At 43.4% G+C, this 118,110-nt stretch overlaps 2 long non-coding RNA genes across 2 annotated transcripts; one reads left to right on the top strand and one right to left on the bottom strand.

The window, feature by feature from the left end:
- Positions 1 to 9,563: 9,563 nt before the first annotated feature.
- Positions 9,564 to 76,875, bottom strand: LOC308565440. Its single transcript, XR_014000040.1, has 8 exons — positions 76,624 to 76,875; positions 71,561 to 71,675; positions 42,174 to 42,620; positions 30,670 to 30,772; positions 29,149 to 29,248; positions 24,543 to 24,648; positions 22,087 to 22,156; positions 9,564 to 11,255 (listed from the first exon to the last, which is right to left on the bottom strand). It is a non-coding gene; the product is annotated as an uncharacterized lncRNA (long non-coding RNA).
- Positions 76,433 to 93,372, top strand: LOC308565441. Its single transcript, XR_014000041.1, has 3 exons — positions 76,433 to 76,759; positions 92,511 to 92,918; positions 93,156 to 93,372. It is a non-coding gene; the product is annotated as an uncharacterized lncRNA (long non-coding RNA).
- Positions 93,373 to 118,110: the final 24,738 nt, after the last annotated feature.

Raw genomic sequence — 118,110 nt, 5'->3', positions numbered from 1 at the left:
AAGTAGGCGTGGAGCCATGGTTTTATTTCCGCCTCTTTATTAAGTGTTTTATCATTGTTAAATGTGCTGTTGTTTTTCCCATGGGCTTTTCCAGATAAAGTCTTGCATCTACTGTTTCCGTGCCTTCCCCACAGCACAGCTTCGCGCCGGTGGCACCACCTTATTGAGGGCCTTCCGAGCCCAGGCCTCCCTCCCGCGCTTGGCCTTAGTTTCCAAAATCTTGGAGTTCAAGGCAAATGGCTTCATGGAGACACGTAACTAATACACGAGGACATAGAGCTGTACGATGAATGACAGATATAGGAACACAGCTTGATGAGCAGTTGGTTTTGGGAAGGAGCTCCATGTTTTAACTGGGTCTGATAGAGATTTTTCGTGTGCTTTCCTTTTTTATTTCCTTTGTTGTTGTTGCTGTTGGGGGAGGGAAGTGAGTTGTGAGGGGGCACAAAAGTGTGCAGTATGGGAACTACATCAGCAAAGCTCCTGAGGAGTGAGACCATAAAGTAAGTTTAAGAAATTGTGTAATGCAATAAAAAGCTTCACACTTACCCTCTTATCATAACTCCCATCAAGTTTTTGTTTCCTCTCCTATGCTCACTTGATTCCCAGCCACACCTCTTGCAGTTTCTCAAATAAGTCAAGTTCAGTCCAGTCTCAAAGCAGTTCTACTTTCTGTTCCCTCTCCCTGGGACCTTTGCCCTCTATTTAGCAAGGCGCACTCCTTTATATTATTTAGGTTTTTGCTCAAACATCCTCCCCCTTAGAGTGGTTTTCTCTGACTGCCCTACATAAATATCCCAAATAGTCTCCTCTCCTTTGCCCTATTACCACTTATTCTTTTGCCCTAACTTGTTTTTCCCAAAGCACTAAGTGCTTTTGAATTATTTGGTTTTTCTCCATCTTCCCAATAGAATGTAAGTTCCTGAGAACAGTGACCTCTCCTTGTTCACCATTGTATCTCCACTTAAGATGTGCACCTAAGAGTACCTGAAACTTCCTAAGTACGCAATAAAGACCTTTTGAATGAATGGTGAGTGAATAAATGAAAATAGTCTAATGGGAGAGACAGGCATCCAATTGCATAATAAAAATTATAATAAGTATAAAGAAAAGAATAGGGCTTAAGGAAGGAGGGTAAAGGGAGAGAAGACTGCTCTGAAAGGTCTTTCTGAGAAAGTAGCATTTGAGCTGAGATCTAAGGATAATTGGGATAGAGGAGAGGAAAGAGCAACAAATACTTCTGTTGTGGTTTTAAAAAAATATATGTGCCTCTAGCACATACCATAGCATCTGGCATAAAATTAAACAGGCATAAAAAATTGTTGATTTTCAATTTTTTAATAAGGACAGCTACCTTAGAAATGGACTTTCCATGGATGTTAGAACTCATATTAAGTGTTATTTTAATTAAAGAAATATTGAAGATTGAAACCATCTCATTTTTGGTATCCATTCTTTTTCTATAAAGTTTGGGCACTACCCATGCAATTACGAGGAATAATCTTTATTTAAAATGCATTATTTTATTCTAATCACCTCAGCCTCCTTTTAGCAATAACTATTTGATTGACTCAAACTAAAAATAGTGACTTCATAGAGTGAAATGATATGAACCAGAGTTAAGCTTTATGGGTTCAGATGGTTACACATTTCTAGAATTGAACAGCAATCCTTTGTCTCTGGTTAAAATTTATGACCCACTAAAAACTATAATGCATATAAGAACCTATAATGATGCCCTACTCCTACTTAGCAGTATTCTGTGCTAAAATTTAACATATAGACCAGGGTTCCTAGAAATTGACAAAGCCATACTAACCAAATATGAAACATTAATAGCTTTCCAAAGAGAAAGCAATATCATAAAGCTCTTTCTTCTGGTGTCAGGTAAATCTGTGGCCAAATCCTGATTCCACCTTTTATTAGCTGTATGATTTTGTGAAGATTTAGCTACTAAACATTCAAATTCTACATCTGTAAGATGGGACATTATTACTTAAGTATTTAGAAACAACTGGCAGATAGATGGTGTTAGATGAAGTAGGTGATAGTGGGAAAGGGCATGTAATAAGAATAGAGCTGCAGTCGTTTAATAATCATTCACCTTACTAACCATAGATAAGAAGTTTTCTTACAGACCCTGGGAAACTGGAGGATGAGACAAGGCTGTAAAATGATAAGATGCCTCCGTAAGTCCATCACTCAGAAAAGAAATACATTTTGAGAACAGACCAAGGACAGGACACGCTTTGATTTGGTTGCTGTTCCCCGGCCCTGAACCCCTCCGGGAGTTTGCTTCAGGAATGCTGACCATTCTCCGGTCCCAGGAACGGGCTGCCCTGTTTGTAACATCATAGATTAGCCACCTGGTTATCGGACTTTGAGCTCCTGAAGGCCGGACTGCAGCCCCTCCCCTCCCCTTTCCCTGTTACACTTGCAGTTCACAACTGCACATAGTTATCTTCTACCTCACTGGTATATAATCAGCCAACTGGCAAGAGGAGTCAGAGCAGAATGTCCAGAGTGACCAACTGCTCTCCCATTTTTGCCGGCAATAATGGAATAAACACATGTGATTCAACCCTGTCTCTGCTTAATTTGGCTCAAGTAGTGACAGGTGGCCTTGGACCCCCTGTGTCCGCTATCAGTAAGTTCTACTCTTATCCCCATTTTAAAGATGAGGAAACTGAGGCTTAAACCATTAGACAGTAGGTGGCAGAATTGGGATTTCAACTAAAAAGGTGTGGTTATGAAATCCTGTCTCAAGAACTACTCAAAGAAGGCAACATAAAAAAATGGTTAAGGGAGAGAAGAGTCTCTAGAAATATTTGGTTGTTACACAAATAACACTCAGACACAACACTGGATTTCATTCTTATTTATTTAAAAGGTTTAAAGTTCAGAGTGATCTTTAACATGGAAAAATGAGAATGAACAACATTGTATCATATTAGTAAACAAATGTTCCCTTTATCTTTACATTCATTTTCAATATTTCTGTAAATTGACTTTCAGATCAGATTTTCATGGTGAAATCAGGGTTGTTCAATGTAATGAAAGAAAATTCCACAATTAGGGAATTACACAGAAATGATAAATTTTTAAGACTACTACAACAATAGAGTGGAATCCTTCATTTGGCTGTACAATAAAACTTACATGTTTTTACCAGGTCAGTCTTCTATTTCATCTTCATTTAAACATGGCTCAAAATACTGCACTTGATCTCTCCTTTAAGTTCAGTTGAGAAGGTGTTCAGTCCTGGGATAAACAAATAATAGTGCCTTGAGGAACATGCCAATTCGACAGGAACAAATATTTGGATTACAAATTGTGTGGTTTCCAAAACAGTTAATACTTACTTTCCTTAACAAGCAATATTGCCATAGAAATGAACATTAACATTTATTATGTTTCAATATTGCATTCTCATTTTCAAAGTGACTTCACATATGTTATCCCATGCAAACATCACAATAACACCCCATTGCTTAAGAATCCTCTGGTGCACTAGACCTGGTTCTAAAACCAAGGCATCTGCACTGAAAATCCAGGGCTCTCTCTACTCTATTACTTTTTTTATGAGAGGAGTTAAGGTCACATTTCATAGACCCTCCTGTAAACATATATGTTTGGGCAATACCATACTTCCGGACAAAAAATTAAAAACTGTGGGAATGTTACATAAGCAAACCTAAAGTAAATAATATATGGTAATTTCAGAAGTTTTTCTTCACCTGAATGTTTACTTTAGCAATGGACTCAGAATTTGCTATCTGTACCCAGGTATTTTCCCCAGAATTTGTAGCTAGTTTAATTTCTATTACTTTTGCCTAGTTCTTTTCTCCTTTCCCTTTATTATATCTGTAAATACTTCAGCATGTACCTCTAAAATTATACTATTTAACTGTAATACCAATCCCCCACCTGAAAATTTAAGAATAATTTTTGGGGGATTTTTTATTGTTCAAAATATTACAGATGTCCCTTTTTCTCCCCATTGACCCCTTCCACCCTGCCCCACCCCTCTCCCCAGTCCCTCACCACACTATTGTCTGTGTCCTTGGGTTATGCATATATGCATATAAATTATTTGGTTAGTCTCTCCCCACCCACCTCCACCTTCTCTGAGATTCGTCAGTCTGATCCATGCTTCCATGTCATTGAATCTATTCTGTTCATCAGTTTATTAAGTTCTTTAGATTCCACATATAAGTGAGATCATATGATGCTTATCTTTCTCTGCCTGGCTTATTTCACTTAGCATAATACTCTCTAGGTCCATCCATACTGTCCCAAAGGGTACGAGATCCTTCTTCTTTACAGCTGCGTAGTATTCCTTTGTGTAATTGTACCACAGCTTTTTCATCTACTCATCTACTGATGGGCACTTGGGCTGTTTCCAGATCTTAGCTATTGTAAATTGCGCTGCTATGAACATAGGAGTGCATATATATTCTTTCTGATTAGTCTTTCCGGATTCTTAGGATATATTCCTAGAAGTGGGATCACTGGGTCAAAAGGCAGTTCAATTTTTAATTTTTTGAGGAACCTCCATACTGCTTTCCACAGTGGCTACACCAGTCTGCAATCCTACCAGCAGTGTACCAGGGTATCCCTTTCTCCACATCCTCACCAGCACATGTCATTTGTTGATTTGTTGATGGTAGCCATTCTGACAGGTGTGAAGTGATACCTCATTGTGGTTTAATTTGTATCTCTCTGATGATTAGCGACATTGAGCATTTTTTCATGTCTCTTAGCCATCTGTATGTCCTCTTTGGAGAAGTGTCTATTCAGGTCCTTTGCAAAATTTTAATTGGATTTTTTTGTCTTCCTCTTGTTGAGTTGTATGAGTTCTTTGTATACTTTGGAAATTATCAGATACATCCTTGGCAAATATGTTTTCCCAGACCGTGGGTTTCCTTTGTATTTTGAGGCTTATTTCTTTTGCTGTCAGAAGCTTTTAAATTTGATGTTGTAGTCACCATTTATTTATTTTTTCTTTTGTTTCTCTTGCCCTAGGAGATGTATCAGTGAAAATTCCACTGTGTGAGATGTCTGTGACTTTACTGCCTACGTTTTCTTCCAGGAATTTTATGCTTTCATGATGTATATTTAAGTCTTTTATACATTTTGAATTTATTCTTGTGTATGGAGTAAGTTGGTGGTCTAGTTTCATTTTTTTGCAAGTACCTGTCCAATTTTCCCAGCACCATTTATTGAAGAGACTGTCTTTACTCCATTGTGTGCTCTTGCCTCCTTTGTCAAATATTATCTGACCATAATGGCGTGGGTCTATTTCTGGGGTCTCTGTTCTGTTCCATTAATCTATGTGTCTGTTGTTGTACCAATACCAGGATGTTTTGATTACAATGGCTTTGTAGTACAGTTTGATATCCCATAAAGTGATCCCACCCACTATGTTCTTCTTTCTCAAGATGGCTGCAGCTATTCAATCCCGAATATTTGTTCTAGCTCAGTGAAATATGCTGTTAGTGTTTTAACAGGATTGCATTGAATCTATAGATTGCTTTGGGTAATATGAACATTTTAATGCTATTAATTCTTCCAATCCATGAACATGGTATATTCTTCCACTTGTTTATATCTTCCTCTATTTCTACTTTCAGTGTCCTGTAGTTTTCTGAGTACAGGTCTTTTACATCATTGGTTAAGTTTATTCCTAGGTATCTTATTTTTTTAGTTGCAATGGTAAGTGGTATTGTGTTTTTGTTTCTCTTTCTGAGAGTTCATTGTTAGTATATAAAAATGCCATCGATTTCTGGATGTTAATTTTGTATCCAGCTACCTTGCCAAATTCATTTACCAAATCCAGTAGTACCTTGGTGGAGTCTTTAGGATTTTTTATGTACAATATCATGTCACCTGCAAATGACAGTTTTACTTCCTCCTTTCCAATTTGGATGCGTTTTGTTTTCTTCCTGTCTGATGGCTGTGGCAAGGACTTCCAGTACTCTGTTGAATAGGAGTGGTGAAAGTGGACACCCCTGTCTTGTTCCTGTTCTTAGGGGAAATGGTTTTAGTTTTGGCCATTAAGTATGATGCTGGATGTGGGCTTGTTATATATGGACTTTATTATGTTGGGGGATGAACCCTCTATTCCCACTTTGCTGAGCATTTTTATAAAAAATGTGTGTTGGATTTTGTCAAATACTTTTCCTGCATCTATTGATATGGTCATATGATTTTTGTCCTTCATTTTGTTTATGTGATATATCACATTTATTGATTTGCGGGTGTTATACCAGCCTTGCATCCCCGGAATAAATCCCACTTGGTCGTGGTGTATGATCTTTTTATCATATTGCTGGATCCAGTGTGCCAGTATTTTGTTGAGGATTTTAGCATCTATGTTCATCAGGGATATTGGCCTATAATTCTTTTTCTTTGTAGTGTCTTTATCTGGTTTTGGGATTAGGATGATGCTGGCCTCATAAAAAGAGTTTGGGAGTTTTCACTCCTCTTGAATTTTCTGGAATAGTTTGAGTAGAATAGGTGTTAATTCTTCTTTGAATATTTTGTAAAACTTGCCTATAAATCCATCTGTCCTGGACTTTTGTTTGCTGGGAGTTTTTTGATTACTGCTTCAATTACATTAGTTGCTATCAACCTATTAAGGTTTTCTGATTCTTCCTGATTCAGCTGTGGAAGACTGTATGCTTCTAGGAATTTGTCCATTTCACCCATGTTGTCCAGCTCATTGACATATGGTTGCTCACAGTATTTTCTTACAATCCCTTGTATTTCTGTTGGGTCAGTTGTTATTTCACCTCTTTCGTTTCTGATTTTATTTGGGTCCTCTCTCTTGATTTCTTAGTGAGCCTAGCTAAAGGTTCATCAATCTTGTTTATCTTTTCAAAGAACCATCTCTTGGTTTCATTGATTTTTTATATTGTTTTTTCAGTCTCTATGTCATTTATTTCTGCTCTAATCTTTATTATTTCCTTCCTTCTACTTACTCCGGGCTTTTCTTGTTGTTCTCTTTCTAAGTCTTTAAGTTGTAGGGTTAGAGAGTCTATTAGAAGTTTTTCTTGTTTTTTTGAGGTAGGTTTGTAGTGTTATGTACTTCCCTCTCAGGACTGCTTTCATGGTGTCCCATAGATTTGGAGTTGTTGTGTGTTCATTTTCTTTTGTTTCCAGGAAGTTTTTGATTTCTTTCTTTATCTCTTTGGTAACCCATTCATTGTTTAAAAACATGCTATTTAGCCTCCATGTGTTTTAGTGTTTTTGTTGTGATTTCTAATTTCATGCCACTGTGGTCTGAGAAGATGCTTGATATGATTTCAATCTTCTTGAACTTGTAGAGACTTGTTTTGCATCCTAAACATGTGGTTTCTCTGCCTGAGAAAGATGTCTTCCACAGTGTGGGGGAATTACTCTGCACAGGAATCCAAATAGGTGTCCACTGATCTCACTCTCCAGAGCCCACAACCCCAGACTCTCCCCACACAGCTCCAGTCCACTCTGTGCCCCCCTCTGCCAGAGCACAACGTGAATGGCTGCACACAAAACTTTGTGTGTTGGCTCTTAAAGAGGGTTCCTGCAGTTCCAGCTGCCTCTCCCTGGCAGACAGAAACCCAGCTGCTTTTCACAGCCAGATGTTATGTGGGCACCTTTCTTGGTTCTGGTGCTTTTGGCTGGGAAGTCCAGCCTGGGGTTTAGGCCCCAGAGTCCTCAGTGGAAACCCCCCACAGCTGAGATAACCCTCCAAACCTTCAGCTACTGCCTGTGGGAGCCCAGCAGCCCTCTTGTGTCAGCACTTCCTACCAGTCTCTATGTGGTCTCCACTGCCGAGACCTGCATGGGGAAGTGGGGGATCCTGAGAGGGAGTGACAGGAGATTAAGAAAATACACAGAGACATAGGACAGTTTAAGCTGGGCCAGGTGGGACACTGCTCTCAGATGGAAAGACAGTGACCCCAAGCAAGCTCAGCGTCTTTATTATATACATCAAGTTAACAATTCTTCAAGGAATCTGTGGGTAGCTGGAAGGGTCAAAAACAATCCCTTAGCAAGATTTCTCAGAACATATTGTTCTGCTGTGCCTAGAACAACATCTTGGGAATTTTCTTTGTTAGGCTCTGAACTTACTGTACAGGAAGCTGGCACCCGAACGCTGTTCAGCTGATTACATATCCTAGCCTCTGGCAGGATATGTTACACATGCATAGCTCTGCTCAAGCCAGCGTGTCAGCCTACACAATGGACAGGGGAACCTGTATCCAGGCAAGGCTTTGCCTCTGCCCTGGACAAAGTCCCTCAGGGTCTTCAGGGCACAGCCTTGCTCCTGCCTGAGGTCTGGCCAGGTCAGCCGCTCTCCACACTCCACTTTTCCGCCTTGGTTATGAGGGTGCTCTCTAGCTAGTCTTCAGTTGGTTTTCAGGATGGTTTTTCTATGTTTTAGTTGTAATCCAGATTGGTCCTGGGAGAGTGTCAGTGCAGCTTCTATTCAGTCCAACGCCATCTTGGATCTCCCTCCTATGCTTCTTTATAGTCAGTCCACTCCCTGATCCTTCCCCATTATAACCACTGATTTTGCTTACTATCACTATAGTTTTGCCTGTTCTAGAAATGCATATGAATGGAATCATACAGTATGTGGTTTTTGTGTCTGGCTTCTTTAATTTGTCCCTGGTGTGAGTACTGGTAGGCTGTCTCTGCTTATTGCTTAGCACTCCATCTGATTATCCCTTCTTCAGTTGATGAGCATTTGGATTGCTTCCAATCTTTCACTATTATGAACAAAGCAGCTATGAAACATTCACATACGAGTCTTTGTATGGATGTATGCTTTTATTTCCCTTGAGTAAATAATACTGAGTGGCATTATGGATTACATGGTAAATGTTTATAATTGACAGTTTTCCAAAGAGGCTATATCATTTTGCTCCATATCGTCACCACCACTTGGAAGTGTCAGCCTTTTTTATTTAGTGGGTATGTTGTATCTCAATATGACTTTAATTAGCATTTCCCCTAAGATCCTGAGCATCCTTATAACCATTGTTTTAAACTCTGTATCTGGTATTTTGGTTGCTTCCACTTCATTTAATTCTTTTTCTGGGCATTTCTCTTGTTCTTTCATCTGGTGTATTTTTCTTGGTCTTCCCATTTTGTCTGCCCTTTCGTGTTTGTCTCTGTGTTGTCAGGTAGGTTTCCTATGACTCCCAAACTTGTTATGACGGCTTTATGATGTAGCTGTCTTGTGGGGCCCAGTGGTGCAGTCTTCCAGATCACTTGAGTTAAGTGCTCCAGCAATGTTTCTCATGTGGGTTCTGTGCCCCCTCCTGTCAGTTGAGTCTTCAGTGCTGTTGGCCCATTTATGAGTGGGGTTTACCCTCTGGCTGGCTGACTATAAGGATAGACCTCAATCACCAGGGGCTGCCCCCCAAGGTGGAGTTGTTCCCAGCAGGGTCTGTGCCTGCCAGAATACCCCCTTTTGTGTGCCACTTGTGTAGCAAGTTGGGTTGAGCTCTGGTGTGGTCTGAAGCCCAAACCTGAGTTCGAGCGGTGGGAATGAAAGAGACAAACAAAGTTATGGGATCAGGAGGACTGCCCTCTAATGAGGAGCAGCACCAAACGGCTTAAATGCCTTTATTATGTAGTAAGTAACAAGTGATAATGCGGTGAGGGTGATGCAAACTAGTTCCTTCAAGGTTGCATAAACACTCTTTCAGAGTAAACATCCTGCATGAACCCAGACGTTGGTAATTATCTTTATCTCGGCTCCTCACAGGAACTTGTGGGGAGGGCTGAGTCCTTGACTCCAGGCCCTCAGGCTATGTGGACCATGTCCAGATACGTCACCAGCTCCCAATATCTCCCCCTTCTTTACTTTTTAGTTTGAGCCAGTGGACTACTGTCTGCAGCTCTGAGATGCTCTGCATTCCTGCTCAGACACAGACTGGGAATAAACATAGGAATATTAACACTACAGCCAACAACATAATACCAGAATAGAATAATGAAGATAAACTATGTGGAGATAATATTAGAAAACTTGTCAAACAGTCCTTTTGCTAAGTCTGCAGGTGAGGTATCTAGAGGAGGAGCAGATTCGATAGCACTTATATCAGCATGTAAGTGGGCAACATCAATAGATACATTATCTTGACTCCATATCCCCGTAAGATGGTTTTTAACCCTATCCCACCCCCATTCAGAGTGATTATATGGTTTCTTAGTAACACAAATCCATTGAAACTGGGCCTGACATTGCAGCGACATTCTAACCTTCACACTTTGAATTTGATCTCCTATAAGTAACACAGCTTCTTCTAAGGCATTCAACTTATCCTCTAATTTCTTATCAATTCTTTCTTGAGCTCCCAAAGCATCAGATACATTCTTTGCTAACCCATTAACAAAATTTGCTGTATGTATTTCTTGAGTAAGAGCAACTCCAGCAACAATAGCTGTAGCAATAATAGAAACTAAAGCAGCAATACCGGCTATCAACAGTCCCAAGAATCTTTTAGGTTTCTCCAATAGTTCATTTAATTCTTGCAATACTTCAAGTCCTTCATTAGTACAACAACGTCCTTGCATCTTAACCGGAAGCATTACAAACACAGGTTGGTTCAATACCAACAAATCTAGGTTTGCATTAGCACTAGATACACAATTTGTAAGGTTACAATTTATACAATAGTATAATAATCAGCTAACTTCTTAATCAAAACCTTATCTAACAGTAACACATAAGGAGGAGGAACACAGGCTAAACCTCCTTTAACAGAGTAGTTCCCATTTGGATGATTCTCAACTTTATGTCTCACTATGACAATGTCTGTGTTTGCTACTAACTTCCATACATTAGGTTGAACTCAACCATGCTCTGTTGTTAGTAGAGTCTCCACAAATCCTCAGCATATTTTCTACTGGGGGGTCTCCAATGCCGCTCAGCTGCTGAGAAACCTTCTGCATCCGAATTTTAAAAATTAAGGGTAAATAGAGAGAGATTAAGTATAAAATTAAGAGTAAATAGAGAAAGTAAGTATAAAAGTAAGAGTAAATAAAGAGAGAGTAAGTATAGTATGAAGAGAATACCTCTGTGTTGAAGTAGATTGCCCCATCTTATTTTACTCCTGACTATAAAACAAAAATGCTCCTCTTACCTCAATTCCTTTTCTGGAGCGTGCCACTCACATAGAGAGGAGTTCCTCACCTTACCTTAAGTTGTGTCTCGAGTACTCAGGTCCCTGTTCAGGTGCCACTTGTCAGGGACCAGCCTGAAAGACGAACAAACCTGAGTTCTAGCGGTGGGAATGAAAGAGACGAAGTTATGGGATCAGGAGGGCTGCCCTCCAATGAGGTGCAGCGCCAAATGGCTTCAATGCCTTTATTATATAGTAAGTAACAAACAAGTGATAATGTGGTGAGGGTGATACAAACTAGTTCCTTCAAAGCTGCATAAACACTCGTTCAGAGTAAACATCCTGCCTCCTGCATGAGCCCAGACCTTGGTAATTATCTTTATCTCGGCTCCTCACAGGAACTTGTGGGGAGGGTTGAGTCCTTGACTCCAGGCCCTCAGGCTATGTGGACCATGTCCAGACACGTCACTGGCTCCCAACAGGTCTTAGACTACCTGTCTGAAGCCACCATATTTTCCACTGTGTTTTTGTTTACTGGGCCTGAGTGTGTAGGGGAGGGACCAAGCTGTGTAGAAGGATTGGCTTCCTCCAGCTCTGAGGTGGGGGCAGATCAATAAAAGGTCCAAAGCTCCCTGAGATCCTTCTCTGTCGGCTAATCCAACACCCTGTGAGGTTGCCCTGGTCTTACTCCAGAGCCTTTGGAAGGAAGACTATAGAGTAGGCCCAGACTGGCTGCAACCCACAGACCCTTCCACAAAGTGCAAGCTTGGTAGGGTGAGTGACCAGGGTCAGGAAGACAGTTTCCTCGCAGCATGGCCACACACTCAATGGGGGAAAAGTGACCCCTACTCCAGAGCCATGCCACTGAGTCTCTGCCAGAATCTACAACCCTAGGTCCCTCTGGAGGAGTGCACCAAAGGTTGAAGTTGGATACAACCAGCCATCCCCACATTCAGCAGGGTGGGTCCACCAGGACTTGGAAGGACAGATCGAAAGAATCTTCCGTTGAGGATGGTGTTGGGTGAGCCTGTAGGAGTGGGACAAGCAACTCACCTCCCCCCAGCTCTGCCGCCACACAACCCAGCGTGTGTTTGAGTCCCAGACAAGAGTCTTCAAGGGAGACACACTCCAAAAGTCCCATCTCTGAACAGCATTGCCTTACCCCGCAAAACTAAGCTCAGCAGGCTGGGGCCACTGGGACTTGGGAGAACAGATTAAAACAGTCTCCTATTGAGGGGAGGTGCCAATGGAGGGTGCAAGACTGGCCCCTGTTCCAAACCCATACAGCTCAATGCCTGCCTAGAGCTTCTCCAGAAAAAGAGTGCATCAAAGGTCCCTGTTGGATGCAGCCAAGAGATCTCTCTGCAGGACTCTAGCTTGGCAGGGTGGTATTGCCAGTAGTTGAAGGTCCGGATTAGTGCACTCCCCAGGCTGGTGGTATAAGAACAGAAGTGCTCAACCCTGGGAAGATGACACCTCAGGGCGCTGTAGGATAGGGACTTAGGTCAGGCCTGATCCTCCAGAACTCTCCTTCGGGCCGCGCCACCCACATATTCTTTATGATTCCCATATGCCCCAAGTTGCCTTCCCTCTATGGGAGCCCTGGATGAGTGTCTGAGAGCAAGATCCTGTGCATTGGTCCTTTAAGAGAGCACCTGAATTTCTAGCAGACCCCCGTCTCTTCCAGGTGGACAGTCTCCACTAATTTTCACTGTCAGGTGCTATGCAGGCTCCTCTTCCCAGCCCTGGTATTCTGGGTTAGAGATTCCAGTGTGGGGTTGAGACCCCCATGCTCCTCAGGGGGCACTTCTGCAGCCAAGATATCCCTCTGGCTTCTTGGCCGCCACACATGGGTGCAGGGGCCAGCCCTCTTGGTGTTTCCACCCCTTACCAGTCTGTGTGTGGCTTCTTCTGTAAATCCTTGGTTATAACACTCTCTTCGAGCTGTCCTTCAGTTGTTTTTTCAGGCTGATTGCTTTAATTTAACTGCAATTCCAGTTTGGCTCTGGGAGGTGAGTGTAGCTTCCACCTACCTCACATCTCTCTGGGGATCTCCTTGAGCCTCAGTTCTTATAAGAAGGCCTTTAACCTCCCCACTTTCACTGAACGTCTGGATGTACTAGATTCTTGGCCCAGATCCTGCCACTGCCTATGTTTTCTTCCAAGAGTTTTATGGTTCCAGGTCTTACATTTGACTATTTAATCCACTGAGTTTGTTTTTACATATTGTGTAAGAAAGTGGTCCAATATCACTTTTTTGCATGTATCTGTCCATTTTTCCCAGCATCACTTATTGAAGAGATGATCTTTACTGCATTATATATCCTTGCCTCCTTTGTCATAGATTGACGATATAAGTGAGGATTTACTCCTGGGCTCTTTATTCCATTGCTCTATTATGTTTTAATGCCATATTGGTACTACTTTAGTGGTTTTGTTTTCTTGATTTCAATTTATAATTGTTGCTAGAACATTAGCATTTTTAAGGCTCTTGGTAAATACTGTCCTTTTTTAAAGGTCACATCAATTTACATATCCAAAAAAATACGAGAATGTCTGTTTGACACTTTTGTAAGTACTGATCTTATTTAAACACTTTATCCCAAGTGTGGCAGATTTTAAAAATAGCTCTAGTCTTTCAATTTACTTTCTTTGATTACTGAAGAATTATACTTTTCTCTTCTTGGGTCAAGGGAGTAGAGTTGGGTGTTGGACCTCAGGCACAGAAAGTTTGATCATACGCCTTGGTTTACAGCACACCATCATCATGGGCCTTTTAATTTTTATTTTATCTCATTCCCCACTTCTACGCTCTCCCCTTCTTCCTCTGAGGGCAACTTTTTTCTTATCCTTAGGAGACTGTTTCAGTGTGTTTGATGTTTTTGAAATTTCCTTGCAAGACATTTGTGTCCATGTGCTTTAAATTTATACAAATGCTATTATTATAGATTTCATTATTATTCTCACTAAACACTGGGTTTTAAAAATATATGCATATGTGGTGGATATATGTAGTCCTTTGCTTCTAATATATAGTACTATATGTATGCCTCCATCATATTTTACCACTCCCCCATCCCCGCTGGTGATTAAGAACCCTAGGTTGGCTCTAAGCTTCTGCCACCAAAACAATGTGATCAATATCCTCCTATTTGCTCCCTTAGAGACCTGTGTAAGACTTCTTGAGGACAAACACAGAGAAACAATTTAATATCTATATTCATTTAACTAAATTCTGCCAGACTGCTCTGCAGAATGGCTCCAAAATTTTACACATTCAGCAATAGTGAATGAAGGTTCCTACTCCCACCCCATTTTCATCAACACTTGACATTATCCATATTCTTATTTTTGTTAGTCTACTTGGTACAAAGAGATATTTTATTGTGGCTTTAACCTGAATCTCTCTGATTACTAATGAGTTTGAGTATATCTTTCTATGTTGTTAGGCTGCTCATAACCTTGGTGCATTTTCCTACTGGGGCTCTTTTTTTTGTTTGATGACATAGGTATTCCTTGTTGTAATATAGAAACTAGTTTCTTGTCAGATTTAGACACGAAAATATATTATCTTACACTGCCACCTATTATAAATTATGAAACGATTTTCTCAGTATTTTTTCCAGTTATCTATTACTGCATAACATAGCATCCCAAACTTCAGAAGCTTAAAACAAACCATTTTATTTTGCTTATAATTTTATGGGTCAAAAATTGAGAAGGGCTCCAGTGGGTAGTTTATCTGATTTACATAGCAACAGCAAGGGCAGTTGGGGCTGGAGGATCCATTTCCAAAATAGCTTCTTTCCTTACATGTCTGGTTCCTTGGTGCCCCAAGCCCTCAACACTTGCTGTCTTCATTTTTAACTCTCTAATGCAATGGGCTTTTTTGCCCCGTTATAAACTGCATATTCTATACCTTTGGTTAATACTAAAATAAAAAGAAACAAGTTGGCCATTCTTTTAATACTTCATTGACAATATGGTTTCTGCACCCTCAAAGAAACTTCTTTAAAAACAATTTAAAATCCAGAAACATGTATTTATTTCAGAATTTTTAAAAAAAACCTGTAAAAGCGGTGTACAGATAGTTTTTTTTAGATTAGTAAATGCACAGAACTGCTGCTTTTATGTAAATTCAACGATTTTTTCTTATATTGCCTTAAAACTTTCACAAATATGTATTTCATGAGAATGTCAGGCAAGAAGTAATACTGTCTTCAGGTAAAACTTGTCTAAAAATGACAAATCATGCATCTTCATTAACTAAAGACTGTTAACAGAAGAGGAGTCTAAAGCCCTATGTCCTGGATTTTTTTGCCGGCCAAATTGTGGCACATTGTGCTGAGGTTTAAAGAAGTCACTACCTCATTTCCCCCCAGAATATAGAAATATAATGTTTATATAATTTTAATTATAAAAATGTAATGACAAGAATGTCTTATTAAAATAATGTCCTTATTAAGAATATTTTAGATGAAAATGGTTTTTAAAAGTGGGAGCAAATAATTTGGGGAAAAATTCCAAAATATACAAAAACGTCATTTAAGTTCTAGAACCCCAAAAGCACACCGAGAAAGTTGAACAAAAAGAAAAATAAGAAAGGCAGAAGACAAAGCAAAATGATCTCTTAAGATCTTTTGAAGCTTTAAGATATAGATAGAATTCTTTAAGTGACAGGATATATGCATATGATCTTTTTTTCTTTCCAATGGAAATTAATATTTTTAAATCTAGACACAGTATTTTGGAGTAACTGTTGGTTTACTGTCTCTTGCCCAAAAAATTATATGATTAATACTCTGAGTTAAAAAAATAGGGCCTAGCACAGCAGAGATAATGTATTCTGTCCTGCATATATATGTAGGAAGAATCAGAAAATAAAATTCATCACTGACAGGCATAGAAAAAAATCTAAATACTTTTTTTCTTTCTCTCAGAAACCTTCTTAACTTCCAAGAAGATAAAGGTGAGAGGGTGGAGATACACTTGACGTGTAAGAATATTGCAATCTAAAAATAAGTGTATCAAACTTAAAAAAACAAAACACAAACAAGCACACAAAGTACAACCAACAAGTCTTCCTCTTCAAAGAATGTAAATTAAAAATAAGGGCCAAATTCTGAATGGGTGATTTGTTGTCTTGTATATGCAGTGCTACACTTACGAATGCTCAGACGCAGAAATGCATTAATAAGAAATGCTTACTTTCAGCAATGTGAACAGTTATGTATAGGGAATCAAAATTAGAAAAGAGTTGAGTAAAGGCCTCATGCAGACATTCCTACTCAACCCCTCCTCCCTAGTATTTCCAAATTTTGGCTACCATCTAAAATCAAAACTTTAATCTTTCATTATCTTCCAAATTCTATTATTTGGAAGTAAATTTGTGTTTCTTTTTTGAATGAACACCAGAGCCAAAGGTGTTTCATTTATAACACCTAGGTGAAGAAAGATACCCTTTGGTGGTGTCTCATCGAAAGGAGTTTCATCAAAACCATGCAAAGCCTAAGTTTCAAAAAGCTTTTGGAATAACTATCAAATATATATACACAACCTTAGGAGTAATCTTCTCTAAAAGGTAGCGGATCTACCATATTTTTCTGAAACTACAGTTGATGTTATATATTACAAAAAGCATTTCACACCAACAACAGAACTGAAGTGACAGAAGCGGAAAGCAGAGTACAAAATAAAGGCCTAAAAGATTAAATGTTAGAACTCTTGGATATAAAACCTCACCATCTCCTGGAGGGATGTGTTTATTCATAAATGCCCAGAAGTGTTCTTTGAAAACACAGAGATAAGTTTATCTCTAAACTTACCAACTTAGTACTCATCTACTCTCAAAGCACCTTCTAATAAAGTCAGAAGTAACTTGGCAATTACAAATTTATGCATCTTTTGAAGCAAACCGTGGTTGTGGTTGGTTTTAAATGATTCTGAATGATTCTACAAATCTACAAGTTCTAGCCATCCAGTTTCCTAAAATACAAAACCAACTCACCAATATTTTACATCACCACACAGTAACAAATATGGACACTATAGATCTTTTAGAGAGAAGTTTCCCAATACTTTTTCAATTGACGAGTTAGTTAATATTCTAATATACACTGAGGTCAGGTCAGAGGGAAGGAAATACTTTCCTGAGACCTGACTAGCATGCCAATAATATTAGTCTATCAATCTATATCCAAAATAACATTCAGCAGAAACACAAATAAAAACCCATCCAGCTTTTGCTCCTTTCTCTACCATTGCTATATTCTCAAGTACACAAGTACTAAGCAAACCCAGACAAGAAGGGAATTATGAAAACACAATTCATCACAAAACATCAAAAGGCTTTTTAATGATATAAGAAAGAGGGCCAACACAATGACATGGAAATAGGTTTTCTATGCTTTAAAATGCCAAGAAAAAAAACGAAACTATTTTTTTTCACTCTCTCTTTAATCAATTCTGTCATGTGGCTTGGCCTCAAGTTAAAAATTGACAGCTGATTTCCAAAATCACTCTTGTACCTTTTTTCAAATCCCCTACTTCACCAAATAAGTGAAAAAACTTTCTAGACACCAGTTTTACCTGGGGGGGGGGGCGACAATTTAAAGTAGCATTGTTTGAGAAAAGGGTTTTCATGACCAGTTAGGCCTCAAGTTACACCGTAAACAACCAGACTGTGGAAATAAGGCAGAATTTATATAGAGGTACATGGTGGCAGAAATAGTGAAGTCCAAGTTTGCACAGGCAGGTAAGATAAGGTAAGTACTGACCTGCTTGGCAATCTGGTGTTATCTTGAGATTCTCATACATGCAGTTACCTGTCCGTACAGTGCCCCACTTTGCCTCATGGTGACAGAGTACCCGATAGCAAAGAAGCTCAAAGTGTCCCAACATGCAGAGCACCCCTGTGAGCTAAGACTAAGGTGACAGAGCTAAAAGCAAGTATGATTCCCATAAAAGTACCCAAACAACTCCACAGCACCAGAGAAGCCCAAGGGGCTTGCTCCCTAGAACTAAAGGTACCTGTGATGCTGACATTTGTTTTAAGTTCATTTTTGCGCACAATACCTTTCTACAAACAACTACAAAACAGTATTCTGGAGGCTCCAAAGCTTTAAGAACGCATCCAAGTCAACAGAAAAACATTTCACAACTACCTGGCCACGCCTGTCGGCACTGGCAAACAAGGGCAAGGTTCACCACGTGCAGGGGGCGCGAACCACACTTCCACGGACCCGCTCACAACTCGTGCAACCTCTTAAGCCTAAAACCGGGCAGAAGACACCAGAATATTACTGCCCACACCTTCCAACATCCCCAGCTCTTGCATAAATCCCACCAGACCCTAGAAAACGAGCCCGCCTAACCCCAAATCGTGTCGGGAACGTCAACGACTCCAGAGACAGAGCCGCCCGCTGTTAAGAAAAGAGGGAGGGTGCGGGACACAAACGACAACACAATAAAGCCCTCCCCAAGGCCCTTAGGCGCTGGCCACCCAGATCTTTCGAAGGCAGAGGGTCAGAGAGCCGGGGTCCGTCAGGACAGGGCCCCTCTTCGAGCCCGCGGCCGCCAGAGGCCTCCGCGCCGATCTAACGACGGCGGACCCCGCCATTAACCCGTCAGGCCGCTCGCCCACGTCCCCGGCACACAATTTAAAGGCCCTCGGCCACCTGGGGGCCGTTGGCGGCCTTCTGACGGCACAGAGAGCCCCCCAAACCGTCCGGAACCACAGAAACCCTCAACTCTTGCCTAGGCGGCGGCCATCACAACAGGAACGCGAACTTTTACGACACCTCCCACAATGCCCTCGGCCTACAACTCCCAGAGTGCACCGGGAGGCGCCGCGGTTAACCCCGGCGGGGCCGGAGCGGGCCGCCCGCCCGGCTCCCGCCCGGCGCCCCGCTGTTGCCCCGACTTTCCCCGCACGGTCCGAGGCTAACCCGGCGGCCTCCGCCGGGCGGTCAGTTCCGCGACCGGGCCGCCCTCCTTCGTCACGCAAACGGCCGCAGCTCCCCAGAAAATCACCGCCGGCAGAGTACCACCTGTTATCTAGGGAGCCCTCCTCCCGGTGCCAAAGTGCACCATTTAAAGTGTACATTTAACTTCAAGCAGTCTTCCCTTTCGCCTTTATCATTTTCTCGCCTGTTTCTAAATTATTAGAGCCCACAGGTTTTGGTACTCAACCTTATTAATTTAAAATCTCTGTCCTAAGTTTCTGGGCATCAACAGGAGAGAAAGACTATCCTGTATCTGACCACAGTGCTCTACATCTCTCCATTTCATCAGACAATTGCCTCAAATATATTGATTAAGAACATTCAAGCGACTCCAAATAAGTCTTAATAAGAAAAATGAGTTATGGGCAACATATCTTTTCAGTTTCAAGTTTTGTGTGTTTTTTAAAGGGAAAACCCTATTGGGCAACATATGCTGCTTTCCCTTTCTCCCTCTCTATTGATAGAAAGATGGGCAGAAATAACATAAACTGCCAATTTATTCCTTCTGCCTTTACAATATCGGCAAACAACAAGTAAAGAAACCTTTTCACATAATTTGAAAGTAAAACTAAGAGTTCATTCTTTCAGAAAACTGCACAATTACAAATTTTACTCACGAAAGAACCCCTTCGAAGTCTTTCTCGTTTTAATTAAAAATAAGTGTTAAAATGCATTTCTTTTAAATACCTTGCCCATAATTTCAGTAAAGATGACAGTGACATTTAGAGATCACCGGATCATCAATGTAAGTGAAATATCTAAGATGTGCTTATACAAATGCAACCTGCTTAGACTTGTAACTGACTGACGGACAAAACAATTGTTTGGGATTTGACGAATGCACTAAAATAACAACTAGAATTCTCCCAACCTATCTTCTGTTTTTCTCATACCCAAATATAAAACAAAGTGTACACAATGTCTGATTTTTTTCCACAGAAACATTTTGCCACTTGAAAGGGCACTCAAACTGTACCATGAATTTCAAATCACAAAACTCAGAAATCCTAACACACACACAAAACCCAAAGCCTGGCTGGAAATATACATCCTCAGCAAAATTTTATTTTAAACCTGTCCCTTAATGTTATATTTAGCTTATTAGTAAATTTTTTTATCTAGTAACCTACAATGAGAAAATACTTCTCCATTACTTATCTTTTCACTCATGTTACAGCATATAGTTTCATTAGCAATTAAGATAAATGCTATATTCCAAGACATAAAAAATGTGTATACACATAGATTTTTGAATTTTAGTTAATTACGCTATTTTAGTTTCTGTATTTTTCTAATTTTCACTAACACTTCAGTTAGAAATTAGCTAGGCAAAGTTGCATTTTCCCCCTCTATTTTTTTTTCTAACCCCTCTATTTTTAATAAGACTGTAAGAATTAAATGCATATTTTGTATATAATTCTCCTGATGTTAAAATATATGATACATAAGAAAGGCTTAAAAACAAGGCAGAAGTGAAACTGATCTCCTTGTATATTTATTGCATGCTTACAACTCTCTTCTCAGTGCTATGAGATTACATTTTCCATTAGGAGGTTAGTCATATTTTCTTTTACTTTATCCTTCAAAATATAAGATTTAAAAACTGACATATTAAAGGGCTTTATTTAAAGATTACATTAGAAATACTTCTATATATTTTTTCAGATTAGCATAATTCATTTTTTAAATAACTTAGAAGTTTAGTGTATCCTAATTAGTTTAAGTAAGTTTTAACTTATATGCTTAATATTAATATGAGAGTTTTATTAAGGAGAAAACAAATTTATTTTAGAAATGAATTCTTTAAATTCATACAAAAAATTTTAGTATTTTTCTACCAAAGTTTTTAGATGCTATTAACCACATAATTTTTACATGTATTTCTTAAAAACCGAAACCTCTCTACTATGGTTTTTTAAAGTATTCATATGTACCTTTATTAATATATTTAAAATTAGGAGAAATCTTGTTTACCCTTGAGAATATATGTTAATTAAAGACAAACATTGTTACCTATTTCTTTTCCCAAATGTGGTATTGGTAACAAAGCTAGAATGTACAAATTTTTGTATATCTTAAAACAGATTCTAGGTATAATTTCTATAACTACTTCTTCCATCCTTTTAACTTCATAAAATACTTCAAAGCACCTCTAAATGTTTGTTTAGGCATTTTAATTGCATTTTTAGTTTATTTGATTTAAAACATCTGATTTTTCATATATGTAATTTATACTGTTCATGCAAGTAAAATGCATTAATAGAATTACTGCCAAAAACTGAATTAGTTGCTAATACTCTAATATGCTTAAAAAGTTAGTCTGTCTTTTCTTTTTTTATGTTACCAGTTTTTGTTACAAAAACAAAAACTGAAAAACAAAGGACAGGTTCTTGCCTAATTAAACAAATTGTTTATATTTCCATTATGATCCTACAAAGCAATGTTTTCCTAGCATGTGAATATATCCCAGAGTTTATGCTTCTCTGTTACTGCCCAAATCTTAATTAACTTTAATCCACTGGCCTGCTTATAAAGCAGTGACCAATGGTTCAAATTTATCACAATAGTCCATTTTTTATTATCACACACGTTTGCATTTATGTTTAGAAATATTCTAAGTGTCTGAAAAATCTCTAGTTCCTGATTTTTCAAAATATAACCTTAATTTTGTTATGTCTTAAATACTTAGACAAGACAGATGATGGGAATCCTATTATCATTTCAGTCTATTAGAAAGTGCAAGAAAGAGTCTCCTTTCCACACACACACCCCCAATTGATCTTTCTAAATGAAATATTTCCAACTAATCTGTTTTATTTAACATAAAAATCTGGCTTTCTATCATCTTCATAATGTTTTACATCAGTTAGGATGAGCAAAGCTTAAGTACATGTTACTTCTTTCCTCTAATTGAAATATTTTCTTTTCAACAGATAGAGAGATAAAAGAAAATGTTTCCTTACCTAAAAGTGAAAGTTTCACCTTTAAAAGAGTCTCCCCGATTCCTCAGCAAATAAAACTTTTGACATTTTCCTACAGAAATAAAAACAGGTTAATGGTTATTATCACTTCTACTCTGTGAAAAATCATAATACAGGATAATGGATATTTGAATTTTTTGAGCCCTAATTTTAGACAGCAAGGCTTAAATATAATTAAATTAAATCAAAGCTGCCAATTAAGAAATCATCCTGTTTTAAATTTTATTACAGAACCATCCTAAGAAGGTCGTTTCTTATACTTACTGCTTGTTCTGCATTTTATTCTGCCACTGGCATATCTTGTGGGTCTTATTTGTAACTGAGTAGTTTTAGTACTCTTTCAATATATTTTAGTCATTAACTCTCTTTATATGTTTTAAGATGCTTTTTAATACATAATAATGTCTGTTTTATACATAGGTTCTGTAGTATAAATTTCTAATAAATATGTGAAAGAAAAAAATCAAAACTTTCTAACTTTTAAAAGGCTTTACTAGCTTCAAATCAATTTCTCCAAAAAGAGATAATTAAAACACTTCATACTCTAAGATGGAAACACTAAATACTTTAAGACAGAGTAAGATTTAGGCTAAAAATTTTAAAACAATTATCCTCCTGGTCCCTGTCCCTCTTTCTGCTCATAATTTTCTCTCCATTTTAATGCAGGCTCACATTCATTAACTCACATGCCTTCTCGCCAAAGAAAAATTATCTTCTGCTTAGAAAATGTTCAGATTCCTTACAGTTCTCCTAATTTCACATAAGGATCTACTATTTCAAACTCTAGAAGGGGAAAGTGAGAATTATGCTGTTTTCCCCCAACTTCATTTTCCTAGATCTGTTTTCCAGTCCTTCCCTCTATGTGACTGCACCATACTCCACTTAGCTTTTTTTATTTTTACCACATCGACAGGATCGGCCTAACATTCCTGTCCCCCACTTTGGAGGGCATACTCTGACTTTGTGTCTGTGTTTTGATGCGTGTGTCACAGTCTGGCTCATGCTACCTCTTCATATTCCAAACGTAAATGTTCGCCCTCCCCTCCAGGAACCTGTGGGCCTGCATTCACCAGACCCTAGCTCTTTGCTGTTTTCACCCGGACACCCCATTTGGGGGTCCACTATGGACGAATAAAGCTGGAGAGCTTGGGTAAGTTAGAACCCCAAGGAAGCATGTCAACCATGGACATCGCCATTCGTATCTCTGAAAGTACCTTGCTCATAACTAACCTTGACACTTTAGAGCAACACAAAAATCAGAGTATGCCCTCAAATGTGGGGGAGAAGAGTGTTAGGCCGATCTTGTTGATGTGGTAAAAATAAAAAAGCTAAGTGGAGTATGGTGCAAACACATAGAGGGAAGAATTGGAAAACAGATCTAGGAAAATGAAGTTGGGGGAAAACAGCATAATTCTCACTTTCCCCTATAAAATTCACAGGCAGGAATCCTAAAAATCCGTCTCCCTGAGTTCACTATTGCCTACTTTCCACTTCCAAAGCCATATTTTCAAAGGCTGTGACCTTTCTAGTACAAACGATTCTGCAAACGCAAAGTGGAGGTTTCCTATGAGGGCGGGAGAGTTGGCCACTCCCGGGCCCAGCCAGTGTCGGGGCAGATCACAGCCTGAGTTCTGCCACTCCTGTCACCTTGTCCTGTGCTCCCAAAGGACTGAAGGTTAGCCTGTGACCACGCTGGGCTCCTCTCTAACGTGATTCCATCACCCGACTACCAGCAGATGCTGAAGTGGGAGCAGCCGGGGGAGTCAGGATCAGAAGGCAAAAACCAGAGAGGCTTGAGCTAAGGTGGAGCCTGTGCCTCACCTCTCCCGGGGTTCCCGAACCTTCCTCGCAGCGTGGGGGTGGCCTGGGATGCTGGGCAGGGGGGAGGGGTGCACATGGAGAGCCCCCAGTGTCCTCAAACCCGACAGCAGCGCAGACAATAATACGGGCAGAAATAACAGCAGTGTTTTTCTCTTTTAATAATAATAAAAAAAAGACAAACTAAAAGCCCCTTTTTAAAATACTGACATGGTAGGTAAGTGCTTTTTATACAGAATAATACACAAGTGGGTTCAGAGCCAGAAAAACCTTATCTTTGCTTTAGCCTCTGTGTTGTTGGCTTCTATTTTTCCACACAAACAGACAATCCAGCCCTCATTCACTAACCAGGGCTATTGTAACTGGGGAGCAAGCACAGTGGGGAGCCTTTAAACCCCTCGAGAAACTCCCGCCACCCCGCCCCTGGCTTGGAGGATTGTAAAGGGAACTCCCCAAGCTGCTTACTCTGCCCCCTCCCCTCCTCAGGCCTCGGCACCAAATTAACCCATTTTGAAAAGAAAGCGCTAAGCATAAACCTAGTTGAAAGGGATTTTTTAAAAAGTTCAGATAACAGTTATTCTAAACAGCAACAGGTTAACAGACGAACATTAACTGCTTACGAGTTACAACCCCAGCTGTGGACGGGCCGCTTCTTGCTTTGCTGGAACCACCAACGCTGCCAAACTCTTTCCCCCAACTGCCTTTCCCTGTTGGGAAACCAAGTTCCTAGAAATAGTGAAAACGAGAATTTTCTTTATCATGGGCTTTTAAAACATTAACCGAAGATCCAGTCTAACACTGATTAGCATAAAATTAGTTCTCTCTCTCCTTCTTCCCTCTCTCCCTTTTTTAATTAATTTGGGAAAATTCACTTCTTTCCCTACTGGGCTTTCCTACCTGGCATCACTCTAGAAGTGACAGAGCTTTCTCTCTCTTTCCCTTCAGCCTTACTTGAAATTCCTCACAAATTTCCCTGGCTTCACTGTATTGCGATACTGGCCAAATTTCACCAACTGTTATTCTCATAGAAAATGTAAAATGAGGGGGTTGTACAGGACAATCTCCAAGGTCCCATTTAGCTCAAACATTCTATCTGTGTCTATGATGATCCAGAGAAACTGGAATAACTCCATATGAGCACCCAAATTTGGGTCTCATTTCTCTGTTTTACTGCTGTCACAATTCTATAAACTTTTTACTGAATGACAATATAGCACACATCTTTCTGCCTTTTTTAGGCCAACAATTCCCTCTCCACACTGTTTCTTCAGCCTAATTCCTTTCTCTCTAAGAAACCATTTGGTATCACGAAATACTCCATTCTTTCCATCAAGGGCACCACTGTTACCAGCAGCCTTTTTCTGACCTAATCCTTAATAATGCCACACGGTCTCCTAAGTAAAACAACAGTGTCTGCTTTGCCAGTCCCTATTATCGCCCGTGTCCTAATCCTCAACTGCAGCATTTACTGAGACCTTCCCAGCTGACAGACACTGTTCTAAGCCCTGCACATTTACTCTTAACAACCTTATAATGCAGATTCTATTACCAGCCCCATTTTACAGATGAGGAATTTAAGGCAAACAGAGGTTAAGTCAGTTGCCCAAGGGGTATTCCCATTGAGGGAGGGATCCAAGTTTGAAAGCCACATATTTGGGGTATAGAGTTTGCACTCTTAACCACTTCAATGCATTGCTTCTCTGACTAAATGATTTCCATGGACCCTCCCCATTCTAAAACACATTGATTACCCAGCTCTTGATTATCTCAGAATGTCTAGTCTCCTAATTGATAAATTAGGCATAATCACAATATCTACTTGACGGAGTTGTGAGAATCTTAAAAAGTTTAATGTAAAGCATTCAAAATGATGCAGGGCACAGAGTAAACAGTTTGAAGAAATGTTAGCAATTGTTTAATGAGAGATTTCTTCATTTGCAGATGAAGACCTTCAGGTCAGTAGTAGGAAAACCAGGACTGGACCTGGAACCTAGAAGTAATGCACCCTGCTCTTTTAAAAAAATACCACTTATTAATGTAGTGCTAACTACAGAGACACACTTAAATTTTAAGACTTTAAAATAGCTCTTGTCTTATGTTTCTTAGTCCAGGGTCTACCTGTTGAACCACAGTCCTTCTCTGACTACAAAGCAAAGTCCAAGGAATCAAAGACTCTGGATTTGCCCACCTGCTCCTCCTGTCACACAGCTGGACTTTGTACCAGTAAATCACCAGTGTCTGTTTTTTGGAAGACCAAGTTCACCAGAGGCTTCATATCCATTAAAAATCACCTCGTATTGAGTATAGGTTTAAAGTCATTTCAATCGGTGATGTTGATTTGGTGAAACATAAGCCTGGTACTTCAAAATGAGCCCAATTTATATTTATTAATTGAAAAATAAATTGGTGTTTAAAAGGAAAGATTTTCTTCCCTGCATAAACAAAACTGGGACTGGCATGGGTTGTATAGGGGACATTTATATTTTTAAATCAATGTGATGTGTTAACTATGATGATGACAGTCGATTTAGGCATGCATTTGTGTACAGCAAAGAATCAAGGACCTGAAGTCAACCCAATGGGAGCTAGGCTGTCCCAGAATTTTACAATGGAAGCTATCCTTTCCCTATTAGAGTATATTTTCTTTCTGTGGTCTCATGGCAATAAATATATAAAAACATACATTTTGTGATAAATGCTATACTGACACATCAAAAGAGTATTATGTTATTTGGGTAGAATACAACTACTGTAGCAATGACTATTCAAAAGACGAAGCATTTTTAAGAAGCACATTAACCTGGTAATTCCAAAGACCAAAATAAAATCATCTCAGTCCAGTTTATATTTTCATAATTTATGTCATTAGCTTCAGACTTTCAGTTCGCTTATACCATGATTCTGGCTACTTTAATTTCCTCTCAAGTGCTTATCCAGGAACCTAAGTTTCTCAAAACTTTGTATTTCTGTGACCTTCCCCAAGGAACTTTCCACCTCACCCTGAGATCAGAACCCAAACTTTTCAGCATTCAGCTCAGGTAAGTAAAAATGAGTACGTCTTCATTTTTAAATGTCTACCATGCTTTTATTGTAGCTTCAATTCTAGAATTTTAAATGCATTTAAAAACTAAATAAGTAGTAATTTTGCACAGGATTTTCATTTTATGCTGGTTTATGAGTTACCAACGATATTCCAAGAACTGAAGCCTCACTTCGGAACATCGAATTTGCCTGTCAGTCCAGAGGAATTTTAAATCCATGCTCCTCTCTTGTGCATGCATAAAAATATTATCTCAATTAGGTTTTTTTACTGTTTATTATGAAAATTTTCAAACAAAGAGAAGTAGAAAAAGTATAACAAACATCATCTCTTTTCAATAGTTATTAACATTTAGTCATATTTGACAACCTCTCTTATGTTTTTGCTAAAGTACTCTAAAAAATACAGATATGGCATTTCACTCCCAAATACTTCACTGTGCAGGCCTAAAAAGAACATTTTCCTGCATAACCAGAATGCCACTGTCACTCCTACAAAATGAACAATAATTTCCTAATACCCAGGCCATACTCTAATTTCTCCACTTGTAATCCAATTTCCTTAAGTCTCTATTCTGTCGTCAGTGACAGTACACGTGTTCTTAGACAAAAGCCACCTTTAGAGTGGCTAATTCTATCCAGTTCTGCTAAGGAATCAATGCCCCCTCTGAACTGCTCCAGGCCCATTATCTGATGGATCATCAGGCGTCTTCTAATCTTGCCCTTGTGCCTATTGGGGATGTCACTTTAAATCAAACACTGATGAGAACTGATAAAATATCCTGTGGAATTTCAAATAGATATTTTTTCCTCAATAATCAGTGTGCATTGGAGAGCAAAGAAAGTGGGACAAGGGACCATAAAACCCTAAATATAGTCACAGTTTAAAATGAGGTTGTTTTGCCTAATCATCCCGTGCAGGTCTATATAGCTCAATCTATACAAGATACAAACGTTGTAATTTTCTACAGAACAAATTCACTGAAATTCAGATAAAATTCACTTTTCCTTCAATCATTTAGTTAATTCAGTAAAAGTGAAATTATAATAATCCATAGAATAACTGGATTATTTAGATTTTCTAGTTGTAAGAAAGGGAGAGGTAGAAAATCTGAGACCGTGGTGGAGTAGATGGGTGTTGCACTCACCTCCTCCCAGGACTAAACTGGAATTACAACTAAAATTTAGAACGATCAACCTGAATTACCAACTGAAGAATATCTGATCAGAAGTCTTATAACCAAGGATTTACAGGAGTCACGCTGAGACTGGTGGAAAGGGCAGAGACGCGAATAGAGGCTTCATACCTCAACACAACAAAGGCCATATATGGCAAGCCCACAACCAACAGCATACTCAGTGGGCAAAAACTAAAACCATTTCCCTTAAGATCAGAATCAAGGCAGGGGTGTCCACTTCCACCACTCTTATTCAACATAGTACTGGAGTCCCAGACACAGCCATCAGACGGGAAGAAAACATAAAAGGCACCCCAATTGGAAAGGAGGAAGTAAAACTGTCATTATGCGCACATGACATGACACTGTTTACAGAGAACCCGAAAGATTCCAACCCAAAACTACTACAACTGATGAGCGAATTCAGCAAAGTAGCAAAATCAACATCCAGAAATCAGTTGCATTTTTATACACCAAAAATGAACTCCCAGAAAGAGAAACTAAGAAAACAATTCCATTAAAAAAATACTTAGGAAGAAATTTAACCAAAAAATGTAAAGGACCTGTACTTGGAAAATTATAGGACGCTGAAGAAAGAAATGGAAGAGAATACACATAAGTGGAAGCACACACCGTGCTCACGGACAGGAAGAATGAACATCATTGAATGGCCACACTACCCAAGCAATCTATAGATTCAATGCAATCCCATCAAGATACCAAAGGCACATTTCACAGAGCTAGAGCAAACATCCCCAAAATGCATATGGAACCACAAAGACCCCGAAGAACAAAGTTGGAGGAATCATGCTGCCTGATATCAAACTATACCACGAGGCCATAGTGATGAAAAGAATATATGCACCCCTAGGCTCACTGCGGCATTATTTACAGTAGCCAAGATTTGGAAGCAGCCCAAGTGCCATCAGTAGAGGAGCGGATAAAAAAGTGATGAGTGGTACGCTTACACCATGGAATACTACTAGGCCATAAAAAAGGGAAACCTTACCTTTTGCGACAGCAGGGATGGACCTGGAGAGTACTGTGCTCAGTGCAATAAGCCAGGCAGAGAAAGACAAGGACCGTATGATTTCACTCATATGTGGAATCTAATGAACAAAATAGAAACAGACTCATAGATACAGAGAACAGACTAACAGCTGTCAGAGGGGACAGGGGTTTGGGGGCTGGTGAAAAAGGTGAGGGGATAAAGCAAAACAAAAACAGAAACCCTCATGGACACAGACGACAGTGCGGTGACTGCCACAGGGAAAGGGGGCTGGGGGAGATAGGAGAGGGTAAAGGGGGGTAAATGGTGACGGAAGGAGACTTGACTTGGGGTGGTGAGCACACAATACAATAAACAAATGATATGTTATAGAATTGTACACCTTAAACCTATATAATTTTATTAACCCATGTTACTCCAATAAATTCAATGAAAATTTATAAAAAATGAAGAGGTATTTTGTGGGGTGGGGAAGAACACTGGAAGTTGCCCTACATAAATTTTAAGTCATGCTCAGTCATAAAGACCAGGGTGAAAGGTCTCTCTTGTCCCTTTTATAGGAAATGATCAGAAGAGTAGAGAAAATGGGTAGCCTAACTAACATAATCTCTTCTCTTCAATTTCATCGGTAATCTACTTGTTTTTCTAGAAATGAACACGTCTCCCAAAAACTGAGTCTCTCAAAAACTAATGCAAACAAGGGAAGGTGGTGAAGGATTCTGCAAACTCCGACACTTGAAGCTGCCTTGAGGGCTTTTTGATTCCATGTCATTTAGGGTAAGAACATAGCTTGGAACAGCTAAACAACATGCTTTTTTAATCTTTATTTTTCATACCTTCTCCTTCTCCCAGAAGCCACAAAGCAACCTTAAAAATATGTGCTATGCTATAATTTTTAAACTGTTATTTTCATTGGCTTACATATGACCGCCCGAGTTAAGAAAATACAAATTTTGTTTTTTCATTGAGGTAAAACTGTATGGGGAAAAGGTAAAGCTACCTCTTCTTTCCACGGTAGCCAAAGTATATCACCTCATGCTTTCCTACGTTACTTTCTTCTCTTTTAATAAGCATATAACAACAAAAGTAGGAAGCAGAAAATATTTACAGATATCATCAGAACTGAGCGAGGCATGCCCGGCACCACTCAGCTACATGCCACCCCCTTAAGATCCTCCTTCTAAAACACATGCCAACATGCCACACACGTACATTTACAAAAATACCTCTGCAGAAATGTTTCTATTTGATACAATAACTTATGTAGAGAAAGTCTAAGTGAACTGCTCCCAAAATGAGGGCAAAGGACAGCTTGGGAAAAGCAGAATCCAAACAACCTCAAAATAAGAACACACACACACATACACACACACTATAGAACTATCAGTGCTCACAGGAAAGAGGTTTTGTTTTCTTATAAAGGAGATTTTTCTGAATGAAGCTTACAGTTTAAGGGGCTCTGCACTAGGCCGTCCTTCACAGGCATTCAGCTGCCCGGGAAGCAGTGTCAGCCTCACTTACCTGACAAGTACTTGCTGGTCACCTCCACATGCCCAGTAAGGGAAACACTGGCCTTTCAAGCTGGAGGGGATCCTCAGAGGTCATCTCATACGATTGATTCGCTCTACAGATGAAGACAAGAGAGGTAAAATGACTAACCAGGGTCACACGGCTTGCTGAACTGTTTACCTTCTTAACTAGATGCAAAGGGGTCAAAAACAAAAACTGCCCAATAGAAAGAGAACAGCTCCCCAAACTAAAAGATGAAGAATTGTACCTCCTGGCCACTCTTCAGGAGAAGAGAAAGGTGGTTTCCTGTCGCATGCCACTGAATGAGGGCAGGAAGGCATCAGCAGGGATGATCACGTGGGGAAGGACGTGCGTGCAGCCTGTCTGTCCATCTGCACATATGCTGAGGGGCTCTGCAGCCAGTGCCATGGCCAGTGATGGATTTCTGAGTTTTTAGATCACCATAGCCCCTTTGCACTCTTTACTTCTTATATTTGCCTTTTTTTTTTTTTTTTTTTTTGCTTTCAAGGCTTTGTTCAGGAGAGTGGTAAGGGGAGGTGGCCAACAACTAAGTTATTTATTGATTTTTCTGGGAAGTTTTGGGGACTAAAGGAAAAGACTGAAGACTGTCTTTGTTGTAGGGAAGGCTAAAAGGCTATCATTCAGTACAGAAAAGAAGCTGCGCTCACTAGGAATTCACCAAATGAAATTAGTTCTAAAGCCCATCGAGCCTGTGGCTGAGGCAGTGTGTCCTTCCTCGTAGACATAGAGAGAAGTGATTCCCAAGGAGGGAAACATCCCCAGGCAGCTCAAGGAGCCCGATGAATGGGCCCACCAAGGGGCCCGAACCACCTACCATTGATCTCTTCTAGACCAAAGACCCTGTAATCCCTGTAATTAGAATCGCCCGATGCATTTAAAGCTTGGAAACAAAGAAAATTGAAAAAATGCTAAGGACAAACAAAAATATAATAGTAGCTTTCTCAAGGTACATTTAGAGATAATGAACCAGATTTACTCCTATCACGAACAAAAATACCACAAGTGACCACAACTTAAATGCCAAGACGTCACAGGACCCCATTAGAATCATTTGACACAGCTCATTTGGGAAATTGTAATATTGTGAAAACTGTCATATTTTGTCAAGAAGTCTGGACAAATAGTTCAATACAAAGGGGTTGCAAATAGGCTTTGTCAGAACTGGCAGTTAACTAGATTTTTCCAAGTTGTAGACAGAGAGGAATAAAGATGCCTCTTTTCCCCGCTCCCCTTTCCAACCCATCCACGTTTCCCTAGAAGACTAGCCCTGCGTACATCAACTTCCAAATCCACCGACATGGGAAAAAACTGGTTAGGGATCGGTTCGTGTTCGGCCAAGTCTCAATGATAAACATAGACTCAGACACTGGGTGAAATGTGGTTATGAGATTAATGCTATGGCTTATCAATAAAGCTGAGTGGCATTCTTAAATGCTCACGTGGTACAGCCCACGACACTTTTGATTAAGTCAGTCAAATAATGTTACAAAAGCCAATATTACTTGTTTGAAAATTATTTAGATATATAAAACCAAAAGAATATATGTGTACGTATGCTTCCATACATTCATCCACTTCTCTGGTCGTGGCTATAATGCAGGGTTAAAAAAAAATATATAGAATGTTAGCACAGCTCTGAAGGCCAGCTCTAACCCAGCCGAATGTGTATTAGGACATAATGTTTTTAAATCAAAGTAACCTGAATATTTGCCTGGGGGTGGAGTGGTCTTGTCCATTTTCACTGACACTTACTCAGGGTGGGGCAAAAGTAGGTTTACAGTTGGGAGTATTAAAAACACAGAGTTTCTTCTTGTGCTATTATTTATTGTATTCTCCATACAAACAACTGTAAAGCTACTTTTACCCCACCCTGCGCTGAGAAACATCTTTTCAGGTAGCTGATTTCTATCTGCAGGTTGTGAGCTCGTGCTCATCTGAATGCCTAACAAATCTTGAGGATTAAAAATGCTTTTAAAATTCTAGTCCATAGTGACAGTGAAAAGTGATGAAGGCCATAAGGTTTGTTTTGTTTTTGTGTGGGGGTTTTTTTTGGTGGTTTTTTTTTGTAGGTTTTTTTTGGTATTATTTGGAGAGCAAAAGAGACATAGCTGATAGTTTCCAAGCACGAACCGATAATGATGTCATTGAAAATGCTTAAATCTTTTTTATTTGGGGTAAGCTTCAAAGAGAAGGTTCTTCAGCAAAATGGGATATCACTGAAAAAAACAAGACATGGGAAGCTGACTACAAAAAGGTAAAGAAAAATTTTTGTTTATAAGAGAAAAATAAAGTTTCATTGAGAGGGAGTCCAATTTCCTTAGTAATTTTTAAAAAATCATTACTTTGTAATATTTATTTTATGTGGCATGTTGCAAACATTTTAAACTATAATTATATATTTCTTTCAATAGGGCATTTTGTAAAAAAAAAATAATAATAATAACGTCATGAGGGCAAAAACTTCTGGACCAATACTGAGAGTTTTAAACATTATTACTACTTGCATTAAATTAGCAAAAGGAAAATTTTGCCAGTACTTTTCAATTTTTCTAATAATACTTTTAAAATACAGATAAAAAATTTTAAACATTAGGCAAGATCAAAACTTAAAGATTTATTATTTATCATGGTACAGATTTTAAAGGTTAGTATTAATATCAAATTCTTCAATCAAAATCTAAGGAAAAGAATATAATTTAGAATATCTGAAAATATATTTTAGAAACAAACACAATTCACTTGTTAGGCTTTTAGAAATTCTGGCAACTACTTGAAGAGACCAGAATATAGATTTTTTAATACTATGAAATTTTAAAAAGTTAATAAAAAATTACATGCTAACAGATATAATATCACTATTTTAAAATGTTTTTTGAATATTTAGAAAATGCATATGTAAATAGTAATCAAACAGTAACATGTCATTTTAGTTTTTATCCATGATTCTTATTTAATAAGATATCACTATTACTATTTTGTTAAATGATGTCATTTTAACTCAGAAATGTATATATATTTTTCTTAAATGCAGTTCATTGTAATCAAGTTAATTGTTGTTGTTTTTTAAATTAAGGACTAATATTTGTACATTTAGATAGCAAATTCAGGAGATAGTAGGGTTTACCCCTAAATTTCTCTTAATGTTTGTGTAGTTCTATATAATAATTATAAAGACAATTACTGTGCTTTTATAATGTCAGTATATCTGTATGAAAACCAGAAATCTGCACAGGACTATGTTGCCTGGGGAGCTGACAACTGAATGTTTATAAACGTCACGTAGCTAGAACTGAGTCATATTAACATTTTGTACCCTTTAAAACCAAGCCATCCTTCCTTAACATTCAAAACTGTGAGATTAATTAATTTATAAAATAAAGTACTGTAAAGTAAATGTAACTTGTTAGCCATGGATTTGAAGGTTCTAAAACTGTATTAAAATTCCCCTCTTTATTGATTCTTTCTATGGTAGTTTCTGTTCTGTGTAATAGCCTTTATTAAAATTATTATTTTTATCCCATAGAATATAAAACATTTATTCCTATGTCAGTGCAAATCGTTTAGTAAAATATAATTATAACCCATGTTTTGAGTTACCTTTTACATCAAAACTGTAATCTGCTGCAGCTTTTTTATTTAAGACCAAGGGTTGGCAAAATAGAAAAAATTTTAAAAGTATTGTTTTCCCATGTAATACTTATGATACTACAAGTCTCAGATAAAATAAAGATAATCTTTTTTTCTAAAATCATTGTTTTAGCAACTTTTAAAAAATAAAATGCAAGAAAATTTCAATATGCCATATAGTTTCTGTTTCTTGTTACTAGTTCATGTATTTGTATGTAAAACAAAAGTGCATGATTTTATATGCATTTTAAAAACCAATAAAGGGACGTGTAATTAGTTCTAGAATGTATATTCTATCATTAGAACTTATTTTTAAAAAATAGAAGTAAATGGAAGGTTTATATTCCAGCTAAAGGGTACAAAAATCTGAGTAATAAAATACCAACTTATATAAATACTTGCCATTCAAACTAAAATTTTGTTATTCTGCTTTACAAATCTAAAAAGAGCTTAATTAAAGTAATTTTTAAAATTTTATATTTAGTTAAGATTAGTTTTTAGCAAATATTTTAAATAGAATTTCTATCCAGAATGTATACATTTCCATTGTTTTACAAATAGATATAATAATTTTTTCAATTCAGTTTTTCAAAATTTAAATTAAAAAATCTTAAGCAATTAATATTTTCTTAGTAATTCTTTGCTTTTCTTGGAAATAAAACCTTTAGTGAAATAAGCTTATCTTTATCTCAGTATTTCAAATATTAGTATTTCAAACATCAAGAATTTAAGCTGTTTTTAAAAACATAAGAAGAGTTTTATATATTTATAATAATTTTATTCTTAAGAATATTTGTAAATTAGAAATAATTCATATTAAAATTTAGAAATTGCCAATGATTCCTCATGGGAGAAATTAATTATATTGGTTTTTAATAGTATCATATGTTTATTCTTACTCCAAAATTGTTTATTTTGGTCTTTTTAATATTTTTGAATTATTAAAGACAGATTTCAGGACTAAATTGACAATGAACTTCTATAGTTATCAACTTGCCTTAATGAAAATGTTCCTGCTTGGCAAAATTTAAACAAAATAATTTGTAAGGATAAAATCCTGTTTTTCTAATTTGGTTGTTTCTTTTAAAATAACGTTCACATAATCAATCATGTGGTAAAATTTCTTTCATACTCACAGCATATTTTTAAGACGTGATTCCTTCAAAAACATCTTTTAGTCATTTCTTTTTTTTTCTGAACTACAAATCAATTGCCAAATTGATTACTGGGTAATAATCAAAATTCAGTTTTTCAGATTATTTTAGAATTATCTACTTTTATTTTAATTTTGAAAATACATTAAGTCAAAGAAGGTATAATTATATCATTTTAAACAGTAACCATTAGCTTAGTAGTTAATGACTAAGACCGGTATTTTGCCACAGGCTTTATAAAAGCTTTGTTAAGAGTTTAAAATATTTAATTATTCTATCTTGAAAAAAATCTTTAAGTATTACAAAACTGTAATAAAAAATCTTAAAAGTTAAATTTGGGAAATTTTTCATTTTGGGTTTTGTTTTCTTTTTATATTTCTGCAACCCAGCTCCACAGAGCTTAGGCTGTTTGTGAGCTGATACCACCCATTTCATGCCTGATGTTTGGGAACACGGTTTGGGTAACACGTTTGTTTGTGGAACTGCCTTTGAAATTTTGTGTGTGCCGGACCCTTTCTTTAAAGCAGTCGTAAAATGAGGGCGATTCTGTTGAATGTCCACGAGTCTCTATTTGAAGAAAAAGACAAACAATAAGCTTCTTTCTTATATTCATTGAACTAATCCTGGTTTAAATATTGTGCTTCTGATTGTCTAGTGGGACCTCTGATGGACTGTGGCAGTAGTAATTTCTGGCATGATTTTCAAATTTTATTTAATTTAAATATCTGATATAATTCGTGGACTATTAATCTACCCAATGTTTACCTGGAAATTTGCAGTTCAGTTTTACGTAAATATTTACATTAAAACTGTAAAAGTATATTCGTAATTGATTTAAAAAATATTTTTAAAAGATTGTGTCTCTTTAGCTGACCGGATCGATGTAATTACTGTTGAGATTTCGAACCTTTATAATTTCTTAGCTTGGCTGTTACTTTAGCATCTATCAGTAACTACCCTAATGTGTACTAGACACTCTGGTGATAATTCCTTTATTTAAATTGTGCAATTCCCAAGTATATACAAATACCACGTGAACAGAGCCACAGGGCATCACATCCAGCTGACAGCTAATGAGTTTCTTTTGTCTTCTGTTAAATTTGTCATCTCATCTGAAAAAAAGAAAGGTACTTAGAAAGTTAGTCTAGAGAAAACTTTTTTTGGGGAGAGGGGAGTCATTACATTTGTCTATCCCTCAGAAAAATAACTTTAGATTTTCTTGAAAGAGGGTTTCCCAAGAAGAGCCTTACTTTCTTTTTCTTTAAATTACATACATTTCATTCAGGTTGAATGCATAGAAGAAAGAAAAAAAAGAAATGTTCGTGAAATTTCTTCCTGACTCATATCCTATAGCCCCTCTTCAAGCTCTCAGGGTGAAGTTCAATTATCTGGGTAATTGGTGGACAAACAGTGAGGACAAACAAGCCACGCAGTTCGGGCTCCTCCAATCTTCTTTTTTCAGGGAGGAAATTTTTTTCTTCTTTGAATTATCTGAATAACTGCTTCAACTCTCCAGTTCAATTTGCATGTCTAGACAGGAAACTAGACTGAATAAGGCTTGGAAAGACTGTGATTTCTAAAACTACTTTTTAAAAAAACCCCGCATCTTTTATTGTCATTCTTACTATCTTCCATGTGTAACCTCGCCGGCTGCTTGCATCTGAGGCCTTCCAGAAATCTCGTGTCATTTTAAGCAGTCATTATCCGGAAATATATATACGTTTTAAAACTTACCAGGGTCTGTTTTATTTTTTCCCTTTAAAAAACCCACCACAGATCTTAATTTGGCACTTATATGAAGGAAAATAAGACTTATCTCCCCCAAACCCCAGTTTTTATGAACAAATAAAAGTGTTTTACCTCTTTATACAAAAAGAAAAGGTATCTGGGGATTTTTAAAAACACACTGCTGTTTAAAGGTAAGTTTTTCAAGGTAACTACTTAAAGGCAACTCTTTTGAGAGAAGAAAAGGAATGGTTTTATTTGTTAAATGTAAGATTTGTTCAATTACATTTTGCTGAAACCCTTTTTTCAAAAGTGATTGATCATTTCATAAGACCAAAAAAAAAAAAGGCTACTTAAAAATTCATGTTATCTGAGGAATTTACAACAAAGAAACCTAAAGCTTTCTTCATCATTCTTTCCAATGGCTAGTGGCGGACTGGAAAGAGTTAAAAATATGATTGAATGGAAGTGGTCAGGGGCACAAATTTCCAGTCATGAGAGAAATAATTACTGGGGATGTAACGTCCAAGATGATGACTCTCGGGAACAGTGCTGTATGGTATGTTTGAAAGTTGCTAAGAGAGTAAATCCTAGAAGTTCTCATCACAAGGAAAGAAAATTTATTTAGTGACTCTACGAGTTAATGGGTGTTAACTAAACTTATTGTGGTGATCATTTTGCAACATATGCATGTCAACCCAGTATGCTGTACACCTTCACCTGCATAGTGCTGCATGCCAATTATATCTCAATAAAACTGACAAATAAGAAAGAGAAAAATATCTGATTGAATGAGAAGCTCTAATAAATATTAGCTTATTGCTCCGACAATTACTACATGGATAAAGCAAGACCTTCTATGGAATCTTTCATCTTCAACCGTTTTAAATAAATTACTCTCCTTCCAGATTAAAACGGGGAAAGTAAAGCTTTAGCCACAAGATCCAAACACTGTACACCTCCTTGAATCTTGTCAATCAACTGGGCTTAAAGCATTTCTCGAGCAACATTATTTTTCCTTGTAGTCATTCTCGAGACCCACCAACTGGCAGCTGGAAAACACTCTCTTTGGCATCACGAATGGGACTCCTTCACTATTAATCGAGTTGAGCTAACCAAAAGAAAAAAATTCAAAACAAAAAAGGGGTTTTTTTTGGTTTTTGTTTTTAAATATATCTTTATTGATTTCAGAGAGAGGAAGGGAGAGGGAGAGAGAGGGAGAGAGAGAGATAGAAACATCAGCTGCCTCCTGCGGGGCCCCGACTGGGGATGGAGCCTGCAACCCGGGCATGTGCCCTGACCGGGAATCGAACCGCGATCGCCTGGATCCTAGGCCAATGCTCAACCTCTGAGCCACGCCCGGCCAGGCCAAAAAAGGTTTTGATTGTAAACCTTGTAGAACTGTTAAACCCCAACCTATTAAAATTCATGAGATTGCCTTTTGAAAATGGTCCTTTCTTAAGCCATGTTGGTTTGGGAGCACCTAGATAAATTCTTACAGGCCTTTCCTCTCCATCCCCAGAAAAAATTTTCCCAGTAGAAATCAGTTTTCTAATAAAGATCAAAACATAACAGAATAAAATGCCCTGTTCCCCAAACATCGTGCAGTGCATTCATTCAGCTCTCTCATCCCACGTCTCCCTTCCTAAGACAATCCACCTCTCTCCAAGGGCAGGGCCATGCAACTTTATAAAACCGCATCAGGTCACTTAGGATGCAAACCCTTTCCTGTTTGGGAGCAAAAGGCTGGAGCACCGGCTACACGACTGGTTCTGTGACTCAACTAAACCTTTAGCCAGAGCCAGCTTTTGTTTTTCAGAAGAGGAGCCTTTATGCATACGTATGGAGACCGTTCCATGTGGATTTTCTAGTGCAGTACCAATTAAAAAAAAAAAAAGTTATTCTTTTCAATAAAAGCAAATGATTAAACATGCATTAAATGTGATGCAAATTTATAGCTCTGAAAGGTTTTTCCTATCAATAGACAAATAATTCAGGGAAGAAAGACATCCATCAAATAAAATATCCTCATTTCTAGTTGATGATCGAGTTGCCACCATCAAGCTTAAGAATTTGGAAAATATTTCATTAAAGGGATAGAAACATGAATTCTAAATTTTCAGTTGTCAGGCTCCCCAAAGGGTACAGTATCTGGTAACCAAGATATGGGTTTACATTTTCATTTTGAGACACACAGGTGACCACAGTCCCTTTACTCTTGACCTACCTATTATTATATATTCCTATCTGCCTACATAACCCTAAAATAATCAATCAGTTTAATCAATTCCATCAGTACTATGACGAGTAGAACAAGGCAAGCCAGCTGTTTGCACAAAAAATCCCATCTGGTTGGTCCACGTAGCCATGGCCTTCCTGCTGCTGATGGAAGGGTTCTTGTTGACTCTGATGCAGCCAACAGAAGGAAGGGAAGGAAGGACCTCAGCCTTCTCCTCTACCTCACGCACCACCCATCAACATGACCCACCCAGGCAGCAAACGCAGAGTGCTCACCTTGGACTTTGCAGACCTGAGGAACCTATAGATCCGGTAGAGGGGAAAAGTATACTTCGGCCTTGGGGCCCAAACCCTTGGGTCTTATACATGTCAGAGAAACAGCATATGGAACTGGAGTAAAATATTTTGAAAATCCTTGTAGGTTTTTTGTTGGGGTATTGTTTGTCTGGGTTGTTTTTAATTATAAATCTACAAAGCATTTTGATGACTGTATTTCTAAATTCATTGTCTGTAAGTGTCCATTTAAATTTCTACTTGAACAAAGGATGACTTGGAATTGTGTATATTTTATTGTGGTGGTAATTTAAGGAACATTATGTCTCCATTTCATAGACTCTGATCCTCTTATGTCCTAAAAGCAAACAAATAACACTTTCTAAATTATTGGTAACCTACATATTGTTCCTGGGGTTTTTGAGCGGAATTTCTGTGCAAATGTCTTCATAGCTTAAACAAATAAGCAAACCAGTGCAGCTTGACTCAGAGGTAACGAATGGACCGGAGTTGCTTCTCTTTGTCTTTTAGGTTGCCCAGCCTTCTAAAAACCGATACAATCTAAAGCAGAATGGTCATCCATCATATCTGATTTATGTACATATCATATTTAATATTTTGAGTGTGTACCGTCAAGGAAAATAATGTAGTCAGGAAATACTAAGTTGGTTTACACAGAACAAGTAACCTCTGGTATGCTGGCATTTGAGAGAACTTTTCCATGACTATGTCATGTGACTCTTTGTTAGTTTTCCCTTTTCTTAAATGATCTCATTACAACAATTACAGTACCTTACATGTGTATATGACTTTGGTGCTTTTACAGACATTATCTCTTTTGATATATATCAGTGATGATGTTATTCTTGGCCCCATTTCAGGGAGATTAAAAGCTCAGTCTCTGAAACAAAACTGATGAGAATTAATCGTGGTCCCCTTAATTTTCAAGCTGTATAACCTTGAGCATGCTTCATAGCCTTTCTGAGTCTCAGTTTACTTATCTGTAAAGTGGGGATGTGATATGATTGTTGTGAGGTTTAAATGAATAAAAGTGCTGAGTCGAGTGGTTGGTACATAGTACATACTCAAGAAATGATGGTCTTTAAATGGAAGGTAAATGAAGCTTAGAGATATTGAGAGAGGTGCCCTTCATAACAAAAACCAGGACCCAGGTTAGCTGACCTCAGAGCCAACCATGAAGCCCTCTCACTTTGTTTGCAATGCAGCTATTTGAAAGTGTGACTCAGCATTGTTTCTAACTACCTTCTGCTTACATACTGTTCAAACACAAAAGCACTTTTTCCTCTTAACCCGTGGACTTCAAAACCTTCCATAGATGCCTTCATGAAAGTCAGTGGACACCTGAGCCTTGTCCTGGTACGTGAAAATGCAACAAGGTTAACTCATAAAAGCATATCACTAAGAAAAAATATACCACAAAATGAGCTTCAGTAGGAAGCTCAGTGACCCAGCAGGAAGCTGTTCCAAGAAGCAAGCTGGTGAGTGAGACTGAGGAAAAGTCTCAAGATCTTTATATCAGTGTATTTTTGTCTATCTTTTTAAACAGACATTCTTAGTACACATCATCTGGCTATTCTGCTGGTTTAAGAGGGAAAATGTGAGGCCTGGCTCAGTTGGTTGGGCGTCGTCCTGTGCACCAAAAGGTTGCTGGTTCAATTCCTGGTCAGGGCACATGCCAAGATTGTAGCTCGATCCCCAGTAGGGATCATGCAGGGATCGAGGTTTCACACTGATGTTTTTCTCTCTCTCCTTCTCCATTCCTCTCTCTGTAAAAATGAATTTTAAAAATCTTTAAAAAATAAAATAAAAGGAAAGGAAAAATGCCTTGGCTTTAATGTGTGGTAAGTGCCCAGAACTTCCAAATATAAAATACCAGTCCCTTACATCATCGTACATATATTCTTTCCCATCTCCATTGAGAAAACTTATAAATGAAACTCATTTTGGTACTATGGTTTTTGAATTTTCTAATGAGGCTCTTTCCCTTGAGTTCTAAGTGAGGCCATTCCCAAGAACAAAGTTCCTTGTTACTGCTTCACATCTCAGCTCCCTAGGTGCTTTCTGAGTCACTTCAGCTTAATTTATTTACCCTTTGGCTGACTGTCTTCAATGCGTGTTTGAGCCCAACTGATGTTCGAGTATGTCATAATCACAGGCAATAAAACTGTGGTCCTCTGTTTTTAACCTTGGAGCCAATGTCATTCCATCTCTGAACTTAATGTTCTAGGCTCTTGAGCCCTAAATTTCTGGTACATTCTAATCCTGGAATCCTCAAAAACTAATGGCGATGTTTCATAATTTCAAGTTAGCATTTTCTTACATGGAACTTTGCCAGCAATTTGCCAGAGGAGAGATACTCTGTTTTGTTTCTGGGAGAACTAAAAGATGGAGAGAGATGAGGGAGAAACGTAGAAACAGAGACAAAATGTAACTCACCTTTCAGTAGGACATTTTTTGAGTTGGCTACTAGTACTATGGTTGACTTTCAAAACAATAGCTCTCAAACATTTAACCAAAAATGTATAGTGCAAAATGGATCAATCTCTTTGTTCGGTGAAATGTCAGTTGGAAGATAGCTTTAATGTACATAGTGTCAAAATATTTCTTGGTTTTATAGGAGGCATAAGTTGTCAAGTACCAGCTGAAATTCTTCATGAAATAAACAAAAAAACAGGGCCAGGGTTTGAGATTCTTCTTCAATCAGCACAAAGAAAATTAAAAATTCTAACCCAGGATCTCCAGAGATGACACATATTTTTTCATGTAGAGAAAAATAATGAACATAAATAAATAAAATCAAAACTATCTTGATGTTATTAGTCTTAGAGGAAAATTCCCTGGAACTTGGGCATCTCTTTAGATTCTTTCTTCAGCAGGAGACTCCTTCCAAAGAGAAAAGAAAAATAACAATTATATAGAATAATTGCAGAACTCTGGTTGACAAGAGTAAAGGGACACTAGTTTTCTGGCTTTACACTGGGTCCAGGTAAATCTGTCCAAATTCAGATCTTCCTAGTAAATAAGATGTTACCTTTCTAAATACAAACTCCAACCTATTTTGTTTCAGCCCAGACCAAACCCATATTTTTCCCAAGTTTGTTTCATAAACTGTAATGTCTAATGTTGTTTCCTTAGACATGACAAATAAAATATGATCTCCCTAGTACACGGCTCAATTCATGTAAAAAGATACTGGAGACGATTCACTAACCTGGAACCTTGCAAACAGCAGAGAGGATAGACAGTGGTGCCTCCTGTCTGTGAGGACATGAGATTTTATGACCTGGTAGGATGTCTGTGGAATGGACACTTGAACGTTCACACTAGCTGCAAGGCATGGGTCCTGGCATTGCTTCTACCCCTACTCATTGCTCCCTTTCTGCTGGGTGCTGGGTGACTCAGGTTCTTGGTTTTGGCACATACAGACTTTCTCCTCTGAGTTTCAAAGGCAGTTTAGTTCAACAGACACTGAACGGAGTGGTTCATGACTCAGGGAACAACTGTTTGGTGGCCAAAGAGAAATGATCTTGCCATAAGAACATCCTGCAATCTGTTATCTCCTTCCTTCATGAAATCTCCAAGATCACAGGAAGAACTCATCCCAAGGAGATATCGACTCTCAAGTAGAGAAGTGGAAAAAAAATCCTAGAGAGACCCAGTGCCTCTAGTTGGGGTCAGGATGACTAATCACCCTCCCAATCTTACAACCCCCAAGTCAGAAGCAGAACTAGTCTGAAAGTCTCCTAAATGTGAATTACTGATAATTTAGGGAAGTTATTTTTCCCCCCCTATAACTTCCTGTATCTCAAGGGAGATAGGTCATCACAATCATTACCTGCTTTCTCAAGTAGTCCAGATTAGGCACTGAAAATCTCCCTGAGTCACTCATCAAGTTTTGTCCATACTTGAGGGTCACTTGAATATTAAAAAGAGATACTGGTGATGGGATTCAATGAAATGGAAGATTATAAAAGTCCAGTGTGAAAAATCTATGGACCAACAGCATATCTATCTCTTTGACTATCAAGCATCCCTCACCAGCACCAAATCCCAGTGAGGCTTTTATATATAGTTCACCAAAACTTAACATGGAATTTTTTTTTTTTTTAGTGGACAGAGTGAGGGAGAGAACAGACAAGAAACTAACAAAATCCTTCTCTGATATGAAGGCAGTGTAGAGGTTTAAAATGTATGCTTTTAGATGCAGACTGCCTGGGATCAAATCCCAACTCCTACCTATTAACATTGCAACTGTGGGCAAGTTATACCATCTCTTTATATCACAGTTTTCTAATCTGTAAAATGGGGATAATGCAGGCACATATCACAAAGGGTTGTTGTGAATATTAAATAGTTAAAATATGTGAAACACTTAGAAGAATGCCTGACACATAGTAGACATTCAAAATTTTAGCTAATATTGCAAGAATAAATTTTTTGAAGTTTTAAATTACTTTCATACTGAATATAATTTTTTAAAAATACAGATTTTGACCCTTCCAGTGTGTCTTCCTAAGTTTTTATTTGCTTGGCCTCTCTTTTCCCTCTTCTAATACTCATTTGCTCTCATTCATACTCTCACACACAATTACACACAAGCACACAACCACACTTATGATAAGAGCATTAAACCAGAATTTGCAAACAATGTCTTGAATTCCACATATCACCTTGGCCATGCTCTTTGTCTATAAAAAATATATTTCATTCACATGCCTTTTCAGAGATATCCCATTTCTCAAAGGTAATACTATAACCATTTAAAATGGAGGGTTGTGAACAAGTGAGAGTAAATCACTCAATTGTACTAGAGACTTACACTTTCATCCATAATGGCATAATTAGTACCAGACTAGTCCTCTTGTTATAAACAAATACAAAACTGTAACAGAAGTTTTCACACTTTAGACCATAATCAGAGAAGGAATGTGATCCTTGAGAAAAGGAAAAAATATGATATTGGTCCCATAATCCTTCATCAGCTCTACATCTTTCTGCCTAGAAGCACCTTCTAGACTGTACTGCATAAGGTAGTGTGAGCAAAGTGCAATGATCTCACCGAGCTGATGGGGTAAAGATTGGAGTTCAGGGTTGCTTAGGTGGCTGAAATTTGTGCATTGGGTAACAGAGAGAAAGAGGCTGTACACACACACACACACACACACACACACACACACATATCCAGAAATATGCATAAAAGTCTCCTTGAATCTTTCACTGAACGTTAAATTGTGCATGCAGAGGAAAAGGCTGTGAGTCATGACAGAGAGTAATCACTGAGGAACTGTGAGCTGAACAAAGATTCCAAAGACTGCATAGGGCTTGGAGATATTGGAGAACTGATCAGCCACATTTGAGAGACCTCACTGTGCATACTTGGCATTCAGTTGAGATCTCAGAAAGGTAAAGTATTAGGAGTAGGACTACTCAACTCTAGAGTAAGGGTTCCTTTATACTCTCCCTAAAAACTTTTAAAACAAGCCTCAAGAGGATCAAGATAGTCTGTGAGCAAATGAACCATATGGAAGAACAAAAGTTAAGACTCTTTGAAGGAAGACAAATAAATCCAGTTTTGCAACAATGTAAAATCTGCAATGTCCAGTATACAGTGAAAAAAATCACTAGCTATGTAAAGAAACAGAAAAATGTGACCTATAACCAAGGGGGGGAAAACAATGAAAAGAAACAGACCCAGAGATAGCTCAGATGTTAAAATTGGTAGACAAGGACTTTAAAACATGTCAAGAATTTAAAGCAAACTTGACATAATAGGTGAATGAATAAGGAATCTTAGTATAATAACAGAATCTATAAAAGGACCAAATAAAAATTCTAAAAGTAAAAATTATTATGTCTGAAATAAAAAATTTACAGTGAGTTTCATAGCAAATTGGACACTACAGAAGAAGAAACTAAAGAACTTGAAGCACAGAAAGTAAAAAAGACTGACTATATCACAAAGATAATATAAAATGGTCTAATACAGGTATAACTGGCATCCCAGAAGGAAAGGAAAGAGATTGAATCAGAAAAAGTACTTGAAGACCAAATGACCAACTTTCCTCTCACTTTGATGAAAAATAACAACCCAGAGATACCAGAAAGTTAACAAACCTCAAGAAGCAAAGATACAAGCGAAACCACAGGAACCTTGCAAACAGCAAAGTTCATTGCTGAAGCCAAAGGTAAGTAGAAGAATCTTTAAAAATAGTCAGATAATCACATACAGAGGAACAAGATTTAAAGTACTGATTTCTCATCAGGAGCAATGAAAGTCGAAATCCAGTGGAATGATATTTTTAACGTACCGAAAGGTATAAAAGAAAAACTTGCCAACTGAGAATTCAATGTCCAGTGAAAATCTCTTTGAAAAAATTTAGGGCAAAATAACAACTGTTTTTAGATAAATAAAAGCTGAGCTAATTTATTACTAGCAGATCCACACTAGAAGAAATATTAAAGGAAGTCTTTTGGGCTGAAGGAAAATTGCATACACAAAGGCACAAAGAGTATCATATATGTATGTGGGTAAATATAGGGATTTTTGTTTCCTAATTTCATAATTCCTTAAAAGTAATTGTATAAAAGTGTGGTTTATAATATATGCAGAAATAAAATGTATAAAAATGTTACATTGTAAAATTCTTACAATATACACGAAATAGCATCATAATAATTCATGGGAGGCTGTAGTAAGTTAACAGCAGAAAAAAAGTGAAAATCAAGTAGATATAGTTAAAAGCTTATAGAGGTGATAAAACAGTAATAACAGATTCTAAATTATTATAAAAGAAGGCAAAAAAAAAAAAAAAAAAGAACAAAGATTGAGGGACAAAAAAACCCCACAAAATGGTAGACTTAAATCCAATTTCATTAACAATTATGTTAAATGTGAATTGATTAAACAATCCAATAAACAGGCAGTTATTGTTGGACTGGAAATGAAAGCAAGTGCTAAATATATGCTAAAGAGTTGCACTTTAAACATAAACAGATTAGTTAAAAGAAAAAAGAATGGAAAAAGATATAATGCAGAGACACTAATCACAAAGCTGGAGTGTGATATTAAAATTAGATGATATTAATATCAGACAATATGAACAGAGATAAAAAAGAATATTTCATAAGAAGTTTATTCATTAAGAAGAAACAATAATCTTAAACGAGTATGGACCTAATAACAGTGCCTCAAAATACATGAAACACAAACAAACAGAACTATAGGGAGAAATAGAAAAATCCACAATTATTGTTGGATTTGAACTCTCCCATCTCAGTAATTGATAAGACAGATAGACTGAAAATTAGTGAGATAAGGTTTGAATAATACTATAAACCAACTTAACCTAGTTAACATTTACTGAACACTAAACCCAAGAACTTCAGAATACATTTTTTCAAGTGATCAGGAATGCTCACTAAGATAGAATACATATGGGACCATAAAACAAGTTTCAATAATTTTCAAAAGATTAAAATCATATCTGGTATGTTATCTAACCACAAAAAGAATGAAATTATAAATCATTAGCAAAAAGAGATTAAAAATATCCCCAAATTCATTCAATTTGAAATAAATAATAATTTTTGAACTCGCATATGAAAAGCACATTTAAAAACACATGTAGGATGTAGCTAAAGCAATGCTGAGAGGGAAGCTTAGAGCTTTACTTAATTATATTAAGAGAGAAAAGATTTAAAATAAACAATTTGAGAAGCTAGAAAAAGGAAAGGAAGTTAAAGCCAAATATATGAGAATAAAACTATTATTAATAAAGAACATAAATTAATAAAATAGAAAACATAAAGTCAAGAAAATCAAATATTGGTTCTTTGAGAAAGATCAATAAAATATATTCTTTGGTGGGATGATCAAGAAAAAAAGAAAATACAAATTAACAATATAAAGAATGAAAGAGTGGCATCACTACAGATCTTTCAAACATTAAAGGGATAATAAAAGGTTATTATGAATAACTCTATGCCAATAAATTTGAAATTTTAGTTGAAATAGAATTTGTGTCCTAAACATTGATATAAGAAGAACTTGAAAATCCAAATAACCCTATATCTTTTACTTATGTGGGAAGAACTAAGAAAACTTCCCCAAAGAAAACTCCAGGCTGAGACGGTTTCACTGATGAGTTCTACCAAACACTTAAAATATATAATAATACCAATCTTCTATAAATTCTTTCAGAAAATAGAGGAGGAGGGACTATTTCCCAATTAACTTCATGAAGCTAGCATAACCCTAATAGCCAAGGAAATTACAAGAAAATTATAATAACTCTCTTGAACATAGATAAAAATATTTAACAAAATATTAGCAAACTAAGTTCAACGATAGGTGAAAATGATAATATACTGTGACCAAATAGAGCTTATTCCTGGAGTACGATATTGGTTTTATATTTGAAAATCAATGTAATTCCCTACATTTACTCAATAAAGAACAGGCACATGATCATTTCCATATATGCAGAAGAAGAGCCTGACAAAATTCAATGATCGTTCATGAAAACAAAACAAAACAAAAACCAGTTTTAGTAAACCAGGCATGAAGGGAACTTCCTTAACCCGATAAATAGCATTTATGAATACTTACAACTAACTTCCCCTACCCTACTAAGCTCCGGGACAAGGCCAGGATGTCTGTTTTAAACATTTCTTAGCATCACACCCAATGTCCTAGTCAGGACAATAAAGAAAAAAAAATAAAAGAATCAAAAGCCACAAAGTTTAAGAAAAAAAGAAGCAAACTTTTTTATTTATGGATGACATCTGTACTGACAAGGGTCAGACCCAGTCTTATTATTCACCATGTCACCAGTCACCAAGCCACATAACCATGTGGACAACTGCTAGGAAATTCCTCTAATATTCTGAGCTTCAGGATTTAGGCCAAAACAAGGGCAAAGAACACTGCTATGAAAGAATTGTTTTCTGCAATGCAAAGAACCCTGGGCTAGAAATGTTCTATTGCTGGATTTGCCAGTAAGAAACTCTGTGACTTTGATCAGCCACATCACCTCATCTTTGCCTCTATCATTTCATCTGAAAAATGGGAAAGTTAATCATTTCCAACCCTAAGATTCCAGTTTTGGTCCTGAATAGGCAAATATTTGCTCATTAAGATTCTAGCCCTAAACAAAATTAGGACAGCGAGAGCAATGCTCCGTCATTCCCAGGGTCCTGAGAGCACAGAGAACCTAGATCCCATGAGCTGTACCTCAAAATACACCAAAGATATAAATGCTTCTCACCACCTCCCGCTGTCATCTCACTTGCTATTGCCTTTCGATCGGTCTCCCTGTTTACATTTTTCTTTCCTTCAATGCATCCTCCAGCATCAGCCAAAGAGATATTTTTTTCTTTCTTAAATAATTGTTTATTTTTCAATTACAGTCGATATACAATGTTATATTAGTTTCAGATGTACAACCCAGTGGTTAGATATTTACATAACTTATGAAATGATCACCCCGATAAATCTAGTACCTGACACCATGCATAGTTATTACAATATTAGTGGCTATTTTCCCTGTGCTGTGCTCTACATCCCTGACTATTCTGTAACTACCAATCTCTACTTCTTTTTTTTCTCAGTCCATAAACTCAAGTTTAGTGAGATTAAGGTCAATTAATTCTAAATCATTGATTTATCAACCTTGAAAACAAACTGCGAAGCTTCAAATTTTAAGAATTTGAGGAATAATTAAAGGACGGCCTAAATTTACAAAATTGTTTGACTCAACTTTGTTATTAAATACGATTTCTTTTGATGTACTACCCTGATGTGAATATATGTAGTGGTACAAAATTTATTTGAGGAATGACAAGCATTATCTTTCAAATATCATGTAGTATGAGCCTCAATAAGCCTTTGGTGTAAATCCTCATGCGGTTGCAGGAAGAGTACTTTTTTTTTTAACGAGACCATATTATTGTTTATTTATTTATTTATTTTTAATATATCTTTATTGATTTCAGAGAGAGGAAGGGAGAGGGAGAGAGAGAGAGAGAAACATCAATGATGAGAGAGTCATTGATCGGCTGCCTCCTGCACGCCCCCCACTGGGGAGCCAGCCCGAAACCCGGGCATGTGCCCTGACCAGGAATCGAACCGTGATCTCCTGGATCAGAGGTCGATGCTCAACCGCTGAGCCATGCCAGCCGGGCAAGAATACATATTGATTCAATGCAAAATACAGTACAGCCTTCAACTTTACTCTCCCTTTGATGCCACTTTTTAATAGCTATTTTATTATTAATTTTATTAATTTTCCTTTTTTCGTTTTTATTGAATTTATTGGAGTGACACTGGTTACTAAAATTGTATAGGTTTCAGGTGTACAATTTTATAACACATCATCTGTATATCATAGTATGTGTTCACCATCCCAAGTCAAGTCTCCTTCCATCACGATCTATCCCTCCTTTACCCTCTCCCACCTCTCCACACTACCCTTTCCCTCTGGCGATTACATACTGTTGCTTGTGTTTATGAGGTTTTTTTCTCTTAATCCCTTCACCTTTTTCACGCAGATCCCTAATCCCACTCCCCTAGCCAAAGAGATATTTTTGAGACTACATCAGAGCACATGATTCGTCAGCTTAAAACCCTCAGTGGCTTGCTCATTGATCTGGGAATTAGACTCCAATTCTTCACTGAGGCTAATGAGGCCTGAAAATGCAACTCCCCCCCCCATGCTGGGGTTGCAGAGAGACCGCTCTCCACCACCCTAAGCAGACACACCTTTGCCCTACGTAACTCTTTCACTTCAGCCATTTTCATTTTCCATTCCCCGATGCAATCAGTAATTTTCCTCTGTATATTGTCTACTTCCTGCGCCTGACTGTATCTCTCGTTCACAGCAGTTTCCCTCTGTCTGGAGCAGTGTCTGGCATATATTAGCTGTTCAATGCACCTTTCTGAGTGAATGAATGAGCTCCACTTTATCAGACTATATATACTGCTTGAGTTGCCACTGAACCAGCTGCCTCTGGGTCAGCCCAGACCAAACCCAGGCTTTCCCCGGCCTACCTCCTAAATCAAGTAAATGCAATTGTATTATGCACAATATATTAAGAGTCACCTAAGTACTTGCTCTGTGGATGCAAAAAATAAGACAAGAATCCTACCCAGTAGGACTTACAATCTAATGATGAAGATAGACAAATACTAATTTTTATCGTTACAATATTATAACATTCTACTAATTATTTGAATAATAAGTATAATTTTAATACCTAAAATTTCATGAATATTTTCCAGTTTTATGAACTATATAATTTGATATCAAGAAAGTGGCTGTCTTTTTTCTGTCATTATTTTTAACCAGAAAGGAGCTGGGCAGCCCAGCTGGCATGGCTCAGTGGTTGAGCATCGACCTATGGTCCAGGAGATCGCGGTTCGATTCCTGGTCAGGCGATATGCCCGGGTTTCAGGCTCGATCCCCAATAACAGGCATGCAGGAGGCAGTCAATCAATGACTCTCTCATCATTGATGTTTCTCTCTCTCTCTCCCTCTCTCTGAAATCAATAAAGGCATATTTAAAAAAAAAAAAAGGAGTCAGACAAAGAAAAGATAGAGGTACCCTGCCATAGTAGAAGAGACATGAGGTTTGGAATTCCCTAGAAGACCTATACTCATCACTTTAAAATATAATAATAATGATAATAATAAAAGTAACTTTTAATTAAGAACCTTCTCTGAGTCCAAGCAGGCCTAAGTTATGCTATACAATTAACTTAGAGTCAGTATCTAATGGGTGACCTTGGAAAGTAACCTAGTCCCTTTAAATCTCAGTTTCTGTCCCTAAAAGGGAGGAACTGAAAATATGAATTACTGTTCTTAATAATGACCCCACATCAGATACCTTAGAGGATAAGTCTGTTAGCACCAAAGGCAAGTAGTGGCCGCAGCCCAGCTGCCACTTGCTCCTGACCAGAGCTGTTCTGATCACTGGGGAGATCTGTATCCTTCCTAAACCAGAACCACTGAGGCTCCATGCCCAACCTGGGAGTCTACAGTTCCAAAGGGTTAAAACAAAACAAAACAAAACCACTAACAATTCTGGTAAGCGTAAATTTTACACAATAAATTCTTAATTGTAAAATTTATCCACTTGTTAAACAAATGAATGTTGCTGAGCTGCCACATAATTGGCCCTAAGCAAGAACTCATCGACCAATGTGGATTTGGGGCAAGGAGGGCCTCATAAGAGAAACGTCATTTGAGCTGGCCTGGAAGGATGGTAATGAGATTACCTCTATGGGAAGACATTCAAAAGCACAGGATAACTCGAAATATTTGGGATCCCATCTACATAGAAAGTAGGTTTACTTTTCTGATGCTGTTTGCTGTTGTTGCTGTCTTTATTTTTTAATGATATTAAAATAACTTGCGTTCCCTAAGCAAGTCAATTAAAGATATCAAAGGTTTTTCTGGATTTGTCTTATGTGTCAGGAAGAAGACAGGCTAAATGTCATAGTCTGACATATATTATAGATCAAATAGGCAGTCAGTATGCAGATAACAGAAAATCCAATATACTGGGTTTTAGGAAGGACCAAATTTCAAACTCTTGGAACACTGGACTTCCCTAATGAATTTCCAAGAAAATGTGCTCATTGTCTGCCAAGTGGCAATCTCTAATGTGCTAAAATTATGCCCACAGGAGGAAAAACACCATGTTCCTCTAGAAGGCCTTATATAGTCCCCAGGTATCATTTATTAGCGAGCGATAAAGAGTGAGTGCACACATCAGTGTATTCAGTCAGGTCCATGTACACATCCCACTGATGGACTTAGCAATGAGGAACAAATACCACTTTGGGCAGCATTCATTTGAAGACGCCCAAGAACAACATTTTCCAAAGATCTCCCCTGCTTCTCATGGGCCACCAAGAGCATCTAGTAATAAGTATCTTATTTCCTGCAGAGGAACTCCTCTGTAATGAGCCCCTATTATATACTACTATATGCTACTACATACTAGTAATATATATATATAACCATAACAATGAGGTAGGCATTATCGTCTCCAATTTATATATGAAGAAACTGAGGTACAGGCCACTCAGCTAGTAAGTGTCAGAGCCAGAATTTCAACCCACATCTCTGTCTCCGCTAGGCTTCCTCCTGAGTATCCTGCACCTTCTAAGTACTTCCTAAGAAAACTCCTACTGAGCTAGTTGTCTCAAACCAATAATTAACTAGAAGTCAGATACCTGAAACTCTGTGGACCCCTGTCTGCTTGCCACCTTGCCTTTAATAACAATAGTCATTGATCACCAATCATGTGCCAAACACTGTCAGATGCTGGAGCTGTGCAGATACATAACTATCCCTGGTTTCAAAGATCTCATCATGTAGGAAGGAATTCAGTTTCATGCTGGTTCTCTGTGATGCCAAATTGGTTTTTTTAATCCCTTTATATCTGAATCAACCTACCCAAATAATAAGGGAGCAATCCAAGTAGCTAAAAGAGAAAAATACATTGAGAAAGGAATCCTTTAAAGGAAAAGGAGTGGGGAAATTTTCTTTCTAGTAACAATTAGGAAATATGACCTCACGTTATCCCTTGCTACCAGCCTTTCAGGAAGAAGCAGATGAAAATACGCGACCGTAGGCATGAAAATACGCGACCATAGGCATGAAAATAAGCGACCACACGCGTGAAAATACACGACCACAGGTATGAAAATACGCGACCACGGGCATGAAAATACGTGACCATAGGCATGAAAATACGCGACCATAGGCATGAAAATACTCAACCACGGGCATGAAAATACACGACCACGGGCATGAAAATACGCGACCACGGGCATGAAAATACACGACCACGGGCATGAAAATACGCGACCACGGGCATGAAAATACGCAACCATGGGCATGAAAATACTCAACCACAGGCATGAAAATACGCGACCACGGGTATGAAAATACGCAACCACAGGCATGAAAATACGCGACCAAGGGCATGAAAATACGCGACCAAGGGCATGAAAATACGCGACCACGGGCATGAAAATACGCGACCAAGGGCATGAAAATACGCGACCACGGGCATGAAAATACGCGACCAAGGGCATGAAAATACGCGACCACGGGCATGAAAATACGCGACCATGGGTATGAAAATATATGACCACAGGCATGAAAATACGCGACCACAGGCATGAAAATACGCGACCATAGGCATGAAAATACGCGACCATAGGCATGAAAATACGCGACCATAGGCATGAAAATACGTGACCATAGGCATGAAAATACACGACCACAGGCATGAAAATATGTGACCATAGGTATGAAAACACGCAACCATAAACTTCCCAGATAATTCCTGTTCTGAGTCTATCTAAAGAGTTGCTAATAGTTCCAGAGAGAGAAAATGACTTGCTTAAATGGTCAGGGCTGGTCAGTGGCAGATCTACAATTAGAATCATGCCTCCTTGACAAGTTGGGGGCTGTCTTCACTGACCAGGGGTGCAGGCTCTGCAATAAATTAAATATACACTGAATTATACCATCACAGCTTAACATGTGTAAAGGCTTTTGCTGTTCTAAAAGACATGTACATACATGATCTCCACTATTTTGAGATTCTAAAGCTCAGAGAGCCCCTATGAGGCAGTAAGGGAAAATACTATTATTCTTATTTTATTGATGAGGACAAGTGACACTCAGAGGAGTTGTAAGATTTTCCCAATATCACTCAGCATACAGCAGAGACAGAACATAGACTGAGGTTTTTAACTCCAATCCGCTACTCTCAAAACTCCTACACACTGAGTTGGGGTAGGCAGAAAAAAGAAATAAAACACAAAAACCAGCTCTCTGAGGCCTTAGTGAACTAGCAGGAAGGACCTCACACGCCTGGCTTCATTTGGAAACAAGATATTCCTCAGGAGGGGGACCTTCTCAAGTAACTGAAGCAGACCCATTATGGTCTCACCCCCTTGCTTTAACTCTCATTTCAATGCTTTGAATGTAAGGCCTTCAAAAAGTGCCTCGCTATTTGCAACAACTTTCCTGAAAAGCAATTTGGCAATAATTTAGTCTCAGAAATAATTTGGGATCTTTACAAAGATTTAGCTACAAATATTTTCATTGCTGCATTAGCTACGGTAGCCAAAACACATTTTTTAAGTGAAATTTTCCAACAATAAGGGATTGGTCAAATATATCATGAGACAGGAAAGTATTGTAGTTTTACTCAGCCACTTAAAATTATGTCGTAGAGAATAAATATTACGTGCAAAACTGTTCTCAATATGTTAAGCGAAAAACACACATTTGAGCCTGTTTTTGTAAGACAAACTACTCACAGATGCACACACTAAGGCACTATCTCTGAGTGGTAAGATTCTGGGTATTTTTTCTTCTTTTCGATTAAGTGTACTTTCTAATTTTTTTCCAAAGAAATACCATTGGTCTTTAAATTGAAAAAATGTTGTTTTTACTTTCTAAAAATGCATATGTCATGCAACTCGATAGCAAAAATACCCAAACAATTCAATTACAAATGGGCAGAGGACCCGAGTAGACATTTTTCCAACGAAGAGATACAGATGGCCACCAGGCACACAAAAAGGTGCTCAAGGGCACTAATCATCAGGGAGACGCAAATCAACCCCGAAGTGAGATGTCACCTCACACCCGTTAGAGTGGCTGATGAAAAAGATGAGCACTAACAAGTGTTGGCGAGGGTGTGGAGAAGAAAAGAGGCCTGGGCGCTGCTGGTGGGACTGTGACCTGGTGCGGCCGCTACAGAAAGCTGCATGGAGGTTCCTCAAAAATTCAAAGTAGAACCCCACATGACCCGGCAATTCCACTACTGGGTATTTTTTTAAGGAAACTAAAACACTAATATGAAACTATCTGCACCCCTGTGTTCACTGTAGCATTGTTTGCAATAGTCAAGATATGGAAGCAACCTAAGTGCCCACCGGTAGATGAATGCATAAAGAAGAGGTGGTGCATGTACACTGCAATATCACTCAGCCATAAGCAAGAAGGAAGTCCTGCCACTGCAGCAGCATGGATGGACCTCGAGGGCATTATGCTAAGTGACAGGAGTCAGACAGAGGAAGACATGCTGTATGGTCTCACTCATTTGTGGCATCTAGGAAACAACAACAACCAGCTCATAGGTGGGAGTTGGTGGGTAGGCAAATGGGTGAAGGTGGTTAAAAGGAACAAACTTCCAGTTATAAAGCAAGTAAGTCCTGGGGATGTATTCCTGAGCGACTGAAGCAAGACAGATGGAAGTGAAGTCCAGAGAAAGAGCCTGAGTTAAGAGGCAGGAAGAGAAAGTCTCACAGAAACTCCTCCCCCGATACTTAATGAAATAACAACAAAGAGAAAGAAAAAGAGAGAGAGAGAGAGAGAGAGAGAGAGAGAGAGAGAGAGAGAGAAAGAGAGAAAGAGAGAAAGAAAGAAAGAAAGAAAGAAAGAAAGAAAGAAAGAAAGAAAGAAAGAAAGAAAGAAAGAAAGCAAGCAACAAGGTTCTCTAGTAGCAACTAACAAGGAAAGAGGCACAACCACTACTATAAGTAAGGCTCAGAAAGTGGTGGCCAGAAAAAAAGACATCAATTAGGGGGTGGAGTTGGGCCGCAGAACAGCAAGTCTCCTAACTACCTCCCTATGTCTCCAAAACTCCAGTGATCAGTCCAGCCAATCATGAGAATTCTCACTTAAAATCCCAAACCTGGAGAGAAACAAACCGAGGATATCCTAGTGTCTTTCTCATTCATTGGGAAGCAGTGGACACACACACACACACACACACACACACACACACACGCGCACACACACACACACACACACACACACACACAAATAGCCTGAAAAAGACATACAAATAGCCAGCCTAGAAAATATACCTCAAGAAAGAAGAAAAATCCTTCACCTGTGCATTTAACTAAAAAAAAAACAACAAACCTAATTAAAAGCAGGAGCTCATAAAATGATAAAACAAAACAATGGATGCCAAAACAATAGCATTAAAACATTATCAGATAAATGAAAATACCAAAGGACAGAACAGACAGAACTGAAAATAAATTGCAGTTATAGAATAAAGGATTCAACCAATCAAAGTACACACATACTGAAAATACAAAGCAAACCAGAGAGAAATCAATAGACATGGAGAATAAAGTTGATCGATAATAATAATAATAATAAAGTAAACTCAATGAATAACTCTTTTAGTTCAAGTAAAATAAAATGCATTAATTTTGTTTAAAAGTAGCAGTATGATCTCATTTTGTACATAACAATACTTTGAGTGTCTGTCTTTTCCATCCATCCATCCATCCATCCATCCATCCATCCATCCATCCATCCATCCACCTGTTCATCCATCCATCCATCTACTGTTCTATTTATCTGTGCTTAGGAAATCTTTTGAATCACAAAGCTTTTTTTTAAAGTTTAAACTATGTTTAACAGCAAAAACAATTAAGTGATTTTTATGTAAAGAAATAAAGTTATAACCATGGGTTTGGGAAGCTGGATGGGACTTTTCAAGTCTCCTCCTCTGAATCAATGCAGGTGAGAGGGTGGGTGGGTAAGGGATGCTGCTTTTAACTAGTATGTTAGGTACACTCACATGGGAGGGAGGGTTGCTAGCTTTGTGTTTGTTTTTGTTTTAATCAATCTTATTGAATACTGTCCATTAGCTGTCATGCCCAGTGAGAAAAATGCTTTAATTTTTAAGTGTAGAACAGAGACTCAGTTGAGGTTTTGTTTTTTTGAGGGATTTTTTTTTGTGTGTGTGGCTTGTTTGTTTTTTTTAAGAAAGGTAAATGCAGAATTGGAGAAAGTAACATGGGAATGTTACCTGATGCTAGGCTCAGTATTTTATTTTTTTTTAAAATGTCAAAAGCAGACATGAGGTAAGGAGCACGCACCCCCCCAGAATAACTCTCTGGGCCACAAAACCCAGCTGCAAGCCCATCTGGGGTGCTGAGGGCCTCTGGACACTGTTTAAAGTGGGCATCGCAGGGGTGGCATAGATCCCAGCAATTGAGAGAAGACTGGGGACGGTTTTCTCTCAAACCTTTAAAGTGGGTTTTTGTTTCAGGTGGGATTTTTTTTCCCTGTGGATTTTCACTTTTAAATCTTAAATATTCTACTGCAGGCTGCAGGCACAACAGGCGATGGGCAGGTGAGGGACCAATGGAAAGTGGTTAAGAAGTCCCGTGTTAGCTAATGCCCTGAACGTATCGCTGTGGCCCGCAGAGAAGGCTGCAGAAGGTGGCAAGGTGCTGTGCCCTATGCAGCTTATTTTATTTTTGTTTAATCAAATAATCAAGTGGGTTTTTTTCATGAAAAAAAAAATTAAAATAAAATCCCCTCCTCTGTTATATGGTTAAAAAAAATTACCAGAAAAAATTAAGTACTAAGGGACACGTAGGCTGTTGTGATCTGAACCAACATTCATTCCATTCTGGTATTCTGATTTCCTATTAAGAATTTAAGCAGTGCATAAAAGCATCAAAAAGAAAGTTTTTAGAAAATCACACTAAGTCCTGCTATCTAGAAATAGCCACCATTACCATTAGGTAAACAGCATTGCAAAGAATTTTTATCCAGATATAAAAATTAGTAGATACATGTATAGATGAGCAGAGGAATGGTATTATAAAAGTCAAATGAGATTATACTTGCTATTTACTGACAAATAGATTCCATTTAATTCCTAAGCCATGATATTGTCCGAAGTGATATTAGAAAGAAGGCCGAGATTTTTAAACACCGGGTTTGGGGTCTATGCCTTGAAGCATGCCACCTTCTCTAGACACATACACCAGTGGGACACCACAGTCCCACCTCCACACACGCAGATGGACTCCTTGCCTGGTCACCCTGCATCATTCCGAGGCCTGGCTGAGTCTCGTCTGCACGCCCAGAAGGGGCTTCCCTCGCCTGACTCGTCACACTTCACTCTGACACAGAACGCACGATACAGGGACATCACAGCAGAGATGTGAGATGCACATATGAGAGAAGTTTCAAAAGGATGGGCAGCTCCCCTGGCCCAGTAGCTCGGTTGGTTAGAGCGCCATCCTGGTACGCCAAGGTTGCGGGTTCAGTCTCCGGTCAGAGCACAACCAATGAATGTGTAACTAAGTGGAACAACAAATTGACCTCTCTCTAACAATCAATAAAAAACATTCAAAAGGAAGGGCAGTTAAAGCCAAGAGGACTGATGGGAAGAGGGCTTAGGGACAATGACATGAGTACTAAGGAGCAGAAGGGAAAATAGGTGGGCACAGGGTGCAAGAAAACAGACAAGAAGGGAAGAGAGCTGTGGGGTGGGGTGAAGTGGAAGGAAGGTCTGGTTCCCACCAGACCCGAGGGACATTGACCCGACTGGCACGGACTGGCACGAACAGAAATGGGGGTGCATGCGAGGGGAGTGAATCAACTTCACCGAGACCAGGTTTGGAGGAAAAACAGAGCCTGGCTCAAGAAACTGATTGTCTCCTGGAGGGAGAGTCCTGGGGGAGGAGGTGCCACCTCATCTGCAGACACAGTTCCAAAGGGGCATCAGTGACCCAGGAGACCAGACACATGGCACATATAACATAACTCTGGGTGAAGGTGCTGGACATTCGGACCCCATTCTCTCACCCAAGCCATGGGCCTTTTCCACCCAGGAGGGACTCTTCATAACACACACACAGAAGGATGCCCAGCAACTCGGCTGCTTCTGGGAGGGCACCGACCGGTACTGGGTGCCCTGGGTTCCACAGGGAAGCCTAACTAAGGCCCATGTAGCTCCTCAGACCACTGGGCTCCAAATCACATAAATGGTGTCACCTTAATCGAGTTCCTACCAAGCACTGTCACCAAGGCTTGACTTCCTTTGAAGCAATACCAAAAGAGCAGGTCCTCCCTAATGACCAGAACTAAGACGAGCCCTTCCACACCGCTAACACTGCCACAGATCAACTCCCCAGCGAGAGCCTTTGTGGCTCAGGAACGCCTTCAGAATTTAGCACGAAGTCCTCACACTCCACCTCCCCCACGACCTGGCCCCTGTCTTCACAGTCCCTTTTCCTCTTCATCATTGCAATAACTCAGTGATCCGATAGATTACCTGACATTTCCAGAACACACCACGCACCCACCACTCCAGGCCCTTACGGCGTTCCCGCAGCCAGGCATGCCTTCCCTCGTGATCTTTCAATCAAAATCCTACTCATCTCACCAGGCGCAGCTCTCATGCTCCCTGCCCCTCCTGAACTCCCATCAGAATTAGCATCTTCTCCTGTCAGTGCCACAGCAATTTGTTTTGACCTTAGACTCCATTCATTTCGCCTTGTATTAGTTGCTGCTTAAATCTGCCTTGATTGAAATCTGTCCTTAAGGTAGGAAGTGAATGAACGTTTATGGCACATCTACTGTGGGTGCCGGGCGCTATCCTAGATGTCATCTACTTCACCCGTCTGTTGCTAATATGCAGCAGAGTGCCCACACATCTCAGGGGCTCCTAAATGGTGGTTGTGCTGCTCTATGAATAGAGCGCTGTGTCTCCTTTAGGGGACTTGGAAGAAATGGGAAAGAGAGTTGGGCCGATCAACTCAGTTGGATGGCCTAGAGAAAGGGTGACGAATATTTAGTCTTTGATAAGTCCGTCTTAGAAAAATGTCCCAGCCTGAAAAGAACGTCATCTTTTTTTTTTTTATGCTTGTTTGTCTTTGTCCCACCCGGGAACTCAGAAAATCCCATCTCTACTGGCCCAGAGCCAGACCTCATCAGGCTAGATGGTTCTAATTCCAGACCCACCACTAATTGTCTGTGGACTTTAAGCAGAATGGAGCCCCTCACTCTGCAGCAGTTTTAACTTTGTATAAGAGGAGGAGTTTGGGGAATTGGGGCTGCATGACCTCGGGGGCCCGCAGTTCCATAAAATCCTAGGGTTCTATGCAGAATAAGCCTGTATTAAATGCCTTGGAAACTGGGTTATTCTTCAGGCCAACCTGTAAACAGCAAAATAAATGGAACATTATGTAGAGAGGGCAATAGATCTGTGAATGTTTCTCTGTGGGTGCATCTGGGAGAGAGTTAGAAAGCTGTCAATCCATAAAAGTATATTTTCAAGGAATTTTTAAATGTATCCAAATGAACACCTAACTGGTAAAAACCTCACTTGGATACTCTCCACTAGGGGTTACCATTTTTGTTGTTGTTGCTACTAGGAAACTAATACGGGTTAATTTTAAATACATTAATCTTACAGTGGAGAATCCCGTAAAAAAAAAAAATCCACAGACCAATAGGGCTCAATGATCAACATTAACAAGTAAGTTCTCTTCATTTACATCTAACATCTGACTAATCATCCAGCAGGAGCTTGTCGAATACATGAATAAATAAATCAACAGTGTTGCATCAACTTCTGCAGGGGAGAGGAAGCAGGTAACAATTGATTTTTGTCAGATAATCAATGAACGCTTATCGCTCACTGCTTAATAACCAGTTGATCTGAATTCAACTATTGTTTTCAAAACCATCCACTAGACTGGACTATGTACCTCCCCTCAGAGAGGTTTGGGTGAAAAGATGCAGTTTCTAGACAAAGCCTGTGCAAATACAAACAGCAACATAAACCTGAGACCCTTCAGCTTGATTCTGGTGGCGCCCACCAGGGATCTCTGTCTCCCCAAGGATACCCGGAGTCCTTTGTCCCCTCCCCTGTCAGCGAAAACCACACATAAACAGGCCCTTTAGCTGCTAGGGTCAGGGTCAGACTCACACCTTTGTTTATATCAAATATTTACTTTGTGCAGTTCTGATATTTCCATCACAATTGTTTTACCCAAAGTGGGTAAAATATAATACTGGGTCTCAAATGCAGAAATGCCATAGGGTACCAATAAAAAGGCCCGCACTATGTAGGGACTATTAGTTTACTGTAATTAAAAGGTATTTGCTCTGCAGGGGAAAAAAATCTTAAAAACTAAGAAAAAGAAAAAAAGGAGAAACCCCCCAATTTTTTTTGATTGGGTAATTTTGGGGAAGGTAGGGGTAGTATGATATAAAATTCTGAAGAAAAAGAAAATATCCAGAAAGCAAAGGAAAAAGAGAAATAAGGAGCAATGTATATTCCCCAGTAAAATATATTTTTAGTGCAAACATGGGAGATGCAGAGGGGCTCTTGCAAAGCAGGGACCTTCCAGCTAAATACTGTCAGTTCTTCAGCTCTGAAAAGGCCAAACCAAGCGAGGCTTTAAGGAGGGGCACAGTTTGGAGATCAAGGTTGTTAATTCAATGCAATTTTTTAAAAAGAAAACCAAATCAGTTAATAGAATTTTGAGCAAAAAATTCAATGAAATATTTTTAAGATTCAACTTCCTCATATAATTTAGTATCCTTTTAAGAGTTTTTTTTTCACTATATTGAATACCTTTCTAAAGTATTTATTTACTGAAAATTTCCCTCCACATCTATATTTTCAACATATTAGTAAAATAGGTTCAAACTTTTTGTTTGGTTTTGTATAAATTGCTAGCATTTTTTCCCCCTGAAATATCCCTTCTCAAAGTTGTATTTTTTTTAAATTCAGGATATTTTAAAATGATTACTACTTTTTCAAGTATTGTATCATTATGGAGTAATTAAGATTTTAAAATTTTAACCATCTTTATGACTCAGAAAGCCCTTAATCCAATTATCAGGGTGAAGGGTAAACTGACCTTTCCCCCTTTCAGTACTGATTCTAGTTTGGAAAAAAGAAATCTCTTTCAGAGAATACTGATTTCTATATTTACCAAAATATGATGGGCAAATTTAACACAGTGAAGTTTTAAATAAGCTTGACATAGCAATTTACAAAATACCTCTTGTGTATAAATTTGGGGTTTATGTTTATTGCTCCTGCATGGCACAGAGAAAAATTTCATTTCATACTTATATTATGTGTTTAAAGCTACCTCAAATAGCCCTCTGAATTTAATTTCCTGGGGTCAGATCTGTTTCTTTCCCTTTTCTTTTTATATTTTACTCTTGCTTCCTTTCATTATCCTACTCTCTCTATATTATTTTCTTCCTGCTCATTAGCAATATTTTAATAACAAAATCAGCAGTAAATAAAGGCAGTATAGCAGCACTGAAAGTTAGAATTATATTACCTACTGTTCTCCTTCTAAAGATCCCAAGGTAGCTTACAAAGAGAAAATGAAATCAGTGCTCTTTCTCTTTCCACAGGATTTAGAAATTTGACAATTTTTACATGATACTGATGCTAAAGCATTGTAGATAGTGCCTTTTCTATACCATTATTGGGATTTCCCCACATTCAAGGTTGGAGATGGAAATTTTATTTAAAGATGTCTGATTTGGGACTGATAACTGACAGATCCATAATCAGTCTCCTTATGAAGGCAGGGTTATTTCAGACTTGAGGGCAACTGACTTGTGAAAAAAAAAATACTATCCTATGTCAAAAATAATGTCAATATTTAGCCTGTGTATGTGATAGACTCCCCTTTAATTTTAAATGAAACTTAGAAGGATTCGTACCTCCCAGTATACTAGTGAGCCAGTGACTAGGTTTTAACGTGAGGCTACCTTCGGGTAGAAACGGTGAAGTGCCACCCCCGGGTGGGAAAGGCGGGCCTGCACCTCTGCTGCGACAGGGTGTGCACGCGCGTGTGTGCCCGCACCGGCGCCCAGAAAACAGGATGCAATGACCGACCTGTGCCCGGATGGGGAGTGTACAGGTTCGGGGTTTTGATGACATCACTCAGCCAAGACGTTGGATAAACGCCTGTCCGTCTCCCTACCCTGTCCTCTCCCAGTCACTGCCCAGCTCGTGGCACATTTCTCCCTCAGCCTCTGGCATCTTGTAAGATCACAGCCTCCCTTCCCTACTTTTAGTAAATGTATGTTAGCCTCCACGAGGCCATGCCATCAAAAATATAATTCTGAGCCCCTTGAAGAGAAAGGAGAATGAGCAGACATCAACCTCCTTTCCTGAATACCATAAGCCTCCATTTACTAGAAGGCAGCTCCCTAAGCCACATTTGCCCCGGAGGGCTGCACATTAGCAGGCCCAGGAAGAATGAAAAATCCTTGTGGACGTGGACGTATATGTGTATAATCATCCCAGTCACCCCACGTCTCCCCCTCTCTTTTCTGTGGCAGGCAGAGTACATTTAAATGCAACAGGTTGGTGGGCATGTCGCAGGCATGAGAAACAAGGATTTGTAATCTTTTGAAAAACTGTAATTTGGAGCAATTCTGTAACCTGGGTTTTCATACTTGTTTTGGATATATGATTTTTTGAATTATAATAATTTTTGGAGATTTCCATAAACTCCATTTCATTCTATAATATGACTCTTCAAGCAACTGTCAGAATCTATTACTTTAACTTACTACAAGGCTCTCCTACATTAAAAAATAAAAGCACAACAAAAATATTTTTGCCAAAAAGCAAAGCAGTAAATAAATAACGGTCCCCATTTAGTGTCATGTATAATCAATCCTTTTGTAAGTATAACTGTTATAAATAAAACAATGTATTTTGATGTGTTATAATAAGATCTAAAATTTTATAATCCTTGAGTATATACAGAAAGAAAAAACAGATGGAAAATCAGCTGAGTACTAAAATATAAAGTCCTAAAATTTATATTAGTAAAGAAAAAAAAAAAAAGCTCTCAGTTTAAAATTGTATCTGGAAAGATATTTTGACTAAAAATTATATTTGTAACTAAAAAAATTAACTCAAAAAGGGGTCTTATTTTCAAATTAAGAAATGAATTTATGAATGGTAGAAGAAAGCAGCACACCTCTAAAAATAACCATATTAATGAAATTACATATCTCTCTGTAGAAAGTTGTATTTATTTTGTGCCACATGAAAAATTAATATTTTATATTCATAAATAAAATATCTTAGATATTGAGCTTTGGTTAAATGATAATCTTTACTGGGATAAATTATGTTTAGTTTGTAGACTCTATAGAAAACAAACAAAAAAGAAACAAAATTTCATGCTAAATCTCAGAGTAGCTGAGGGGTAGCTCACTGAAAAAGAAGATTTTCAATCATAAAAATGAATTAAAAAGTGTAGTTTATTTTTAAATGTCCCCCTTTTTTAAAAAAAGATACTTCCCTTCTCTCAGAATTCTAAATCATCATAAAAAATAAATTCAAAAGCTAATAGCTAATCCTAAAAAATCAAGAAGCTTCCATCTGTATTTTTTAAATGTTTGTTTGTTATTTGAAGAGATATCAACTGTTTTCCTGATCGCTTTATATTTAAATGCAAATACTTCTTATGAAACAGGTTTTTTTCTGGATAAACTTCCTAAAGGGTAGTTTAGGAAGGGAAATATCTACAAATAGGAGGTTTTATAAGCATGAAAATGCTAGATTAGTGTTACAGACTAAAATGGTTTTTCTTAACATTTTCACTTTAATTCTTTAACATTTTAATGAGCGAATTTTAACTCAGGGAGCTATCGATAAAAAAAATTTCTTTCTTTTTAAAATTTTATTATAAATGACAGCTTCTGTGCTCCCTTACCTATATACATATATTTTAAAATTTACAAAGAAAGTTAGGCCTAAGGAAATTCACTAGGGGGAAACTGCAGTCCTCTTTTATGTAAATATTATTTCATTAAAAGTGGCATTAACGCTCAGGGGTCCTGGAAATGTAAGGAAAAGTTTGGAGGGTCATCTCTGATTCACTCTTCCTTTTTAAGTAATTCATACGCTGCCAACTTACTCACTGCCCTTCAGCCAGCTGAGAAATAAAGAATTTTCCAGACAATTCATTTTGGTTCATAGAACCCCCACCTCTAGCAAGCAGGTTTTCTGCTCTTTTTCCTATCCCTGACCCAGTGCTCCAGCCACAAATTCAAAGCCTGAACGAGACTCTTTCATTAGAAAAACAAAAATTAAAAAAAACAATCACTCATTCTATCTTGAGATAAATAGTAAAACGATTTCTTTACTTGATTTTTTCCCTACTAACCTAAGGTCTGGGCCTTAAAGGTGATTAGACCCCGGGGATTATGACTCCCTTACAGGGTTAATTTGCCTGTGGAGATGTTTAAGGGTCAATGGAGTGTAAGTCATTACCGTTTGCTCTCCTGCGAGGCCGGGAAGCCCTGAGCAAACTCCCTCATGTTCTCACGACGTATCTGACCAGCTCCCGACCGGTTCCCTGCCCAGTTCACAACATCTGGGACATCTTGGTACGATCCGGACAGTCCTTGACTTTACACTCATTTTTGGCCTTGCTCTTCCTAGCAACTTAACCTTTCTGCTTCCCTTTTCCTATTCTCAGCTCTCCCAACTAATCCAGGACTATCTCTAGTCCTGGGCCTGCAGGGACCTGTCTTAAAAATAACAGTTCATATTAGTCGATATTAACTACATACCTGAACTAGCTTACTGACATCTCATTTCATCTTCCCAACAGCCTGATGACACAGGTACTTGAATATCCCCATTTTCCAGGCAAGGATACTGATTCAGAGGCAGGATTTGCTCAGGGGCACGCAGCTGCCAAGAGCAGACCTGGGGAGTAAAACGAGGCCTCACTGGCCTCAAAGCCCAAGGTTCTCGCCATCAGGTGTTACAGCTTCCTCAGACTCTGCTGCTATTTTCCTCCGCTTAAAAGGCTGCAAGAAGAGATGGCAAAGGACCACTCTATAGACTGCGTCTGACATGTCCCTGAGCTTTTTGTTATGTGGTTTTTGTGTGTGTTTTTGTGTTTTTTTAAAGAAAGAGAAGTAATTGAATAGAAGCAATGGGTAGGCTCTGGGTTAAAAAGTCTGTGGAGAAGGCTCCAATTTCTATAAAAATTAGATAAAATAAATAAAAACAAAAAACATATTTTCCTTCCCCTTTGGGATGGCCTCGAACGTGCTCGACAGGTCTGAGGGTACAAATGTGGCCCCGGCCCTTTCTTCCTAGTGTTACACAGAAAACAGAGAGACCCCATCAATTCTCCCTGCAATCACCCCTGCCATTGCAGCCAAGACTTAAAAGAAAGGCCTGACAGGACAAGTTAAGTGGATCACAGGCAGGAGAGAAAGATTGTTTTGGGGGGGTAAGAGAACACAAAAAGATTTATAAGACTGTGAAAAGTGAAGCTGGAGGAAGGAAAGAACAAAGATAAAATACAGGGTGGGGCAAAAGTAGGCTTACAGTTGTCCATATGGAAAATAATACGATTAATAAATAATAATACAAGAATAGACTCTGTGTTCCCCATAATCACAACTGTAAACCTACTTTTGCCCCACCCTGTATATATGAGAAAGAAAGAGAAAACCTTGTTTATGACAGCAAATAATGTCCTCTATTCTTGCCCTTCTGTTTTCCCTTTACCCTTTTCTTGGAGGGACTCCCCTAAGCTCTGAAAATTTAGGACTGGATATAAACTGACAGGAAAAAGGAAATGGCAAGTACCCTAAGTGAATTGCTTTTCCTTCCTGATCAAAAACTGGAAAAAAAAAGTATAAAGAGAGTGATTTGCAAAAACAATTGTGATTAAATTCGACAGATTTTTAAAAGAACTTGAAAGGAAGGAATTACAGGGAAATGAAGCTACAAGGAGATAATCTTTGTGTAGGGATGCATAAAGTAGAGAAAAAGATTTTCCTATCAGCTCTTCTCATTTGCTCCCAGCCGGGTAATCCTGGGCATGGGCAGGCTACAGAGCAAATGGACAGATGCTTCCAGAAAAGCTTATCTTTTATCTGTCACTCGGGGACAGCTCTGGTCCTATGACTGCTGATTCTATGATCTAAGCCTTATATGCCATTGCTATATGTGTCAAGCAGGAAAAAAGTCTATAATATTAATAATAATAATAGTAATAGCAACAGCTAACATTTATTGAGCACTGATGAGGTGCAAAGCACTTTCTATGCATAATCTCAATCCTTCCAGAACCTTATGGTTGCTATTAGTTCCCCCATTTTACAGATGGGGAAACTGAGAAAACGAAAAGGACCAGTTGTATTTGAATTTTCTATACTTCAGTTTTGGCTGCAGCAATCTGCTGCTTCCTTGCTTACGTAGAAATTCCCACAATCTACTACAAAATCTTTACAAATTCAGATCCTAATCTGGGCTTTGCTCTCCCAGGGTCGTCTCCCGGCTGTGACTTCCACTGGCTGTGCACCCTGGGAGTCTTGAATAGAGCATCTAGCTCTCCCTGAAAACACAGTTTGCATCAGTATCCGATCAGTGCTACAGTCAGAAAATGCCCTTTGCCCTAACGGATGGTGCTTTGGCCTTTCCCATCACCAGAAGGAATTCTGAGGGCCCTGGAGGAAAGGAAGGAAGGGGCTCTGAAAGACTGGGAACTAGGAAGAGACCTTTGCACACTCACCTCTCCATGTCCACTTTGGGCAAGACTCCCAATTTCTCCTTCACGGAAGACCTCAGCAGCATCACCTGCCATAAAGGCCCTTGCTGTGCTATGTAGACACGGTCTACCACCCTAAGAGGGCCAACCCAACCGGACCAGTGTACCAAACTAACAATCCAACAAATGCACCGTTCCTTTCCCTCTCAAGGAATCCCTGTCCCATCTAGCTATGATTTCCCCTGGTGGTCAAAAGGGCCAGAGGAAATCCGCCTTTGCCACAAGCCCTGACACCGAGACCTTACACTGTGCATCTCCAACACAAGCCTCTCTTCCCTCGCGGAATCACCAAACTTTGCCAAGAACACTTAGCCTGAAAGATAAGCTATCTCTTCAGAATTCTGCAAGACCACGCTAGGTTTGGCCATTGAAACTTCTCTGCTTCTGTCCCTCGGCTCCATGCCTGCCTTGCCTTTCAGTTACTCGTTTTCTGTTCAACATTTAGTCTAGACATTTGCTAAGTATTAACTAAGTTCCAAGTACTTGTTGTCCAAAAAGAGGGGACCAAAATGCATGATGAAAATGCAACAGAATGCTACGAGGGGGAAAAAAGGAGCAACTAGAAATCAAGATTTGACAATGCAACCTAAGCTTCAAACCTTAATATTATAAAATGTAGGCCTTAGAGACTAACCAGATGAAAAAAATTTAATTTGGGGTTCATGGAGCCCAAGGAAGTCATGAACTCCCTGAAATTGCATGTAAAATATCTGTGAGTTTTTTCTTTTTCTTTTCTTGTTTTGTTTTTCTGGAAAGAAGGTCCATAGCTCTATTAGGTTATCAAAGGGAGAAAATTTACTTATATCTCCAATGCCTAAAATAAGGTCTGATACACAGTAGGGACTCAATAAACATTTTTTGGAAAACAAAACAAAACATTCAACATTTGTTGAATAAATGGATGGTTGAAGGGTCTGAGCTCTAAAGCACCTAACTTTATAGATGGAGAAATTGAGGCCTAGAAAGGATATAATTGCTTCTTCAAGGTCATGAGCCTAAGTAGTCAGGACCAGATAGAATTAGCTGTTTTAACTCTTTCCGCTGCTAGTTAGTCTTGTTTGGCTTTTTAACCTAATCACATCTTTCACGCCATTTCATTTTCTTCCTTCCAATCCATTTCTTTTTAAGCACAGAGAGAAATGCATCTTATTTCCTAGTTAGAAGTTGCCAGCTAGTGCATATCCCAAAGGGGGGGGGGCAAACAGCAGGAGAGCCTATGAAAAAGGCCACCAGAATAATTTGTTTGCAATAGCACACACAGCATGGCTACCATTCCTATGTGCTGAGGACATGATTAATATGGCATTGAAATGGCTGTTATTGATGGAAATATGGAGAGCTAAAATAGTGAAGTTAGAGCTAGGGGGTGGCAATAAATCTTAAGCTTAAAACTGACCAGGCCAAGCAGCCGTCCTAGGGAGCAGGTGATCTACAGCACTCAAAAAGATATCTGAGGGACAAGATCAAACAGATCCCCCACTTGGTTTAAAAGCTCCTTCTGAGGGCCTTCCTTGCTTGTAAAGTAATTAGGAAAACCTGGGAGAATTCAAAGCAGGCCTTACTACCCTCCAAACAGCGTACAATCAAACCCAGCAGATAAGAAGGATGAGACCCAAACTGCCACCCAGGGGACAGAAATAGGGAGAGGGGCCTGGTCCTCACAGAGCTGCTCCTAGGAGAGGTCTTGAAAGAGACTAATAGTCAGATTCTGTGACACAGCAGATTTCTTGTGCTGATGACTCCCTCGGAAAACTGAGGCCAACATGAAGGCTCTGAGGTCTAGGATGTGTCAGAGGCAAGAGACGAGAGCTGTTCTTAACCTAGCTATAGCCCCAGAATGCTAATTACTCGCAGAAGGTACTTTTGGTAAACTCTTCTTTGAACCCTGGAATCGTAAATGCAAGTCATTTCGGAAGGGAATCTGTTACAGTGCCCAGGGTTATATTTATGGATTATATGTATTATTAGTGATAGGAAATATTTACTGAAAAAGGAAGAATCCAGAGTGGACAATAAACAACCTGGGTTTGAGCCTCAGCTGTGTGACCTTGATAAAATCACTTAACCTCTCTGAACGTCTGTTGCTTGATTTATAAAACAAAGTTTATATATCCTCTATAGCTCTTTCCAGCTTTCACATGCTACATATTATGACTAAGTTTGAGGTTTAACACGTCGATAGATTTTTCAAATGTGATCTGAAGAGGTTACCCTTCAGCCAAAAAAAAAAACCACAAAAAAACAAAAAAATCAACACCCCCCCCCACCATATTATTTTCTTAGATTTCTCTTGCAATTGAGATATCAATTAAAGGGGAAAAGGAAGAGATGTTAATCTCCTGGAATGAACAGCAACCCTATTGCTCTAAGACAGATGCTGCAAACTTCAGATACTTATATTCAAAAGGGGAATTTTTAAAGAGATAGCTTCAGCCAATGATTTCAAGGCCTTGCCTTCACTTTATATGGTGGGATTATAGAGGACTCCAGTCAATTTATTTATTATTTGAGTACCACTCTAAAAATGTAAACATTTCACAAAATCTACGTAGCAAGTCATTTCATTCATAGAGCAAATAGCTCTGTTTTGTAACGATCTGAAGGTCTTCCATGCAATGTGCTTCTGCTCTGCCATGACCCTCAAGTTTCCCTCTAAGATTGCTAACAGCTTCCTACATTTTGCTCACGTAACATCCAAGGATTAGCCAGGTAGCTCAGTTTCTCCCTTCCTCATAAATCTAACAGCCCTGGGGTTTCAAAATTCTCTGCCAAGCTCTGAACTGAATTCCCCAACAAGAATCACAATATGACACTGAAGCTCAGAAAGGCAGCTAAACAAAAACTCTGTAGCAAAGGATTTTACTGGTTAATAGAAAAAGGCAAATGTATTTAGAGTTGATGTGTTACCCTTCAAAAAAAATCCATAACCTGAAACTTCTATCTCTCCTACGTTGAACTCCAGTTAAGGAGACATAACACAATGCTTTAGTTTCCTCGGAGAAACTGAGCTCAGCCGATGACCAACTCTGCACTTCTCCTGGGTCCCTGAGAGGCCTAAAATAGTCCCAAAAGTGTGGGGTGGAGATCAAACTGTGAGCCCCACTGAGTGAGGCCTGCACCCCTTAGTATTGGAGGTTTGGGAGCCTCCAAACCCTGAGGCCTAATACTTGCTAGGAGATAAGACAGGAAGGGGGCCTGCCTTGTGGGGTACTGTGTCCTTCCTTATGACATCTATGATGGGTGCCTTCCTTTGCCAAAGACTAAGTCACTGAGGACAGTCTCCCAACGTTGGATCACTGGCTTCCCTGTGTCTCATCCCCAAGTGGGGAGTGTGTGTGGAGGCCCCTGGGCCTGCATAGGCCAAGGAGCGGTGGGCTGAGGTATCTGCACTCACCTGGCACTTGGGAGCTCATTCGTCCAGACCCTTCAGCTCGTGTGACTTCTGAGACCCCCTCTTCCAGGGGCCACCCCTCATGCAGACCTCCAGGTGTCAGGACAGGTTTGACCACCTGAAAGAACAAATAGATGGGTAAGATTACTCTGATGGCTCAGAAGGAGAATGGGAGGAATTGAGGGCTGGGACGTTTTGCAGGAAATCAAGGCGAGGGGAGGCTGAAGGGGAGGGAGAAGACAAAGGGGCACATCTGGGCCAAGGGCTGCAAGGCAGGGATGCTGATGTAGGAGAGCTTTTCAGAGGTACCCACAAAGCCTCCCAGTCTGAGACGTCTCTGGGACAGGAAAGAGGGTCCCGGTCTGAGGCTGAAGCAAGTGTGCCCAGAACCTTTGACTCCATCCCTTCCTTTGTCTCCAGCCTAAGGCAGGTGAGGTGGAGGGACTCAAAGCAACCACGGGTCTTGGAGTGAGGATAGAAGGGGAGAAAAGGCACAGAGAGAGGAACCCTGGCTCTAGCGTGGGTGCCTCAGGAGGAGACCCAGAGGGGGAGCAGTCCAGATGCAGAGCAGCCAAAAGTGAGCCTGTGGGGGACAGCATGCAGAAGCCCCTAGCCTGACCCAGGGCAGGTGCAGGGAGAGGCCTCTGCGGTGCCCACACCCCTTGCTTAGCTCCAGGGGCAGTCTGGTTTCCTAACACAGGCACGAGCTAAGCTAGTTGTCTGGGCTCGAGAAACCAAGTTCCCCCAACAGCTTCCTGGACACTTTCCACTCCCCAGGGAGAAGCCCCCCGCGGTGGGGAAGGGTCTCCAGCAGCTCCCCCTTCCCTACAGGGGCTCTAGAGGTCGGCATCAGATGCAAATGCTTGGAAGTTTCCATCAGGCCCCTGTTAACTAGGTGACGTGTCTTTTTTTTCCAAAAGGGGTGTATTAGCCGTTTGAGGGTTCAAAGAGATTGCCCCCCTCCCCCCTGCCGACCTTCCTCAGCAGAGGCAAAGTGGGAAGAAAGCGGCTGGTCAGCTTCCACTGGCCTCAGGCTGACGCAGCCGCCCCGAGGAGGGAAGGAAAGACACCCCAAAGCCACAGGTTTTCCCTCCTTGTGAAGGGGGGTCCCCTCCTCCCACCCACCCCGGGGGACAGCCCCGGGCGAGCCCCCGGCCGGAGGGACTGCAGGTGGGCGCCCGGCCCGGCCGCCGCCCAGCTGCGGCGCTGCAGCCGCAGTCGCTCCTTGGAGGCAGCAACAGTTGTCTGGCTGAGGCGAGGCGAGGACTCGCTCCGGCGCGCACGACGCCGGCTGCGGCCGGGTGCTCCTGGGCTCTGCAGCCCTGGCCCCCCACTTAGCCTCGGTGGGGACAGTGAGGGGGCCCCGGCCCGGGGACCCCCAGCCGCCTGCGCTCGGGCTGGCTCAACCCCTTCTGCGCAAGTTCACTTCTCTCGGGTCACCTCTCCCAAGCCCGGTGAGGGACGGGGCTCTGGCAGAGAGGAGCGCTTTCTGGCCGGGGAAGGAGGGGGCTGTCAGCAGCCAAAGACAAGAGCAAAGCTGAAGGGGCGCAGGGTGAAGCTATTTTTAATCTAACGTGGCTCTTCTGCCTCTCCCTCCTCGAAGCCATCGCTCCACAGACGGCCCCAGGCGAGGGGCAGGGGGGAAACCCACCCCCAGCTTTTGCTTTTGCTCCATCTACTTTGGCAGACGGTGGAGACCCTTTTACTCTTTCGGAACACGCCGCCGGGGAGGGAAAGCCTCCTTTATCTGGGGAGAGGGACTCTGGTTTAGCCCTGGAGCTCGGAGTCCTCGCTTTCGGCGCCTTCCCGCAGGCTGAGCTGGACGGCCGGACTCTGCCCGGCGCTCTCGGCCTCCCCGGTCCTTCCTCCACCCGGGAGAGGGTAGAGGCTGGGCGCTCAGCTAGCCGAGCGCGGAACAAGGGTGGGCGTTTAGGTGGCTGGAAGAACCGCAGCTGGGGCGCAGGGGAATTCAGGCCCTCCCCGAAAATGGGTAGCTTTGCAGCCCTTGGGTCTTGAACTCTCACATCCCTAGGCACATTGTCTATCATTGTCCATCCCTCTGGGCGCCTGTGTGTGTCTGTGTGTCCTTCTGGTCCAGTCCCTAAGGACGTCTAGCCGTGTTTCTTGCTGGCGCAGGGCACCGGGCGCAGGTCGTGGCGAAGGCCTGGTTTGCGCCACTTGTAACCAAAGTGGTCACGACTGCAAGGAGTGGAAGAGGAGGGGGGACCCACAGACGGTCCCCAATCCTGCAGTTCTGCTCCCTCCCGAGGACCCGGTGCCTGGAGAGGCCAGGACGGGGCTGCTGCTGCTGCTGCTAAGTTGCTGAGTCGGGTGCGACCGCATCTCTCAAGAGCTCCTTCTCTGCAGGGGAGGTTTCCCCCGGTTTTCGACTGTTTTACCTCCTTCTGTGCTACTTAGTTTTGAAAAAGACGAGATGGGGGTGCACCCGAGGCTGCAAAGCGCCCTGAATTAGGTTGGAAGCAGGTGCGGGGGGAAGGAGGAACTCCGGGGACCGGGCGGTGCCTGGGTTTTCCCTCCTCTCAGAGCCACCCAGGGCCCCGCGGCTCCCTCACCTCCGGGCCCGGCTCGCGGATGGGGGACGCCGCAGGCCTCCAGCCCCCCCTCAAGGGTTTCCCCACCCCCAAAGTGTAGTTGGATCCTTAGGGTCCAACAGGACCAGAAAATGTCCTCAATTGATTCCTGGTCCAGGTACTGACTCGGCTCTAAGACCAGGTCCTTTTTTGTTTTTTCTTCTGGTTGGTTTTTTTTTGGCCCCCCTTTTTTATTTTTCTCAGCGGGTGAACGGGGTTATTCGGGGTGTGGGCGGGGGTGGGGGGGAGACACAACTTCTGTAAACTTTATTGCATTTTAGCTTATTCCCACTTCTCCGAAAACACACGCACACCGCCTGCTCCAATTTCCCCTGTGATACAAAGTCCATTAAAAAGTTGGGGGGGGGGGGCGAAGGACAGGCGGGTGACCGAAGCCTCGGCCGGCGCTGGAAGGACGGGAGGGAAAAGGAGTAGTTCTCCCTCAGAAAACGGGGACAGGACTGGGAAGGCTCGGGCGCGCGGCTTCGGGAAGGTGAGTGGGCTTCGGCGATCGCTTGCAGTCTTCTGGACGAGTGCGCCCTCCGCGAATGCTTTTTGGGGTAAGGGCTTCCGGCTATTGAGTTATGTACAGCAAGCCCAGACCGCAAAAAGATTCGCGAAGGGCAGAGTCTGCCGGCTTCTTCGGTCCGCCGCCGCCGCCTCCAGCCCAGGATGCCTCCGAACCCGGAGCCGAGCGCGCTGGGTCTCCCCGGCGCGCTCCGGCGCGGCTCAGCCTCCCCGCCCCGCGCGCCGCCTCCCTCTCCCGCCCCTCTCCGCGCCCCCGGCCCATCCCCGCGTTTCTCCACACCGTCGCGATCCCCCAATTCAGCTGGCACGGCCTCGAGCGAGGTGTGTGCAGAGCGAGCGGAGGAGCGCCGAGCGGGACCAGGAATCCCGCCGCCCAGCCTCCACCCTCTCGCGTCGCTCTGGCACCCGAGCCTCGCCGCCGACCTGCTGTCTCCCCCACTCCCCTAGCAGGGCTCCGCCAGCCCGGCTGCAAGGTCGCGGATCTCTAAACAGGTACAGCTCGGATTCCCCCTAAAACCCCTCTCGTCCCTCCTAGTTCCCCAGCCGAGGTTCCAGCCGCGACTACAGGCGCTGCGTAAAGAGAAAAACTCCCCCAGAGCACTAAATAAATACAGACGAGGCTGCCAGCTCATTGGTACGGACTAAAATCGTCACCCACCAATCAGGAGAGAGCTCGCATTTTCTTTTTCTTTCTTTTTTTTTTTTTTTTCAGAAGGGGGAGGGAGAAAAAAATATTTCCATTTCTAATTATTCAACAAAACCCAGACGAGAACACGTTAAAATATTGTTGTTGCAAAAAGCTGGCCATGACCGCTATTCCAGCCCAGGGGAGGGGAGGGGCGCGAGATGCTGGGCAAGCGGGGTTCAAGAGAGCGGCCTCTCCCAAAGGGACCCAAGCCAGAAGATTCAGGCAGAAAATGACAGGCAGATGAACATAAAATAAACCCAAAGTCCACGCTAGTCAGCCTATTTCTAGAAATATAAGACCATCTAAATCCCGTCCCCCCCCCACCCCCCAGTTCTTAATGCTCAGTAGGAAGAGTGAAGATCCTCCCTCCTCCCCCTCCCCCAAACCCGTCTAGATATTGGGTGTCTAAGAGCCCACTCGCCTCAGGTGCCCTTTCATCGCTGCAGCCCCTCCCCCACTCCCTACCCATTCTGCAGAAAGCTGGGGGAACAACAAGTCAGGAGCCCCCCGCAGACCACCGCCTCCCACAGAGGCCTTAGAGTTTCCAGCTTCTGCAGGGGGGAGCAGAGGGCGGGAAGGGAGCCTAAGGTGGAAGGAGGAGAGAGAGCTCTTTCCTACGTTCAGCCTCCTTCCCTCTTCCTTCTCTCCCTCCGGGTCCCCTCCGGCATCCCAAAAATCCAGACTTTGAGAAGGTGCCCTCCTACTTCCCCGGGCAGCGCCACCCTTCCATAGCCTCTCTCGCCCCGCACCCCCTCCGCCCCAGCGTGGTCCAAGAACAGTGTGACCATGTCCCTCCCCAGCGGCAGTCCCCCTATAGGGAAAAACACAGCCAAGGGGGGATGCTGCAAACATTGCAGTAACTTAGAGCGAAAGTTGTCATATCTGTTCTTTGCCACCCTGGAATCGACGTGCGGACGGGCGCGGGCGCCCACACACACACTCTTGCTCAGCACGCCGGGAGAAAACGTAGCTAGACGAAGTAGTCACTGTCTCCCGTCGGCCCACCCCTCTGCACATCCATCACCTTCCCGCGGCTCTGCGACCCAGCCACCCTCCCACCGCCTACCCACCACACGGCGACCAACAGACGCACGCACACACCCTCCGCGCGTCCGCGCGCCTGCCGCTCCGGAGGGGGCTCCTCGCGCTGCGCCCGCCGCCGCTGCGGCGCTGGGCAACTGGGGGGAAAAGTTCTGCTTAGCCGACCACTGAACCTACCCGCCACCGGCCGACCCTCGACCCAATCCCCTTCTGCTTACCTCGGGAGGGAGGCCCCGGGAGCGCGCTGGTCCGGAACGCACTGCAGCCAGCTGGAAGGAGCTCCAATCCAATCGGCCGGCGCCCCTCCCCGCCCCCCCACAACTGTTTGCCCAGAGGCGTAGCGGGCTCTTCCAGGTAAGTATATAAGTTACTGTACTGTGTGGGAGGGTCACGATCTTGGTAATTGCGGCTTTCCGAGCTTAACCCCTGCGTTCCTGCCTTCCTCCAACTTGTTGAGGACTCGTCGGGTCCCAGGCGGAGCGAGCGAGCGCGCCAGCCAGCGCGCCGGCCGGGAGGGGGAGAGAGGTGCACCGGTAGCGAAGGGAGAGCAAGGCAGCCAGCGGCGGAGTTCAAATGCCCCCCTGGCAGCGGTTTTCATTGGATAGGTCCTTCCCCCCACCCCCGGCTCCCCTGGTTTGGTGCCCCCCCCGCCCCCCCCCGGCTCCCGTGTAGGGGACGTCTCCAGGCGAAGTCACGATTCCTTCTCAGTTCGGAATGAACTGTGACTAGAGCCATGACGAAGCCAGCGCGCATTACTCACTTTTTGCAGTCACGACTTGGGAATCCGTGCTGGTTCCAACCAAAATTACACCGCTACCATTGAATTATTTAATAGGTTCCAGTTAGGGGTAAACTTGTCCATTGTCAAGTGATGGGGGAGGGGAACGGGGGAAAATTAGGACCCGGAGCGTCCTCCCCCCCCCCCCTTTATGATACTTGGACACCCCCAACCGCTCCACGTGTTGCAAATGCTTTATTGGGCTACCACCCCTCCCTGCCCGAACGCTTCCCCACCCCAACCCCAGCTATTTTCTGTGCAAGTGTGGAAGGATTTGTAAACACGACCACGCAACTTGCGGGGCTGAGGGGCGAGGCTTGGGAAAGGGAACCAGTCGGTCCGGATGAATGACGAGGAGGGCCCAGGGGTGGCCGAGAGGTCTCAAGCAGCTTCGGCTTGAGCTGAATTGTCAAGACAAAGTGTGTGATGCAGCGCCGTGTTATTTCCCACAAATAAGTAACGGCCCTTGTTACTATTATGAGCTGGCGAACACCCAGTCTCAGCCGGGGAATCTTCCCAGAGAGGGACTGCTTCTGAGCTAAAAATAACTGGGCCCCCCACCCCCCAGGGCTGCTCCTCAGTGTCCTGTATGGGGGGTCAGGTCACTAAAGCCAGGGGCTGTTGCTGGATTTGGATAGGGCAGAGGGAGCAGAGAGTACCTCGGCTCTACTCTTTCACCTGAAGGCCAGCCCCCTCAGATACTTACCTCATCGTCTCGAGTTTATTATTATTTTTTAATTGCATACAAAATATCCCTGCAGGCACACAAGCGTACTGCAGATGCGCAAGATTGCCTCATGTCCCCCGCCGCCTACAGCCCACCCTTGTGGCCGGTTCCAGGATGCATTTTTGTCACTCCTCTACCAGGGGTTAATCAGTATAAAGGTCTTTGTGTGCGTCTGATGACCTTCCTCCCTCCTCACCTGTCTGGCTACAGGTTTGGCCAAGGTGTCTGGAGTTGATTGCAGTGAACCCCACTCTAGGTCAAGCCCATAATCCCAGGGAGTTGATGGTCTCCCCAATAACATTTGGCAACTAGGAGACCCCCCCCCCCCCCGCCCCAGTTTCCCTCAGAGCCAGTTTTCAGAAAAATCCTTTGGCTTTTGGTTTTAAGGTCCTCGCGATGTTCCCAAGCCTGAATTCTCTGCACATCGCACCAGCAACTCCTGTGCCTTGGCTTCTAATTCATTCATCCCACCAACTCCTTCGGGGCTCCTATGACTAGGACGCGAAGGGGGAATACTAAGAAAAATGCCATAATGCACAGATACACCCTTCCACACCTCGCAGGGATTGCAGGATGCAGGAGCGTGCGGGGATGAAGTGGGAGGGGACGAGAGTCCGAATAAAGCAACCTATGGCCTCTTATTTTTAAAGTCACCATCACCGGAGAGAAATCTTTCAAACCCACTGGCGGGAAGGTGCGGGCGCCTGGGAACGGAGACCCAGATAGTGCCTGGCCTCTGCGGAAAAAGCCGGTGAGGCAGCGGCGTTGGGTTCCTGAAGCGATGGGCCTTGGCGCATCCTCGAATCTAACACTTGGCTCCCCCTCCTTTAATTTTTTTTCCTTTCCTTCCCACTCACCCCTCCTTTTCCCCAAAGCTCTCACCGAAGTCACGACTATCCCCTTTGAACATCCTTAACTCCCTCCTTCCCGCACCCTCCTTCTGCATGCAGGGCGGGGCTATCCGCATCTGGCGCCAACCCCGCCCCCTGGCGCTCCGAGCTGAACTCGCAGGGGACCGGCGGGTTTCAGCACCTGCCCTCCGTGGACAGCGACCTCGTCCTGGGCCAGCCGGGACCCGGGTCGCTGTCCTCCGGCTGCCGGACCCGAGTGCGCGGGGAAGTTTGTCTCAAGGAGTAGAGATCCTACTCTCTTTACCTCCCGGCCCCATCCATGCGATTTTAATCTATATCTACCGTCTCCATTAATCTCGCACAGAAACAGCACATTAAGTCGTATCTGGGCACCCTTTAAGACAGAGAAAATGGGGAGGGGAGGGGGCAGTCGGGAGAACCGAGCTCAACAGCGCCGACCCATAAAGAGAGAGGGACTTGCAGCAGCTATTGATTCAGAGATTCGTCAGGGTGATTCCCAGCTCTACAAGAATTTCCCCTTCCAGTTCCTTTGCATGCAGCCCAAAATTCATTAGGCACACACACACAGCTATAATCCCCCCCACTCAATCCCACCCTCCTCTTTAGAAAGGGGTAAAAAGGCAGCCAAAAAGAACCTCGGGGCATGCACAAAGTAAGCCTCAGCTCATACTCACAGTCTGCGGCATGCACATGACATAATATTACTTACCCAAACGGGAACTCCTTAAGAGGGAGAAAGAAACAGGGGGAGGGAAGAGAAAGTGGAAAGAGAGAGGGAGACAGAAGAGAGGAGAGGAAAAATCCAACAATTAATTTCCAGACATAGTTGGGGGGGTGGAGAATGCGGTGATGTCCAGGTTTTCTTCCACCCGCGCTGGCTTTTTATCCCAGTGCAGCCCTCGGTCTATTTCTGGAACACGATCAAACCCTGATGCTATTTTTAGCAAGTACTGAAAAAACCTCCACACACAAAGGCATTTCGCTAGAACGTTTTGTCCAAAACATTAAATGTGCATTAAGCGCCCCCTCCCCACCTTTTTCTGCACTAGCAGACTCACTCACATTACTGCAGATGATGTTTTGCAAAGCAGAAAAATACCCAAATATTTCTTATATGCCCCCTCCCTCCCGTCTGCCTCTGCCTGTTGCAAGCTCCTCGCGTCTGTCTCCCTGAGCAGAAGGCTCTGGAGTGGCTGTATTCTTTCCGAGCCTCATGTCTCCATTGACCAGATCCCCCGCATTCCGGGGAAGAGGGTCGGCTTAGGCCCCTTCCCCAGACGAGCGTCCCAAGGAAGCTCTGGAGTCTCCTGCTATCCACGATGGAGATTCCCAAACCAAGGGGGGGAATCCTCCTTACCCTTCCCACGTTTCCCACCCATGCTTTGCAAAATCGCGCTGTGTTTGCAACACACCGCCTTTGGAAATGTATATTTTGAAGGCTGCATATGTGTGTGTGTTTTGCGTTCTAGTAATTCACTACGAGGGGGCTGGAGAAAATAGACTCCTGAAGGCAGCGCAGAGCAGCCGCCTTGAGGCTCCTCTGCCAGCCTGCGTCAGTCATCAGCCACTGACGTCACGTGCAGATTCTCCCCTTTGGTGGGTCTGGTTCAGCCGGGAAAAGGCTTCTGCTCGGAGACAGCGCTTTGTGTTCAGAGCAGCCACTAAGCTGGCGAGGCAGCCGGGGCGGGCGCCACCCCGGGCTTGGGCTGGGCGGCTGCAGAGGCGGCCGGGAGCGCGGGCCCGAGGGCGCGCCCGCAGGACAGCCCCCTTCCCCAGCTCTCGCCGCCCGAGCAGACCGGTTCAGCGCCCACTCCCCCAGCGTCCCTTCCCCTCCCTTTCGCGACCGGCCGCTGTGGCAGATTCAGCTGCGGCTCTAACTGGGATTAATTCTGTGTGTCTGTCAGGCAGAGCGCCGCGGCTCCTCGGCTGACGCACATAACAGATTCCGCGCTCCCGCTTTCTCCCCTGCTCCCCTTTCCTCCCTCCTTCTTTCCCTCTTCTGTTTCCTGCGCCCACGCATCCTGCTTGGTCTCCCACGGAATCAGCCAGCTACAGCTGCCCAGAGAGCAATAATAATCCGAGTTACAGACAGAAGGACAGACAGGTTCCCAGAGCAGGAACAGATAAACCTGCAATGAACACACAGCCTTTTGCAAATGACCAGCAGCATTAGGAGCTGCCCTGGTATTGGGGGGCGGGGGGGGCAGGGAACAGGGCATGCTGCTGCAGCCTTTCCCTCTCCTCACCACCCCAAAAGGAAACCCACCTCTACAAATACCCAGATGGCAGAGTATTAGCCAATAAACAACTTCTGGTGAATGGTCCAGGGGAAGAAAATTCAACAAAGCCTGGAAACGCTTAGTCTCGAGCAACAAAATCGGGACTTTTGAAGACTAGGTGATGGTTTGCACTTTCTCCTCAAAGGCCAGGGGATCTTTTTTCTTCTTAAAATAATGTCCCTGAAAAATGAGCTCAGTGGATTAGGGCTATTTTTAAACCAATTTGAATGGAGCTTGTTTCATGAAGGTGACAAAATCTGTGTGTGTGTGTGCGTGCGTGTGTGTACGTGTTTCAGTGTGTTGTATCTGAATCTGAGGTTTTCAGCAGGAGACGTGCCACACCTCAGCATGACAAAGGGTTTATTGATCGGTGGTGATGGAGGTGGGGAGAATTCTTGCATATTGGAAGATCTGAACAACATCTCATACACAGAGACCACCTTCCCCAAATCTACACAGCATCCTGCATCCGCCTTGCATAACTTCTGTGCTGGGGGAGGGGGGAGGGAATCAGAGACCTATTTACAGTCATGGCTTGATGCATGGTTCGTCTCCTTTATTAACCTTAATTATCAACTTTCCTTGGCAGTGGTTTTCCTTGATGCCAATAGACAATTTTCCAGAGACTACCACCAGGATTTAGGGCACAGGGCCTGGGAGACAGTGATCACGGGGCTGATCTTTAATCACTGTGATCTTTAATACCCTCTCATCTCCCTCCTCAGGCGCTCCTAGCCTTTGTAACTTGCCTTGGAGATTTTGGGTTAAGCTTAAGCCCGTCCTGTACCCTCGATTCCTGTCTGTGGTTTAAGCCTTGCCCACTAAAGGGAGACAGAGGACAGCTGCTCAGCATGGAGGACACCCTCTGGCAGCCCATCAGCAGCTGTTTATTTTTAGTTCCATGAATGCATGTATGTATGCATGTGAGAATGTTGCTGCAGTGGGGAGGTGTGCAGTCAGGCAGTCAGAAGAAACATCAATGAGATGTAGGTGGCCCTCGTTTTCCACTGAAGATGACATCACATGGGATCAGCAGATGTCACCCAACAGGCAGGAAAGATTCCCCATCATGTGTCAGCAGCGTTCCAATGAAGTCTTCTAGGATTAATGCAAATGTCAGGCTAAACATATTTTTAAAGACTCAGAGTAGGTATGTTTTTAGAGAGATGAGAGTAGGTATGTGTAAACATCAGTTCACATTCACAGAAACCATATAGTTTCTATATAAGCTACATAAACTCTATAGAGAAGAGACAATTTAGAAGAATGTGACCTGCTTTCTATTTCTATGCTTTCTATGGTTGTTGGTTGCTATTGTGTCTGATGTTGAGACCAAGGCAGGTTCATTTAAGATCCCTTTGGGGGTTCCCTGACAGCTTCCAGAAAACCCTGATTCTAGCCCTAACAGATGATGTGGAGCTGGAAATACAAGAAATGTGCTCAGACACTGCATCTCAAACTTTTGAGGGCGGTAGTCAAAATTATACTAACCTTGGCTGCCTGGTTGACTCAACATCTCTGCCCCTTCCCCAAGAGGGTGCCCCTCTGCCTTGTCCTCAACTTGCCAGGGTTATCAAGCTGACAGATAGATGGGAGGAAGGGGGTGGGGAGGAGATGCTTAGTAAGCTCAGCAGAAACATTTGCAGAAAGTTAGGCCTCCAGAGGCAGTGGCTCTGTTTTTCGTACACAGGACCTTTGGCACATGACTGAACTGGAGCTGGTGACATTGGCTTTCTGAGCTGTCCTGCCATTCTTTGCTAAGGGCTGTGATGCCCAATTCCTGTTGGAGCAGTCAAACTCAGGATCCAGGGAATTAACAGACTGATGTGGAACCTGTCCAAGATGCAAATCGCCTTCTGCACTGTCAACTGATTCCTGGGCATCCCAGCATGAAGAAGACTTACTTCCCCTAATGCTCCTGCAGAGGGCCTAAGGGCAGGCTGTTGTCACAAAGTCCTTGAGAAGAACTGAGTCTCCTCTCTTTCAGGGTCAGTGAAGCCCAGAAATGTCCCACCTGTGTCTCTTGTCTCCTTTCTAAGCACCAAGAAAAATGCCTGTAGGTAAAGCACTGGATTTGGAAGAGAGAAAAACAACAACAAAAAAACACAAACCCAGCTCCCAGGAAAACCAATAGTCTATCAGGGAAGAGGTCCAGGGAAGAGATTTCTCTTTGCCTAAAGGTATCTCCATCAGGGAGCAGAATTATTTTGGCCTAAGTGAGGGACAGGATGGGAGGGAATAAACCAATAGTCTTTGAGTATCTACTATGTGCCAGACGCTGTGCTAGGCACTTTACTTATGGCAATTCTATGGGTGTCATTACAATAATGTTACCTACCCCACTGGGTTGTTGAGTACAGAAATCACTTCGAAAAATAGTAGTTATGATTTTTCCCATTTCAAAGCTAAGGAAGTGGAGAACAGATAGGTTAAGTGACTTGTCCAAAAGTCTTAGAGCTTGACACTGTACAATTAGGGATCCGATTAAATCCATATCTGTGTGGCTTCAATACTTATGCTCATACCACTCTATCATCTTGCCTCTATTTGATCTTTTACATCCCAGTTCCAGGCTCCATCATTTGGAATTGGAGATGTCTGGGACTTTCTCAGTAGTGACCTGAATAATGAAACTGATTTATTCCTCCTAAGGAGCCCTTTAGTCAGTAGACATCCAGACACACAAGGCTACCTGCCTGAGGAAAGACGTCCTCCACCCTCTACCTAGGGATGCCTCAGCTCATCCAAAACTCAGAGGATTTGTCCGAAGCCAGCCAGTGTGGATGGCAGATGCAGTGACCTTTATGCCCATTGAGGCTGCTACGCCCAACCATGTTTCCACCTCCACTGAAGAAGCCCCTTAGGTGGCACTAAGGAGTTAGGAATTCCCCAGTCCAGTCTTCCAAGCACTCTGCTGCCTTAAGGTGAGATCAGCAGCAAATCTGCATTTTGACTGGCTAGTCATCAGAGTCCTCCTTCACCCCTTTAGAAACTGGCATCCCCCATCGTTTCAATTCTGAAAACTTTAGAGGCTAAGCCATTAGCACAGTGGGGGAGTAAAGCCCCAGCAAGCTATTCCACGATCCCCATCCCCTATCAAATACATGTTTTCATCACTTACCCTGATCAAGAAGTACATTCTGTCTCAGGAACATTTCTTAGAAGCCAGCATATTTGGAGGTTTGAGGGTGATATTTTTAAGGATCACTTGCCTGCTGAAGGAAAGTGACTAGAATTGCATCCCCCCCCCCTTTAGTTGCCATCAGCACTCAAAAGTCTCAGTTCTCCATCTACCTGAAAGCAATCGCAGTGTTCAACTTCAGAATAGTGAAGAAAAGATCTGCTCTTTGCACACCTCCATTATCAAGGAACAAGCTCTTTCAAATGCCCCCCGCCCCTCCCTACACCACTAGTAACCGCTGGATGCCTCGGAGGGCGAGATGATGGATTTCCCAGATAACTTATCGATGGAAGGCACATTTGGGAGAATGGGGACCTAGAGGGCCACGCAGGCGTATCTAGAGTGGGTTCATGCTGAGGGTCTAAGCAAACACAAAGAAGCCAGAGCAAGCACATGATAGGGGGCTGAGGCTGACGGGGTGGGGTGGGGTGGGACTCAGGACGCCAGCATGTTTGAGTTTAGCAGAGGCTAAACAGAAGAGCATCAGAGCTTGAAAAGCATGGGCCATGCGGAGAAAGGAACAATCCGAGGGGTGCTTCAAGACAGCTGCACGAGTTTGGCCTTAATCTTGTGGTTGGTGGACAGCTGTCAACCCCACCTGAATTCAGTGGGCAGAGGAAGCTCAATTACAGATTCACGGGGGAGGTCCAGGGGGTCTCAATTAGCTGAGCTTTCAATCCTTTCCTATTAAAGCAGCCTTGAAAGTAGCTGCTGGTCTACTAGGCTTGGATCCCTATATCTGATAGGCCAACAGTAAAGCATGGGCATTGCATTCTTTAATTCCTAGTCCAGTAAATATAGGTTGTGGCATAGGGGCAGAATGGACTAAGGTATGTGCTGGATTGGCCAGTTTTTTTGTACTTATTGGCAAGGCTATGAGTTAAACAATGAATTAGGTCCGAATCTTGTCATGAGAAGAGAGAACTTCAGCTCATCTGTGAAGATCCGGCATCGTCCTTTAGTTCTAGTTTACCTCTCAAAGTGGAAATAGATGTGGGGAGAGAAAACACACTTTCTAGGTATAGTGGGCTTTCTGAGAACCACAGTTTTTGCAGCGATTGTCTTTGAGAAAGAGAGCACTATGAACTCAACAAATTCCAATTTGGTTAATCCTGGGTGTCTGTTTTGTTTTGTAGAGGTTTAGGTTAACATTGTGAGGCTGGAATGAAGGGCATTTGAGACAATAAGAACCAATAGAGGACAAATCTTACATCCTAACGGGGTGGATCTGGCTCATCAGCACCAGGTTTCTGAGGTCACTACACATCACCTTAGACAGTGGGGGCAAATGTCACTTACCTCACCATCCAGGAACCTGTGGCTCAGAAGCCTTGGGTCTCAAATGAAAATGCCTAGAGTGAAGCCATCGCAATGTGGTAGAATGAAATGCAAATTTAATTGGAGGGGAGGAAAATCGAGATGGTTCCATCCTGTGTTCGGGGGCAGTCCAATTCAGAGGATCTTTTTCTTTCTCTCCGCCCTACCGCCACCTTCTCAATCACTCCAAACATTCACGAGTGAGCTCTTTCACTATAGCTGACTGAGATTAAGGGATTTCTGGTCTTTCCATCTGGTTTCAGTTACGTCATACTCAGTTACCTTGGGTACCTACATCGAGTGTGGCTGCTCTGGCAGAGAGCCATGCAGCTTCATTTTGGAAGAGGTAGGATTTGCTGTTGCTTTCCTGACCTGGGGGCTGAGTGTTGGGCGGAACCTGGCAGGAGACACGGGTAGGAGAGAGGGAGCTAATGTTAGCCACCTGGATATAACTCAGAGGGGAACTTGCCAAACAGAGAGCAAAGCTACTGCCCGTGAGAGGGGCACCTGGGAGAAAGAGCTGAGGGGGTAATGAATGGAGGAGGGATGGCGATCGGGAAGGGTTATTATGGCGAGGGCTCATAGGAAGATGAACGCGAGCAGCAACACTGCAGCAAGCACGAGGCAGAGGGTGAGGTGAGTCCTGGGTGTCTGAGGACTGCTTTGAAACCTCATCTGGTCTCCTCTTGGTCGTTGGCGCTCCTACAACAAGCAAGAGTGAAAAGGGTGGGCTGTCAGCAATCTACCTTCCATCACTCACAGCTCCTTGTGAGCACTGTTCCAGGTTCTCCCCTCCCCTCCTTCAGTGCTATCATTTTGGCTACCCCGGGGGTAGCAGGGACACGAGGGGCAGATGCTCAGGGCTACAGTTAGGTAGAGATGCTCAGCCTTACCAGCAGGTGGCCAAATACGAGTTCACTCCAAATTGGAAGGCCTAGACCAACTATGCACCAAGAAGTCACATTTCTGGCAAAGTAGAGTTTGTGGGGTTAACAGGCCGAACCAGAAAGACAGCTGCTTCCACTGGTAGTTGGGGGTCAGGAGGTTACATTATGGACAAATATTTTTAACCCAACCACTATGTTTAGGACAGTGACAGCCCCCAGTTGCTCAGGAGGTGCTGCAGAAAGCCTCCTCTTGTAGCTGCTGTGTTGCTATCAGCAGGTACCATCATGATCCCCTTACGTCATCACTCTGCCTCTAGGGAAAGAGGCAGCTAGTAGGAGATCTTGAATTGGGGTGGGGTGGGATGCCAGGCAATGTTTAGTGTGGCTGCTGTCCCATTGCGTAGGTTTAGAGACACAGCAGTGAAACTGGAGACCAGCACCCAACCCAACAAGGACTGGGAATTCTATGACTTACCTATATCTCAAATCCCCAGGAAGAGCCAATGTGGAAATAAAGGCTTTGAGGTTCTTCTGTGTGAAAAGAATTACATCTCTGCATGGTCCAGGAGAGCTGAAACAATATTTGGGATTCTCCCAGGGACCTAGATACCTTTAAAATGTGGGCTAGTGAGAGACCAGCCTTAAAAAGATAAGTGGCTTGTGTCATTCCTAATTCCCAAATGACTCAATATCAAGGGACCTCAATTATGAACCAAGCTGAAACAGGGAAAGGAGTGACTCAGGACAGGATCTGCATGTAAATCAAGGAGGTGCTTTCACAATCTTTACTTTCTGCAGTTAGAAACCCCAGTCTAGACCTCGGTTTCAACCAATACCAACCAGAAAGTCAGCAATTCAGCTGAGAGCAAAGATTCTGGTCTTGACTCTGCCATTTGCTCCCAACCAAAATCTGGAACACGTCACTCAACATCTTAAATTCCCAATTTGCAAAACGTGTACCTGCCCTACCTGCCTCACAGGAATTTATTTTTAAAAACACAGGTGTGAACATGTCCCACACATTTAGAGGACATACTCCTTAGTCACTGTGGTTGTCACTCTTCCTTCTGTCTGGGCAGCACAGTGACAGCACAGATCGGACAAGCACCGCTATGTAGTTAATTGTCTCATGAGTTGGATTTTTTTTTAAAGCAAAGTTGAAATGCTCGAGGACCCAGGAAGGCTATGGAGCAACCCCAGAGCCAGCACAATCTACTTAGATTAGGTGATGAGAACCAGCTTTGCTTCCAACTTCACATCGTCCCTCGGTTCTCTTGCGTTCCCTCTTGGGAATTTTAGGTCGCCGAGGTGGTCTGCTAGTCTCTGGTGATGCCAGGCACTTAATCAATCACTCCAGGTCTTCGCCGCCTCATTTATAAAACCCTGCCACATGGAAGTAAGATGCTTAGCACTGTGTTGGCGCCCAATAAGTATGAGATGAAATTATGAAGGAGACAGAAGAAACCAGTCTCTGGAGTTTCATCCTCCTTGGTGCCTCAGGATGTCTCGTTTCCTCCTTGGTTCAAGGCACCTAGATGCTCAGATGCCTCAAATTGATCCGGGCAGGGCAGGGCAGAGAGCAGGGCAGGGCAGGGCAGAAGGACTGCTTTGGAATTTCTATCCAAGAGCCAGTAGAGGGAGCTCCCGAGTAAAACTGCTCCCGTCTGGTCCACATGTCCTTCATTTCCCTCTAAAGCCAACCTCTGCCCAGGAGCCCCCGACAATTCCTCTTCCAGAAAACTGGATGGAGCCCTCAGCGAAAGCCCTGGACCCAGGCCTGCTTGCAGAGCACCCAGGGGCTCTGGAGCTTTAGAGACAGCTTGAGTCCCACACCAAGGTTCAGCTCTTGGGCTCCAGTTCCAACTTGGAATAACGAAGATCGTGCCTACTGGGCCTATCCCAGGAGATCTGGGCTGAGGCTTTGACGCTCACACTTCTCTGGCCCTTGGAGTTCTGACTGTGCTCCGGCTTTCCAGTCATCCGCTTCCCACGAATGCCTAGGTCACAGTCACTAAAGGGCCTTGTTGTAACTTGTTACAAGGCAGCCATGGAGCCCGGATACTGTTAAGCAGCAGAGTGAAGGAAATAGTCTTTGCCTGCTCGTAGGAGCCTTTAAACGCAAGTGTCTGAGAAACCCAACGCTGGACACGGCATTTCTCTCATAAAAGACCTCAAATGGCTGCCCGACGCTGACCCTGGCAGGATGGACGCTGGTGAGGCTCTGGGCCAACCTTGTCCACGGTTCCTTCTCTACTCACATTCCTCAGGTCCACCAGGTGACACAATCTTTTCTGCTCATCTCTATTTCCTGACTCACAGTTAATCAATGCAGTAGTAGGAGCCCCAAGAGATGGTGGGAGATCTTTCCAGGTTTTCTTATAATTAACATTTGCTCACAGTCTGCTTTTGATTAGAAGTGGCCTCGTTTCTTTTAGGGTACCCAAGGGGCTCTGGGCCTCATCTGCTTACAGGGTGATACAAAGCTCAGGAGGAGCCCAGAATGTGGCAAAGACTTGCCACCCAGGAAGGTTACACACATAGGAGAGCGTCTCTCCCCCTCCCGCTGGCATGCTATCAAGCATAACGATAGCTGGTATTTATGGAGTGTTTACTAGCCTCAGGTACTCTGCTGAGAGGTATGTATACATTATTCCACTCAGTCCTTATAGCAACTCAGTGAAACAGTTCTTATTACAGTTTCCATTTTAAAGTTGAAAAGCTAGGGCTTGGAGAGGCTAAATAAACTGCCCTAAGTCAAAAAGCTCATAAGTATGATAGCTGGTATTCTGAAATGCAGAACAGCCCCTCTCTGGGCTCTAGCTGGGTTCTCCACAGCAGACAGTGGTGGAGTTCCCTTCAGCATTAGATGTTTCCAAGGGTGAGGGGAACCTGGGCACTGGGACACCCTTGTTAAGTCCCAGCCAGAACCGATGGAAGCACCTGGTGTTCTTTCTCAGTTCCTTGTTTCCTTTCCACAAGGCAAGCGCCACCTGTCCCAGGAGGAAAAATGACCACCAGGATGAAGTTTACTTTCTTTTTCTTCTCTGAGATAACCCCCTGGATACTAGACCAAGCCACGGAAAACAAAAGGGACTCATTACATCTTTGGAAAATGCATTGGACTTCCATAATTTGGGGATGGGCTGGAAGATGGACAGCTGGGGACCTAATTCAAGGGTAGAATTCTTTAGGTCTCATGCCTGAAAATAAGACTGGAGATTGCCATTAAAAATAATCAGAAGTGGGGTGTAGGTAATGGATTCCCTGAACAGGATACAGGTAGATAGCTTTTTAAAATCAGAGAGCTTATAAATCAGTAGGTTAGTGTAGAATAGGAAAAAGCCTCTTGTCTTGGTGTAAGTGGGTACAGAAGGAGTTTTCAGGGAGGGATAGTGGCTATTTTGCTCTTCCTTTTTCTCTTACACTACCTCCCCAGACAAGTTCTGTTTTCCAAATCGGTGTGAATTCTATTTAGAAAAGTAAATTTGAAGCAAATAATGCTTTAATGGATTGGGATCCTAACTCCTGCCTGCCCCAGAGTGAGGCTAGGTACAGGCCTCCCTGCAAAGCATGTCTTCTAAGGCTTGGTGGTTCTTAATACCCAAGATGTGGTGGTCAGGGTAGGTCTTGTCATTCTGGGTCCGGTGAACCCTCACGTAATCAGCCCATGGGTTTCCGATAGGGTGAACTGCCATAAAAGCCTGCCCTCCTCACCAAATATCACCAGGAGTCTCTGGAACGAAAGACCTGTATCTCAATGGGTGGAACCTGTTGTCCTTTCCTAACTGGTACATCCACACTAGTTAATAAACTTGTGGATGAAAGGATTCCTGATAGAATAGGACACAGGATAGATAGGTTTAGAACAGGGACAGGAAGCCTGCGGGGGCTTATTGGCCAGGCAGAGGATTTATAAATCCCAGGGTTGGTAAGGCTCTCACCAAAAGATGAATGTGGGCTTTAAAGGCCTCCCTCACCTTCTGGACCCTGAGTGCTGTGGTGGCAAGCAGGATCCATATCTTAACTATCACATGGCCTGCTATCTAATAGACTCTCCTTAAATTTTTGCTGAGCTCCCAATTTTCATGAGGCCTTGGGGTCCAGGTAAGGGATTACTTTCCCAAGTGTTCTCCACTTGGGAGAGAGGTCATTGAAACTCAAGACCTAGATGAGGGGTAGATAGTCCTTCTTGTCTCCAAGGAATCACTGAAGGACTCTCACATGTCCAAGGAGGACTTGGGACATCTGCCCCATTGGAGAGGAGGAGCCTCGAGTCTTGCCTCTCAGCTCCAGCGAGTCAAATGCAGATGATCTTCTCATCCATAGTCTTGGGGTCCAGACCTGTGCTAAGCACTGACCTTTCTTCTTATCAGGATGCCTCCTCTTTCAGGACTGGAGGCTGCTGGGGGGAAAGGGTTTATGGGTTCTGAGCTGAAGTGAAAGCTCCAGGAGAGTTCCCCAGGCCTGCCCCTGTTTTTGCAGGGTCAATGGAAAACAGTTCCTTTGGCTTTCAGTAGGGTAATGGTAGGGAAGATAGAGTTTTCCCCTCCCAAGAGGAGTCCCTATGTATGTGGAAAGGTCTAAGAATGACTCTACTGGCTTCAGAAAAGGAAGAATCTACCCAGGAAAAAGGCATATGGTGGAAACGCCACACCCACAACATGCTGTTAAAAGATGCTCCCAAGTCACTTTTCTGATGCTTCCTTGGGCCCATGAATGGCCAGAGGTATAACAATAATAAAAATAACAATAAAAATAGTAATAAATCAGACATTTGGTATGTGCCAGGCACTGTGCCAAGAATTTGCAAATAACTCAATGAATCATCATAACTCTTTGAGGTAGGTGCTATTATTACTCTCATTTTTACATTTCAAGAAACCGAGGCTTTGAGAGTTTAAATAACTTGTCAAAAGTCACATAACCAAATACAGGAGTCAAGAATTGAAACCAGGCCTGTTTGGTTTCAGAGCCTGAATGAATCACCATCAGACTGTACTCAGGACACTGTGAGAGTCCAGACTATGAAAGACCTATGTCTACCTCTATTGCCGAGTGAGATGGGAAAGAAAGGAAGGCAGGATTTAAAAAAATTAACATCTGCCTGTGCACACACATATGCACAAACACGTATATCACGTATGTAGACCACTCTAGAGTGCTTTGGGATAAGCCATCTCACTTCTCATTTCATTCTCAGTGGGGTAAGTGACTATTCCCACTGTCCAGGTGAGATAAGCAGGTCACAAAGAAGCTAAATAATTTGTCCTCAATCATATATCCACTTGATTGCCTGAATCTACATGGTTTGATGCCAAACCCGTGCCTCTTTATAACATATTTCCACAATAATGAGGCATACTCAGAGTCAGCCAGCATCAATTAAACACCCACCATGGGTCAAGCACTGTGCTAGGCTCATTTCATAAACAGTAAATAATTACTCATTGATTGACTCCAGTCCGCTAACTGGGCTGTCACTGCATCAGCGTCCAAGTCAAGTAAAAGTTATACAAAAGAATAAATAAGAGTAATTCCTTTTCCTCTTTTCTCTAGGTATTCTTAGTAGCTTAGTTCAAGCTAAATATTTAACCAAAAGGTGTTGCTGTCATCCAAAGGACAAGGCAAGGAAGAAAAACTAGATTAAGGCTGAAAAACGTAACTCTCAAATTCCCCGAACCAAGGATAGAGGGTCAACAGGGTCTTCGTTTTCTAGGTTGGATGCATTTTTAATCCCATCGTATTTCCACTCTAGTTCAACTTATATTTCTGAGGTGCCTTCTAGCTTTGCTCCTTAGAGGGTGTTGATGAAGAAAGAAAATATTCCCTTTTCACTGGGGTGTGTCAGGAATATAGGACTCTCTTCTTGACCCTTTCAGCCTTAAGCTCTACTCCTCCCATATCAACATCAATTGAATTTACTGCCAAAGTCACTTCTGACCAAGAGATTCCTGGGCAGACATCAGAAAAGTGGTGAGAGAAATGATAACTAATAGCAATAAGTGCTAAATAATTCATACAATTATTCACAAAGCAAGCAAAATATTATTTTATTCATTTGCAGATGGTGGAGCCTAAGTACATATCAAGCAGAGGATCTGCTTCATGAAGCCGAGCTCGAAACTGATGGGTAGGGAGTGGATGGATGCTTAATTTCCAAGGCCTGGGCTCTAACCCAAGGCTTCAGCAGACCCAGAAGAGACCAGCAGATGAATTCTCTCTTCAAAGCTGTGACACCATCACCAGGAAGCGGTGGACTTTTCATAGAGTTGGACTTGGAAGGAAAGGAAACCCCAATGGATAAAAAATGGGGGCTTGCTGAAATTTTTTTTTTGCTGCAGATGGGATGATTCTCTTGACGAGGGAAGATGAACCAGGGTTCTCAGTCTGGGATCTGGGTTACTTCTCACTTCCTCTTGCCCAGGCTGGCTTCATGGCCATGTGCCCAGGCTGGCTTGATGGGCAAGTAGAGGTAAGTCCATGACTAAGTAAGTGGGGGCACTGACAGCTCCTGGAGGTCATACTGTTTGAACCAGAACTTGCTTCAAATGCAGAAAGAAGGGTTCTACCAAACACTGATGCCCAAGGAGCCCTATCATATCATTTCTTACTGGTGGCTTTCCCTGCAGTTGCCAACCACCTATGCTGGAAATGATGACATGGAGGGAGAGGGAAGGAAAAAGCAACCCATAGCTCCTTCTCCTTTCAGGCCTTCCTGACTCATCAGCAAGCTGAAGTTGGAGAGTGCCGGGAGAACATTTGCGTGTAAGACGTGAGACACCATAAAGGCTGTTGAGTTCATTCTGTCCAATGTTCCTATTGTTCTGGTAAGAACAAAATACATGTGCATGTACGACCTATGAAATACTGATTATGTAATTTCAGTGATTCTGCGAACGAATTAAATGCTCTTATATTTGCATATGAAACTATCATTGCGTAACATAAAGATGAGTACTAATTCATGCTAATAATTAAAATTTTTATTTTTATTTAGCACGACATTAAACAGCAAATTAAGAAACATCACAAGTTGAGAGAGATGGTAAAAGAAAGAAAAAAGCTTTATATTCTAGTACCTTTAACGGCACATTTTTTTTCTGGTTTTTGAACAAGTGGTCCTACGTTTTCATTTTCCACGAGGCCCCATGAAGTATGTAGCTGGCTCCGCTCTTGCTCTTACTTTTCTTAGGAGAACAGAGGGGAAGCATCAGGGCTAACCCACGGCGATGACCATGCAGGGAGGCGGGCTTCACTCTTCTCAGTGGGAAGGCCGCAGCCTGCAGGGAGGCTCCCCAGCGCTGAATGAATCTGAGGAAACCCAGGGCAAGTTCAGGTTCACCACACACACTCAGGGACGTCAGACCGGCCCCGACACAGGACGCGGCATTTCTCCACTGGCATCTTCAGACTTGATGGGTGAAGAGGGTCCGCTCTTGTGTGCAGCTCATGAGCTCGTGAGTGGAGAGAACTCTGCACACACACACGTGTGTTGTGGTCTCGCCACACATATGTGCATATACACTGCATATGTGTTTGCATGTGAAGTGTGCTTGGACAGCTGGTTGAGCCCAAGAGAGGTGTCTTTTCATGGATCTCAGGGGGTTGGCTGACGGACATGAAACACCTCAAGGCCAAGGTAGAAATGGTGTCTTTCTGGAACTTAGTCCTCAGGAGACCCCAGCTAAGACTAGTGAGCGATACTGATGGGTTTGGGGAGCTATGGAAGACACACACCTGTATTTCCAGGACCAGGTTTTTCTTCTAACCACTTACTTCTTTTATATTAAAAGAAGACAAGCACTTGTTGAATTAGGTAAAGAACAGAAACAACTGCCTTCTGAGGGGCAGGACACAAATGACCCTATAACCTCCTAGGCCATGAAAGACTATCCCCCTTCCACCACTGGACAAAAAATGAGGGGGCAGTCCCCTGAACTGGGACCTTAAGCCATGTGGACAGCGGATGTCAGGCATGCTGGCCTGGCTTCACTCCACACCAGCAGGTCCATAGGATGGAGTTGCATCCACTCTGCTCTTTTCTAGCTGGACAGCCCTTCATACCAACAGCAGGCTCTGTGCAAGTCTGTGTGCATCTCACCTCCAATCCCATTTGTATGTAACCCTTGCCTTGGGTTCTTCTAGCTCTGGAGCCATGACAACAGCATGTTGATTCTAACTTCCAAGCACCCTCCTCAAATCTCCCCCCACCCCGGCGGAATAGAGTCACTTTTCATGTTAATTTGGTAACCCCATGGGAGGAAAAAGCTGCCACTTACTCTTCAGAATCACAGCCCTGTCCAGGTGGTCTTCACTACCACCAGTCTGGTCCAAAGAGCCACTGCCTTTTACCTTCTCATATTTCCAAGTGCATTTTAACCAGACATGCAAATGGTGCCCCCACATATATATTTAAAGACCCATTGGAAGAGGGGATGTTCCCCCTGCAAAGAGACTTGTGTTCCACCTTCCAGGAGTGGCTGCTCTTCAGAGGGGAGGTGATTCAGCTTTCCTGGGGGTCATTTTCAGGGGAAAACACAGTACTACAGCTGAGAGCGCTGCCTGCTTCCCTAGACTAAAAAAAAAATCCTCAGACACGGAATTCCCATGGACAAATTCTGGCCAACACCAGGGGCTAAATTTTCCCCATTAAACGTAAAGCTCAGGATAAAGGATGTGGGGAGGGAGAAGGGGTGACAATGCCTTTTCAGCCTTTTCAACCCTCTGGAGGATTTGAACTCTGGCCCCCAAGGTCAAATGACTGATGTTCAAAAGTCCCTTCTTCCCATCCCTCCACCTCTCTTCCCCAAGCTCCTGACTAACAAAGAAGGACACTCTTTGCTACACACAATAAAGCCCTGGTGGATTTACCCAGATTAAAGAGCCCCTTGAAGTCTCTGTCAAAACTAATCTTCTCAGGAGAAACACTTGTTGATAACCACCTTGCTTTGTGAAGCAGCAGGGAGACCAGGGCCCCGCTGGAAAAACTGGCCTCTGACCTCCCCATCTCCACACGGCACCAGGCCCCATGCATCCCTGACCTCACAGAACGCAACCCCCCCAAGCCCGGCAAGCTCCCGCCCGGGCAGCTTCTCCACCCCAGCTGAGCCATCCTCACACGGCCTCCTAAAGCCAGGCGGCCGGCCTGCAGCGCCCCGCTCAGACCCCGCTGGCCGCCGGCCTTCCCTCCTCGCCGCCCCCGCCCCAGCCCAGCGATTTAACCCTCCATCCTGCGGAGTTCAGCCTCTCTCCATGCTGCAAAGTTTGCCAGGCGCCTGTTCAGGAGGCTTTCTCTACACAACCGGCCCTAGGAAATCATGCATAAAGATTTCCCTCTACAGGTGGTTGTGAGCTGTAGCAGTTTTTGCTCTTGAAATGGAAATGTGTGTGTGTGTGTGTTTAAATTTCATTTTACCCACTGATTGGGTTTTTTTTTTTTTTTTTTTTTAATGTTTTGCTTGCACCCACTAAAGACTTAGCATTTTTTCCAAAGAGTGGGAAGAGAGGTTGAATTCTTTCTGCAAGAAGTGTTCCCATCACTATACCGACCACCACCCTCTGACTCTTTCTCTCCCCACACTCCCCCACTTTGCTTCGACTTCATAAAGCCTTTTGGGAACTAAATTTTCATGTGCAAAATAATTACGAGAATGAAGACAGTGAATGAGAATCAATCCAAAATATGACAAAGTGGAAGAAGCACTTGCCCACTAAGAACCCCCTCCACCCTCTCACCCCCCCCCACAAAACATTAGGGTGGGGGGAGACGAGGCAGCACCCCCTCCCCAGTCTACCGCCACAAGATTGTCTTCCAGCGGGCATGCCTCCTGCAGAACCCGCACACACACAGCCCCGGGGAAGCCTGCCCAAGAAGTCTCGACAATTTGTGCAAATATAAGTGCTCAATGAAAAAGACAGTAATCATGGCCAGTCACACAGACCTACTCCTCCAAACATTCGCCAACTGACATCATAAACTTTGCAAAAGCCACACACAAGACAGTGCACGGTATAACCTACCTTGGCGAGCTCCTTCACTTTTTGTGCAAATGTTTTCCCCTCCGCACGCTTTACACAGATTTCTAGGGAAATTCGGAAGGGCTGGTGAGGGGGTGGAAGGGGTGAGGGAAGGAGGGTAATATAAATAAGGCAGCGTTTTAAATGCACCACGCGAAAAGCTCGGGGTTTCACGTTTTGTCTGCACTCTTCCCGGAGCGAAGCAAAACAGTTCGCGTTCGGTGCCAGACTTGGTCGGAGAGGGAGGGAGGCAGGGAGGGAGGGGAGGGAAAGACGGAGGGTGGGGAAGGCTGGAGGGAGGGAGCGAGGAGAGGAAATGGGAAGGGGGCCGAGGCAGAAGACAGGGGAGGGGAGCGCGGAGGGAGGGGAGAGGCGGAGGGGAAGGAGGGGGAGCCGGGGGAAAGGAGGGAGCGAGGAGCAGCCCCCTCCCACGCGCCCACCCCCACGCGTGCAGGCACCTCCTGAGTAACTGATCAGCGCAAAGAACTCCTCGCCCACGGTCCAAAACCCCGCCTGAGGTCCAAGTCCCGAGGCCCTCACTCTGGGTCTATTTATAGACAGACCCTAATGATATGCGTTGCATTTGAACGTAAAGGTGTGTGTGGGGGGGGGGGGGTGCGCGCGCGCGGATCACGTACGGTTCCTTTGACAGGTATGATTTTTATTTTATCTGTATTTTTTTTTTTTTTTTTTTTACTGCGGTGCGTTTGCTTATATCTGCTTGGATTTTCTTTCCTTTTTTTTTTTTTTTTGCATCAGGAAAACATGTATCCTTTGAAGGTGCTTGGGGGAAAATGGTGGGGGTCGTAAAGCTTACAAAACCCTGGCTTTCCCTCCCACCCCCGCCCGCGGAGCTGGGATATTTGCAGAGTTGGGGCTGTTTGAAAAGGCTCCAGCTCCGTGTAGCACGCCCAGTTCCAGCAGTGTGTGCTATTGACCTGCATTGACGTCAGTGCGTCATTAGGTCTCCCTTAGAAACACTGACTTTCAAAAATAGTATCAAATTAATTCAGTTGGAGCCTGGTGAAGAAAGGCTACTAGCTGGAATCAGCCATAAAACTCCAGAATTTTCAGCCCTAGATCTCTTCTTTTTCTAGGAGCCAAATAAAAATCAGATTGTATGGAAAATGCCATTGATGGGATTTTTTTTCTCCTTAAGAAAAGAGACCAAATTAGATTGCAAAACCCAGAACTGCTTCTTTTTTTTCTTTCCCCTCTTTTTTTTCTGATCTAAAAATAACCCCTGCTTGAGCTGACTGCGGTATCTTTTGTGTTGCAGCTCTCTGTTTTTAGCAGTATGGTCTGCTGAAGGGTGGAACACAAGTACAGATCTCCATCTACTGATATTTGCAAAGCCAATAATTAATTTTAATAAAACAGGTGTGCCTCATTGTGATGGTGGGTAGTAAAGGAGAGGGAGCTCCATAAGAGATTTATACCATTCACACTTTCCAGTTTCATGTTTTTCCAATTCATCTTCTTAGGATGCAATTCTTACCCCACGTGTCTCACGTGGCCTCTGACCAGCACAAGCAACCCCCATTCATACAAACACAAAGCACCAGCACATTCACACTTAGCAGAGACAGTACATTCATAAGCAAAGGCTCTGGATCTTTCTTCCTCTCAGGGCTGCTTGGCAGAAAAGGCATAGCAGCCCACCAAAACAGGATTAGGTTTAATCTGGGGGATTTAAATATGCCATCTGATAATTAGATTGCACTGTTAAAGTCTGCATTTATTTAAAACCTGCTTTTTATAGAGGAGCAACCACCCCCGTCACCTAACAATACAATTTCAATTGGTCCATTTTATAACCATATGTTTATATATTTACATATACCTGTGAATTATATTTGTGCATATAGGAAGCCTCCCCCATGGAAGCCAGGTGGGTGATATCTTCTGCTCTCAAAGCGTGCGTGAAGAGGGGATATTAGATCTTTCTCTTTTCAGACGAGGCAGTTTACAAGAGTTTTGTATGGTCTTCATTTTCATATTCCTGCTTCCCACCCTCTCTCCCTTACCCACTTTTCTCAAATATGCTGAACTTGTGCCTCTGGGTGACAAAAGAATTTAGTTTCTCTGACCCATTCAGTCTTTGGCCTCTGCTAAGACTATTAATGAGGGGACTAATTAGGGCCATTGTGTACAGGGGGGCCCTCTTGGAGGCCACTAGGATGACAAGGGATGTGGGAGAGCTTGGGTAGAAGCAAGGAGAGCCCAAGATATATTTAAATCACGTGACTTAAAATTAAGAGGGCCTGAATTTTTTTTAAATACACCTACAAGGTTAGGTTCGTAATCACCCAATCATTTGTGCTTATCACTGTTTCCTAAAAGAATGAGGCCCTTCCTTTCATTCCCTGAAATGGAATTGAGATATCTGGGTAAGATCTTCAGACAAGGACAGAATATTCATGACTCTACCATGGGGGGCTAGTAGGCCAGGGGAATGGCAGGCAGAGAAAATCATACCCCGGCTCCTACCCATCTGTCTCTTGCTCAGCCCCAAGGAGGAGCATTGAGGGTGAGTCAGAAGGCTGTGGGGCAAGTTTATCTAAGGACAATTTCTGGTGGTTGGAGGAAAGTTCAACTGATGACAGACTGACCACGTGGTTTCCCTTATCTTGCCCCCCTTTCTTCTCTGAGGGTTCAGGGAGGAGAAGGCAATGGCCAATAGTTTGTGCTGCCACAGCAGCAGCAGCAGCAAAAGGGAAGTGTGATGAGAAAACCAAGTGTCCCCCTTCTCCCCCAACCCAGCCCTTACAGACTTTGGTAAAGATACTGATCAGTGGATGCTTCCAGCCAGCCAGGCACCTGCAAACCACCACCAGGGCTTGCAAGGCTCCCATACACCCTTCATCACAAATGCATCCATTCACAGAAACCTAAACAGTCATTCATGCACCTGCACACAACCACATTCATTCATATTTTAGCCACAATTGCAGCCACGCATTCGCCTGCAAAGGCTGAGCAAGTGTGCACAGCAGGAACACGCCTTTAGAGGGCTGCATTCTACCCCTCCCCTCTTACACACACACACACACACACACACACACACCACACACACAATCACTGTTTGCCCAGCTTCCTTGCTTCCTTCCCCCAGGGGTTTTCAGCTCTGAAGTGCACAAAATCCTGGCAGGAATAAATTTTTCCCATTCAGATGGTCACATCCCCAGCCTGTATAAAGACCCACTGAGTTGGTCCATGATTAGATCATGGAAAAGATGCCCAAGAGCTGGCAGAGCAGCAAATACCTAGGTGTATGAGGAGGGCCAGTTCTTTTCCTGGCCTGGTTTTCCTCACTTGGCAGCCGGTGAACATGGACAGGGCCAAGGGAGGGGCTTACAATGTGGCCCAAGACTGCACAATGTCCCACTTGGCCTGTTCAGATCTTGTCCTTTGGGAAGAGGTTAGACTTGTGGAAAGCTGTCAAGTACTGCAGGAGCCAAGACTTGGCATTCTGAGGCCCTGGGAATTCTTGTCAGGCTGCGCATGAAGGGTAGGGAGCTGGGGATTCTCCATTTGCCCCTCCAGATTCACTTTACACTCTCTCCACTCTCTTCTGTGCCCAGAGAGACTGACCTCGATGGACTTCATGAACAGACTATATTGATCTCTGGTTCAGCCAATGGAGGACCCTAGCAGGGAAATTAAGTACAGGAGCAGAGCACAGTAGGGTACTTAGTCCCCCATCTCCCTCCCTGCCAAGCTATGGGTTGTCTGTGGCTATGTCCCTCTACTGAAAGCCATAGCTGCTGTCAGGTGGCCCTCTTACACAGCTACAGTTACAACTCTAAGTTCTGTGTGTATGAATACATCTAGACCAGCAATTCTCAGACTCTCTAGGTGTGTGAACCTCACCAGGACAAAGGTCCCCAAATGCACCTACTGGTTACCTAAAAAAGTCTCCCATCAGAATGCTGGGTAAGTAGTGTTTGTTTTATATACATAAAACAAGGTGAGCTTTTTCTGTTGACTACATGGAATCAAAGAATAGATGCTGCAGAGATACTGCAGAGCAGTGGTTAAGGAGAGCTCTGAAAGTGGGCCATCAGCTCAGCTGTTTACCAACTCTGTGCTCATGGACAAGTTAATTTCTCTAGGCCTCAGTTTCTTCCTCTGTAAAATGGAAATGATAATAACAGCACCCTACTCTTAGAATTGTTACAAAGACTGTATGAGATAATGTATGTGAAAGTGTATTACACAGTGCCTGGGACAGAGTTAACCCACAACAAATGTTAGCTATTTAACTATTAATAGAATAAGCATGCATTCTACAGATGGCCTTCTATGGGGTATCTAGAATTTTCATGGCCAACAATATTCATTTTATATCATGACCTGAACACACAGACACACACACATACACACTGTAAGACAGTAATAGTTATCCTTACAATTGCAATGCACTTTGATATGTCATTTGTTCTATTTCATCAAAAAATGCATGTCATAATTACTGGAGAAACAGTGATCTGGTGAACCTTCTGGGATCAATGTAGTGAGGACATCCTTGAAGGTGACAGAATAGGGACAGACCATTTCCTCATGTCTTCTAAACAGGTGTAGTCTCATTAATGGGGAAAAATCAGTAGTAGATATTCTCTACAGAATCTGAAATTCACTCAAGAAGCATGTGAGCAGACTTATGCATAAGTAACTAGGAGTTGGTGCTAGACCTCAAGGAGCTTATGGTTGAATAACAGTTAAATTCATTCACTCATTTATTCAGTTTTAACAAATTGAGCCCCTACTGTATGTGAGAACACACTGTTCTATATCAGTGTACAAGACAAAATTTTCTGACCTCACAAAGCTTACCATCTCAAGACAGTGACAGACAATAAATAAATAACCAAATAAACATAGTATGGTTCAGATAGTGGTAACGGCCCTTAAGGAAAAGTTAAGGACAAGGAGACTGGCCGACTGGTAGGAAGGTCCATCCTGGGTCAGATACTCAGAAACACCTCTCTAAGGAGAAGGTATTTGACCAGAGGCAGGAAGTCAGGGAGTGAACTGTGTGAATTCTGAGAAATACTCCATTGAGAGGGACCAAGAAGAGAAAAGGCTCTGAGGCAGAAATGAAATAGTCCAGGTAGAGGAAGAAAGCCAGGGTGGCGAGAGCTTAGTGAGCATGAGAGGTATATGGGGCCAGATGACATAGCTTCCTGAACATCATGATAGTCTTGAATTACGTCTGAATGTGACAGAGAACCATTGTAGGATTTTAAGCAGAAGAGTGACATGATCTGATTCATGTTTCCGAAGGATCACTCACACTGCTGTGTGGAGAACTGACTGAAGGAAGCGAAAGGGAAACAATGGGACCAGTCAGGAGGCTGTCGCTGCAGTCCAGACTAGAGCTGTTGGCGGCTTGGACTAGGTTGTCGTGGATGGAGGTGGCAAGAAGTGGTTGAATTAGCGGTACCTACTTTGAAAGTGATGCCACTACATATGTGTAATATAATGTAGAATGTGAGGTGCCGAGAGAGTACACAATGCTGTGGGAACTCAGGTGAAAATTACATCTGGCTGAAGAGTGAGCTGGCGTTTGAGCTGTGTTCAGGATGAGTGGGCAGAAATGGTGCAGGCGGAGAGGACATTCCAAAGAAAGGGACAGCATACGGCTGAAGGCACGGAAGAGGGAAAGCAGAAGGTGTTTGGGGCCCAGTGGTAATTCTGTGGATTATGGGAGGCTTGAAAGGGTGCAATGGGCTGAACAGGTTTGGGATAAATCATAAAAGGCCTGGAGTGCCATGATAGTGTTTGGGCCACTATCCAATGGAGAGTCACTGCATGTTTCTAAGGAGGGTTTTGTAAACTCAGAGCTCAGCTTTAGAGAGTACTGGACATCTTGGGGCTGCAGGGGAATCCAGAAGTTTCTGCTTTGGGCCTCCGTAGATTCATTCAACATGGAGATCTATGACCTTCCCTGATCCAGAATCTTTTGTTCCAGTCAAACCAGCCCTCTTCATGACCAGTGGACTGACCACAATTATCCCCTCCCCTGTGCTTTTGTTCAAGTAGTGCTCGTGCCTAGGTGCCTCCCCCAGCTCCTGTCCACATATCCAAATCCTCCCTCATTCTTTTCTGCTTCCTTGGTCTCTATTGCTCTCTGCCATCTACCAAAGTATTGTCTACACCACTCATTTTGGCTCTTAACCTCATATACCCACTCATATTTCCTTAAGAATGTATTTCAAGAATATGGGACATCCCCATGAGATATAAACCCCGTCCCATCAAGGACCTTACCTGGCACTTCCTTTGTTTTCTCCACAGTGTCTGGCATTCAGTAGTCATTCAGTTATATTGACCACACTCATACATACCTAATAACGTGAGTGTTGAGAACCAAGTGGCCTCCTGAAGGGCCAATGATAGAAGGGCATCTGTCCAGAGGAACTGACATTTAGACACACAGCTTTGACCATCCCAGAAATGAACACACTAAGACCTGGACACACTTAGTTTTTACCTTTCATAGAGCTGTCCTGGGGACCTTTGCTCTAGGGAATATAATCCACATTCAAGAGGACACAGCAAGCCCCCGATTTCCAACAGGGAGACAGGGGAGTGGGCCTGGGTCAGATTCAGTGTCCTCCCCTGGCCACCTCACATTCTTGCCCCTCCTCCAGCGTGGACAGGTGGCTCCCCAGTTCCTTGCTCCCAGGCTGAGCTGCCACACAGTATATATCACTTTCCATGGAGCCACTTCACTCACTTTAGGGGCTTCCGCTCCAGAGTGCTCCCCCCCCAGCAGTGCCCCCACTTCATTTCCCCAGCCACTGGAAACTGCACCCAGGGAGACACAAGTTTCAAGACAGCCAGAGGGCCGCGAGGACTCTCAGCACCTGACACCTTGCAGGGACATGGGTCACTTAAGGACACACCGCGAAGGCACAAGCGATGGGTTTCCTTCTCGGTTGCTGTGGGCACTCAGTTTGGTGCTCGGCCTGTCCTTGGCCTCCACTGCTCACTGGTTCTTCCCAGGTGCTCCGCAGGGAGGAGGGTGGGGAGGTGGGGACCCAGGGGTCCAGGCCACTGACCCAGGGAGGATGAATTTGTCGGATTCTTGCTCACGTGCTGAGCGCGGAGCTGGGCCCAGGCTCCATGGGACAGGGGGCCTGCCTCCAACAAGCCCAGCACGTGGTGGTGCAGACCCGCCGCGCCAGGGCCGGCGCCCGGGGCTGCTGTGGAAACGCGGGCTGCAGAGTGTCGTGGGCACCCCGCACCCACTTCAAAGTCTCTTCTCCCCACCCCCTCCCAAGCCCAGCTTAGGTGTAACCTCCAGGACCAGCTCTCCACCGGGGGAAGGGCCCCCTTATCTGCCTCCTGGTCCCCTCCCTGACCGCGGGCGCGGGTGGGGGTGAGGGCGGCGAGAACCCCTTTCCCGAGCCCCTCCCCCATTCGGACCAGCGGGGCGCCCCGCAGCCCCGACCCCAGCTCCCGGGCGGAGGGGCGGGGTCCCCAGGCCTGGGGGTGGGGCTGGGCGAGGGGGTGGCGGCTGCAGAAGGCCCCTTTCCCGCAGCCCCCGGCCAGCTCGCCCCCGCCGCCGCGGCTCTCCTCCCACGCGTGGAAGCCGCGCGGCCGCGGAGGCGGCGGTCCGGCGGGACCCGCCGATCACGCTCGCTGGGGCGGCACGCGGCCCTGCGCCGCGGGCACGTGAGGGGGCGGGGCCTGCGCCCAGGATCCCCTCGCGCGCTGCCTGCGTAGGAGCGCGGCGCCCGCCCCGCCCGCGAGCTGCGCCCCCCCGCCGCTCCGCCGGCTCAGCGCCGCCGCCCCCGCACCGCTGCGCGCGCCGCCTCCGCCCTGAGAGCTCCCGCGCGGGGGCGGGCGGCGGAGCCGGGGAGTCGGCGCTGGCGCGGAGAAGGAAGGGGGGCGGCGGGGCGGGTTCGCCCAGCCCTCCGCCCCTGGACGCCCCCTCCCCAGTCCCTCGGAAGGCGCTCCGGGACACCCCGCGCTTTTTCTAGATTTGGGGAAGCGGGGGGATAGAGCTGCGGGCTGGCGGAGGCGCGGGGTGCATGGGATGCGAGCACCTCCCCCATCCACCCACGCGCGTGTGCTCTCCCGGCGCTGACGATGTCCTGCCCGCTCCGCCGCTCGGGTTCTGCTCGTGACTCTGCTTCGTGCTGGCAGAATTCCGCAGCGTGCGCCGGGGCGGGGGCGGGGGCGGGGATGGGGGCCGCCGAGTAGCTGCTGGCGTTGCCCCTTGTGCATGCCCACGCTGGGACATGCCGAGCCACCTCGCATGCCTACCTCCACCCACGGTGACCGTGACCTCCCGTGCCAGGTCATTCCCAGATCCAGCCCCTGTGTCCCCAACCACACTAGAGGACACTATGTTGTGTCTCCATCCTGCACCTGGTTGGCCCCGGAGGACACTGAAAGCGCCCATCACTTCCTCTGGGCACACACACTCCACCTCTAGAGTCCACATGGGTGCTGGTGGCAGAGGGGAACGGTGAGGGCAGAGGGGCAACACACAGACTGCCCACAGGGCCCCTTCCGTGTCCACCCTCTTGGAACAGGGCAGTGGAAAAACAAACAGGAACTCTGCAGAAGATGGAGCCAAAACACCAGCTCCTTTCCACCTTCCTGGCGTTGATCAGCACGTGTGTCCGCCCCCGGGGGTAAATATTATGGTTTGGTTCCGCTCAGCACTCAGAAGACGCAATTGCTGCCCCTGGTAACTGGGCAGCAAGGCCTGGCCCTGGGCTCTCTCCTGTAGGATGCAGTGCTTCTGACGTAGGGCCCAAGATAAGGCGGTGTGTTTTGGACACACGGAGAGAGGTAGGGTGAGAAAATAAATATTATGAAAAGCAAGAGGTACTCAGAAATCACACTAGGCGCCCTTCTGTTAGTAACACCCTGCGCTAGAGGGTGTGGGCTCACTCTGGGGGAGGGACTGTGGGAGAGCTGTTTTGGTCCTCCCAGAGCTGGATGCAGCCCCGAGGCCCTCTCACCCGGTGAGAGGCAACAGGGCTGGACTTGAGCTGGGCGTCGATCATTGCTGGCTGCAGTGATAGCCACTGTCTAAGAGCTTGACCTGCATAGATTCTTGCACCAAAGGAGAAGTCCAAGCAAGTGATTCCGTTTTCCCTGGTCCCTCCTGTGCTACAGCCTACTGGATGTGTTCAATCTGGTTGCCCTTAGCATTAGAAACTTGAAGACATCCTTCAGCAAGCCTCTACCTCCCAGGCCAGACTCCTCAAAATTCCTGTTACTCAGAATAGCAATTTCATACAGTTTGGCAGCAGCTTGTTCTTTGATTAGAGTTGATTTTGTCACCTGATATTACCTTGAAGACAGGGATTTATGTACAAACGTGGAAAGGGCCTCGCGGGAGGGCTGCACTCCTAGGGGAGGAAAGGACAGTACAGAGCATTAGGATCCTTTGACCATTTATTTATTCATTCATGGTGTGTGAGGGCTCACTGTGTCCAATACCTTGTGCAAGGTGGTGGGGAAACTCAGTTAAAATGACATGGGCTCTGATGGTGGGAGTTTGGGGTCCACTGAGAAGACAGAGAATGATTGAAATAATTGATAGAACAGGAGGTATAACTGGAATCTACCCTGGGGACTCTGTCAGTCAGCTTGGGCTACATTATGTTGCAGTAACCAGTGACCCCAACACCTCAAGCAGTTAAAACAAGCAACGTCCACCACAGGTCTGTGGTTCCACTTCATGCTCTCATCATTCTGGAACCAAAGATGAAGGAGCAGTCCCTCTGTAGAACTGGCTGGTCTCAATGACAGAGGGAAAATAGAGATGGCAGAGTTATGTAATGCAAGTCATTGGCTGAAGCAAGTCATGGGATTAAGTTGGTCATAAATGGACCAGGAAGTATATAATCTTTCCACAGGGTCAGGCCAGTGGGGAAGGACAGTAAATATCTTGTCAAATAATACAACCTACCCCAGCCTCCCAGAGTTGGTGAGGCTTGAGCTGATGGCAAAACTGGATTCAAACTAGGGCCCGGTGGGCAGACAAGGCAGGGAGGCTATTCCTGCAGCCTCATGGGCCAGTTATGGAGGCATAAAGCTGGTTGGTGCGTTCAGACATGCCAGCCACCGCCCATTCAACACCTCTTCCTCTTTGTTTGCATAGTGTAGGGTAGGTAGCTTTCTTTGTCCGCCTTGCTCTCCCAGGTGGGAATCTTTTTGGGGGGGGGCTTGCTCCCAGCCCCGTTTCAGGGATTGTCACTGGGGGAAGGACACTGATTTATTGTTATATGTCTTCCCAAAGATAATGGACCCAAGTTACCTAAAAATTCTTGTCCTCCATAAATACTGCAAAACACCAAAAAATCAGGAGATTGCCATAAAACACTTGATGCCTTAGAGACTAGACAGTGGTGGCTACGCATGGGGGCTGAAGGCTACCAGAGTAACCACTATAGGTGTCAAGTCTTCTAAAATTCTAGCCTGTGTTCATGGAGCTGTTTCAGGGAATGTCTCTAGATGGTTCTGATGACCACCTAGGTCTCAGCAAATCAGCTTCTCTGACTTGGAGAGCCTGGTCAATAAAGACCTCATTTCTACCCTCTTCTTCTAACGGTTTCTATCCTGTTTTAGTTATTAAAAGAGGGACATCTCTTGGCCAAGATGCCTAGGTGGCAACCCCCCTTTCCCCTAATGCTGCTAAGCAGGAACAAATAGGTGATTCCTGACCTATTAATTATACCTTGTATTAGGTTAGTCCTTGGCTGAGAACTCACTGGCTATTAGCTCCTCCACATTCATTTGGTTAAAACAAGCCACAAGGCCAAGTTCAACATCAGTGGGGTTGAGAAATATACTGAAAAAATAATCCGGCTCATCACAAAAGTGAGACCAGCAGTAGGATTAGAACACTCTGTGTAGCTTTATTCACTATTATCTTGTGTTTACATGGACACGCATGAAAAGTAGTGCAAGGAAAATCACTCATCAAGCACTTTCCCCTTCGCCAACTTCCCCTAGAAGTTTAAATATTCAAAGGAAAACACTTGTTTCCTTTACTTACCATTCACTGAGTACTTCTTACACCAAATATGTGGGGGTTTTCCCCCACCAAGGAACTCTCCAACTGTCCAGACATCAGCTGGGTGCCCCTCAATTCAACTCAATTCTACCAATAACTGCCTATAGTTAGTACAACCCCACAGGATAAGGGCTCAGTCCCATAAGACTGTCCTCCCCCTTTTAGATGTCAGTCACAAGTCCCAGGTTGTCACGTGTGCTTCTCACCTTCTGGCTATAAATTAAACCCTCCTTGGGTTTGATAATTTTCTAGAATGGCTCACGGAGCCCAGGAAAAGAGTTTACTTACCAGATAATTGGTCTATTATAAAGAGATATAACTCAGAATAGCCAGATGGAAGAGATGCATAGGGCAAGGGATGTGGGAAGGGATGTGGAATTTCCATGCCCAATTCAGGCACTCAACCTTCCAGCACCTCCACATGTTCAGAAACCTAGAAGCTCCCAGAACCACATAGTATTGTGTGTATGTTTTTAATAGAGGTTTTATTGCTTAGCCACAATTGATTAAACCATTGGCCACTGGTGATTAACTCAGCCTGCAGCCCCTCTCCTCTCCTAGGAGGTCAGGTCAGAGGCTGAAAGTTCCAACCTTCTCATCACAAGATTGGTTCCCCTGACAACCAACTCCCATCCTGAGGGGCATCCCAAAAGTCACCTCATTAACAAACTCAGGTGTGGTTTCTAGGGGCTTGTTCAAAATAGCAAAAGATGCTCCTTTTACCTTTATTCCTCCTAAAATTTAGGAAATTCCATAGACTGAATATATATGTCTTACTATGCATCATAATATCACATATATATTTGAATTTTTTTGTGCTAAAATACACATTACATAACATTTATCATGTTGTTGTACAACCATCACCACTCTCTATTTCCAGAACTTTTTCATTCCAAACAAACTCCGTGTCCATTGAACAATGACTCCCCATTTTCCCCTCCCCCTCAGCCCCTGGTAACCTCCACTCTCCTTTGTGTTTCCATCAATTTGCCTATTCTAGGAACTTCATATAAGAGGAATGACACAAAATTGTCCTTTTGTGTCTGACTTATTTAGCATAGTGTCTTCACCGTTCATCCATGTTATAGCATGACGTACCGGAATTTCGTTCCTTTCCGTGGCCGAGTAATATTCCATTGTAGGAATATTACATTTGTTTCTCCCATCCATCTGCTGATGGACACTTGGTTTGCTTCCACCTTTTGCTGTGGTGAATAGTGCTGCTGTGAATATTGGTGCACAAGTATCTGTTGGCGTCCTGCTTTCAATTCTTTGGGGTGTATATGGTTCTGCTGTGCTTTAATTTAAACAATAGGCAAATTTATATATTTTAGTTCAAATTAAACTTCCAGCTCTTTCCTCTTCCCAGTACTCTGTAAGGCAGTAAAGGGTATCACTTTACAGACATGGAAGCTGAGCAGGAGGTCAGGGCTGAAAATGAGGGCTGGAAGCTAGATCCTTGGTCTGTAGCCTTTCGCACTAGGCAAGTATTCCGGAGGACAGGGGTTGCCGTCTGTCCTTACCGCTGATGGATCTCTAGGATGGATGACTACAGTGCAGTCAATACATTTTGAAAGAATAAATGAATGTGGTTTTTTGTGCTTTACACCCTGGCAGAACCTCTGAAATAAACTCCTGGTGTCTAACACATTTCTCTCCTCCAGATCTCCCTCTCCATCTACTAGAGGGACTTGGGCAGACACGCTGTTCCAGGCCCACGTCTTAAAGGATAACAGTTTCAGCCCCAGTCAGGCCCCAGCAAGGTTGCTTTCCACAGTGTTTCTGTTCACAGTCCCAGGAGTTCGCCCTTCTCCCCATCCCGAGTGTGGCTCCATCTGGGCCCCCCCATCCCTCCCTGGGGGTTCCCTGCAATTCCAGGAGCAACTGGCTCCTGGCTGCTGTGTGAGCCCCCCTGGGGGTGCCTTTGGCATGGGGTGAGGGGGTATGAACGTCTTCAGACCAGATTTCACTAGGGACAGCTAGCCGGCTGCATAATCGCAGGTCCTGTGATCTCACAGCCCGTCCCGGGGTTCGGGAACCTCAACCCGAATTCCCTTTTGTTTACAAATGGAGAAGACTGTCGTGTTAATGGGGCGGTGACTGGGCTTGGCGTTCGCTCCAGAAGGTGGGGGCTCTAAGGGGCTTCCCTGCCCTCTCCTCCTCGGAGGAGCCTGGGTGTGGCCTCCACCGGCTGGGTCCTTTGTCCCCGGCTTCCCGCCCGCACAGCAGGAGCTGCGGTGAGCGGCGCGGAGCCCGGGGACCGTCCCGCTGGTGCAGGGGTCTGTGCAGGAAAGGGGGGGCGCAAAGGCCTCCGCCCAGGCCCCCAAAGGACGCGGCCCAGGGCTCAGCTCCCCAGGGGGGTTCTTTACTAGGGAGGCGCAGAGACAAAGGTTCGCCGGTGGGGCGGGTGGGGGCTGCAGACGGGCTCCCGCAGGTTTGGCAGAAACAGAACTAAAGCCGCGTGTGCGGAGCCCGCCCGAGGCCGCCCGCGCCCCGCTCGGCTGGGGGGGGGGGGGGTTAACCCCTCGGGGCCCCGAAGCGCGTCAGAGCTGCTGTCTCGGGCTGGGCTTGAGAGCTTTTATCCCGTTAGTCCCCCTCCTGCCTTTGCTTTTTATTGTTTGGAGTTCGGGGTTTGGCTTTTTCTTTTTAATGTTTGAAAGATGTCGAGGGGGAGGGGAAAAGTCACCCCAGTGGCAGGGCGGGAACCCCAGCGGGCGGGAGGGCGGGGTGTTGGGGGGGCCGCCGGGTGTCCCCGGTTCAGGGGAAGAGCTGGGCAGCCGCCCTTACCTGCCCCTCACCCCCACATTCCCCCGAACCCCCAAACCTCAACCTGGGCCACGGGGCCCCCTGCTTTGAGACCCCCCCCTACACTAGTCCCGCAGGACAGCTGTTGGCAGGGGCCACCGGCCATGGGCGCGCCTCCCGGACACCCAGGCTCCTGATCACCGGTCCCAGCCTCTGCTGGGCCGGGGGCAAGAAGATCTGGGTCCTGCACCCTGCTCTGCGCTGACCCCCTGGGCAAGCACATGGGGGAGATGGACACTCTCTCCCTCTGAAAGCAGAAGAGCAGCTGCCACCCAGGAAAGTGGAGGAGATCAGGCTCCAGAAATGAGGGGAGAGGTGGCCTGGGTTACTCAAGGACAACCGAGAGCTTAGCCGTCTGTAAGACCTTTATAAAAGAAAATGATAAAACTCGGGCAGGGGGGCGTGCTCAGCCTATGGCCACGCTGGCCAGAATTTTCTGCAGCAAGCGGGCTTCAAGTCGAGGTCTTGGTCTGAGGCCAAAGGCCCGGAGCACAGAGGTCAGGTGAGAGAAAGGTCAGGTGGCTTGGGTGTGGCACTGCGGAGCCAGAAATTGAGACAGAGATGAGGGGACAGACCCTTTGAACCCCAGGATTCCGGCGTTGGAAGGGGATGCATGCGGGTATCTAGGGGACTTCCCTGAGGTGGACGCATCCAGTTGGCTGCACACTTTGGGCCTGAGGGAGACAACCTGGGACTGGACAATGATTACTTGCCAATGGAACCGTGTAACCTGGAAGCCCTGGGAAGCAGCAGGGGTTGCAGAGGGGGAGGTGGGAGCCCAAAATGTATTTGCATCTCTCGTATTCTTGCCTGTAGCAACTCTGACAGCCAAAGCAAGCCCTGGGCAGTGCTCCCCTAGTGCTCAAGATCAGACCCGGGTCTTCTGAACTATGACTGACATTATACAAGCGGACTTCGACCAAGGACAGGGTACATCTGAAGGGGACCGTGACAATGGTGCTTGGCAGGAAACTCTCCCACCTGACCAACATAACTTAAAACTGAAATTTGAGAGAAAGAGGGAGGGGAAATGTCCATCTGCAATGACAATTGGATATTGTGGAGAGCCGGCCTGCCATTAGTAAAAAATAGAAAAATCAAAGACATCCTCAGTTAACTTTACGTGGGCTCAAACTTGGGCTGGGTATCTTTATTTTCTCTTTAGGTCCTCTCTCCACCCATTTGCAATTATGCCTTGAGACCTATCTTTATGTTTCAGTGGGCTCTCAGGCCCCCTTGGCTTCTATTAGGTTCAGCCAACAAGAGTCAACCAGCAGGAGACTGGAAGGTGGAAGGAGAATCAAGTTGGGACATTTATTTTGTGGCTTCCTCCCAGCTGAGTCACCATCACCTGGCTGCATCCCGCTTCTAAAGACCATAGCTCTTCTCAGGTGGTGATCTGCTCTAGCACCACCCTCCAGATTCTGGTGTTTGTCCCTCCCTTTGCCCCGGCAGGGCTTGCGGTGGTACCAGATCCCCAGTGGGCTAGCTCCATTTCTTGCTGACCTTCTTTAACCCTGCCCCAACTATTAACCAGCCCCTTTATTAAACCCTCAATTATCCCATCTGAGAGTGCCACCCACTTGCTCAGACCCTGACCAATACAATAATTGAATAAATGATATGAAGCTGAAACTGTAACCTGAGGTTAATAGAAGCTCAAAGCCATCACCAAGATCTGGTTGGATGAGACTTATGACATGAATTCTCTGATGGTGAGGATTCCCTTCATCCAGATAAACTGGTCTTATTGCAGTGCGTCAGGAAGTAAAACTCAGTTTGTTCATTTATTTAAAGAAATGATCATCGAGTTTCTGCTGAATGCCATGCACTCCACTAGGGGCTGGGGAGTCACTGGTGGGCTAAACAGATAAACCTCCAATTCTCATGGAGTTTTTAATCTAGTGGGGGAGAAAGACAGTAATCACATAGTCACAAATATGAATATGTAGGTAGAAACTAAGATAAATCCTTGGCAAAATAGCTACAAGTTTCTCTGAGGGCATCACTGGGATGCTGATAAGGCATGGAACATGAGAGAACATTCCTCGTTTGAGGAAGTGACACCAAGGTTTACAGCGCTCCTTTACATACACAGTTTCATTTGATTATCACTTCATTTGTGAGTTGGACATATATAGGAGTTACTGTTTTCATTTTACAGCAGACATAGAAGTCCCAATCGGTATAGCAGCATATACATTTTAGCTATATTAATCTCAAAGAACTTTAGTATCCAAATTTATTTACAGTCCACCCAAGAGAAGGAGGTTGTGCAGTACACCCAATAATAATGCATGATCAATAATACAGGTTATGGGTCAATTCGGTTCCATTAACAGTCTGTTAATCGGTCAATATGAGACTGGAAGCAATTTACCTTAGCCTTGTTAATAATATTTTTTCAACTTTATTAAGGTATAAATGACAAATAAGAGTTGTATTTATTTAAGGTATATATACAAGGTGATGTTTTGAGATATGTATATATTGTGAAATGACACCACAGTCAAGATAAGTAACTTACCTATCCTTCCTTCCCTTTTATTTCCGTGTGAGAACACCTAATATTTACACACTCTTAATAAATTTCAAGTATATGATATAGTATTGTTAACTGTAGTCACCATGCTGTACAGTAGACCTCCAGAGCTTATTCATTTCGCATAAATGAAACTCTATCGTTTGACCAACATCTCCTCATTTACCCCCTCCCCCACCCCTCCTCCAGGCAAGGGACATTCTACTCTTTGCTTCTATGGGTTTGATTATTTTAGAGCCCACATATAAGTGAGATCATGAGGCATTTGTCTTTCTGTGTCTGGCTTATTTCACTTAGCATAATGCCTCCAGGGTCATCCATGTTGTCACAAATGGCAGGATTTCCTTCTTTTTAAATGGCTAGATAGCATTGCATTGTGTGTGTATACACACACACATAATATTTTCTTTATTCATTCATCCATAGACAGACATTTAGGTTGTTTCCATATCTTAGCTACTGTGAATAACATGCACTCACCATCCATCCATCCATCCGTCGTCCATCCATCCACAGGAGGCATCAGAGGCTCTGTTTACACGGCACAGTAAACAGGCCAGGTCCAGAACCGCAGCTGCATTGACATCACAGTCCGATTGCTTTTGCATAATCTGCCGTCCTCCTCCAAGTCCGGGATACACCTGCCCAAGCCAAGGAGGGAAATTAAAGGAGGTGTCATAAGGGTCAACAGTGCTGTGCTGGTAACCTGGCTCTTCGAAGGGGAAAAAAATTCCTAATTGGTAGCGTCTGCTGATTTCCATGGTTTAAATTGCCCGCACCGTGGCCCATTTCCAGCTACCAAGGTGACGTCACCGAAGAGGAAGTTGCGAGGTCATGTTAACAATCTTACACCGGCTCTGTGGCTAGTGATGGCAATTCTCAGGGCCCGCTGATTCCAGCACACCTCTGCGTCCCCAAGCTTGCATTTTTCAAGCCTTCTGTGACCGCGCTGATTGTGATTCTCCTAGAAACGTGGCATCGATTTTGGTTTACTTTTCGTTAGAAACTCACCAGGAGTTTTTACTTGATCCTTCCTACCATGACAGCGCTTCATCCATAGGTCAGGCAGGTTGCCAAGCATATGTATTCCAAGTATAGATTCAGGACCTAGAGACTTAACGACAAGGTGGACATGACTCTGTTTGGCTCACTGTGAAATGGTTTGGGTCCAAACTCTGTTCATCTCCTGACTCCGGTTAATCCCCACTCAACCCACGACAAGAAATAAGCATTATCTCAGAACCAGTAATAAGCCGTCAAAAGTCTGGTTTTTCTCATCTACCAGTGAACACCCACTCTACTGAATGACCACAGTTTCCTTGGGGGAAAATTGGGAGGAAGGTTTCCAGCATAAATTTGCAACATCCTTGGTGCAGAGTACACCTTTTTCCTATTCACCGAACTTAGGTCTGGGAATTTAGTGAAAACTTATGACCTCTGATGTCCTGAGACTTTGTCAGATCTCTAGATCTCTCGTTTTTATTTATTTATTTAATTATTATTTTTTAAAATATGGCTTTAATGATATCAGAGAGAGGAAGGGAGAAGGAGGGAGAGAGATAGAAACATCAATGATGAGTCATTGATTGGCTGCCTCCTGCAAGCCCCCAGCTGGGGATTGAGCCCGCAACCTGGGCGTGTGCTCTGACCAGGAATCAAACCTCGATCTCCTGGATCCTAGGTCAGTGCTCTACTGCTGAGCCACACCCGGCCAGGCAAGCTCTCTCGTTTTTTAAGAAAAAAAAATTCCACAGATCAAGTGGGACCTTAATGCCATACTCCACATATTTTAGTCCTTGGTTTTCATTTTCAGTTAGCCATCACCAAAGATCCCTGTGTGTTAGTCTATTCTGATGATCACTCTGGCCCTGCTGCCTTCTATGTCCACTTTGCTTATGTCCATTAAGTGTTACTACATAGCCAATGCCAGGATTTCATTGTCCCCATTAACACCCAGGAACACACTTCAACAGCAGTAACTTCTGTCGTCATCCCTAGCACTAGAGGACTGTAACTATGGCACTTATGAAGGGTGCTGGTGCTCCCTCCTCACCACTGTATTTCTCTATATCTGGATGATAGGAGAGTCCTTTGGCCCCTCTCAGGGGATATGGTTAAGGCATCGGCTTGCCAGTCACACATGATAAATCCATTCCAATGTACCTAGCTCCCTAAGTTTTTGGATGAGAGAAGACTGGTGGTGTTTTGAGGTCCAGGGTCCTCAGGTTGAACTGGGTTCTCTTAAGTATCACCATTCTAATTTGGGGGCCCCTGGTCTTTCCTCATTATTGCCCTAACTTAAGAAATCTGATGAGGCTGTGAATTTGATCTATTTTGTCCATCAGCTACCTACACGCTAAGAATCTCTCCCTGATTTTTGGCTACATCAACTTACTAGCTCTAAGACATGTTATTTTAAGGCAACCATAACATATTCTCTTAGGACAGTTATAGGAAGTCCTTGGTTCTCTGACTGTATCTTGAGTGATAAATTTAAAGCCCTGAGCTTGCTGTTCTATTTCTTTAAATTCTCCTGGATGGTTAGAAGCAGTCAGCCTACCTCATAGTCCTTATGTGCTTGATGACTATCAGCTGTGCTATGGCGTTTGCCATTTATTCAAAGCCACATCTTAAAAAACCACTTCATTCCATGTGATATCTCTCTTTCTCTCTCTCTCTTTCTCTCTCTCTCCTTTATTGATATAATTCACACACCCTACAATTCACCCATTTAAATTGTACACTTCAATGATTTTTAGTATATTCACATAGTTGTGCAGCTATCACTACAATCAATTATAGAACACTCGTTAAAAACAAACCAACCCCATTACTTCAGCTATCATCCCCAAATCCCCATCACCTCTGGCCCTAGGAAACCACTAATCTACTTTCTGTCTCTCTATATTTGCCTATTCTGGACATTTCATATAAATGGAATCAGAATGCATGGTAAGCAAATTGCCTTCTTAAATAGTTTTTTATTTTAACTGGAATAATTCTTCAATGCAAAGGAATGGAGTACTAATGGTAGACGCTCAGGCACTGGCAACAGGGGTGTGTGTGCTGGGGAGGAGGAGAGACGGAGATTCAGATCCTACTTCCTCTGTGCTTAATGCTAGTCCTTTTGTTTTGTCTCTCATAAGTGCTTGGAAAGGAAAATGTCAAAAGCCAATCAGCTGCAGAATCCGGGAGAAGGCCAGTGAGTCACTGCAGTGGCTGAGGCCCTGCTGAGCTTTGCGTGGAGGAAGGAAGAAAGGAAGGGGGAAATCTCTGCCCTCGGGGCTCCCCTCTCCAGGGGGAGACCGGCTGACTGTGTGGAGGCACCGGAGGGAACAGACCAAACATTGCAGATCTGGAGGCGGCAGGTGGGGGGGGGTGCCATGCTTGACCCCTGGCATTGCCCCAGAGGACTGGGAGAGTCACTCAGAAGCCCTCACCTCTCCTTTAGTCCTCATGGCTCTTCACGAGGACATGGGAACATAGTAACCTGCACAAGGCGGGACAGGGCTGGGGCTCATCAGGGCTTGATAAAATGGGGGCATAAACTGTTTGCATGGCATAGATGACGACGTTCAGTGGTTCACCGATCCACTCTTAGGGGCACGGCACCCCTAACTAACATTAAGTCACCCACCAAGAACAGTTCCTCCCCTTTTAATTCTCTCTCAAGCCTTTTAAGTCAAGAGAAGGAAACACTTGGTGCCTGTGTTTTTAATACCTCACTGAACGTCCCCTTTAACCACGCCAGCACCATTATCTCCCCTGAACTTAATAGCATTGTTTTGATTACAGTGAATTGATTTTACCCACGGTGTTGACCTTCCATGTCTGGTAGTGGTGTAAAGTTTCCATCTTACATAAATCTTTTAAGAGCGCAATAGGTGAGTCAGTTTAAAGACATCACAGCAGGGGGTATATAGATACGGCAAAAATGGGGACGGTGATACACGCACGAAATGACCAAAGCGGGTACAAACTGCACTGGTGTCTGTTTCAGTTCAGAGCATCTGTGACTCAGGCATTGAGAAGATAAGAAATGCCACTGAGGTCAGCCTGGGCTTGCCGTCACAGCGCTCGCCACCCTGCGCTGGGACGGGCGGTTTCCTTGCCTGCCTTTCTCAACAGACATGGAACCAGATATCTGTCTTGTTTTATCCTATCCCCTGTGCCCAGCATGGTGCCCAGCATGGTGCCCAGCACGCAGAAGTGCTCAGTACTTGTTTACTGAATGTACAAATGAACGAGTGAGTGAGTGAGTGAGTGAATGGCTGTCTTCTAGGTTATAGGCCTTAATACTGAGAAGTTACCCTGATTGTGTCCGTCCACCCACCCACCCACCCACCATCTATTGTATACTTATTAAGGACTACTATGCTCAAGACATCCTGCCCTTACATTCCTTGCAATGGCTTTATTTTTAGTCCATAAACAATCTACTTAATGTGCACAGAGCTGTCAAGGTATTGTCAGTGGTGGGGAGAACACAATTGCTCCTTGACTTTAAACAGCGATGTTGGAGCCAGCGGACTTGAGATTGAATCCTGCCTCTGACAATATTTTGAGCACCTTGGGCCGTTTATCTTTTTGAGTCACAGCTTCTCCTGTGAGCAGTTTCAGGAACATGGAAGTTGCGGGAAGGCCCCGAGTGGGCCCCGGTGGATGCTGCCGAAGGAAGGAGCGCGTGGGTGAGGGCCGGGTCCCCCTCAGGCCGGGTGGCGGGACCGGCCCGCAGGCTGAAAGTCAGGGTGGGCCCGAGGGAGCCTGAGCCCGAGCTTTGCTGAACCCCGCAGCCGTGGAGCACAGCGTGCCGAGCAGGGCGCCGCAGAAACCCTCTCCCACCCGGGCCTGAGGCCGTGGCTGTGCCAACAGCAGGGGCCCCTGGGCTGTGACCCGGGGGGGGGGGCGGCGGCTCCCGCGGCTGCGGCCGCCTGACCGCCGGCCCGCCCGGCCCGGCCCCGGGATGCGGGCAGTTCCACGTTGGCATGGTGACCAGTCGGCCTGGCTCCCCCTCCTCTGCACCCTGACCCGACAAAGGGGCCCCTCGCAGCGGAAAGGGGCCCAGCGGGCTCCGCGGCCTCGGGAAGGGCGGGGAGAGCGGCTCGCACGCCGAGGGGCCCGCTGCCCGAGTCCCGCGGCCGCGCGCCCGCGCGCCCGCGCCGTTGCCCGGCAACCGGGGAGGCGTCGCCCCGCGCCCGGGGCCGAGTCTGGGAAGCGGCGTCCTGGGCGGGGGCGGGGCGCCTGCTCCCC

This window comes from Miniopterus schreibersii (assembly GCF_964146895.1).
Source record: "Miniopterus schreibersii genome assembly, chromosome: 12".
Lineage (NCBI taxonomy): Eukaryota > Metazoa > Chordata > Mammalia > Chiroptera > Miniopteridae > Miniopterus > Miniopterus schreibersii.
The sequence above is the reverse complement of the archived record's forward strand: the minus strand, read 5'-3'. Positions and strand labels throughout refer to the sequence as shown.